Source organism: Chiroxiphia lanceolata, chromosome W (genome assembly GCF_009829145.1).
Source record: "Chiroxiphia lanceolata isolate bChiLan1 chromosome W, bChiLan1.pri, whole genome shotgun sequence".
Classification (NCBI taxonomy): domain Eukaryota; kingdom Metazoa; phylum Chordata; class Aves; order Passeriformes; family Pipridae; genus Chiroxiphia; species Chiroxiphia lanceolata.
The window spans coordinates 6,895,545-7,039,723 of record NC_045670.1 but is presented as its reverse complement, the minus strand read 5'-3'; the positions used below and the strand labels follow the sequence as shown (position 1 = coordinate 7,039,723).

The window sequence follows — 144,179 nt, the reverse complement described above, 5'->3', positions numbered from 1 at the left end:
CAGACTTTTTGGTTCTTTGGGTCAAGGAAGTACAGTACTCAGTCAGGGCTGAGTTACATTCCCAATCGAGTCCTAAGAATTTGTTTAATTGTTCAGCTACTCCCAAGAGGTCTTCTATCAGTTTCCCTATTTCTTTCGTTGTTTTTAAACTTTTGTCTTCTTCACCAGAGTTTTCCTGATCTACTAAACAGGCTCTGACGTTTCTTAGGGTTGTCTGTTTTTTTCTTTGGACTTCAGTTCTTTTGGGACTTCCATACCCCTGATTTAACAGGACCGTGAGGTTTACAGCCGAGGGGAGTTTGTGGAGAGGGAGTATTTCTTGGGGTTGTGGGAACTACAACCGAGGGAGTTTGTAAACAATAAGAAGGGTTATAGGGGAGAGGTAAGTTACCTAATAGTTCCCATTTTACTTCTTTTGATCTCTTTTCTATTGGCCTTTCTTGGGTTAACTTACTAATATTCTCAATATCTTCCCAATTTGATATCATTACCCCCAAAGGACTGGTAGGGGTAATATCCAGCAATGCCTGCTTGGGCAATGCTTGCTTGCTCCCTTTTCCCTTGAGGTTACCATTCTTACTGAATCCTTGCCCCATAATTTTCCGAGGTCCCTTCTAGAATCTCTCCACCGACTCTCTAGGATCCCTTCTAAACTCTCCCCACTGACACAAAGGTCTCTCCTTAAGACTTTTCCACTGACCCCAGAGGTCCAATACCCAATTCTTTTGCTTCGCCCAGTCACTGGTTGTTCCGTTCGCACGGAGACAGAAACGCAGTTAGAAAGGCTACCGCAATCGCTTTGCAGCAAAGCTGCGTCTCATCCACTCATCCACTCCGACCTCTTACCTGTCCAACCAGGGAATACTCACAGTCCGTTGTTCTTCCCTGGGTCTTCGTGCACGAGAATTATGGACCCTTTTTGGTGCAGCAATCCGGGAGCAATCCTTGATTTTACCATATAACCATATAACGTGTTACTCCAGTCCTGTGGAAAATTAGACCCAAAACAGGTCGCTGAATTCAGTGGGGACCCCCCTGTTTCGAGCACTAATTAACCCAGCAGGGCTCGGAGAACATCACGTCGGGAAAGTCACCAATTGTGATAAACAAAGTCTCGAGTTTCTATAAGTTTTTGAATAATAGTTTATTATATGGTAAAAGCAAGCAGCCGGTTCAGTGACAGAAATGGGTGACAGAAATTTCCCAAATCTGCACACCCTTACTACAGGGTACATTTAGTATTTATCTTAGCTACTTCATGCATATTAATTATATCATATACATATACATTCTACAGGTTTTTGTTAAGTATTTAATATATGGGTTTTCTTACAGCTAAAGCTAAAAGGGTTATCTCTACAACCAGTCATAATTCATGTATTCTTGGACGAACAGGCGCCTAAAGATTTAAAGTTCTACTATATTTCATTCTTAGGATAGTAAGGAGGTTTTAGGCCTCTTGACCTTGTGAGGGTCTGTTTTATTTCTTTATGGGGGTGCAATTAAGTTTTACAATCCGTTTGTTTTATTTTGATGTAATCACTCATTTGTTTCACGAATCACAATTATTTATATATCACAATTGTGACAGTGGAAATCACATCTTTAGAATTGTGTTTTAAAAAGGTTTACTCAGCTGATTTTAACATTTGGTGTTTAATTTACATTCCTGTCTGATATTATTTCTTTTCCTTGGCCAAGTTTAGTGAATTCATTATTTTTTTTCTCTTCTGTGTTTGTGACAGAGTTGCACCTTTGAGCTGCATTTCATGTACTGCTTAAGCATTTGCTAATATTCTATTTATAACAAAGCAGTAAGTACATTTTTTTTTTCAGATTTTAATATATATCTTCTGTCATGGATTTGTACAGTATGTACAGAACAGTTTGGTCAAACGAAACATATTATACATTTTTAAATGTTTTATAACTGCTGATATAGCATACAGCCTAATTGCTTTTCTAAAGACACTACTCAGGCACACACTATGCTGTGAAGTTTGACTTATCTCTCTTGGCACTGATGTTATGTCAACAGTTACACTACATGAATTTCAGATTCTTTTTAAAATAACCTGACAAGATGCAAAATGTGTGTGTTTATACCGATAAAAGAGCAGATTGCTACATTACACTTTTCAAAAACCATTGATGCGTGAATTAGAACTTTTTATGCCCATTTGATTTATAAAGCAGAAATGTCTGGAGACCACATGATAATCTGTCAGGAAATCAGTAGAGGTTGCAATAAAACTGAGTTACTGGAGTCAGGTTGAATTTAGTAAAATTTTTCTAGTTTGCCTCCCAATATAACGATCTCAAAGCTAGATTTAGTTAGCTTTACATTCGGGACATTATTTAAAACCTGTGAGTGATTTAGGATTTTAATATAACAGGTGTGGTTTTTACCTGTTCTGTGCTGTTGTTCCACAATTATGGAGTTACATGATCTTACAACTAGTTATTTGTTTTCCTTTGTGCTGCTTATGTTGTGAATTTTGTTCTCTTACCGAAATTTCATAGGTAAAAGAACTAAAAATATGAGCAGATGATGTAGATCACATCTAAGGAACCAGCTGCAAGCTGGAATCTGGCCTTCTCTATCCTTCTGAACTGCACATGTAGCTTAAAGTTTAGTATTAAACAGAATAATCAAACAGTATTTTTTTCAGTCATAGACTTAAATGTGCTAAATATATTGAAAAGTAAGTAAATTAACTTTTATGTAATTAATTTTTCCTTCCTTCTTGGAGTAGTGGGCAACATTTCTATGGTGTTCCGAAGAGAAAGACCTTTGTAGTTATATTTTTAATTTTGTGGTTATATTTTTAGTCTCCTGCTGAGATAGTGTTAATTATAATTTTGGAAAAAGAAAGACAATGACACAAAATCTTTAATTTGATCCCAAGTGCAAGAAATGTATGGTCTGTATTGAAAAGCCCTGGGATGCACCTGGTGTTGTAATTGGTATGACTAACAATACCTCTCCTATGCCTTCAAATAATCCTTATTCGTCTGGTTATATCACAAGTCAAAAATGTTCATTCTCAATCTATCATTAGTAATTGTCATGTGTCGAGGACCAGGAATCGGAATGGGAACGATTCCGGAAATGGAAAAATATGTACAGCGATTGAATGGACTTTACACATTGTGTGTTTCCCCCGAATTTGTATCTTCCGGGCATGCCCCGGCCTGCTCACCCCCCTGCACCTCTGTCCTCTCTGCCGACTGGTTGGAGAAGCTGCGGCAGGAGACAGCCCCCATTCGCCCTCTCCTCCCCTGGTCCCTCCTGCGCTTTCCCCCCCCCTGTTTTGCCCACGGCTCAATCCCGGTTTGTCCCCCGACCTGTCTGTCTCCTGCTCCACCCTATGTTCTAGCCCTTTCCCTCCGGATAAAAACCCCATGTGCACGCTGGATTAAAGATTCTACCTGCACCCCACCTTTGTGTCTGGGATCCGTGCCGTGTCGCGACCCCATTCCCCTCCCCCGTTCGGACCGCGGCATATGGCTCCTAACGTGCGGCGAAGGTAGAGGTTTTTATCTTAAAAAGCCTCCCATACGCCACGAGGGCTCAGACGACCCAGAGAGAGGCGTTTTCGTCCCGTTGGTCCTTCCCGACTGAACTCCAGAATCACGGCAAGGCGGCCACCGCATCGAGAAAAGGTGAGCACCGGGAAAACCCCTAATCCTATCTCCCACCCTCACAAACTTTAAAAAAACAAAAAAAAAAACAAAAAAAAACCACAACCCAAAACCAAAAACGAACTGCAGACTAACAGAAACCTAAGTAACTCCAAAAATATGGGCCTCTCGCTATCTACCTCTCAAAAATTCGTGTACCGCAAGCTTAAAGACTTTATTTTGGAAAACGGGCATCCTTTAGACAAAAAATCTGCTAAAGCCCTCGCTAAATGGCTTGAAAAGGGAGGGGAGATGGTCTCCGACAGCATGTCCCTAAAAGACTGGGAGAAAATTGGATACAATATCTGGAGAGCGAAAGAGAGGGGAGACAAAATTGCTACTGAGGCATTAATAGCCTGGAGATTGATTCTGATGATGATACAGCATCAGTTGATGAGTTCCTATGAAAATCTCCAAGAATCACCACAAAAATATAAAAATTCCAATTCAATATCCCCCACAAAAGACAAACCCCGGAAAAACGAGCACGACGGGAGGGAAAAAAGCGGCGTAGGGAACACGCAGTCTCCGTAACATGGCGACGGGGGGGGGAAAGGACGCTTACATGAGCACAGGGCCGAAGCGGGAACGCACGCCCCGTGGCAGCACGGCGTACAAACTTTTTGCGCGCGCTCCGTCGGTCCCGTCCCCTAGCCCGCCCGCGCGGACTCCGTTGGCACCACCCCCCAGCCCGCCTTCGCGCCCGCCCCCCTATGCCCCCGGCACGCCCACGGACCCTCCCACCAGAACGCCCTCTCCCTCCAGCGCCGCCTCTACCCCCACGTCATCACCCTCCCGGGGTAGACGGAAACTAAGGGGCAGGGCCAGAGCCTCTTCCGACGATAACATCCGGAAAGATGGCCGCGCCCATGAAGCCTTTGTTACCGAGGCTCCCGGCAGTTGCAGGATGGCAAATGCCTCTCTTCCATGCAACGATATTTGGAAAGCTTTCCGGACGGAAACCGCACAGGTTAATGACGCCGAGTTTTTAAAAGCTTTTCCAATTTACCTAGAGGAAGGTTGTGCCCCTGAGTGGCGTCCGGTGTCTTATCCTGTGTTAAAGGACATCAAAAAAGCGATTGTACAGTACGGTTTGGGGTCACCTTATACTGTTGGACTTTTTGAATCGTTTTTTCTCGCCTGCCATTTAATACCTTATGATATCAAAGCGGTAATTAATGGACTGTTATTGACTGTACAGGCATCCGTTTTTGAAGCGGAATGGAAACGTCTTATAGTTAAATATGTCAATGAAAAGATGGAGAGGCGTGGTATTCCTGTAAACAATGCTATTGATATGCTGTATGGAGAGGGCAACTACGTGAGTCGACAAAACCAGGTTCTTGTGGATTTAAAATACCTAGATATTACAAAAGATCTGACAATGGAGGCCTTTAAAAAGGTTGCTGATGCATATGTCCAAACACCCTCCTTCACCCTAATTCATCAGGACTCAACAGAACCTTTTGTGGGCTTTATAACCCAGCTAAGGGAAGCTATAGCACGGCAAGTACAGCAAAAGGAAAGCCAAGACATTCTGTTTAATAAACTTGTGATTGAAAAGGCTAACGAGGATTGCCAACAAGCCTTAAAAATGCTAAAGGATCCTACACTCCTGGAGATGATAGAGGCCTGTAAGAATGTGGGGTCTGATTCTCACAAAGCGAGGTTAATAGCTGACACTTTGGCCGGGCCACAAACCTGTTTTCACTGTGGTGAGACAGGACATATTAAAAAGAACTGCCCACAATTAACTACAAAGACTGAGCTTCCAAAGACGCCGTGCAAGCGGTGTGGAAAAGGTAGACACTGGACAAAAGATTGCAGGTCTCTTACTAACATCTATGGAGAACTGCTGCCTCCTAAAAAGTCACCAGACTTAAAGAGAAAAGTGACTTTTAATTCAATGCCAGATCTTAGACAGTGCGACTGTGAGCTGTCGGGAAACGGGGAGACCAGCGCCCAGGGTGGCGCTATGACACCAACACCCCCACAACTGCACTCCATCCTTCGCAGCCCGTCCTTCCAGCAAGTACCAGCAAACCACAGCAGTTAGAGTGGATCATATTAACCCTACCCTTCCCTACAGTCCGACTTAAATATGACGAGCAAATTATGCAAGTGGTACCCTCACCATGTGACCCTGACCCTGAATTAGACCCGAATGAAACGTACTTGGTCATCTCACACCTGGCGGCACGAGAAAAAGGAATTACAGTATTACCAACATTACTAACTGGACTTAATGAACATAATATTTTCATTTGCATTTTTGCCTCTCTCCCACCTGTAGAAGTCGACTGCTTTCCAGTGGCAAAGATGGTTTCAGTAACCGCTCTAGTGAATCTCATGTCACGAGATGAAGAACTCACAGTCAGCGGTGGACTACAAGTCAATTGGACAACAGCTGTGCAAGCAGAGAGGCCCTTTCTAACATGCTCTGTTTCCCTTTCAGGATTTCGTAGTCCACAAGAAATTACTGTCACAGGCCTTTTGGATACCGGCACGGATATTACTATAATAGCTTCCCGGGACTGGCCTCCCAGCTGGCCAGCCCACAGTACTAACATCAAAGTTACTGGTGTGGGTGGCTCACAACAGCCTGTCCAAAGCTCGGAAGTGGTTACCATCCACGGACCGGAGGGCAGATGTGCAACTCTCCGACCATTCATACTGAACGTGCCGGTAACATTATGGGGACGAGATGCCATGGAACAGTGGCATATCGGACTGCAAACAAATTTTTAGGGAGGGTCACTGAGCGATTGCAGCTACCCAAACTGACTTGGAAAACGGAGGTTCCGGTCTGGGTAAGTCAGTGGCCCCTGCCTAACCAAAAGCTGCAAATTTTAAATGAATTGGTTGATCAGGAATTGGCAAAAGGACACCTGGAGCCTTCCATTAGTCCGTGGAATACTCCAGTGTTTGTCATCCAAAAATCCTCAGGATCCTGGAGACTTCTCCAGGACCTGCGCAAGGTAAATGAAGTCCTGGAACCCATGGGAGCCCTACAGCAAGGTATGCCATCCCCATCTATGCTACCTGCTGAATGGCCCATGGTTGTTATTGACATCAAGGACTGCTTCTTTCACATTTTTCTTAATTCGGAAGATTCGGCTAAGTTTGCATTCTCTGTCCCAGCAATTAATGTTTGTGAACCTCACCGCAGGTTCCAGTGGCGGGTACTTCCTCAGGGGATGAAAAACTCACCAACCCTTTGTCAAATGTTTGTTGCAAAAATTCTATCACCAATTAGGCAGAAGTTTAACAAATCCATCATCTTTCACTATATGGATGATGTTCTGATCTGTGCTAATACAGAATTGGTTGTGGAAGAAACTTTGAATTCGGTCATTTTGGCTCTAAATTCTCATGGCTTAGAAATCTCCCCTGAAAAAATACAGAAGGAAGTACCCTGGAGGTACCTTGGACTCAAAATTAATTCAAAAACCATCAGGCCACAGTCAGTTACAATTGACAAAAATGTACAAAATTTGAATAACCTCCAAAAGCTGCTGGGAGCCATCAATTGGGTACGCCCTGTGCTGGGGATCACAACCACTGATCTACAGCCCCTTTTTGAGCTTCTAAAAGGAGATGCAGATCTGTCCTCCCCCAGGTCCATCACAGAAGAGGTTGAGAAAGCCCTTCAAGTGGTGGAAAAGAAGATATCAGAAAGGCAGGTGTTCAGAAAGGTGGAGGGACTGCCTTCTTCCCTGATCATCCTGTGGGAGACCAAACAACCTCTGGCTATCCTAGGCCAGTTCTCTAGTGACCAAGGCGACTTCTACTTATGGGAATGGTTATTTCTTCCTCACCAGTTTTCAAAAACAATTGTCACTTTAGTGGAAATGATTGGTAAGCTAATTCATAAAGGCCGTATGAGGTGTTTAGAGCTCAGTGGAAGGGAACCAGATTGCGTTTACCTCCCATTGACTTCAGAACAGCTTGAACAACTGCTGAAGTCTTCAATCGATTTCCAAATAGCCATCAGTGGATACCCAGGAGAGGTAAAATTCCACCTCCCAGCTTGTCAATTTGTACAGAGATTAGCCCAAATCCCAATTAGACTAGAAATTATGCAGTCTGAAATTCCAATTAAAAAAGCCAAAACAATCTTTACAGATGGTTCGGGGAAAACTGGAAAAGCAGTCATTGTTTGGAAACAAGATGACAATTGGCAACAAGATATTCATAAAGTCCAGGGTTCCCCCCAAATTGTTGAGCTATCAGCAGTTGTACGTGCCTTTGATATATTTCAAAATGAAGCAATAAACATTGTTTCTGATTCGGCTTATGTGGTGGGCATAGTAAAAAGGATTGAAAACGCATATCTGAAGCACGTCTCTAATCAGCTCCTCTTTGGTTTGCTAACCAGATTGTTGTTTTTCATCCAAAACAGGAAATTCAAGTATTACGTAGTGCATACCCGATCCCACACAGCTCTACCAGGTCCCGTAGCGGAGGGGAACCAGATAGCAGATCAGCTAGCAGGTATGGTGGCGGTACCAAATTTATACCAGCAAGCCAGACTCTCACATGAATTCTTCCACCAGAATGCCCGCTCGCTGCAGAAACAATTTGGATTAAAATTAAATCAGGCAAAAGAAATCCTAAGGGCCTGTCCCGACTGCCAGGCAGTGGCCCCACTTAAATCTGAGGGTACTAACCCCAGAGGGCTGGAGCCACTGGAAATTTGGCAGTCAGACGTGACACATATACCAGAATTTGGAACATTAAAATACGTGCATGTGTCAATTGACACTTTTTCCAAAATGATAGTAGCAACAGCGCATTCGGGTGAGAAAAATCGAGATGTCAAAAGGCATTTTCTATCTGCATTTGCGAGAATGGGGGTCCCAAAACAGGCTAAAACCGATAATGCCCCCTCATACATATCAAAAGAAACTGAGGCATTCTTTAATGCCTGGGGTATCCACCATATCACTGGGATCCCACATAACCCTACAGGACAAGGTATTGTGGAAAGAGCTCACCAAAACATCAAAAATTTAATCAAAAAACAAAACAGGGGGAGTATAGGTATGACTCCCCAAGAAAGATTGGACAAAGTCACATACGTTTCAAATTTTTTAAATAAACTGGAAGAACCTGACATACCCATAAATAGAAGTCCCATTGAAAGGCACTTCCATTCAGTGTCAAACCAGGATACAAGGAAGGCCAAAGTGTTGTACAAAGATATTTTAACTGACAAATGGACGGGTCCTTTTCCTCTCATCACGTGGGGGAAAGGACACGCCTGTGTTTCTACCGAGACAGGCCCGAAGTGGGTCCCAGCAACCATGCGTTACACCTGTGCCTGCCTCTTCATCATCCTCCTCGACCTAGGAACCAAGTAAAGGACATCGGGAATCGCAGCAGCACTTCCAAACTGGGCTTACGCCAATTCAGAGAACATCTGGGTAAAATTAGCTAAGGAGACAGGAAGTGAGGCCATCTGCCTGTCCCTGTCAAACATTAATAACCTGTTTCAAACGTGTCTAATTGGAATACCCACAAATGAAAGCCCAAAGGTACATTTTGAATCCCCCTCATATGGGACGGAGGAGCCCATGGAAATTGAAATTATGGGATCAATAATTACAAACCATTGTTTTCTCTTTACACCAAACACCGCTGTCAAAATTCCTAGCCACAAAGTGACTCCCTATAAAGAAATTTATCAAAACATCTCCCTCTGGTGCAATAACACTGTGCTCGAAAAAATAATCACTGAGGCGGTCGGCGCAAAACCAATAGCGTTGCCGGAGGGGAAGTTTTTAATCTGCGGTGAGAGAGCCTGGGCGGGTGTCCCCTCCTATCCGGTAGGAGGCCCCTGTACTATGGGGCAGCTCTCTCTCTTTAACCCCGGCAGATTCCGTTTCTCAAGCCAAATTCCATCAGCGCCAACTCGATCTAAAAGATCTTCCCCTTATAAATCAGTGAGCAGCATTGTTCAGCCAATCCCAGAAAATTGTGACCCTCTAATACCCTTATGGTCAAAAACCCTGAATTTTTGGAGCGCTTTTGCTGTGTTCCCAGGGGTTGGCACAGTACATTCCCTCAACCTCCTAACACACCTGGGATGCTGGATGGCAAAAGAGGCTAATGCCACCAGCGTTGCCCTGGAGGGTCTGGTTAAAGACACCCTAAAACTGAAAGAGGTATCCCTCCAAAACAGGACCACGATAGACTTTCTCCTTTTAATGCATGGTCATGGGTGTCAGGAGTTTGAAGGCATGTGTTGCCTCAATTTCTCTGACCATTCCCAATCCGTGTTCAAAAGCATCAAAGAGTTACGAGACCTGGTCAGTGACATACGAATGTCACCAAAGCTCTCCACTGATGACTTATTTGACAAGCTGAGTTTACCCAGTTTACCTAATTGGTTTAAGCAAATCCTGTTAGCCTGCTTTGAAATTTTGCTTCTCCTGTTTGTGTTGTTATTAACCATCTCCTGTGTCACAGCATGCTGCAGGAAGACCATCACAAAAAATATCTTTTTAGTCGTACCTGATTTAAACAACAGAGGGCGAGATGTCGAGGACCAGGAATCGGAATGGGAACGATTCCGGAAATGGAAAAATATGTACAGCGATTGAATGGACTTTACACATTGTGTGTTTCCCCCGAATTTGTATCTTCCGGGCATGCCCTGGCCTGCTCACCCCCCTGCACCTTTGTCCTCTCTGCCGACTGGCTGGAGAAGCTGCGGCAGGAGACAGCCCCCATTCGCCCTCTCCTCCCCTGGTCCCTCCTGCGCTTTCCCCCCCCCTGTTTTGCCCACGGCTCAATCCCGGTTTGTCCCCCGACCTGTCTGTCTCCTGCTCCACCCTATGTTCTGGCCCTTTCCCTCCGGATAAAAACCCCATGTGCACGCTGGATTAAAGATTCTACCTGCACCCCACCTTTGTGTCTGGGATCCGTGCCGTGTCGCGGCCCCATTCCCCTCCCCCGTTCGGACCGCGGCAGTCATGAATAAGAGGAGCCAATCTGTGGCTCCGGTGAGCCTAGCTCAAGACTGAGAAGATGATGCAAAATACAGGAAATTAGAGAACCTGTTTTAATTGTTTTTGTCATCTTTGTATTAATCAGAACAATAACTACGGCCATGCATTAACCATTCAGTGCAGGCCATGCATTTTAAAGAACAAAATGCATTGGGTTTTTCTTTCTTGTATAGCAGGCCTCTTGCCCTAATAGATCCCTGAATCTAATATTCCAGAGTTAAGGAAATCTCTGTCACCAACAAGGTGTTTCCACTTATTCTTTTTGTATGTGGTATTATATTGCTAGCAAGCAAGAATCACGGTTGGACTCACAACTTGCATTTTTCTCCGCATAAAAAGTTATAATATGATTACATTTGTATTATGGATTTAGTCAAAATTTGGAAACAAACTCTCCTCAACTGTGTGCTGCCAAGTTGTTCTTGCAGCAGTGTTAAAGGTAAAAGCTAAAGCTAAGCCCTGGCTTCAAGAAGTGAAGGACATATGTGATGCCGTGTGCAGAGTGTCTGCAATTGTGCTTGGTTTTGCCTCCTGGGATGGGGCAACCGTGTTGCTAAGGGGGAAAGAAGACAATAGAAAACTATAGAACTTGTAACATCCTGAGGCCTAATGGTTGTCACTGTATACAATGGTCTGTTTTCTGTGCTGTTCATGTCACACCAGTGATGTTTGTGAAGATCGGGCAGACTGGTGTGGTTTGGGAATTCTACATCAGACACTGATTATCTTGTGGTGCTCGTATTTGTATGTGTTTCATCCCAGTAGTGTTACAGCTGGTAGCAAAATTTATTTGGAGTCAGCATATGGCGGAAACCTTTTGGTTTGTGAGTCTTCCCAAGATTATATGTGATTGTGCAATAATAATTTTTTGGGTAAAATTCTGTATCATATCCAAACTAGAAAAACTTTAAAAGGGTGGAGTGCTTGTCCAGTTTGAAAAATACTACCAAATTGCCAGACAATGCTATGTATTTGGTATAGGGGTCAGTGATTTAAGAATTTGTAAAACACTTTTGCAAGACAGAAACGGGGAGAGAACAGGTGGCAGCCCCCTCAGTTCCCTTGCAAAAGTTGTTTCATATGTTAAGGTTTTTTTTTGTACACAGATGTTCGTAGCTGCCTGCATGATGAATGAAACCTTGGAAAGAAAGAACAAGGTTGATGCTGTTTTCTGCAGGTAACTGGTAACATCAGGAGCTGTTGTGGCTAACAGTTTCCTCAATATTGTTAGAACACAGTTTTTGGAGCACAGTTCTTTTTAGTATTATAAGCATAGTTTTTCTTAGTCATATACACCTTTTTAGTATATTTTTTTAAGCACATGAAATTAAGGATTTAAGAGAGTGTATTGTATGAACTTAAAGTATTAGAAGAGCACAATTTTTCAGCATTATGAGCACATTTTCATGTTGTTAAGGCACAGTATTTTTAGTTTTGTTGGAGCACAATTTGTTAGTATGTTTGAGCATATAATTATAGAAGGTAAAGATCTTAGATTATTCACTGAGTACTGGTGGAGGAAAGTTTACCTATTTGGTGGAGAAACTTTCACACCAAAAGGTACTAGAGAATTAGTCTGATTTCGTAATTCATGAGACACAGTCAAATGAGATTCAAAAGTATGTGTGTGTGAGGTGCGTTTGAATGATGGTGGCCACCGTGTGAAAGTGAATGAATGAAAATGTATGCATGTATATGCGTGAAAATTCAATTACACATACAGAAACACTTTTGAATAAACAAATACACCGATACCTTTACATAAAATGGCAAAAAATCCTGAACACACTCTCTGGGCTGCAATAGAATGGTATGCAAAGAGTGCAATAGAAACAGAAGATCCAGTGTTAATATATGATTATGTCATTGTGTTATTTAAGGGCCAAGGCGTGAAAAAGAATAACAGAAGACATATGGCCCAGAGTTTAATGGAGTTCCATTTCCAAGGATGTTCTGGATGGAGTGGAAGTTTTAAGAATCAACCCCACATTTAAAGAAGCACTTTTAAGCACACTTTGAGAGCACATATCTTGGGGTCAATAGGTTGTTAAGTTTATTAATGATAGTAGTGTTATTGTATGTCTGCATTTATTGAAATGTTATGGATACAATAAGGAATGTTACAGAAATGCAATTTAAATTGTTCAAACTTCAATGGGGGATTTGTCGGAGGACAGAAATTGTGTGAACAATTTCTATTGCATTTCTGAGACCTTTACCTTGGCATGGCTGGGTGCAGACAGTAAAAAATACTGCACCACTAATATGGCTGCAGGCCTTTTGCCAAGGTGAAGGAGGAGTTCCTTTGGCAAGAAAACAAGTTTTATGGACACCTGCTGTTATCCAATTAGTACTGTACACCACAGTATGTTTCCCTTATGTATCCAATGTAACCTGGGGAAGAATCACATGTCTGTGTGTCACAGGCAGCATATAAGTTGTCTGTCCTCTAATAAAGCGGACATTTTACCTGATCACATTGACCTAAGAGCATTCTGTCTGACCCCCTCCGCCGATACCTCTGTGCCTGGGAAGATTACAGAATAGATCATCTTGAGTACCATCACACAGCGTGTACAGGACAGCCAGGGGATCAGGACCAGTCAGCATGGGTTTAGGAAAGGCAGGTTCTGTTTGACCAACCTGATCGCCTTCTATGACCAGATGACCCTCCTAGTGGATGAGGGAAAGGCTGTGGATGTTGTCTACATGGACTTCAGTAAAGCCTTTGATACTGTCTCCCACAACATTCTCCTGCAGAAGCTGGTAGCCCATGGTTTGGAGAGGTACACTCTTTGCTGCGTAAAAAACTGGCTGGATGGCCAGATCCAGAGAGTGGTGGTGAATGGTGTCACATCTAGCTGGCAGCAAGTCACTAGTGCTGTTCCCCAGGGCTCAATATTTGGGCCAGTCCTGTTTAATATCTTTATTGATGATGTGTAACATTCGCACCATACAAAACTTGCTCGGCTTCAAAGTGCAAAAGTAAGCCATTTTATACACTTTAGATACATGGTTACACCTTCTAACATACATATTAATAAGTAGGTTGGTGTCTGGGCAGAGACTTTCTAGAACTTTCTTTGGACATGTGCAGTCTTCTACTGTGGGGGTCTTCACCTCGAGCCTTCATCCCATGGGGGTCGTTCCGATGTTCTTGCTTGATTTGACCTCTTCAACTTTCTTTGTTAGGTGACCTGAATTCTTCAATCTTGCAAAATCCTGGCTCTGGGCCTCCTATATCTAATTCAAACATCTAGTTTACCTGATTTATTACCTTGTGGTCTATTGTATACTACTCCTTAGTATTCTTTCTATAATGAAACTTTGGTCCACTAACTAGTGCTCTCACAATGTTCTTCTAGTGAGGCAGGCAAGGCAAAATAAACATATTTAAGAAATTATCTTCTCCTGGCTCAGCAGAGTAAGGTCTACCAGCTTAGTTGCCGTTACCTCTTTTTGTGCCTTTCTGCCATCATGAGCCAGCAGTGTGCCCAGGTGACCAAGAAGGCCAATGGCATCCTGGCTTGTATCAGAAATAGTGTGGCCAGCAGGACCAGGGAAGTGATTGTTCCTCTTTACTCAGTCCAGTTCTGGGTCCCTCACTACAAGAAAGACATTGAGGGGCTGGAGCACATCCAGAGGAGGGCGATGAAGCTTTTGAAGTGTCTAGAGAGTAAGTCATATCAGGATGTCGTAGGTTTGAAAAGAGATGTTGGAATTTTTATTTTTTTTCACTAGAGTCCGGTCCCCATCCCCCGCCTGCCCCCCCCCCCCACATCTGTTTCTTCTGGGATGGGGGGAGTCGGGGAGGGGGTAGGGGCAGGGCGAAGCGGAGCTGCATGTGCTGGGCAGAGCGGGAGCGGGGAGAGGGGGGAGGTCTCCCGGGGAAGCGTGCTTGCTGCAGGGACAGCTGGGGGAGTCCTTTGTTCGGGGGCTTTTGGGTTTGGTCCGCAGACCGGACAGAGTGGGAGCCCAGTTTCGGACGCCTCTTTTTCTTTTCCTGAGAGGAAGTTTTTCCCCCCATGGGACACCTCACGGAGGACGACTGAGAGAGAGAGACCGACCCATCTCTGAGCAAGGTATTCTGCTTTCAAGACTGCCTGTGGGAAAAAGGACTTTTTCATTGCTGGCTGCGAGCACATGTGGTTGTGAGCAGCTGTTGAAAGACCGGGACAGTCCTGCCTTCCCTGCCATCCCCAGGTTGACAGGAGTTTCTCCCCCCTCACCTGGGGAATTGGGATTTTGTTTTGTTTCTTCTGAAAGTTTTTGATTGCACCATTTGTTGTTTATTCAGATTTTGTTAATAAAAAGCTGGTTTTTTTCCTTTTCCACACTTCCACCTGAAGTTTCTTAATTTCTATGTTGTAATCTTGTTAAACTAAGACACAGGAGCAACTGAGGGAGCTGAGGTTGTTTAACCTGGAGAAAAGGAGTCTCAGGGGAGACCTTATTGCTCTCTACAACTACCTGAAAGGAGGTTTTAGCAAGGTGGTTGTTGGTCTCTTCCAGGCAACTAGCGACAGGACAAGAGAACACAGCCTCAAGCTGTGCCAGGGGAGGTTCAGGTTGGACATCAGGAAGAATTTCTTCATTGAAAGGATGGTTAGGCATTGTAACAGGCTGTCCAGGGAAGCGATGGAGTCGCCATCCATGGAAGTGTTCATGAAACATTTGGACATGGCACTTAGTGCTATGGTTTAGTTGACTAGGTAGTGTTCGGTCAAAGGTTGGACTCAATGATCTTGGAGGTATTTTCCAGCCTTAATGATTCTATGAATTAGTAAAGTAGGTAGAGAAGGAGGAAGGGACTGATTGGGAAGCCAGTACTTCAGTAAAGAAAGAGGAAGAAGAAGTGAGAGAAATCAGACAAGAGGCAGAAACCATCCAACTGGTAACCCTGAGTGAGCTGCAAGATCTATGGAAAGATTATGGCTACCAGCCATGCTAGTGGATTGCTGCCTGGTTGCTCTGATGCTGGGATACTGTGGTCAAGTCAGGAATAAGAGGGTATATAAGTCTAGCAGCAAGGATCCCTTCCTAAGTGGGATGGTGAGCCTGCCTTTAAGCCAGAAGCCCACATACATAAACGAAGGTGAAGACAGATGCTAAGAAGGGACCATCCAAGAAAGTTTTCACTCCAGTTGCTGTTGGCAGAAGGCAACCAGCAATCTCCCCATACATAGAAGAAGGTCCAAGAATGCCTCTCCTCCTGATTTTGATGAACTTCTGATCTGGCACTGCAAAGGTCAGATGATAGTGAATACTGTTACCTGGAGTAGAAGATCCCTGCCTCCAGCCAGGTGAAGGAAAAGGACAACCACTATTACTCGACTGTGTGGATTCAATGGACTGGCACATCAGACCCACAGAAGTATGAGGCTTTGGTGGACACCGGCATACAGTGTACCCTAATGCTATCAGGGTAAAAGGGAGTGGAATTCATTTGTATTTTCTTGCATGACAGGGAAACCACAACAGTTTTCTAACAGTGTAGGAGGCTGAGATGAGCTTAACAAGGGACAATTGGCAAAAGCATCTGTGCTGGTTTTGGCTGGGGTAGAGTTAATTTCCTCCCCAATCCTGCTGGTGGGGGAGTGAGTGAGCAGCTGCATGATACTTGGCTGCTGGCTGGGGTTAAACCATGACATTATCCCATAGTGACTGACCCAAAGGCCCCATGTATTCTTGGCACAGAGAGGGCACTTCAAGGACCCAGAAGGGTAATGGTGCACTTCTGGTGTAATCACCATGGGTACAGAGAAGATTAAACAGTTGTCTACCTTTTCTGTCCTCCCAGAGGATTCCTCTGTTATGGGGTTGCTGCATATCAAAGAACAGCAGGTAACAACTAAACAGCAAGTGATGATTACTACCCCAATGGTGCACCAGTGGCAATATTGCACAAACCAAGACTCACTGGTTCCCATCCATGAGCTGATTCATTATTGGAGAGCCAAGGAATGATCAGTAAGACTCACTCGCCTTTTAATAGTCCCATATGGCCAGTGCAAAAGTCTGATGGAGGGTAGAGGTTAACAGTAGACTATCGTGGTCTGAAGAAAGTAATGCTACTGAGTGCTGCTGTACCAGACATGTTAGAGCTCCAATATGAACTGGAGTCGAAGGCAGCCAAATGCTATGCTACAATTGACATTGCCAATGAGTTTTTCTCAATTTCTTTGGCAGCAGAATGCAGGCCACAGTTTACTTTCATGTGGTGGAGGGGTGTCCAATACACCTGGAATTGACTGCCCCAGGGGTAGAAGATCAGCCCTACCATTTGCCATGGGGGGATCCAGACTGCACTGGAACAGGGTGATGCCCCTGAACATCTACAATATCTCGACGACATTATCATGTGGGGCAAAAAGGCAGATGAAGTGTTTAAGAAGAGGAAAAGAATAATTCAGATTCTTCTGAAAGCTGTTTTTGGCATAAAACAGTGCAAGGTCAAAGGACCTTCACAGAAGATTCATATCTTGGGAATAAAATAGCAAGATGTATGTCATCACGTATCTATGGATGTGATCAATAAGTAACAGCCATGTCTCCACTAGCTAGCAAAAAGGAAGCACAAGCTTTCCTAGGTGGTGTGTGATTCTGGAGAATTTGTATTCCAGGTTATAGTTAGCTTTGGAGCCCTCTCTACCAAGTGTCCTGAAAGAATAACTTTTTTGAGTAGGACCCTAAGCAGCAACAAGCCTTTGAACAGATCAAATAGACCTGTTCAGACAAGCCCAGCCATGCAAAATATGCTCTACAGTGCAGCCAGAGAGTATGGTCTCATTTGGAGCCTCTGGCACAAAACATCAGGAGAAATCTGTGGTCGAGCCAGGGGTATAGAGGATCAGAAGCCCACTACACTCCTACTGAAAAAGAGATACTAGCAGCATATGAAGGGGTTTGTATTCGTGCTTAATTACATACTGCTATTTTGGTCTGTGGTTGGCCCAGCCACCTGTGAGAATCTATTCTTTTCCTGCCAAGTTATGAGAAAACAAGCACTGATAAATTAGAACTTCATCCTCGAAGGGAGCATCTTGCATAAACTATAGTTAATTGGTACCTCACTATTGGTTGACGGCCCTCCAAGGGCATTTGAAGGAGAAGCTGAAGAGGAGGAGGATCAAGTAAGCCCCCAGACTCTTTTAGGAAAGACCCCCTGAGGTGCAGCAGGGAAATTCCAGAGTATCCACGCATGTGCAGAAGAGATGCCACTTGCATAACGGAGGGAGGGACTGAAGGCCTCTAGCTGGGTGGTGATGGCCACACCTGCCCAGGTAGACGTCACCGGCAAATTGTATAAAAAGCAGATAGCTCATGCTGGGGAGAACGCAAGCTTCACATCAAAGGACAACGTTGCCTTTTGTGGGGACGCCTGCCATCTTGTGAGCCTGCCAACACTCCGAGAATGCAGCTTCTGCTATGGGTAATTCTAGGCATTCTGGGTCGGTAAGATAATTTCATAAGCAACACCTGGGTGACTGGGGGAGTCATACTGAGGGCTTATTTTTCTCCTCCTTCGTCTCTCTCAGGTTTTTCGTTTTGTTGGTCACCTCTTAGTAATAAATATTGTTTGTGTTGAGCTTTCAGCAGTGTATGGTTTCAGTTTCAGCATCCTTCCCCGTTACAGGGTTCAATCTGCTTCAGAAGTTGTTGAGACAGAAGCATATCACCTCTTGGCACTGCAATTGCCTGTGCTACACTGGATGTTCAGAGGAAACGTTCCTAAAGGAAACACATCATAGAATGGACTCCATGTGGAGTAAGTGGGTAGAACTGATAATGCAATGGCTCAAATGGGGAATCCCAACCACCCAGGAATCCTGAAAGAGATCATGGACTAGCCAGAAGGAAGAGATTTTGGAGCATTGCCTGAGGAGGTGGTCTGTGCCCAAGAGGCACCACCATATGAGTTATCAGAAGATGAAAAGTGTTACGCTCTGTTTCCCAATGGATGCTGCAATGCTTTAGGAAACCATTGGAAGTGGAAAACTGCTCTGTGGAGTCCCACATGATAAGTTGCAGAAACTGTCAAAAGAGAAGGCAAGTTGAGTCAGTTTGCAGAAATGAAGGCCTTCCAGTTTGCCCTAGAGATTGCTGAATGAGAAAAGAGGCCAGTACTGTATCTCTATATTGACTCCTGGATGGTGGCTAATGCCCTGTGGGGGTGGTTGCAGCAGTGGAAGAAGACCAACTGGCAGTGTAGAGAGAAACCCATCTGAGCTGCTGCATTGTGGCAAGGTAGAAAGGTGCATCACTGCCCAGGTAGAAAACATTGTTGTAAAGGTATGTCATCGTTATAGTTTCTCTTCCTTTTTCATTAGCTTCTGGTGAATTTTTTTCACACCAACCACTTGGCTGGGGTGGGGATGAGCTTTTCAGGTTTTGGTGTTTGCTCGCTTAGACCTTAATGACTGTCATTGATACGCTAAACGACTCCTCCCGGCAAGAAGCAAGACTCTTGTTTCCCTCTACCCAAGGCCAAGGGTGGGGGTGGGGGGTAGGGAAAACTCAGGTTTGGGATTTTTTTTCCTTGGGGGAGGGACTGGGTTTAGGGGCGGAACTCGAGGTGTATGTTAGGGGGAAGAGGAAAGCTCCGAGGTCAGGGTTTTCTGCTCTTGGCGAGGTCACCTGGATGCTTTTGGCCCCGGCTTGCCTCCGTTCCCTCACACCCTGTTCTGCCCACTGCCCGGACTGCCTGGGATTTCATCAGAGAAGCAAGTGCTGATCTGCGGAGGAATTTCTGGGGGGGAAAGCTGCTTTTCTTCCCTCCTCCTCCTCCTCTTTCAGTGCCGGGGGAAGCTTGTGTCCATTGATGAGGAAAAGGAGTTTCCAGCCGCAGCCTTTGACAGCGTGAGTCCACAGGAAGATTACCCTCCCTTCCTTCTCCTTTCCCCTTCAGTGGGGGGGGTCCCCATCCAGCTGCCTCCCACGTGCCAGGGCCCCACGCGGCGGCCACCAGAGCCCAACAGCGCTCCCTGCTGTCCATCGGATAGTAACTGCAGTCTCCGCCCCTCCAGAGATCCAACAGCGCCCCCTGTTGGTCGTGGTTAGAATTGCGCTGAAAGGCAAAAAGTACTTAACTGGAGGTTTTTTTTGGTGGGAATTTAGGTGTAGGATTGTTGTTTGGTTTTTTCTTTTGTTGTGTTTACCTATACACATATATTCTTTAATTAAGGGCTGTTATTTTTTCTTTCTCCACATTTCCTCGACTGGAACCTCTTAATTTCGAATTTACAATTGCTTAGAGGACCTTGGTTTTCCTCATAACCCTCCCTCCTTAGCAAGTACTTCTGTCTCGTTAAACTGAGACAGTCGTGTAGACATTCACATGCCCAAGCACCATACTGCAGAAGAACATCAAAACAATGATCAAGTAGACCAGGTTGCCAGAACTGAAGTGGCTCAGGTGGACCTGGACTGGGAATGTAAGTGTTAGTTAGTGGGCCTATGAAACATTGGGACATCTAGGGAGAGATGCAATATATAGATAGGCTCATGGTTGAGGGGTGGACGTGACCACTGACATGGTCATGTAGGTCCACCCAGGAATGTGAAACATGTGCTACAATTATGTGAGCCACACAAGTGTTCCTTAGAATAGAGGCCAGTGGCGGGGATATATGGCAGATATACTATACTGGACCACTGTCACGAACCTGCTAAGTCAAGCGCTATGTGTTTACCATGGTGGAAGTGATTACCGGGCAGCTGGAAACATACCCTGTAAACCATGCCACCACCCGGAATAGCATCCTGAGTCTTGAAAGACTAGTTCTTTGGTAACACAGTACCCCAGCAGGAATTGCATCAAACAATGGGTCTCATTTCTGAAATAACCTCATAGACTCCTAGGTTAAGAAAAATGGCATTGAGTGGGTATATTATATTCTTTGTTACCTGTAAACATTTTTGTTCTATTCCATTCTATTCTATAAGACTACAAAGCCCTGTTCTGGCTCTTTGTGTTTTTATTTGCTTCAGATTATCTCAGGGTTCAAAAGTCAGGTTGAAAGGACAGCAGCACAGCCCAAATGTCTTCATGCTATGCTTCATAGCACTGCAGTTCCTAAACAGTAGGTCCAGCATATGATATAAGTGGTTTTTAAAAGCCAGTTTGTCAATGAAATAATTGCAGATACCTATAAATAGCTATAAATAGCTCAGTACCTAGGTTACACCTGTATCTGATAAAAATAATTTAGGTTTTCCTCCTTTTATGACTGTGCTGGTTTTGGCTGGGGTAGAGTTAATTTTCTTCACAGTGGTTAGTATGGGGGGGTATGCTGGGGATTTGTGCTGAACACAGGGTTGATAACACAGGGATGTTTTTGCTATTGCTGAGCAGGGTTTACACAGAGCCAAGGCCTTTTCTGCTTCTCATACTGCCATGTTGGCAAGAGGGCTGGGGGTGCATGGGAAACTGGGAGGAGACACAGTTGGGAGAGGTGACCCCAAATGACCAAAGGGATATTCCATACCATATGGCATCATGCTCAGTATATAAAGTGGGAGGAAGAAGGAGGAAAAGGGGGACGTTTGAAATGATGGTGTTTGTCTTCCCAAGTAACTGTTACATGTGATGGGGCCCTGCTCTTCTAGAGACAGTTGAAAACCTGTCCGGCCATGGGAAACAGTGAATTAATTCCTTGTTTTGCTTTGCTTTGCTTCACAGAATCACAGAATATGCTGTCGGAAGGGACCCACAAGGATCATCGAGTCCAACTCTTAGCCCTGCACAAGACCATCCCCAAGAGTCACACCATGTGCCTGAGACCATCATCCAAATGCTTCTTGAACTCTGTCAGGCTTGGTGCTGTGACCACTGGGGAGCCTGTTCCAGTGTCCAACCACCCTCTGGGTGAAGAACCTTTTTGTAATATACAACCTAAACCTCCCCTGACACAACTTCAGGCCATTCCCTCAGGTTCTGTCACTGGTCACCACAGAGAAGAGATCAGTGCCTGCCCCTCCTCTTCCCCTCACAAGGAAGTTGCAGACTGCAATGAGGTCTTCCCTCAGTCTTCTCTTCTCCAGGCTGAACAGACCAAGTGACCTCAGGTGCTCCTCATATGGCTTTCCTCAAGGTCCTTCACCATCTTCATTGCCCTCCTTTGGACACACTCTGATAGCTTGTCTTGGTTTTAAGACAGTGTTGCCAAGGAAGAGGGACTTAAGATGGAAAAGAGACACAAACTTTCCTGGACTTATTATAAATTTGAAAAAAACCCAAATGATACTCACGAGGAAAAGTGTAGAAACAGAACAACAAGTTTACTGAAAAACCAGAAGGCAAAATCAAAACTAAACTACAAACACATAATAACAGAGAGAGAGAATATCACCCAGAAAAGTCTCTTTGTCCACTGATGTGTTGCTGAAACAGCAACTGCGGTTTCCTTCGGTGCAGTTACAGCCGCAGCCAGAAGGTGGCAATGGCAGGCTTTCTCCGCGGCAGTGACAGTAATGGCGGCCACTACGCAATAGTGGCGACAAAATGGCGGCCGTGGCACAAGGCAGCGGATGCAGACGGGGGGCTCCCCTGCAGGAACCGGTAACCCGCGGAGTAGGGCTGCAATGGGACAAGCCCTCGACCTGGTGCAGCTGCTTGCAGTGATGGTCCCCACCTCTCAGGGGCTGGAAATGGCTCCAGCGGTGTGGCTGGCAGGGAAGGGGAGGCGGCAGCTCTTTGTCCAGAGCTGAGTAGGGAACAAACAGTCACCTCCCGTGACACCAGCGGTCTTTATATCCCTCCAGTTCCCGCGGGGCTTCTCACAATTTCATCTCCCCTGCTCCCCTGATCCTACAGAGGCAAACACTTTAAAGCATGGTTCCTCTCCGTGCCCCTCTCCAGCAGGTCCCAGCGCGCGCCACCTACTGGTGGTATGGTAAAAGTACAAGAGTCAATTTTAAACTTATAACATAGCTTAGTATCTTTCTTATACTGCGGTGACCAAAACTGCACACAATATTCAAGGTGAGGTTGTACCAGTGCAGAGTAGAGTGGAACAATCACGTCCCTTGACCAACTGGTGACGCTGTGCCTGATGCCCCCAGAACATGGTTGTCCCTCCTGACTGCCAGGGCACTGACTCATATTCAACTTGCCATTGACCAGGACCTCCAGATCCCTTTCCACAGCACTGCTTTCCAGCATCTCATCTCCCAGTCTGTACATACATCCTGGGTTGCTCCATCCCAGGTGCAGAATCTGGCACTTGCCCTTGTTAAACTTCATATGGTTGGTGACTGCCCAGTCCTCTATTTGTCGAAGTGTCTCTGTGGGGCCTTGCCTTCAAGGGAGTCAACAGCTCCTCCCAGGTTTGTGTCATCTGCACTTGCTTAGCATCCTTTCCAGTCCTTCATCCAAGTTGTTTATGAAGATGTTGAAGAGCACAGGACCTAAGATGAAGCCCTGCAGAACCCAACTAGTGACAGGTTGCCAGTCTGATGTAACCACATTCACTATTACCCACCCTTTGCACCTGACCCATGTGCCAATTGTTCACCCACCACATGATGTGTTTATCCAGTTGTGTGCTGGACATTTTATCCAGAAGGATCCTGTGAGAGACAGTATCAAAAGCTTTACTGAAATCCAAAAAGATTTCATGAACTGGTTTCCCTTGATCCACTAGGTGGGTTACCTTGTCATAGAAGGGGATCAGGTTTTATAAGCAGGACTTTCTTCTCATGAAGCCATGCTGGCTGTGCACAACTTTTGCTTTCCCTATTAAACTATCTAGCTTTTACCCTTCCAATTGTCTCCCCAGTCCTGCTGGTGGGGGAGTAAGCAAGCGGCTGCATGAGGCTTGGCTACTGGCTGGGGTTAAACCACAACAGAGTCCCATAGGCTTGATTTGGGAGCTATTCTTTCCCAGAAGTACCAACTGGCTTTTTCATATCAGTTTTTAAGAACATGTGAGCTAGCTCAGTAGTGGCTAAGGTGGCTAAGGCAAGGTAAAAAATTTTGTAATGTACATTTATGAATTCGAAATCCTATATAAAGACCCTAAATAATTAAACTGTGACTTGCACAACTCATGCTTGTGAGTCTTTGAAAGACCACTATTTTGAAGGTGTGGGGGTTTTATGTACTTATTAAAAAGTCACAAGTTTTGCTTCATCTTACGAATAAGTTTGCCTTTCTGTACAGTAAAGGGAGGAATAAATATTCTCAATGGGAAATCAGATGTAGATATGCCTCAGGTGAAAAATAATTTCAGGTACATCTACTTCAATGACAATCATCCCCCCCTCCCCAACTATTTTAAACTCCTCAATCAATACATATGAAATCCTTCAGTGATGACACTCCATGTTTTGAATCTTTGAAAGCTTTCTACAAGTAGACATGCATGTTCACTGACAAACAAGATAAGAGTTTCTTCTTTGTCAGCAGAGATTCATCTAACCCTTGTAAGTTTGTGGATTATTGTTTAACTTCCTCTACTTGTTTTATTTTTTTATTGATGATCTATTTAGAAAACCTGATAATTGTGATGTGACTGTTTACCAAAAGAAGAAAAAAATGCAGCCTTGCAAATGGAAACGCTTTCTACTTCTGGGTTTAGATTCCATGGTAAAATGTCTAATTTCACAATTATGAAACATGAAACAAATAATGGACTTATGTTCAAAAAAGTATTAGGATATTGCTTCTATGTGACCCAGTGGAAGCAGAAATGTAGAGTGAAATCTTTGGTTCTGAAGATCTAGTGCCCACCCCTGCACATTTTGAAGGATTTTGCTTTGGATAAGTTCAAATAGACCAAACATTCATCAGCTGTTGGAGTGTATTATATGTTCTTTTGATTTAGTTTTATCTGAAAGGAACCATTTTATGCAGTCCAAGATGTGAACCAAAGCATGGTGAGTGAGGTCTTTCAGGAAGGGACTGCTCCAGCATTGGGTCCTCTATGGTCTGCAGGTGAATACCTGCTCCACCATGGTCCACCATGGTCTGCAGGCGGACAACCTACCTCACCATAGTCTGCATAGGAATGTCTGCTCTGGTGCCTGGAGCACCTCATCCACATCCTTTTTAGAATCATAGAATGGTTTGGGTTGGAAGGGACCTTAAAGATCATCTAGTTCCAACCCCCTTGCCATGGGCAGGGACACCTTCCACCAGACCAGGTTACTCAGAGCCCCATCCAACCTGGACTTGAACACTTCCAGGGATGGGGAGTCCACAACCTCTCGGGACAACCTGTTCCAGTGCTGCACCACCCTCACAGTAAAGAATTTCTTCCTAATATCTGCAGGTATACTTTATAGCTCGTCTTAAAGCCTGCACTCTGAAAAACTTTGAGTATATGAAACAGAGCAAATTAAAGATGTATTGGTAGCTTCCACCTGAATTTCCTTGCTTTTGATAGTCTATTAGATCTGCACAGTGTGTACTTAGCACTTTTAAATCAAAACCAATCTATTGTAACAGGAAAGCTAAAAACTGTTTTTGCTTAGGAAGGCTTTCTGCCTAAAAGGTAACTTTCTCAAAGGCAGTTTCAATGTTTTCCCCCCACCCCCTGCCGCATAGCAAGAGAAGTTCTCAACCTCCCTCTCTGATATGTGAGAGGAGAGAGATAACATTTGCAGAAATGCTTCAGGGACGTGGTGGTCTGGGGAGAGTTGGGGGAGTCAGCCTGTGAGCGAACAGGAGGTTTGTCTTTTTCTCCCTAGGGTCCGGTGCTTAAACAGGACTGTCAGGTATTTGTAAGTTTCCCATGTTCTGGCCTTCTAAATAAACTTTTGAATTTTTTCCACTACCTTGGCATTTCTGGGGATACCTGCCTATCTTACTTTACACTCATTATCCTATTCTGATTTGATTGGTAATAAATTCAATTAATTTCCCCGAGTCTGTTTTGCCTGTGATGGCAATTGGTGACTGATCTCTCCCTGTCCTTATCTCAACCCATGAGCCTTTTGTTGTATTTTCTCGCCCCTGTCCAGTTGAGGAGGGGGAGCAATAGACCAGCTTTGGTGGGCACCTGGTATCCAACCAAGGTCCAACCACCACATCTGCATGCAAGAAAAATGAATTATAAATGGTTTATTTGCAGAGGATATGGTGCATATCCTACTATTAAGGAGAATCCCATAACAGTCTCATAAGCCACAGAGAACACCTCTACCATCAAACTTCATTCCCCTCTGTGTTCAGTTAAGTCTTAAACCTCTATAACATTATTAAAGTTAACACAACCTAAATATACTAATTAGCAAAGATTCTAACCAAAGCCACCAACTATGTTCTGTCTAGCTATACCAATAGTAAAGCAGACTTAGTGGGACTGCTCTACTGATGTGTTATAGTGGATCCAAGATTCCAGCTCACTATCCAAACTATAAGATCTAGGCAGTGGATGTGGATGCTCCAACTTCTAGATTTTCACCACTAGAAGAAGATGCATAGCACGCACACACGACCTTACTAGCCACCACTAGCTAAACACTGCTTCAGTAATTAAGCTCAAAAGCAGAGTTCAAAAGCCTCCCAACCCTGGGAAGGTGACAGCTAAGAAATGAAGAAGCATTAATTATCTGAGTTGAAGCCTACATTAAATTAGCTTAAATGTACTTGGCTAAATGATATTAACTTAGAATGTGCAGCAACTGTGCCTATAGTGAGATCATAACAGACAGGTACTCTGAACAGGTTTTGGTTGGATTTTAATGCTTTCATGTAACCCTGGTTAATTGGAAAAAAATGCTCAACACATTGCAAGATGAATTAAAATTGGAGCAACATATTAGCTCCAACCACATGATGCCAGGGTAGACATTTATCTTCCCTAATTATGTTGTGTATTTAGTACTTAGATTTTAATATTTTTATGGTTAAATGAGAAAGATGTATGCTGTAGAAAAACACCAGCAGAAAACATGAGTTCACATTTAAATTTAAATTTAATTTGCCAGACAGAAGTTATCTATGTACAATCAGCGTGCATTGTAATAATTCTAGTAGTAGAAAGCCATTAAAATCTAAAATATTAACTGACTGCGTAGCACATTTGACATTATTGCCCATTTCAAGAGGGAAAACAATAAATTTCCAATAAATTTTGTCTGATTTGGATTCAAAAGTGTTCAGATATTGAACACTCCTTCTTTAAAACAAATCCAAAACATGTATCTGAAGCATCTGATAAAAAGGGGACACTAAATGGAATAAAAAAGTTTCTGTCCCCATTTTTGCATTCTGAACAGTGATTTCATAAAGATATTTTATTAAAAAGTGTTAGCATACTGACTCTGTGATAAGAAGGACTGAGTAGGTGGGGAAAGGAACAAGCAAAAAAAAAAATCTCATTGAATTGTTTTGCAAAAATTTTCAACCATTTATTTTATTTTGAAAAAAGGCATTATTACAACTGATCACAAACAGGAGAAATCCTGGTTATTTTACAGTTATAGGTACAGAACTTAAATATTCAATCTTGTGATGAAAAGCAGTAAGGTGGTTGCAGCGTACAATGTAAATAAATAGCTTTGAAAAGTGAACAAATGTCCTTGAGAATTCTTTTTTAAGAAAACAAAACAAACTCCTCATTTCTCCCTGAAACATGATCACAGGTCAGTGTTTAAAAATTCATTTGCAAACATAATTTAAACTGTGTTCACTGTAAAAACAGTTTTATGAGAGCCAGTCTGAATAGGGCAGTGTTGAGGTCCCTGTAAAAGTAAACATTTTCCATTTCTTAAAGAGGGGAAAAAAAACCCCACCTGCCACAACATTTGCAGCACAGTGCAGCATAAATTTTAAATACAAAAATATTTTTCTATTGTTGGGATAATAGACCTTGCATCCTGGAAAGAAGTAACAATACTGCTAGTAACAGAATATCCAGTCCGTATCTTTCAAGTCACATAAGGCAATTATTGTGTTAGTTTACTGTATATGGCTAAAAGAAGGTCCAGAAAATGTCAGTCTTTGTTATGTTTTCCAGCTATTCCATGTATGTTCAGGTGTACTTTTGTGATCTGATGAGTGTTCAAATGGAGATCTTGAACCATAAGGAGACCTCTGATCTAATGGTGACCTTGGGCCACTACCAGAAGCTCTGTGGTCCATTTGCCAGTCTGAGTGGTACCTATAATCTCTGGAAGATTTATGATGGCTGTACTCTGAAGTGAAACGGTGATCTGAATGTATCCTGTGGTCTGAATGGGAACGGTGATCTGAATGAGGCCGACTGTCTTTTAAACTTCCTTCCAGGTTTGACCTGTGATCTCTGCTCCTGTGGTCATCCAGCTTTCTATGTTTACTATCACTATAGTATCTGAAAAAATTTACTTATTACTGAACACATAGTAAGAACTACAATTATGTCAATTCAATAGAACTGCATAAGAGAAATGTCTTTGCAATTCTGCATTGCTTAGAAAAGATTCTTTGGTGCTTACTACAAGCATACTGCAAAACCAGGAAGGGAATTCTTAACAGAGCAATTTACCTGCTGTCTTGTTTATAGTGATCCCAGTCTCTGTGGTCTTTTCCATTGCTGAAACCTGAATAGGACCTTTTCCTTGAGTCACTTTTCTTATAAGCATCTCCCTGATACCTGTCCTTATGATGATCATGGTACTGTGACAAATATCTGTCAGAAGAACTGTCCCTGCTACTGTCATCATGGTTTGTATTCTCCTTCAGTCTTTCAACATCTGTTTAATAAAGCAGAGGTTATAAGGAAGTCTCATATAGTATAATTTTTTTTCTTTATCAATTCAAACAACACTTCTATCTGTCAGATTTAAAGCAATGTGAAAGTGGCATTATAGTTTGCCAGAAACAAGATCTAAATAATTGAAAGACAAATGCAGTAATGTGAGTGAACTGAGAGAAACCTCGGAAGTAAGGAAGCAAGCAAGATAGAAATGTAGATATGTAGGGCTGAGAAACTAAATTTTTCAACCTTACAGACTGAATGGAGAAGATCAGTGTGGCCCAAATGGGCAGTGAGTAGAGACCAGGTGCCTTTAGCAGAGCAATTTGAAACAAAATGGTAGGAAGTTCCTCTCAAAGGGGAGACAGCCCTAGTGTGAACACCAGCTTTAGAGGTACACCTTAATGAAAGGTTATTAGTGGTATTCCTAAAATACATTATACTCATTTTAAACCCATGATAACATACTCTAGGTTTTATATAACATGGTATAAAACCAAGTATTACAAGAAGGTAACAGTGGGAGCACAGAAAAACAGTATTATTGCCAATAATAAAAGACATCCCATATAACTGATTGCTAACCATGACTTCAGGGAATATCTTTCTTATGATATGGTGACATTACAACTGCTACAGACAAGTATAGAGCTTCCAAGAAGTTTACAAGTGTTGAGTTGGCCTCTCTCCCTTCTCAAAATTAAATACAAAAAAGTGTGGGTTTTTAAAATTAATTTATTTACTTTAAAAGAATGGTCAAATAACTTGCTACTAAAATCAGTAAGTGCCAAATTTAGTCCATGCTCAGTTGAATTTCATCAGCAAACTAGTGAAGTTATGCTAAGTAATCCTATTTCTATGATATCCATCAGTATGGGAGTTCTAGGAGACAGTTTTAAATTTATTTCACTTTACATACCATCATTTAAGATATACAGCACAATAATATGCTCAAGATTTCTTACCTGGATTTCTAATTACATGTGTATTCACGTTGTTGCTAATATTCTGGTCACTGTGCTAAAAGAGACAAGTATAAAAATAATCATTGATAAATCCCAGAGTTGCATCTGAATTCTTCAGAAAATATCCTAAGAAAACAGACTAGTTTACTACAAACAGTAAAATACATTTAAAGTGTATTGAGTGTAGACAATTGATACATAATAATAATTATAAAACTTAGAATATATATTTGTATATTTAGAGAGTCTGAAAGTATTACCTGAGATTCTTGGCGTTTTTTGATTGCATGTTTATACAGCTTGTGCAGCTTTCTGGCATCAAATTCTGTAAACTTAGAGACAAAAATCCACAAGTTTCTGAGGAAAAAGAAAGAGAGGTTATAATTTTCCATATATTAGTTTTTATTGTGTCATTGTATTGGGTTGCATGGCCAGGTTTTGGTAACAGGGGGGCTACAGGGGTGGCTTCTGTGAGAAGTTGCTAGAAGCTTCTCCCATGTCTGACAGAGCCAATGACAGCCAGCTCTAGGACGGACCCACCGCTGGCCAAGGTCAAACCAGTTAGGAATGATAGTAACGTCTCTGTGATAACATATTTAAGAAGGAAAAAAGTTGTTGCAGAGATGAAATGGCAGCCAGAGAAGAGCAGAGTGAGAACATGTGAACAACTCTGCAGACACTAAGGTCAGTGGAGAAGGAGGGGGAGGAGGTGTTCCAGGCGTCAGAGCTGAGGTTCCCCTGCAGGCCGTGGTGCAGACCATGGTGAGGCGGCTGTCCCCCTGTAGTCCATGGAGGACCGCAGGGGTGCAGAGATCCACCTGCAGCCTGTGGAGGAGACCCATGCCAGAGCAGGTGGATGCCTGAAGGAGGTTGTGATCCCGTGGGAGGCCCATGCTGGAACAGGTTTTCCTGGTAGGACTTGTGATGCTGTGGAGCAACCTGTGCCTGAAGTACTGCACCTCATGGAAAAGTGACCCACGTTGCAGCAGTTTGTGAAGAACTGTTGCCCTTGGGATGGACTCAAGCTGGAGAAGTTAATGAAGAACTGTCTCCCATGGGAGGAACCCCACAGTGGAGTGGGGGAGGGACTCCTCTCTCTGAGCAATGACAGAAACAACTTGTGATAGACTGACTAGACTGACCGTAACCCCCATTCCCCATCTCCCTGCGCCACTGGGGGAGGAGGAAGTAGAACTTGGTAAGAAGGGAGGGGTGGGGGGATGGTGTTTTTAAGATTTACTTTACTACTTATTATCCTGCTCTGATTTTGCCAGTAATAAATTTAATTAATATCCCCACCTTGAGTCTGTTTTGCCTGTGACAGTAATCAGTGAGTGATCTCTCCCAGTCCTTATCTCAGTTCATGAACCCTTCGTTATTCTCTCTGCCCTGTCCAACTGGTAAGGGGAGTGATAGAGTGGTTTTGGTGGGTACCTGGCATCTAGCCAGGGTCAACCAACTACAGTCATACAACAGAACATGGACTTAAATGAAATTATTTCAACAGTACTTCAGTAAACTGAAATCATTGTAAAGTCCGTTACACAGATTATTACCTAGTTGCACAGCAATCATTACTTAGCTGTATTTCAAACTTCACAGAAATTAATTACTTCAGGAATTTGTCATTTTGTAATAGTTATCACAATGACTGCAGAATGCAAAGTGCATGAAAACTAGTGTTTAGTTCAGAAACATCTCGAGTGTGTACATTCAAGAAGCATCTATCTGCTCTTTCACTGTGATGATTTAAACGTTATAGTTTTGGCCTAGAGGTTTGCAAAAGTAGACACAACCAGACAATGGTGTGCCCAATGACATCTGTATAAGAAATATAGCATGAATACCTTTACTAAATTCTGTCTTATTAAAGACTGATGAAATACATATTTTAATAATCTATGTATGGTACTGTAGCGTTATTAAGAATTAACATTATAGTAGCTCTACTATACTGATTCTTCACTGAAAGGGTGTTCATGAATTGGAACAGGCTGCTCAGGAAAGTGGTGGAATCATTATCCCTGGAAGTGTTCAAAAAACATGTGGATGTGGTACTTGGTGACATGGTTTAGTGGTGAACATGGCAGTGTTAGGTTAATGGTTGATGATTTTAGAGGTTTTTTCCAACCTTAACGATTTTATGATTCTGTGATCCTACTATGAATTTCCACTTAAAGAAACATAACATTTACCAAAGTGTCTTTAAGACATGGATATTGTTTTTGTATTTCAGTTCACCCCAATATTTTAAAATAAAGCAAGTACAAACAGTAGAAATATTCTGTTAACAACAGTCTGCAAGAAAATTAAACACTTGACTGAGGAGTGTCGTATATGGAAGTGCAACCATATTTGCAACCGTGAAGGAATTAAGTACACTTTATGACAAAACAAACTCAAATTGTATTAAGAACTTAACAACAAAATATAGCAAGTTTATAAACCAACATTTTTTCTTATTGTTTCCAATGTTATCACCTCACAGATGCATAAGAACACTTAAAACTCTTCTTTCATTTTGAAATACATTTCTGAGTATGGTATAAATATTTTCTATCAAGTCAGTTCGCATCTGATTTAATTTTAGAGTATATTTTTAAAAAGAATAAAGGATTCTGCAACTCAAAATCAAAGTTAAATACAGAAATTTATAATGGTCTGTTTTTAGCATGAATAAAAAAACCAAAACAAACTTCAAAGTTGAAAAAACCAGATTCTTTAATGATAAGAACTCTTTTTCACTAAACATTAAATATACTCTAAATATAGTTATTTTGTTTGCTTTTGGTTTTAAAAAGTATACTCCACCTACTGGACAAAATGCATTGCTACGCAAGTATAAAAAAGTGAATCCAATAAAAGTTTGAACCATCTATAATCATCTTTTTATAAGTCTGTCATAGGTTTTCTTGTTTTAAAGAAAAAAAGGAGGGGAACTCTGCTTGGAATTTTTTTTTCCCTTTACCACTGTGAAAGAAAGGTGAGAGCAGGGGGGCTACTTGAGAGGCTGCCGTGCCCCCTGGGAGGAGATGGTTGGAGTGAGCACACACACAAAAGTCCCACATTCCAAGCTAATGGTTTCGGTGGCTGTGGGGGGAGGTGAGCTTTTGGGTTTTTTTTCCTTCCTCTGGGGAGGGGACTTCACTCCTTTGCCAGACTCAGGGAGGGTGTGTGGGAGGAGAGAGAGTTCCTTTCCCCCCTCAGTGGGGGATCCCGTCTGGCCACCTTCGGTGCGCTGGGTCTCACGCCGTGGCCGCCAGAGCTCAACAGTGCCCCCTGCTGACCACCAGAGAGCAACTGTACCCTTTGCTCCACCAGAGATCCAACAGCGCCCCCTGCTGGTCGTGGTTAGAACTGTGTTGAAAGGTGAAAAGAACTGGGGTTTTTTTTGGTGGGAATTTGGGTGCAGGATTGTTGGGGTTTTTTTCTTTTGTTGCGTTTACCTATACACATATATTCTTTAATAAAGAGCTGTTATTTTTTCTTTCTTCACATTTCCTCGACTCGAGTCTCTTAATTTTGGAGTTAAAATTGCTTAGAGGGAGAAGTTTGGTTTTCCTCGTATCTCTCCCTCCTTAGCAAACACTTCTGTCTTGGTAAACTGAGACAAAGTCCTTATTTAATACAGCAGAAAAGTAAAAGAAAGGGAGAATAAGACACAAATAATTAAAAAGTGTTCTGATTAATAGACGCTATTATGGATTTCCCATTTTCAAGAAATACCATGCAGAATAACTTACTTTCTCCACTGTTTAATTTGTTCAGGATTTGTGTACTCCTTTAGACATTCAGTAATGTGGTCCCCAATTTTGATTAGGCACTGTCTAGTATGCTCCAGCTGTTCCCTTTCAGAAAGGCCTTTCTCTGGTCTATCCAATTGTTTCAATGCTGCTTTGACAGGTCTCATTCTTTCTTTGCACTATAAAATGTAAAAAAGGAATACATTAATTCAAAAATAAAAACATAATAAAAATTGTAAAACATAACTCACCCTTACATATGCAAGGACAGTACTGTTGTAAGCCAAATGAAAAAAACAAATCTTTGCTTGCAGTTCTTTTAGTTTTACTACAAGGTTTCATTTGGAAAAAGTAGTTTTTTAAATAGTTGAAAATTTACTCCTATATGAAAGTATTAAATTGTATGTAAAAAATATTAAAGATTTAAGAAAACACTAAGTTAACATAAAAGATTTTCTGAGAGAAAGGAATTATTATAACTAGGTTTTCCAATCATGGGTTTAACTTTCAGCACAAGTATATAGGACTGTTATGGTTACAAGCCAGGGAAGAGAGGTTATAGCGATCAATATTCATATCATTACATCATCTGAAGGGGACCACCCCGCCCTCCCGACGTGGGGAGTTGGAGGGAAGGGGGGGGTTTCAATGCAGGTAAAATTTGTTTTCTGGGGCCTCAGCTGTGGCTGGAAGCCATCCCTGTGTGGTGGGGACAACAGAAATGCCGGGAACCAGAAGTACGCCATCTTGCCTTGGTCACTGAAACAGTGTGGACTGTCCCCAAAAAACCCATGGAGAAATTTGGTCCCTTCTGCCACCTGCCAATTCTCTTCCTCCCATTTCTCCTCCAGAGTGCTAGTACAGAGTTTCGGTGCTGAAGCGGACAGCTCCGAGGTACGACTGAGCCAGCTGGGAGACACTCTGCTTAGCTCGCTGCTGCTGCTTGCCTGGTGTGGTATGGCTGCACACCCCCCCCTCGCCCCTACGCTTTGCTCACTGCTCACCCAACGTGGGACAGTTGCACCCCCTGCCGCTCGGAAGCCAGGGAACAAAGAGACTTCGAACTGGTACCACCGCTGCAATTAAGACCTGAAGGAGGGAGTTGGTGGGGAAAAAAACCCTCCATCATTTTGTTTCCCCTTTGTTCCTGGGGGACCACGTGGGTGGTGCATTCCCCTCTCTGTGGGTAAATTGTTTCCTCTGTATCTTTGTAGTTACTGCTATTTCCTTTTAGTAAACTGTTATTTTTTTTCAATTATAACCTCCTCTCATTTTTTTTTGGGTTCCTCTATAAAAGGGGACAGTTCATCTTATTAGAGTTCCGACCTCCCAATATTTGTCTTTAAACCAAGACAAGGATAAGACTTATTTTATTTTTTAGAGCCTTGAAAGCTATACAAACTCAGTGTCAAGAATGAGATGATGCCTTAAGCCCCTAAGGGTTTTTTATTTTTCTAATATTTGTAAGCCTTGTAAGTTTTATAAGTAGATTTTAAAAGCAGCAACCCTCACTCCCTTGTCCCTTTCCCTGTAGCACCCTTTACACATTCCTTAACCCTCTTACCCCATTCTATGTACCCCATATCACTCCTACCCCCGAATCCAGTAGAAATGTTTAGTCTTTTGTCAAGGCAAGGCCTAGACTATTTAGGGAACAACCATATCAGGGCCTGAATAACAAAATGAAGTCAAGAACTGGGTGACTATGTACCCTTTGTGCTCTGAAGATGGTGAAGATGATGAAGTAGGTGGTCCCAAAATACACCCCAGACCCATTTCTCAGGGGTGGACCCTGGGCAGTCCAGAGTAAAGGCCACAGGGTGGACACATTTGGGATTGGATAGATGATATTATAAAATGTAGCATCTGGGGCACAGCGGGTGCGCGTGTCGTAACATCTTTGCCTTGGCATAATAAACCCTTTCTTATCTCACCCCTAATTAACTGCTCCGGAGAGTTTTTTGAAGCACCTAAATCACACGGCATCAGAGAATATATTTTAAATAGATACTTTCTGCAATAATTAAACTTGGCATTCAACAGAGGATCAGCATTCCTTTGAGCAGTTTTTAAGCCTGAGTTCTATGCAGATACTAGGATAAATCTAGTTTAGGTGTGCCTAAATTAGTAACAGTGATGACAACACATATGTTCTGATAGATATATTTCCGATGTGTATTCTTGAATTTTCACACTAATTCAAATGTGTTAATAGTAAATACAGATAAACCAGTTAGCATGTTTTAAATTATAGATGCTTGCTTGGAAATACCATTCAATCACAATGGCAAGGTAGACAGATGAAATGCATATTTTTACCTGTCACAAGGCAGACAAGAAGTCAAATGAGTTAGGCTCAACAACCCACAGCAGTAATTTCCATTTTAAAATATAAACATGCTAGTTAGATTTCATCTGATTATGGCATAATGATGAATATACCTTCCAGAACAGAGGACCTGGCCAAAAAAATGTTCTATATGCAAACCCAACCTAGAATTGCTCCCACTTAGGAAGAGAGGTAAGTCTGTATATCCAGAATCAAAAATATGAGGGATTTTGGAGAACATCACCATCACTGTGGCAACATCTAGGGACAAAAAAATCAGTGAAGCTGTTCCATTACCAGTTCATGCCATTAAGTAATTAAGCAGCTACATTACCTATTGCACTAACCACAGCTTAAAGCAACCTTTAAAAAGACAGTTTACAAAGTACACTGCTTAAGTGTAGATGTGAACAGAGAAGCACAATTGTTCATGGGAATAGTGTGATTTTCAGTCACCTGGCCACTCACAAGATATCCTGGAAATTATGGATGAGTCACTTATAACATCATTTAGATAAAAAACAAATCACAAAACAACAACCCCCACATAGATAAACTGGTCAGTACCATACCAATGAGAAAACAAGGTAATTTGCTTCTCATAGCCAGCACCACAGTAGACCCAGTAAATCTGTCTAGCAGTAACAACTGTTGAGAGCTGAATGATAGAACTTTCACAGCAGAAAAGTAGCTGCTCAAAATAACTCCTTAGCATCTTTCCAAAGGCCCCAATAGACCTATAAAATGTTACATACCTCCCTTTTTTTCTTCCAATATTGATTCTGTTGCGGTCATAAGTAGTGATATAACTGAAATTCTTTTGGTATCAGAGATATTACTTGGGCAAGATATTTCTAAGGACTTTAGGATTTGTTCCTTCCTCATTCAGTTTTGTCCTTTAAGAAGCAGTATCCACAAATTATTCTTGAGGATGGATCTTCACAGTCTGTATTTTAAAACTGTCCAGCACACAGACAACTAGACAAATACTCTTCACTATACTGCATAAATGCAATAAAATAAAACTGCTGACCTGAAAACAAAACTGAATTTAGTATAGTGTCAATAACCTTTCACTGATCTAAGATTTTACTGGCAATAGATATCTGTATTATACAGCCTAATAGCATCAAAAACATCAGAAATTGTGCTCATTTAGAATATCAAGTGTAAACAGTAAGTTATCAACAAGTGACTTACCACACTGAATGTCTTCTGATCCAGTTCTTCAGATTCATCTGATATTGGAACTGGTTCACTAGTTGCAGTAATATGAACTGGAATATCCAACAATGAAACTTTTTTATTTTTTTCTTTATTTTCAGATTTGATTTCATTTACCTAAGAACAAAATATGAAAATTTATCTGATAAGTAAACCTTATTTTTGGCCTGGAATTATACTGTAATTAGGCAATCACTGTATTTACTGCATTCCCTTCAATAATAAGAAAAAAAAAAGAAAAAAATCTGACATTCAGTGACATACCTTTTATTTTCTCTCTCTGAGGGATGGAGAAGGAGAATGGACAAGTTTCTTTGCACCACTTGCACTCTCAGTCCCATTAAGCTATGGATCTTTAAAGAGGCAATTTCCCATTTCATTTGCCTGTCCTTGTAGTTACAAGTGGTAAAAATAAAACTTCACATGACGCAAAAAATTTCAATGAAATGACAACTGTAAAGTGAATGATCCAAAATATTTTTTCAACTCAAAGTCATTCACAAAACCCTGGTGGCCTTTTCTAGTGTTATATAAGAAAAAATAAACCTAGTTACCTTTTCTTCCTTTACTTCTTTTTCTTTCTGTATGGATTCTTTTACTTTGTTTTCTCTCTTTTCTTTAATATTTTTAAATTCTTTCTTATCCTCTTTTTCTTTTTTCTCCCTTTTCAGATTCCTCTTGTTTTCTTTTTCTCTCGTCTCTCTTTTTTCTTCAGCTTCCTTCTTTATACCAATATCTGACTCAGGCTTTTCTTCATTTTCTTCTTTTGCTTTAATTTTTTTATGTGGACGTTTCACTGAAACAATCTTATCCTGCAATACGCAAGCATATATGTCACATCGAGTTCCTAACTATACAAATTTTGTAACCATCACATTAAAATGCACTTTTTTTCTGTGTGTGATTTCTTTAGACATAGGTTTAACACCTATCAAACAGAGCTGGATGCAGTTGCAAAACAAAATGAGGACTACTCACTCATTTCCTTGATTTGACACAAAACAAGTCTTGATTGGGCAGGGGTAATGGGGGTGTGTGAGAGATTAAATCCATTTAACTTTCATATTACCAAAGAAATCTGCCCCATAAAAGGTAGTTAAGCTGCAAAGAGTTAAAAACAATAAGGAAGTAGGCATCACAAGACTGAGTTGATTTTTCAGGGCATTGTGATGATAGAAGACCTCTGTTCTGGTTAGTTTTGTTCCAGTAACTTTTGACTGACCACAAATTAAATGTCACAGTCACAGGAGAACATCTCTTTTTCAGAGATGTTCCAAAGAATCTAGTGTTCTTTCAGCTACCTTCAAAGTCACAAAATTAGGTGTAATGTGGCCCCTAAACTTAATCTGTTGGGTTTTTTTCTTCTCTCTAGTGGTTTCTGTTGTGTGATAAATTTAAATAAATGACCCAACAAATACAGAGTCCTAAAGGAATACATCAGAAGTAATAAAAACACAACAAAGTTGAGTAGCCTGTTAGAACAGTATCTATTGAATAATAGTCAAACTTGACATCCACAAGTCCATGGGCCCTGATGGGATGAATCCACGAGTGCTGAGGGGACTGGCAGACATCAATGTTAGGCCACCCTCAATCATCTTTGAAGGAGGACCTAGGGAAGTAAAGGCCAGTCAGCCTCACCGTCATCCTTGAAAAGGTGATGGAACAGCTCATCCTGGAGGTCATTTCTATGCACATGGAAGACAAGAAGATGATCAGGAGTAGTCAGCATGGATTCACCAAAGGGAAATCATACTTGACCAACCTGATTGCCTTCTACAATGGGACAACTGACTGGATAGATGAGGGGAGAACAGTGGATATTGTCTACCTTGACTTCAGCAAGGCTTTCAACACTGTATCCTATGATATCCTCATAGGCAAACTCAGGAAGTGAGGGCTGGACGAGTGGATGGTAAGGTAGATTGAGAACTGGCTGAATGGCAGATCCCAGAGGGTTGTGATCAGTAGCAGAAGCATTCACTTGCATGTCTCAAAACATTGTTTATTCATGCTGTACTTTCTAATCAAGTTTAATTTTTTCCCGAGCCTGAACAAAAGTTGCTACCTGAAGAATCATTATCAGTAGTAATAATGGATTAATCAGAAACACTAGTTTTATATTCAGATGTTATATTAAAATATTAAAATTAGAATTGCATTTCTAAAAGATACAATTTTTATATGAATGATGTTTACCTCATTATACTCATCATCTTCATCAGAGTTTTCTGAGGGTGGTGATGAGGAGTCACTTTTTATTTCTTCTTTAATTTTTGCAGCTTTTGTTGTTCTATTCCTACTTCTTGTTTTCTTCCTCTTTGAATTGCCCTGAATGCAAATTAGTACTTTTATTATGTCAACTGACAAGTGTCTGCATCACAGTTGCAGAAAAAGATTTTGGTTTTTATGTTAAAGAAATCGTTCATTTATTGCCACTAATGATCACCACTTTTCTCAGGACTGGAGACCAAGCCTAATGCAACAGTAGAGAATATATACAAATAAGGGAGAGAAAAGCAATATTAAACTTGCAATACATTCCTTGAGTTAATCTCATATAATACTATTACCAATACAGAGAAAAATTACACAAAGCAGAGTGGAACTAAGAATAAAACAAATATCTGTTGACATTCCCATAGGCATGTTATCTCACTACTGAATATTAAGCTTAACTTACTGCACCAGTAAGTCTTTGCACTTCTTTTCTTGCAAGGTCTTTATTCAGTAATTTAATGAGGTAATCTGCACGGGTCTGCAACTGTTTGGCCTGGGGTTTCTTATCTGGATCATCAGGTAAAATCTGAGGAGAGCAATGGTAGCATCAACTATAAGTACATATTATCAAATTAGGAAGCTGCTAGTCTGGAACACTGGGAACAGAAAAAGCTGAATTAAAAAAATAGGTAAAAACCAAATCCACTCCAACTATACCTGCAGGCATGCTTCAAGGAATGGAGAACTTAAACATTTAATTTTTCCTCAAACACACAATTAATGTAGTCTTGAAAATAGTCTCACAAAGTTTACAATAAACTCAAGAAACTAGCCTCAGATTTCTGTTTCCACTCTCATAGTTTATCTGAAAAATTCAGAGCTCCTGTACCATTGTCATCCACAGATCTCCTAGTTCTGCCTTGTGCTTCTAAATGTATTAACTCATTACCACAGGATATGCCAGAAGCCAAAAATATAAATGAGTGGTTTCATAAAACAAGCAAATTAATGGAAGGCAGGGACAGGATATCCTTAAATAGATTTATATACAACCCTGGCTCCTCAAATCTCAAAGCTACAGGTTGTTGGCAGTATCACTGAGTTTGCTTCAGTTTTTCCCTAAATGTTTCTCACTAATTCTAAGCAGCCATTGCACTACTTCTAATCCGATAAATACAATCATTCTCATGTTGCAAATGAAAGACAGTTTCAAGCAAAGGAAAGAGGGATAGGAAAAACAAACCAAAATCCCCAAACCAATTTCCCTCCAAAAGATCAAAAATAAAATTACAAAATCACAGAATCATTTAGATTGGAAAAGACCTCTGAGATCGAGTCCAACCACTGAGTGATCACCACCTTGTCAACTAGACCATGACACTAAGTGCCATGTCCAGTCATTTCTTGAACACTGCCAGGGATGGTGACTCCAACACCTCCCTGGGCAGTACATTCCAATGCTTAACAACCCTTTCTGTGAAGAAATTTCTCCTGATGTCCAACCTGAATCTCCCCTGGCACAGCTTGAGGTGCTTGGCCTGTCACTAGTTACCTGGGAAAAGAGGTCGATGCCCACCATGCTACAACCTCCTTTCAGGTAGTCGTAGAGAGCAATAAGGTCTCCCCTGAGATTCCTTCTCTCCAGGTTAAACAACCCCAACTCCCTCAGTTGCTCCTGATATGGCTTACTCTCTAGACACTTTACAAGCTTCATTGCCCTTCTCTGGACATGCTTCAGCCCCTCAATGTCTTTCCTGTAGTGAGGGGTCCAGAACTGGACACAGTACTCAAGGTGTGACCTCACCAGTGCCAAGTACAGAGGGACGATCACTTCCCTGGTCCTACTGGCCACACTATTTCTGATACAAGCCAGAATGCCATTGGCTTTCTTGGCCACCTGGACACACTACTGGCTCATGTTCAGCTGGTTGTCGACCAGGACCCTCAGGTCCTTTTCTGCTGGGCCTTTTTCCAGACACTCTTCACCAAGCTTGTAGCATTGCATGGGGTTTTTGTGACCCAAGTGTAGAACCCAGCACCTGGTCTTGTTGAACTTCATACAATTGGTCTTGGTCCATTGATTCTTGGCCCATTGATTCAACCTGTTCAGGTCCCTCTGCAGAGCATTCCTACCATCCAGCAGATCAACACTCCCACCCAACTTAGTGTCATCAGCGAATTTACTGAGGATATGCTTGATCCCCTTGTCCACATCATTAATAAAGATATTAAACAGGATCAGGTCCAACACGGAGCCCTGGGGAACAGCACTAGTGACCATCCACCAACTGGATGCAACACCATTCCCCATCCGGTCCCATAGACTTGTGAGTGTCTAAGTGGCACAGCAGGTGGCCCTGCTTCCTCTTGGATTGCAGGGATTCTTTTCTGCTCCCCGTCCCTGTCTACCAGCTCAGGGGGCTGGTTACCCTGGGGATAATTGGTCTTACTGTTAAAGACTGAGGCAAAAAAGGTGTTAAGTACCTCAGTCTTTTCCTCATCTTTGGTGACAATGTTCCCCTCTGGGTCCAATAAAGAATGGAGATTTTCCTGGGCCCTCCATTTTTTGTTAATGTATTTATAAAAACACTTTTTATTACCTTTACGGCAGTGGTCAGATTGAATTCTAGTTAAGCTTTTGCCTTTGTAATTTTCTTTCTACATGACCTAACAACATCCTTGTACTCTTCCTGAGCTGTCTGTCTCTTTTTCCAAGGGTCTGTAATTAATTCAAATTAACACAACTAGAGTATCTAAACTAGGGAAGCAGAGGATGGAAGAGAGAATTCAAGTGACAGAGATACAAATACATAGAAATATAGAAACATAGTAGACTCTAAGAAGGTATACTTCAACTGAATACACAAAATCTTAAAATCTAATAATTTACCAAAAGGATACAAAGGAGTACAACTGACCTAACTTCTGCGCAATTTCAGTTATCATAAAATAAGCTCCTTCAGTAACTGTTCTTATTAGGATTATCACCTAAACAAAAAAAGTCCTTGATGAAATTTTGTAGATGACATACCTTCTGTGTCAAACTGAGATCAGGATCCATTTTTATCATTTCCCAGCTGCCATAGCCATATTCATAGATACCTATTAACAGATTGGAATCATCTTCCTTACCCCAATCTATATCAAAATGAGCTGCCTTGGTGTGGCATGGGATGACATATCTAGTAGAAATAAATTAGAAATATAGATAAGCAAACTTCTCAAACTTAGTAAGGGATAAGAGAACATGCCACACAGCACTAAGATCCTGGTATATTTAGTAGGTAATCCAGATAACTATCAGGCTTTCTTACAATTTCTATAAAATATTTATTAAAATCAGTATCAAAACATGTTTTAAAGCAGATCAAGATATAAAAACCAGACATCTATTTGTGGTCATGGACTGAGTCAGAACTGGCTAACTATGAAGATAAGCTTAACTGCTAAATGAATAAGCAGATAGTCTAGGGAATATGATACACAAGGTAGCAAGCTAAAAAGTTCACAGGGCTAAACAACTACCAACAATTACCATCTGCTCCATTTTGACAAATATTGCTTTCTCTCAGGTAGAGGTGACACAAAGCAACTCCTCAACAAGCCTAATTTCTAGTCTGGAATAATTAAGAATAACTGAACCCAGTCCCCAATGAATACAGTTCAGAAGCCAAAGCAAATACTGGCTTCTAAGGAGAGGAAAGAAAGAATAAAGAAAGGATGTGGTGCAGAATGCTGCTGCCAGTTCTTAGAGGTAATGGAGCAACATGGGTGTCCCAGTGTACTTTGAGTCTGGATTGCTTAAATATACACGAAAAAGCCTTAAATAACTTTCTACATTATGGGTTCCTTTCGGAAGAAAAAAAAATACCTTTTCCTTTCTTCTGGATCTGCAGGAATGGATTTGTGCAACGGTGCCAACTCTTCTTCATGAGAAATGACTAGCTTTGCATTCACCTGCACTCCTGATATTCGAAATGTTGGGCCTTTAACTTTCCCAAATCTACCTCCTTAAAATAAAGGATCAAATTATTAAAATATTTAGTCTCTACGTGTATCTTATAGACAAACATAGAGAAAAAAGAAAGTTTGATGCTATAGCAGCAGACATTCAATTATAAGAAATGAATTTTTCTTAACCAAATGCTTTAATTAAACTCCAGAATCTTAAGGTCTTCCACTTAATAGTAGCAGATTAATTTTAAATTTCATGGTAAAGCAAAAACATACTGCATTCTACTGTGACAACTCACTCAGGGAAAGGGGGAAGAAAAACAAAACCAAAAAGTCCTCTTACTAAAATCCTTTTTCCTAAATCACCTAGCACGCTAACATTTTGTTAATGTTTTCCCCTAACACAATTGTTTTGTTATAATCAAAGTGCAAGAATCATTCAGATCTCTTGATACTTTTTGTTCCTCTCCCCCATCCCCAAACACACTTTACCTGCTCTTTCTTGTCCAAAGGAATTGTCCTTTAAAGACTTAATGCATCCATTATGTACAAGTTCTCCCAGACGTCTAAGGTCCATCTCAGATTTATCAACTAGCTCAGCATCTCTAGCTATAGCATCTAACCTGGAAGAAAACAAATGTTTTTACAGCTCTAAAACTTCAGTATTACGAATGACTTCTTCAGAGTTTGAAACTAGAGAAGTGATCATGTAAGTTATCATTCACCCACACTTGCTATGCTGTGTACAATTATCAAACAAAAAACCTAAATGATTGTCACTAATGCAGATTAAACAGGACAGTAGGTAAAGTATAAAGAAAAAGTAAGCAGTCTTGCCAAATTTAAAGATTTGTCAAACTGGCTGTCGACATACATACCATATATGATGAAAGGAAAAAAAATAAATTCATGTTATAGTGCAGGCAAAAGATTAGGCACATTATTTTCTCTTCAACCTAAGGTTTCTTGGTGTACTGTTCTAATTTTAATGGAAACAAGGTACCAAGTTGCTATACAAATATAAGCAAATTAGTTTACCTTTCAAGTGGGCCACCGAATTTCTTGTAACTCTTGATAAACCTAGTAACATAAAATAATTTTGCAGTTAAAAAAATGTATGCTTAACTACATTGATGTTAAAAATGTATTTGTAAAGTCTTAGTACAAGGCTATGTGGACAATGCAAAGAAAATAAGAACTAGAGAGACTAGGACAGCTTAGTATATGAAGACAACCCACATTTAAAGCCAGAGTTCTATTTGGTTTAATGACTGATAGAAATAAAACAATAGAAGATGCAATTAATTTCAAAAATTTCTTTGCTAATTAGTTTCACAAGACAAAGAATTCAGCAATGTGATGTGTCTAATAGAAATTAAATGTAGATTTATGGTAAATCGAGAATTCAGATATTATGTTAGGCCTCTCATAATAAAGAGAAACTAGCTACAATTTTATGGTTATTTTAAGACAGGAAAACATAACATGAAAGATAAAGGAATGCAAGCACAAGAATACCCCTGACAAAAGCAGCAAACCATTATATATTAGATAAAATGAAAAGGAAACAAGGCTCTTTAAGGTTATTTATATAATCAAAAATATTTTATAAGCTTTACAGTATTTTAGAGAAATATGAATACAGAAGCAACGTAGCATTTCACAAGTCAATCAAAGTAAAGTAAAACAATTTCTACTCCTTCTACCAAAGAAGTATTTTTAGCACCAAATATTGTGGGACCGGTTGGACAGATTCACTTATGTACTGGTTTTCGCTGAGATAAAAGTTAATTTTCTTCGGAGCACCATACCTGCTACTCCATTTTGGATTTGTGAACAAAACAGACCTTTTCTGCTTCTCACACCACTCCGCCAGTGAGTAGGCTGGGGGTGCACAAGAAGTTGGGAGGAGACACAGCTGGGACAGCTGACCCCAACTGACCAAAGGGATATTCTATACCATATGATGTCATGTTTAGCAATAAAAACTGTGTGGAAGAAGGAGGGAGAGGGGATGTTCGGTGTTATGGTATCTGTCTTCCCAAGTAACTGTCACACATGATGAAACCGTGCTTTCCAGGAAATGGGTAAATGCTTGCTAGTGGGAAGTGGTAAATGAATTCCTTGTTTTGCTTTGCTTGTGGATGTGGTTTTTGCTTTCCCTATTAAACTGTCTTTATCTCAACCCACAAGTTTTCTCATTTTTACCCTTCTGATTCTCTACCCAATCCCTCAGGGGGAGACTGAGCAAGCAGTTGTGTGGTGCTTAGCTGCCTATGGAGGTTAAACCACAACAACTTATAAAAATGGATTTTTTTTTTTAGCTTTAAAAAGCATCATATAACATGGCAAGAAATTTAACAAAACAAAACATTGAACCCCATGTTATTCCTCACCAAAATAGGTTCAAATTCTGGACATAACAGTTCCTTATGTCAGCACCCGAAACTACACAGAGTAAAGCCTTAAATGCCTAGAATAAAAATTTTCAACTAAATTCATGAAAAATAGACTGTTTTCCATATTTTCAAACTCCAAAATGATAAAAAAATATGTTTTGTCCCTTTAAACATGCATGTCCCCCCACGTCTTACCTCCTAATCTCTGCATCGCTAAATCCTTTAATATTTTCTCGAGGAATAGTTCGAGGTCTTCCACGTTTTTTTGGTCTTTTTCTTTCTGAGACTGAGTCACTATCAGATCCAGAATATCTTCTCCTCCTACTGCGTTTCCCTTCACTTCCATTAAAGCTGATCTGGAATTTCAGATTAAGTAGTTCAAAGCTACATGACTAAAACATTTTATTAATATATTATCTAACCTCTCAAAAATGAGGGGAGGAATGTGTGTGTGGGTACCACTTGTGAAAACCACCCAACTCAAAAGTACAAGCCAAAACAACAGCAATAAACAACAAACAACAACAACAAAATCAAAGTTAGTTGATCAAAACTCAGAGATACCTGTTTTGCACAGTTTCTCATCCTTGGGAGCATATATATTTTTTCAAGCTCTTTTTGTCTTTCCTCCTCTTCTATTTGTCGTCGCTGGACTTCTGGAATGATTTCTTCCCAGTTTCTTAAATTTTGTTCTGGTTCCAACTCAATGTCATCTTCATCCATATTGGAAAAGTTAGCCACCTTATTTATATATTGGAACATAAGTATTTTCACCAAATCAGTACATGATTTTATTTAAACAAAGAGTCAGTAATTAATATATTAGGAAAACTTAGTTCAGAATGGCATATTTTATTTATTTGTGTATACACAAAACGTACACATATAAAATGCTTCATGAAGCACTCTCTAATGAAAATATTTTCATATATGAAACACACACATCTCATGCAACATGGTTGAATATAAAAATGAGAATATTTTTCTTCTTTTACAAGTTGAGTAATATAAAAACACTATGAAATGCATCCCCGATAGCTGTGATTGTTGTTTAATTTCCTTCAAAGCAGAAAGCAAGTCTAACTATATGTTGGAGTTAATATGGAAGTATAATAATGTAGAACTAACCAAACTAACCAAACAATAATAAACAGTAGAAATCACAATATACTGCAAATGAATCATTAGCATGAAAATGATTTAGTCCTGCCCTGACTTAAACAAAACCAAGCAAAACCACACCAAACCTAAACAACAACAACAAGATCCACAAAAACAAACAAAAAACCCCCCAACAAACAAAAACCCCTCACCACCCACAATTGGACTCACTCAATATTTTAAGTATTAACCAGTTAAGCATATCTGGCATTCACGTTTACATGGGGGTTGAAAGGAATTTCTAAAAGTCATCAACTAAGAAATCCAAATTTTATTCTTTGTTTTCAGAAATACCACAGGTGCTTAACAACATAAAGCATTAAATGAAAAACAACCCTCCCCAGTATTCTAACAATTAAATCAAGGACTAATGTATTTGTAAATATCTTTCTTATTTTGTTAGCAAAATATATTATGTATTTTTACATGTTTGCACTGGCATTAATTACCCTGTATAGGTGAAAGAGTTGCATGCCAAAGAGTTGACTTACTGTTTCACCCATTTCACAGAATCACAGAATATGCTGAGTTGGAAGGGACCCACAAGGACCATCAAAGTCCAACTCCTGGCCCTACACAGGACATCCCCAAGAATCACACCATGTGCCTGAGAGCATTGTCCAAGTGCTTCTTGAACTCTGGCAGGCTTGGTGCTGTGACCACTTCCCTGGGGAGCCTGTTCCAGTACCCAACCACCCTCTGGGTGAAGAATCTTTTCCTAATATCTAATGTAAACCTCCCCTGACACAGTTTCATGCCATTCCCTCAGATCCTGTCACTGGTCACCACAGAGAAGAGATCAGTGCCTGCCCCTCCACTTCCCCTTATGAGGAAGTTGTAGACTGCGATGAGGTCTCGTCTCGGTCTCCTCTGTTCCAGGCTGAACAGACCAAGTGACCTCAACCGCTCCTCATATGGCTTCTCCTCAAGGCCCTTCATCATCTTCGTAGTTCTCCTTTGGATGCTTTCTAATAGCTCTATATCTTTCTTGTGGTGTCCAAAACTGCACACAATATTCAAGGTGAGGTTGCACCAGTGCAGAGTAGAGCAGGACAATCGCCTCCCTTGACCAACTGGCAATGCTGTGCCTGATGCCCCCAGGACACGGTTGTCCCTCCTGGCTGTCAGGGCACTGCTGACTCATATTCAGCTTGCCATTGACCAGGACCTCCAGATCCCTTTCCACAGTACTGCTTTCCAGCATCTCATTCTCCAGTCTACGTACATCCAGGGTTGCCCCATCCCAGGTGCAGAATCTGGCACTTACCCTTGTTAAACTTCATATAGTTGGTAATTGCCCAGTCCTCTAATTTGTCAAGGTCTCTCTGCCCTCAAGGGAGTCAACAGCTCCTCCTCGTTTTGTATCATCTGCAAACTTACTTAGTATCCCTTCAAGTTCTGCATCCAAGTCATTTATGAAGATGTTGATGAACACTGGGCCTAACATGAAGCCCTGAGGAACCCCACTAGTGACCGGTCGCCAGCCTGATGGTAACCCCATTTACTATAACCCTTTGCGCCTGACCCGTGAGCCAGTTACTCACCCATTGCATGATGTGTGAATGATATAAGAATGAAGAAAAGATGAATAGGTAAAGAAGAACAAAAAATAGCATTTATAAAGGAAAGTATAATTAAGGAAAGAGGGAGGTAACAGAGCAATACCTTGAACTGTGAAAGCAACTCATCTCCTACAGTCAGCGGGCCTGGTTCATTTTCTCGAGTTTCAGCCCTCTTCAGGATTTCATCTATATCCATTTCCTGAAACAGAAGTTTCTCTTTACAACAAAAGAATTCATATGTTTCTCTGTCCATGAAGAGTAGATGCACTGTTCCACTTACCTGAGGCTCCTCTTCTTCCCCTTCAGGTTCTTTAAAAAGTTCCTCAGCACCGAACTTCAAAATTGCTGACAACTCTTCCTTATTAAAAGGTGTTGAGCTGAAATACAGAAAGTTTCAAGTAAACACTTTATCTTAGTGATTTGTTTCAAATTACTATAACCATGAGTCAAACTTCCTTTTGTCTTAAAACCTATATTTAATATGTAAAAAAAAAATTTACAAAGAAAATATACTTTGCAGTCTTTACTTACATAACTGCTTACCACATATTTTTTACCTTTTATTAACCAAATGAAATGACTTGCATTTTTACTCAAATAGTCAGGTATACTTAAGCATAAGGTAATAGGAAAGAATAAACAAATATACCTGGAGGGAGTAGAGCCTGTATGTAGTACGGTTTTCCCTGTAGTATCCATTCTCTGAATTACTAAGTGATCTAACACCATCTTTTTCTTGGCTCTTTCAAGAATATCTTCTTCTACTGATCCTTTTGTGACTAGTCGATAAATATTAACCTATGCATATTATAAAAAAGGTTTTATTTACCTGCTCACAAATTACACATGAAAAAATACTCAGATGAAGTTAACAAAAAACCCTTGAGCAACAACAGGGAGAAACATTAACCATGATTACAAATCTTCTAAATCTTATTGAACTAGTATTGCGTATATGAAACCAGTCAATCGTTATCAGTCTCTACAGAAATTATTTTAAAAAAATAAAAGAAAGAAATTCTTAGACCCCTCCTCTTTAAACTTCTATGATTAAGCACAATCAGGACCACAAGGAAATGTGTTATGACTGATCACTCCTTGAAGTCTTCTGCCAGAAAGAAACCCAAAGAGAACTACAAAGTATTAAACGAAGTAAAATGGATGCGCCCAAAGTACAGCCGTTACTTTCTAGAATGACACAATGCCAATGAACATGGGACAAGTCCACAAATCCTCTCCCTATCCATATACTACAGCTGCCATGCAATCTCTCTGTAAAGGGAGACTTAAAAAAAAAATTAAAAGACAAATTAGGAATATTAACATTTTTAGACATTTTTGGCAAGTATTAGTTATTAGTATTAGTTATTCTCAAAATATATGAGGACTGCAATGGCCCAAACAGACAGCTTATGGTTAACATAATGAAACCCTCCTTCAGGTTTGAAGCTTAAAAGACAAGTGTGTGTACCTGTTTCTTCTGTCCAATCCTATGAGCTCTAGCCTGCGCCTGCAGATCATTCTGTGGATTCCAATCAGAATCAAATATAACTACAGTGTCAGCAGATGCCAAATTTATACCTAATCCTCCAGCTCTGGTAGACAGCAAAAAGCAGAAGTCCTGAAATGATAAAAAAAGAAATAGTTTTATATATATTAGCTATAATATCCCTCAAAGAACCAACATGACACTTCTTTATATGCTCTGTGGAGCAGACTGTGAACTCATATACTTCTTTAAGTATATCATAAACATATATTAGACTTGTAATACAAAAAGTTGTTTGTCATGGCTAGAGAGAGTAAATTGTTATTAGAATAGAATAGACTATTTCAGTTGGAAGGGAACTACAATGATCATCTAGTCCAACTGCCTGACCCCTTCAGGACTGACCAAAAGTTAAAGTATGTAATTAAGGGCATTGTCCAAATGCCTCTTAAACACTGACAGGCTTGGGGCATCAACCATCTCTCTAGGAAGCCTGTTTTAGGGTTTGACCACACTTTCCATAAAGAAATTGTTCTTAATGTAAAGTCTGGACCTCCCCTGGGACAGCTTTGAACCATTCCCATGCATTATTCCCATGCGTCCTGTCACTGGATACCAGGGAGAAGAGCTCAGCACCTCTCTCTCCACTTCCCCTCCTCAGGAAGTTGAGCAATGAGATCACCCCTCAGCCTCCTTTTCCCCAAACTAGACAGAGCCAGAGTCCTCAGCTGTTCCTCACAGGACATGCCTTCCAGTCCTTTCACCAGCTTTGTTGCTCTCCTCTGGATGCATTCAAGGAACTTCACATCCTTCTTAAATTGTGGGGCCCAGAACTGCACACAGTACTCAAGGTAAAGCCACACCAACACTGAATACAGCAGGATAATCACCTCTTTTGACTGCCTGGATATGCTGTATTCGATGCACCCCAGAATGCAGTTTGCCCTCTTGGTTGCCAGGTTCCACTGCTGACTCATACTGAGCCTGATGTCAACCAGGACCCCCAGATCCCTTTCTGCAGGGCTGCTCTCCAACCACTCCTCTCCCAATTTATATTTGTGTCTAGCATTACAATGTCCTAGGTGCAGAATCTGGCATTTCTTCTTGTTAGATATCATGCCATTAATGATTGCCCAATGCTCCAACCTATCTAGAACCCTCCCTCTGCAAGCCCTCTTGTTCCTCAAGAGAGTCACCAGTCAGATGTAACCCCATTAATCTACAACCCTTTGAGCTCTGCCCTTCAGTTACTTCTTCATCTAACGCACCATGAACCTGCTCATCCCATAGTTGGACAACTTCTCCAGATGCTGTGAGGGACAGTATGAAAGGCCTTACTAAAATCCAGAAAAACTACATCTACTGCCTCCCCTCCATCCACTAGGTGGGTGACCTTACCATAGGAGATCAAATTAGTTCGACAGGACTTTCCCTTTGTGAATCCATGTTGACTGTGCCTGATGATTGCATTGCTCTTTAAATGCCTTTCAGAGGTACACAGTATAATCTTCTCCATAATTTTTCTAGGTACTGAGATTAAACTATCAGGTCAGTAGTTCCCTGGGTCTTCCCTCACTCCCTTTTGTAGGTGGCTAGCTTCCAGTTAGCAGGGACTTCCCCAGACTCCCAAGACCTTTGGTAAATGATCGAGAGGTCTTGCTGTAACAGCTGCTAGCTCCTTCAATACTCTGGGATGCATCTCATCAGGCCCCATGAGTTGATACAGTTGGTCCCTTACAATTTCAGTGTCCACAAACAGAAAGTCACTGTTCCCACACTCATGGTCCTCTGACTCAGTGGATCAGGTAGCCCAAGGTCTATCAGTATTATTAAAGACTGAGGCTAAAAACACATTGAATGCCTCTGTTTTTACTTCATTCCTATTAGTCAGGTGATCACCTTCAACAAGTATTGGTCCAATGTTTTCTTTAGACCAGCTAGTATTTTCTTTAGGCAGCTAAGCACCATGCAGCCACACAATTACTTCTCGCCCACACCCCCAGTGGGACAGGGGAAGGAGAAAGGAAGACTAATAGCAGGGAAACTTGGGGGTCAAGATAAAAATTGTTTAGTAAATAAAGGAGAAATGAAAAAAGAGAAAGAAAACAGAACAAGTGATACAAATGCAACCTCTCGCCACCTTCCCATGGGCAGGACTGATGTCCAGTCAATTCCCAAGCAAAAGATGGTTAACCTCCCTAAACCCCATTCTCTACTTTTTTATTGCTGAACATGATGTTATATGGCATGGAATATCTCTTTAGTTAGTTCAGGTCATCTGCCTGGTTATGTCCCTTCTCAACTACTTGTGCACCACTCAATCTATTCACTGGAGGGGCAGAGTGAGAAACAAAGAAGGTCTTGACACTATATAAACACTGTTCATCAACAGTTAACACACTAGTGTGTTATTAGCACTGTTTTCATCACAAATCTAAAACACAGCACCATACGAGCTGCTATGCAGACAATTAACTCCAGTCCAGTCAGATCTTGTATAGTGTAAAGCAAACTGATATCAACTTCTCTTGCGAAGTTATCAGCTTCTCCGTGGTTTAAAGGAAGCAGTATCCTAGAAGATGAAAAAAACCACTTGGGAAGAAAAAAACAAGCAAAACACTGGTCAAAAATACAACCCCCCTTGTTGTTAAAGCCTCAAGTGTGCCCAAGTCCCTCTGGTTTTTTTGTAAAGGAAACTAAAGTGTTTTGCCTGGGTCAATGCTCTTCAACATATTCATAAACAATGGGAAAATGAGATGAGTAATGAGGTGACAAAGTTTGCAGATGATATGGAGTTATTCAGGGACAACTACAAGGGACTACAGAAGGATCTTATGAGACAGGCAATAAAAAAGCACATGAAACTAAAGTGAAATAGGAAATAAATTTGAATTTCAAGTACAGTCAAAGGTAAGAGAAGCCATTACTGCTCAGGAATGAGTCCTTGGAGTTGCTGTAGATATTTCCATTAATACCTTAGCTCAGTATTAGCAAAAAAAAAAAAAAGTATGACATTTTGACATTTATTATAAAACATCCACTGGTCAGATTATGTGACTAATACGTCTGTTCTAGAACAAGCAGCAATCACAAGTATTGAGGTCATTTTACTGAGAACACAGTTGCGCTGGGCAGGGCACGTCTCAAGGATGAAGGACCACTGCCTCCCTAAGATCTTGCTTTATGGTGAACTTGCCACCGGCTGCCACAAGAGAGGAGCCCCGAAGAGGAGATACAAGGACTCCCTGAAGCAACATCTCAGCCTTGGTCATATTGATCAACATAACTGGTCTACTCTGGCCTCCAATCGGGAGGTCTGGAGACACACTATCTATAATGTTGCTGATGCCTTTGAGAAAGCATGCAGGATCACTCTCGAGGAGAAAAGACAATGCAGAAAGAATTGTGTCCTGCAGAATATACCACCTAAGGAGTCTTTCTGCTGTGCCTTTTGCAGTCGGACATGCCTGTCTCGTATTGGCCTTTTTAGCCACCAGCGTGCTTGTAACAAATGTGGATAGAGCCTTTCCCAAATCTTCATTCGTGAAGCCTAGCCATGAAAATGATGAGGTGAGGTGATTAGGAAAGAAATAGAGAATAAAACAGGTAACAATTTTATAGCTGTACAGCTTCATAGTTTCCCTTCATTCTTGAATGCTGTGTGAAACTTGGATCCCCCTTCATCTTAAAAACCTTACAGTACAACTATAAGGATTACAGAAAAAGGCAATTATGTCTGTACTAGAAATTTAAAACAGAACTAACTTCTGTATTTAACAAATATCTGAAGTTTATGTTATGAAATGAAGTCCTGCCTCCTCAACCATAGCAGAAACATAAACTCAGCAGCAACTGACAAATGCTATGCTTCTATTACTGAAAGTATAGGACAAAAGATCTATGATTATCAAAGGTATGGAATGGTTTCCATAATAGGAAACCTAAATAAACTAGGAAGCTTAAGTGGTACACAAACAATGGCTAGAAATCAGTTCTGCAGTTTCTTCCAGGGCAAGGAAATAAGAGGCAAAAAATAAAAATAACAGAAGCCAGATTTAAAGCTATTCGACATAGTTTTTCTTTATGCAAGGATATACACAACTCAGTTCTGCCCATTGCCTAAGTAGGTTTTTGATGTCAAAAGTTTGTGTTAAAGTTCAGTGCTCCTGTAAAAACTGAAGGATTAAGTCCTACACAACAAAATAAATTCTTCAATTTCTAAACAGCACTTAAAATTACTTTGATAAAGAGCACTGACAAAAATCTAAAAATATAACTATGTTTGTTTGTTAAGAGTTGTAAACATTAGTCTCTGCCACAGCAATGGAATTTCAACAGAATACATCCCTCACTTTATTCTATCTTCAGTTTTTGTGCAATATTTGTTATATTTCCTGGGGGGAAAAAAAATAAAGCCGAGTAGATTAAAAAAAATCAGCCACCCACTAATACCATACCTCTGAGCCTTCTGCATTAAAATGATCCAATGCTTGTTTCCTCAATTCCCCTTTTATTGATCCATCAAGTCTCTAAAGAGTAATAATACAGTTAATAATACAGTTAAAAAGGAACTCCTACCATATTCTATTAAGAGCAACTTGAATTCTCAATTGCCAAAATAATTGGTTTTTAAAGATAAAATGGTAAAGATCAAGGTTTCTTGGCTACTACCAGCAAAATTCTTACCTGAAAGGGAAACTGACGATACTTCAAATACTCTGCTAGGATGTCTAGCATCCTCACCATCTGAGAGAAAATCAGTACTCTGTTGCCACGTTCTCGTAGGCGAATTAGTAGCTTGTCAAGAAGGATTAGTTTCCCACTGCTACGTATTAAATGCTACAAGACAAGAAAACGTGTACCACAAAATAAGTTCACCTCAACCCTAACATACACTGCAGATGGTTAGACATTCATTAACTGAACATGAAAGTTTTATAAGCATTTAGTCAATCCTGATCTTGTAAAAACTCATTATAAAAGTGTTAAGTTCTCTAACTGAAATCAACAGGACTAGTATGTTTTTCAAATAAATGCATTTCTTAGTTCTGGTTCATAAAACAGCATCTTAACATTTCATTAAAATGTTAAGCAAATATACTGTGCTATGAGTTAGAGCAGTTACAGTGTAGACAAATTCTCTTCTACCAAATAAACAACAACAGACTACCTACTACTTGCTCCTCACTTTCTGTCTTTTGAACAGACCTAAGCATTGCTACTTGATCCTCTAAGTATTTTTAAACAATGCCTAATCAGTCAATTTTTTCTGGCAAGATAAAAGTGAGAAGAATCGTGTTAGTAGAAGTCAACATGCTTTAGCTAGGTTACAATGTTCAGCCTTCTCAGCTCCAGTGGAAACAACTAGAACAGAAACTCAGGTGCATGCTGAATTTAATGTTGAAAACATTAGGTCTCTTTAGCTGAAGATGCTCAGAATAAAAAACTGGGAGTTAGGTGCTTTTATTCTTTATGCCAGAAATGAGAAGGATGTATCATTCATAATTAGAGCTAACAAAGTTTATTCAGATGAGCCAAGGAAATCATTGTTACAAGTATGCAATTATTAGTAATAATGGTTGAACAGTTCTGATGAGATTAATTATAAATTTGAGTGTGCGAAATTGCAAATTAAACATTCTTTAGCTTAGATAAGCATTTTGTAATATAAAATAGTTTGTGCAGTGACAGTTTGTGATTTCAATCTAGTAGTTTTGGGTAAGTATTTAAATTGTGAACTTAAAGTTTACAGAAAAAAACCCCTGATTTTTAGAAACATTTATGGTGTTATAAACTGTATAAATTATAACAGTGCTTTTATTTGTTGGTGTGGTTCTCAACAGTTTTAGTACAAAGATTAGTTAACCTTTCCAAAAAACCTCAAACTCTAAACCAACAATACAGTCACAGGCCAGTTTTAGTAGTGATGCTATAATTGCTTTCATTTATAGCGACAAAACAACCAGACTAAGCTTTGGATGTTTATTACTTTTATTTCCTTTCAATTTGGTTGTTTGAAGGCATGCAGAGAACAGTATTTGATTACAAAAAAGTTTAAAGAGATTCTGCAGATTACTTTCTGCTATCACATGGATTGTTGGTGTACTACTGCCAGTCACATACATTTGCATTTATATTCAATTTACCTGTTTATTTAACTGCTTTATTTTAATCTGGGTTTAAAATAGGTCTTAAGTTTATTTAGTCTGAAAATGCAGAGACTATTTCAATCTATTTTGTTTTTATTTTTATCATCATTCAAGCCAAGGATATTTTATTTAGTATTGATCTCTCTATTATTCAGTTCCAGTTAAGAAACAAACAAAAAGGTAATCATTTCACTTACCTGTAAAACTCAGGATGCACGTTTGATAGAGAATTTGGTCTTTCTTAACACAATTTAATAAGAACAAATAAATTGCCAAAACACTATAAAATTATTGCATTCATATAAGAGATGTAAAATCACTTAAATTTTTTTTTTTAAAAAAGGTATTACCTGTAAGGCCTCCTGTCTATTATAGAATTCATTATCATCCGGTGGTTTAATGAGGTAGCAATGGTTACAACACTTCTTGAGTTCCATCATAATGTTCAAAAAGCCTGAGGTACTGCCTTTTGAACCTTTACTCAGGGCTTTATAATTCCTGGTTAAAATCCACCTATGATATAGAATGTGCACAATGGAAGTAATTTATAAATATTTGTGGAAATATGAAGGATGTAAGCTCTCAAAATTTCAGTTAAAATTGCATTATGAGAACTATTGCATCAGTAATTTTCATATAGATATGCCATTAAAAGAGCGGGAATTAAAAAGTGTCATTACTTACTTGTAATATTGCTTCTGCAATGCACTCATTTCCATCCTCAAAATTTGTTCAACCTTAGCAGGTAAAGACTTTTCTACATCTTTTTTAACTCTTCTAAGTAAAAATGGTTCAAGTTCTTTGTGAAGACTTGCATAACCAAACTCTCTCCCTTTGCCATGCTCCTCTTCAAAAACTTCCCAGGAAGAAAACCTTCAACATAGAAAGAATAAAGGTAAAATAATGACATACCATGAACACAGACACACAAAGACCATAAATATACCACACATGCACAAACACATATGGACTTCTTCACCACTCCCCTCTGTTTTATTAAATAAGTTTCTGAATTTGCATCTCACAAGAAATTCCAAAAATTTTGTCTGCAAATAGGAGAATGGAAATTAACAAACTTTTGCAGAATGAAAATTCAAAACAAACTACTGAATTTTAATTTCTTCAGCGAAAACCCAGCATTTTGCTTTTCTGCATGGAAACACAGGTAGAACATTGCAGAATTCCATTATATTTCTCAAGAGCAGAATGAAAAAATAGTTGTATAGTTGGAGAAAGTGCAAGAGAACAGACAACTTCACATAGCTTTTACAGCTTGTATGGACTAGTTGAAATGTGATTATCCTCTGGTATGTCCTAACAGACTAAGAGAATGCACTTTGTGATCAGATGAAGAATAGGTGCCAGACAACAAACTTAGTGGCTTTGTTTGTAAGGTTCTAAAGAAGTCAATGCAATGCATAGCTCTGAAACTAATTGGAGCTACAGTGCTTTGTATTTACAAGATATCTGAAAGGAACATGTGCTCTTATTTATTCCAGATATAAACAGAGGTCAGTATAATGTCAATACAGTAAACCTATTCTATGCAAACCATAAGGGCAAATTGGCTGCCTGAATCATAGAATCACAGAATATCCTGAGTTGGAAGAGACCCACAAAGATTATTGAAGTCCAACTCCTGGCCCTGAACAGGACCACCCCAAGAATCACACCACATGCCTGAGTGAACTACTGGATATCAGGCATTGTGGTATAATCTTGTTTTCATTCATGGTACTAACACAGAAAAGATGACATTCTCAGTCCCATTCTATTTCCATCAATCCATCTTTTTTCTGGACTGCTAAAACAGAAAAAGTGATAGCTGCTACCAAAACAGTTTATCAAGAGCAGCATGAAAAATATGTGCATCTATTTTATAAAAAATATTTAAACTATTTCACAATGCAATTCTTTATCTCTATTGATTCTCCAATTACTATAATATTTGACCATAAGAGACTTGACCACAAAAAAACCAAAAAAAACCAACCAACCAATCAACCAAAAAAACCCAAACAACAAAAAAAATCCCAAAACCCCAAACCCAACATCAACAAAAAAACCCCCATCACATTCCTTACTTTTCTGGCATGATGAAGTGCAGCAAAGACCAAAGTTCTTTAAGGGAGTTTTGCAGAGGGGTTCCAGTAATAAGAAGACGATGATTAGACTTAAAGTCTATTAAAGTCTTGTACAGAAGGGAATCATCATTTTTTAAACGATGAGCTTCATCAACTCCTATAAATATCCAATTCAGACCACCAAGGAATGACTTCAAGAAATTGGGGGGGGAAGATATTATACAAGTTAATATATTATGCAATTTCTGACATTTTACACGAGGTTATACATATGTCATCACTCCTTTTATTTTAATAAAAAAAGGACACCTATATGTTTTTAGCATTAATTATGGGGTTTATGTTAGCTAGATTCAACAAAAGGTTATGTAGACATCTCAAGATTAAAAAGAAAGTATAAACCAAGTTTATACTTAGGGGGAGGAGGAAGGCAAAAAGCTGATCTATAAATTTTCAATTGACAAAAAAAACCCCAATCCACAAAATTCCACTATTGACTCTTCTTTTCATCATGTACAAACAAATGAAATAGAAAGTCAACAAGTAGAACTTTTTTACTATAATTATCATATCCTGTTAGGATAAACAATAACACTATGTACTACCATCACAAAGAGAGTAGTAATATAGATATATGTAATACTGCGCACACAAATACAAAGAAAAAACATGGGATTTCAGAGTTGTGAATCACAGGTGTTTGGGGTTAAGGACTGGTTTGTTTCTTCAGTTCCTAGATGACTGTCTAACAGGAAAGTAGAGATTTTGAGATGCAAAGAAATTACTACAGCAATGTGAAGCACAAACAAACTGAAGAAAAATAAGTTTTACCTGCTTGATATGGGGGGGAAGGGAGGGGGCAGAAAGTCTCACCACGCATACATAAAATCTAAAAGTGCTTAAAGAAAACTTGACCTTCATACTTCCAAGAGTAATGCTGTCATATTCCCCATCCACTTAACGGCCCAGAACCCAAATATATGTCAACTCTAAAGGAATTTTACATTCTACAAATTATTTTTATCTCCCTGAAGAAGTAAGTGTGATTACCTTATCCTTCAGCAAAATTTCATAAGTTGTTAGAAGTATATTAAATTTTAATCGCTTGGTCTGTGGATGCATCCATTCATGAGTTCTTATCTACAAGAAGAATCAAGCAAACTATAAGCTAAAGAAAAATGGTCTTACTGATCAGGATGACTTCAGGTACTATAGCAATATAGATGTTAAGTGACATACAAGAATCTGATCATGAAAAAGGAACATAACACATGAAACTTTTTTTCTTAAAGTTATTAAATGGTGGGGATGTGTTTGCTGGGTTTTGTTTGGTTGGGGTTTTTTGTGGATTTCTTTGTGTGTGTGTTTTGGTTTTTTTGTGATTGGGTGTCTTTTGTTTGTTTTTTTTTTGCTTTTTAAACTTTAATGGATAAGGTTACTTATATTCCTCCTTTCAGGAAACAAATTAAGATTATGCCTGTCTGTCTTAAATGTTTATTTTACTCACCTAAATAATCGCATGACAAAGGACAATTTATTTTCAAATGCAAGGTTGCATTTTTAATCCTTTTTATTATTAAACAGGAATGAAATTTTTCACATTCATTCAGATCAGATCAAAATTTATGCTTTTAATTTGCATTTTAACCACATGCAATGTTTCAATTAATTAATTGCTCATTCCTAATCAAAATATTGGAGATTAGCATAAGACAGGAACATGAAGTGAGTCTTGTTTACCGCTAATCTTTTTCAATGATACAAAGAAATACTCACCGTATTTCTGCTAGTTATATCTCCTAAGTAAACCACAGCATTCATCTGAGGAGCCCAAGTTTGAATTTCTCTTTGCCAAGATGTCAAGGTAGAAAGTGGCACGACTAGCAAGAAAGGTCCATACAGTTGATGTTCGTGAAACAGGTAGTTCAGAAAAGAAATCGTTTGTATTGTTTTACCCAGACCCATTTCATCTGCAAGAATACAACTATTCCCTCTAAAAAACAAACAAACAAACAAACAAACAAACTTTTAAATGCTTTCAAGTTAAAAACAGCAAGACTAATTTAAGACTACTTACTTGCACCATGAGTGAGCAAGCCAGTTCAGTCCATTTAACTGATAATCTCTTAACTCTAAACCTTCATGTCCTCCAATATAAGATGGTTGCTTCTTTAGCGCAACAAACCTCGGTCTCTGTTTTAAAATCTGTCAAAAGCAAATTGAGCATCAGTCCTACTACTAAGTGAAGTTACCAAAATGTCTTCTTATAGAAACAAAGTAGCAGTAGGATTCTGTTTGGTCACCAAATCTAGTCTTTATTTGTCACAGACATCTCAACCATATAACAATATCCATCCATTTGCAAGCTAAAATTAGTTTGCTAATCTAAATTCCTCAACAGAAGTGACATGAACTCATTCACAAAGGTTACTTTTAAAACAAATTAAAGTAATAAACAATTCCATCTTTGAATGGCAATAAAATAAGTAGAAAACAAATATAGAATCATAGAATGGTTTGGGTTGGAAGGGACCTTAAAGATCATCTAGTTCCTATCCCTCTACCATGGGCAGGGACACCTAAAGCTATTCTTAAGAGTAATATTTCCTACATATATAAATATAGCTATCATTATTACTGCTTTGGACAGCATTCAAAAATATTTTATAAAATGCATTTTGGATGTGTAAAATATATCAGCTTTTTTTTAATTATTGTAACTGTATAAATCCATTGAAACTACACACTCACCTTGAAGTCCTTAAATGGAGTGGTCTTGGATTGGTTTCTGCTAAAATACTCATCAATACATGCCTGAAATTTTTTGGCAATGAGAGCACCGTCTTCCCAGCTACATTCTGAGTAAGGCAGACCTTGCCATTTGCAATAGTAATCTGGATAACCAGCTGCTGATTTCTGATTTGAATGAGCTGCAGAAACATACCAGAGATACCAGATCAATATTTTCTTTCTGTATTTTAAGAAAACATTCATTTTAGGGGATAAGACAACATGAACTAGTTTCACAGCAAAGACAATATGACAACTTTTCATCAAAGATTTTGTTTTGCCTTAAGTTGCTAGGAATATTAATAACCTAAATTTCTTAACTATAAATTCAACATGCAAGTAATAAACTTGTAATATTCTCAACACTGTTTTCCATGTGGAACTTTGTCACATACCAATTATCCTCTCCACTATTTGATACTGTTTATGTAGATCATCTGTAAGTTCCTGCTGGCAGTTATAATATTCCACATCTTCTGGAGAAGCATTTTTCAACCTGAAACGGGAATTTATTTGCAGCACTTACTACATTGTGTAGTTCTGAAACTAAGAAAATCTGGCAATTTTAAAGTTCTGAATGTAAGCACCATAGGAATGCTGCTTAGAGAGTCTATTTGAAGAAGCTACAGCTCTGGAATTCCTGCTATAAAAGTGTTGCATCTGGCCTAGGTCGTTCATCACTGATGACTGAGGAAGCTTATCAAGAGAAATTACTATCAGCTATAGCTTGTACTAGTCATGCAGATAATTTACAATATCTGTTCTCAACACAGTAGTGTACTTCACATGGTATTTTCACAGAACAGCACTGATGTCTCACTATAAGAATCTATCTTATGAGTAGGAGTCACTAAAATTCCAGCACTATTCATAGATTATATTAAACATACTCATTAACTGCAATACCAAAGCATACCACTAAAACATAAGGATTTTTTTAATTTCTTGGTTCTGAGGCTTTGACAAAAGTTTGAGCCAAGAAAACTAAATGCTGTAATGTTTTGAGTGCTTCAGCCATTTCTGATTTTTTTCATCTCTGCAGCAATTCCCAAAGAACTCTGATCAAAATAACAATCAATCAATGAGAAAATTAGTAAAAGTTAAGATTTAAAACAAAACCAGAAAACCCACCACTCATCTTGTTAAAACGTCATTTATAACAGACATTAAAATCTAGGTGCAGAAGCTGCTTCCTTTAAGGTCTGATTTTACAAGATGTGTGAGTATTGTCACTTGCTCAAGTAAAGTTGGTGTGCTCAGAATCTTACAGGACCATAAGGTGTTAGGGAAGCTTCAACTTTAAAGCTTTGTCTTCCTGTTGTACAGGCACTTAAAAACATCTATATTGTTACAAAAAATATGCAACATGGAAATAGTTATAAAAATACTCACCAGCGTTTTGTTTCCTGATCCTTTTTCTTATAGTTGTCTAGTTTCTTCATTCCTTTAACATTTTGTTGTTTCAGTGTTTCCTCAGTTTCCCATGTATTATGGATGTGCGACCAGCCTTTCCATTTAATAAGATACTGCATTTCTCCTAGCTCCTTTGACTTTTCAAACCCCGTATTTGGGTCACCATCTGCCTCAACTGCATAGATGGTGGTTGCAGCACCAGTAGCTAATAAAGAAACCACACTATAAGACTCAATTAAACATGCACTGCCATAAATTAACTAACAAAAAACACTGCAGAAAGCAATTTGTGATGTTCTTGTATGAGGATGCAACTTGATTAATTATATCTGCAATGCTTATGTCACTCTTCTTATTTGAAGAATTATGATGATTCAAAGATTCAGAAAAGCAACCAAAAAACACTGCATCTAACCTATAGTATCTCATTTCATGAGAATTTTCTTAGCATTCCTAGTTTTTCTAGTGATCCCCAGAGAATGCTCCACTAACACTCCTTGCTATCATCTTTGCTATGTCCTTCTCATCTCTGAGAATATAACAGATATTTGAAATTATGCTTAATCAGCCTTGAGACTTCAATAGCCTACTATTCAATTATTACTATGGATGCCATAAATGCAATTCATGGAATCGAAGAATGGTTGAGATTGGATGGGACTTCTGGAGGTCATCTAGTCCAACCTCTATGCTCAAACAAGGTCACCTAGAGCCAGTTGCCCAAGACCATGTCCAGATGGTTTCTGAATATCCTCAAAGAGGGGAAACTCCACCACCTCTCTGGACAACTCCAACATACAAACTGGTAACAACGAATGACTAGAAGGATGAGGTACTCAACAACTTTTTTGCCTCAGTCAAGGCAGGAACTGAGGAAGTAAAGTCCCCACCACTCTAAGTGAAGATGAGGTTCAAGACCACCTGAGGAATCTGAACATACATAAGTCTATGGGACCTGATGAGATGCATCCCAGAGTCCTGAGGGAATTGGCTGATGTAGTTGTCAAGACCCTCTCAGTGATATTTGTAAAGTCATGGCAGTTGGGAGAAGTCACAGGTGACTGGAAAAAGGGAAACATTGTACCCATCTTTATAAAGGGTAGGAAGGAGGTCCCTGAGAACTACTGACCTGTCAGCCTCACCTCTGTACCGGGGAAGATCATGGAACAGATCCTCCTAGAAGTTATGCTAAGGCACATGGAGGACAGGGAGGTGATTCAAGACAGCCAGGATGGTTTCACCAAGGGCAAGTCCTGCCTGACAAACCTAGTGGCCTTCTATGATGGATTGACTCCATCAGTGGACAAGGGAAGGGTTACAGATGTCATCTATCTGGACTTCTGTAAAGCCTTTAACATGGGCCCCCACAATATCCTTCTCTCTAAATTGATGGACTATTTCGTGGATAAGGAATTGGCTCAATGTCCTGATGGAGATCAGTGATGAGTGGTGTCCCTCAGGGGTCCATACTGAGACCAGTCCTGTTTAATAGTTTCATCAACGATATAGACAGAGGGACCAAGTGCACACTCAGCAAGTTTGCAGATGACACCAAGTTGAGTGGTGCAGTTGACACTCCTGAAGGACAGGATGCCATCCAGTAGGACCTGGACAAACTCAAGAAGTGGGCCCACGGGAACCTCATGAGGTTCAAGAAGGCCAAGTGCAAGGTCCCACACCTGGGTTGGGGTAATCCCTGGTATCAATACAAGTTGGGGGATGAAGGGATCAAGAGCAGCCCTGTGGAGGAGGACTTGGGAGTACTGCTGGATGAAAGGTTGGACATGAGTCAGCCCAAAAAGCCAACTGTATCCTGGGTTGCATCAAAATAAGTGTGGTCAACAGGTCAAGGGAGGTGATTCTGCCCCTCTACTCCATGCTGGTGAGACCCCACCTGGATTAATGCATCCAGCTCTGGAGTTCTCAGTATAAGAAATACATGGATCTGTTGAAGCATGTCCAGAAGAGGGTCATGAAAATTATCAGAGTGCTGGAGCACCTCTCCTATGAGGACAGGTTGAGAGTGTTGGGGTTGTTCAGTGTGGAGAAGACTCCACCTTATTGTGGTCTTTCAATACTTAAAGGGGGCTTATAAAAAAGATGGAGACAAACTTTTTATTAGGGTGTTCTGGTTTTGGTTGGGATAGAATTAATTTTATTCATAGTAACTAGTATGGGGCTATGTTTTGGATTTGTACTGGAAAGTGTTGACAATTCAAGGATGTTTTAGTTGTTGCTGAGCAGTGCTTACACAGAGTGAAGGCCTTTTCTGCTTCTCACACCACCCCACCAGCAAGTAGGCTGAGGGTGCACAAGAAGTTGGGAGAGGAGGTTTGTCTTCCCAAGTAACCATTATGCATGATGTGGCCCTGCTCTCCCAGAGATGGTTGAATACCTGCCTGCCAATGGAAAGTAGTGAATGAATTGCTTGTTTTGCTTTGCTTGTGCATGCAGCTTTTGCTTTACCCTATTAAACAGCCTTTATCTCAATCCACGAGTTTTCTCACTTTTTTTACTTTTCTGATACTCCCCCCTATCCCATGGGGGAAAGTGAGTGAGTAGCTGTGTGGGGCTTAGTTGCATAGACTCTGTTGCTATAGGACAAGGGGTATTGGTTTTAAACTAAGAGAAGGGAGATTTAGGCTAGATATAAGGAAGAAATTTTTTCTGATGAGTGTGGTGAAACACTAACAGGTTGCCCAGAGATACCCTATTCCTGGAAATATTCAAAATCAGGTTGGATAGGGCTTTGAGTAACCTAATCTAGTTGAAGATGTCACTGTTCATTGCAGGGGGATTGGAGTAGATGACCTTTAAAGGTCCCTTCCAACCCAAACCATTCTATGATTTTGCTTTCCTCCAGTTCTCAGGCAATTCTCCCAGTTGCCATGATCAATCAAAGATTATTGAGACTGGTCTTGCAGGGACATCTGCCAGCTCACTCAGTACTTGTGGGTGCATTCCATCAAGGTCCATGGACTTATGTATGTCCAGTTTGCCTAAGTATTCCCTGACATGATACTCTTCCACCAAGGGTACATATTCCTTGCTCCAGACTTTCCCCTCAAAGACCGAGGATTCCTGAAGACTGATCTTGATAGTAAAGACTGAGGTGAAGAAGGCATTCAGTACCTCAGTCTTTTCCATATCCTATGTTATCAGGACCCTGCCCCATTCAGCAGTATGCCCATATTTTCCCTAGTCTTCCTTTTGTCACCTATATAGAAGCCTTTCTTGCTGCCCTTGACAACCCTTGCCATATTCAATTACAAGTGGACTTTGGTTTTCCTAACTGTGTCTCTGCATGCTTGGAGAGAGTCTCTGTATTCCTCCCAGGTTACCAGTCCCTGCTTCCACCTTCCATATACCTCCTTTTTGGTTTTGAGTTTTGCCAAGAGTTCCTTGTTTATCTATGCAGGCCTACTGGCAATTTTGCCTGACTTCTTGCTCTTTGGGATGGGTTGTTCTTGAACTATTTCTCCCTAAACTCATTTTACTACTACCCCTCCATCTTTGGAATCTTATGTGGGGTAATTTTTAATTAAATAGTCAGTATTATAGCTGAAGCACACTAGCAGCAAGAAACAGGTTCACTTCTGTGAGGGCAGCCAAATAAGGAAGTGGACCTAACCAGATGTGGGGGACAGATATAGCAACAGAGCATGGCAATAGTAAAGGGCATGCAAAATATGAGAAGCATAGTCCAAAAGGCTTTTAACACAGCAGTGACACTGTGCATTAGAGTAAGGGGCTAGAGTAAGAATACACTGGAAAAAAGAAAGCAACACACAAGCAGGACACTGCATCCCATCAGCTGCTGGAAATATGACACTCCTACCATCATTCATAAAATTACTTTTAGAAGTGCACATGCAAGTATGCCACTGAAATTTTATATTCCACCATCCATTGCACTGTATTGGGACTATTTGGAAATGAATAACTGAAATCACAATCTCAATGGTTCAGCCTTCCCAACATCAGCCTTCCCAACATCATCCTTCATCATTCAGACTACTGGTTAGCTCTTCTATTCATTCCATTTTTTCTTCACCCTCCTGTATACAGTTTATACCTATCAAGTATCAATAAACTGTACAAATAGTGAAGTAACAGTATGTTATGCATTTATGTGATATGGAGCTATATTCCACTTCCTTTTTTTTGCTTTTTGCATTACTTAAGAACTTAAGTTACTTATGTTCTTCTATGTTTTATTTTATAAGGTTTACAAAAGAAACATTCTTATGAATATGAAAAACAAAATAAGATTATTTTCCAGTATTTTAAAAGTTCTTTACAAACATCATGGGTTACCTACAGTTGAGAACAATTACTGTTTACATGGCACCACAATGCAGTGCAGCATCTTAAGAACGCTGATAAAAAAATTACCTCCTTTTCGGCCAATTCGACTATTCATAAACTTCTCTATAGTTTCAAATTCATCTTCTTCAGTCTGTGGGACATCTTCTCCACAAACTTCCAACAAGTCATCAGAATCTGTCTTGGTTTCTTCAGCTTCTTTGTAACTAACATTGACTGTTGCCTGGCGACGAGATACTCTCTTGTCGTAGTCATCATCATCCGATGAATCAAGCTGCCTCTTTTTCTGTCCTGCAATCTTTTTGCTGCTTTTTGGCTCAATTCTTGAAGACAATAAGATACAACACAACAGTGGGGTTTCAACATGGACAACTACAAGCCTTCTGTATTTGTTTCTGAATACGAATTAGAAATAGTACCAGGGTATCTAAAATGCAAGACTTCTTACCTGTTTGGAGGTTTCCGGCTTTTGACCTTGTTTTTTGGCTCATAGTCAGATTCACTATCTTCACAACTGCTTTTCTCTCTATCTTCATCTGATTCAGAATCGGAACTAGTTCCTGACACTGACCCTGACCCAGACATTTGCCAGTCTTCACTGTACATATTGAGAAACAAAATAGTAACTCACATTAGTTTTTTGGGGGGTTTGTTTTTAAATCAAGCATTCACCACAGGCTTGCTGCTTTAATTTCAACATTCTTCACAGAAATAAAATTGATATAATATTCATTTCAGCTGGAATGACAGAAAATTATCATGGATAGATAACAGGTAAAAATATCCAGTGGTTTCAAAGGGAATTTAATTAAGTTTTCTGTTATCAAGAGACATGTAAAAAACAAATTAAACTAAAAGTCTGGATTTCTGTATAAATTGCAGCTTTAATAATGGAGTTATTTTGACATGAATAAACCCAACGTCCTTAACAAGACTTTAGCTGGAAAGATACATGTTTACTGGAACTTACCTATGTTCAAGTAATAAACCTCTTCTCTAATAGTTATGTTCCCTGTGCTTCACATGAATAATTAGCAACTTCAGCACAGGAACAAAAAATAATACAGAATCAGACAGAGAAACACACAGAAAGACCTCAACCATGGCAATCTGAGAGGCACTGGTTCCCAAAAGCCCCCACAGAGCTTCCAAATCAGTGCTTCACACCTATGCAAGATACTATGAGTAAGCCACTTGTGACTCCCAGTGGCCCTATCTCTGTTCTCCTGCTTAGCTGAGATCTTCTACTTTGCAACAGGAAAAATGTACCCACTGGTCAACAGTATCTTACCTCAGACTCTGTACAGAGAAATTTAATCTTAGAAGCTTAGGTAGGGGTGGAAGAAAAGTCTGGTATGCATTCCTGAAAGGTTGCTAAATCTTTATACTACCATCTATTACCAGGTTTAGGGATCTTTGACCAAGATGCTCAAACAGTACTAATGTCCTTCAAAAGTGAAATATTACTCAAAGACCTTTTCATTACATTTCAGATCAGGAAACCTAAGAATCAGGGCTTTGACATTTCTTTCAATTAAATATGCAGTGGTCCTAGAAATTATGTTTTCATTGTGGTCAATACATCTGTGTATCTTAGAAATACTATAGAATGATCTGTCTCCTTAAAACATTTTTTTTCTGTAAACTGTAAATTAAAAAACACCCAAACAACAATCCCTCCCTCCAATAAAAACAAACAAAAAAACCACACCCCAAACCAACCAACTCCGTCACTCCTATGCAAATCCACAACCTGTATTTATTTGGAGATATAGACAACACATAAAACACCATACTCTATAGGGCTTGGATCCTGTACTAAGTATATATATATATAAATCAGCTCTGCATGTCAGATAACAACTGCAAACATACTTGTTCAAAATAGGCATAAATCAAAATTGAAGCACTGGATACATGAGGTTATTTGGTTACTACTTTCTAAACTATCTTTCCGGTAACAATGTTACTAGGTTAATCACATTCTTAAGTAATAAAAGACTGTGAATGACAATTCATCACTAAAGAAGTACTATTTTGCATAGCAGGCTTTTTTGCCTCCTCCTCCCCCATCCAATTTCTTGAAGATATTATATTGACAACTTTGAATATTTAGAAGATTCAATTAACTGGAGAAGAGGAATGAGAAAACAATTCCATTTCTATGCATTGTTCATTAAAAAAACCAAAGCAACACAACAACAACCAAACAAACCCCACAAAATCACAAACAAAACCACTCCCCCCACACAGGTCACTACCAATGAGAAGGTATAACCTTTTTCACAAACTATTTCATCTACAACTTAAAACCAGCTCAATTTCAACTTGGCTTTATTGACTAGTCAAGATGATTTATTACTGTCAAACCTGTAATAATTTGGGGACAAAGGTTGCCTAAGTGTTTAAAAATTTGGCATTAACTATGGGATTCCAACTCAAATTTTATCTAAGACAACCTAATTAAGTAATTTCCTATTTCCTCAATAATTTTCAGAGGACCTTCAGTTCAAAAATATGCCACAAATAAGACTACAAAATAAAAAGTGTTGATGAATGTTTTCCAATAACACTGTAGGTAATACAGTCTCTTTTCCTCAGGAATGAGTAGTGATATCATAAAATCATAGAATAATTTAGGTTGGAAAAGACCTCTAAGATCATATATGTTCCTTTGAGAGTATTTATTTTAAAATATTTCAAAACATTAATCAAAATTGAGAAGTGCAAGATTATGTATTTTGAGTGCAGAGAAATTAAGCCTGGGTAATTATAGGCATTATGTCACCATAACAAAAAATTATATTATTTATGAAAAATATCTTACTCTCTATGTTTTTTCTTCTTGGCTTCACTGGAAGAGTCATCTGCAGAGTCTTCACTGTTCGACGAATCCTGCAGATGAAGAAAATAATATACATGATTCATTGCCACAGAAAGAATGAAGTATTTTTAGTATTAAAACAATAATTCAGCTTCCACTTTCAAACTGAAATCATATTCTTCATGTCTTATCCTCTTAATCCCCCTCAGTGTACCCACTGATATCAAATAAGATCAGGATTGCTATTGATTTCATATTTCTCCATCTAGAAACATACCATGTCAGTAGAACTCTAGGAAACACTACAAAAAAACTGTCTTAAAATATAACCATTGTACCTACATATAGTCATAGTTTAGACTGTTGTGAGTTAATAAATGAAGATGAAGGTTCGATCAAAAGCTTAATAAAACCTCTTGCCCTTGGAGAGCTGTCTCACCTTTCATATCCTCTGACATTTAAACACCACTAAGAAAATTTTTAGAATAGCATGTATGTTTCTTCTCTCTCCACTCCTAAACAAAAATTAATAAACAAATCTATGAACCCTCTTAAAATTATTTTCCTAAAACCAAACTCATAGAGATTAAACTTAGATAATTTTTACCCTACAAAAAAGTCTTCAGGAATAGAGAGAACAGAACTTAGCTCTACGTAATTTTATTCTAACCAATGGAGTAATGAGAAATGCATTTTTACATTTTATTTCCTAACTTATGTTATTCACCTCTTCTGAACCACTGTCTGATGAGGGTGCCTTCTGCTGTTGTTGCTTCTTGAGCACTGTTGATCTCTGCACAGCAAGGATACTTGGACTGGACTTCCAAAACTGAATTGGAATTCAGATACAAGAGTAATTTAAACCTATTGAAACTTTAAAGTTTACCACATACTTACCTGAACAGCATCACTACTAAGATAAATCTCAATTTTATCATTAATAAAAAACTCACTACAAAATACCACATGCATTAATAATATTGGATAGCATTTTATAGTAAGACTTCTGTAGAAAGGAATGTTATATAAGAATTGTAAGCACAATTTTTACAGTAAATATAACAATAGTTGTGCAGGTCTCTATCATTAAGATAATTTTTTTTTTTTAAGTAAAAACTGATCTAGATAAGTCCTTCCAGGTCACTTTGCTGATATATTTTTGCTTCATATGGAAATACTGAAGTACACACAATCATAGAATATCTCAAATTGGAAGGGACCCATAAGGAGCATTGAGTCCAACTCCCTCCTCCTCGCAGGACTACCTAAAACTAAATCATATGACTAAGAGTGTTGTCCAGATGCTCCTTGAACTCTGACAGATTTGATGCCATGACCACTTCCTCGGGTAGCCTGTTCCAGTGACCAGTCACCATCTCAATGAAGAACCTTTTCCTAATGTCCAGTCTGAAGTTCCCCTGATGCAACTTCATTCCATTTTCTTGACCTATCACTGAGAGGGAGGAGATCAGCACCTCCCCCTCCACTACCCCTCTTGAGGAAGTTATAGACTGACATGAGGTCACCCCTCATCCTTCATTTCTCCAAGTCGAACAAGTCAAGTGATCTCAACCACTCTTTGTAAGTCTTGCCCTCAAGACCTTTCACCATCTTGTTCACAGTCCTTTGGACACTCGGTTGGAGCATGGTGCTAATAACATCAAGGTTGCAGGTTCAATCCCCATACGGGCCATTCACTTAAGAGTTGGACTTGATGGTCCTTGTGGGTCCCTTTTAACTCGGAATATTCTGTGATTCTAATAGTTTGATATCCTTTATATACTGTGGTACCCAAAATTGCACATAGTACTCCAGGTGGGGTTGCACCAGTGCAGTGTAGAGTGGGACAATCACCTCCCTTGACTGACTGGCAATGTGCTTGATGAGCCCTTTAGGTTGCAAGGGCACACTGTTGACTCATATTCAACCTGCCATAAACCCAAACCCCCAGATCTCTTTCCGCAGTGCTGCTCTCCAGCCACTTGTCCCTCAATTTGTATGTATACCCAGAATTACTCCATCCCAGGTGCAGAATCTGGCATTTGGTCTTGTTAAATTTCATACAGTTGGTGATTGCCCAGTTTTCTAGTCTATCCAGATCTCTCTGTAAGGCCTCTCTACCCTCGAGGGAGTCAACAGCTCCTCCTCATTTAGTATTGTTGGTAAACTTAATGTACATTCAATTCCTGTGCCCAGATCATTTATAAAAACATTGAAGAGAAATGGCCTAATATTGAGTCCTGGAGAACTCTACTAATGACTGGTCACCAGCCTGATGTAACCCCATTTACTACAACTCTTTGAGTCGGACCCATCAGTCAATTATTCACCCATCATTTTATGGACTTGTCTAGCTGTATGCTGGACATTTTGTCCAGAAGGATACTGTAAGAGACAATATCAAAAGCACGAACATGAACAACAACAAAAACAAACAAACAAACAAAAACCACAAGAAAAAGTATCCTTAACAGCCTTTGAATCTTACAGTAGGAAATATTTTATTACCCTTCATGTATATCATATCATCCAAATTAAGGCCATATTACATAGAGAAACAGAGGAAAGCTCAGGTAACTTTCATCCATTGCATTGAAGAGATTTCTAGACACCACTTTTTTTTTCTAAATTTGGCAGACTTTTCTCCCATACAGAAGACAAGACGTACCTAAGTCTGAAATTGTTGTACAATAATTTATTGATATGAAGAAGATAAGTATTAGAGAGACAACTTGAAAAAAATTTAGAAATAGCAACATTATGTGTGTCTTTGTCTTCAAAAATATGCAATAAGTTAATAGGTGCTTCTGCATGATAAAATTTAGGTAATTATCTAATTGTAGGTATTTCAGGGATGAGAACTTAGCAGCCCTGTTTGTTATGAGAGTTAAGTATGTGACCTCATTAACTCAATCAACTCAACATTTTAAGTAAAAATTATGGGGGTTTTGTTTGTTTAACTCAAAATTGTTCTTGCAACTATTCTGTACAGAATGGTTTTTCCCCACAAAGGGTTAATTTATGTTTTGTTTTACCTCAGATCCATCAACTTTTGGTGGTGGTTTAGCTTGAACTTGTTTCTTCTCTCTAGATGTGTCAGACTCTGAACTAGATTCAGAGTCACTGCTACCTGATTGACTGCTACTTCCATCACTACTGCTTCCAGAACTTGAACCAGATCCAGAAGCTGATGCTGACCCAGAATCATTATCCGACTGGCTGCAATTAGAAGTTAACAGGATATTATACAATGACTAATTAAATAGGATTAAAAAACAGGTCACATTAAAAAAACTTTAGCTTCACCTATAAATCAATTGTTAGCTTAGCCCAGACATACAGATAGCATACAAATGAATGCACTGGATTAAATAAATCAGGAATGAAAATTCAGAGTTGAATCAGATACTTTTCACTAAACCTTAAAAGAAGCAGGGGGTGTGGGGGCGGAAAGAGGAAGTGGCAGGGGAGGGAGGGAAGGGAGAGAAGAAAGAAGGAAGAACATTTATCATTAATTTAGGAGTCAAACAAAACTATTTTTCACCCACCAAAATCTTTACTTAACTCTATCAAACCCCACATATTTTTGTGTATACACACACACAATTGCTTTAAGTCTTTTTAGACTGTCGTCCCCCCAATTTTTTATTTTGAGTATGCATTTCTTCAAAGCAAATATAAACTCTGTTTTGTTCCCCTAATTTTATTTTTTTCATTAAAAGAATAGGGGGGAAAAGTATCTTTAAGGAAGCACTTGCAAGTTACATTTCATGTTGTGATTTGGACCATCTTTATACAAAATATGACCAAACACTTGATTAAATAAAGTGTTTTTAGAAGTAACTGGAAAACCAGAGGTGTGTTATCACACATAATATAAATCCATGCAGACCATCTTATACTGTTAAAATAACAGCAGTAAAATTCCCCACACAGACAAACTCTTGAGCCACTGGATTATTCCACATGTGCATCCATTTCACACTAGATTTAACATATTCAAATAGAATATTTAAACATTTATTTCATGACTATTCAAAAACATATAAACATTTGGTTTTCTAAAATAATTTTACAAAGGAACCAAGTTAAAACTTTAATCAAATTCGTCATTAGGTTAAATACTACCATACTTTTAAGATATCATGGGGGAAAACATTGGAATTACACTACCACACAAACAAAATTATTTTAAATTATGTACACTTGGGTTACAAGCCTTTAAAAAGAAACAACCCCTCATTAAAGATGATAACAAAATTCAAAACAATAAAAACCCAAAAGCTAATATCAAAGTCTAAGCCTATCACTGACAGCACAATTCATCTGGCTGTCAACCAGCAAGAGTGTGGGGGGGAGGAGGAGGGGGTAGGTTGATCATCTTCTGCACTAGAACACACTTAATTGACAACATTTAAAGCCACAAAACAGAACCACTAGTCACCAATTAAATTGTACTAGTGAGGGAAAAAAATTAATTAAGCTATTCACAAACTGATTCCTGTAGACAGCACCTCAACCAACCATTTGCATCCGTTGACTTTGAAAGAAAGAAACAAACCAGGATAAAGCTTCCTTATTTTGAAGTGGGGGGATATGAAGAAATACAACTGCTGTGTTTACTTAGACTTGCTGGAGAGCAGCAAAGCTGCTTCCCATTCCTGTCATCAAGGGCCTACTTCAGACATGATGCTATAATGCTAACATATTAACCTGATGTGAAAAAGGCATCCACTGTAGAATATGACTGGAGTTTAAACCATTTACTAAAAATTAAAGGCAACTTCCACTATGTTTCACTAAAGATATTTAAAATACAATAGTATTATCATACACAACTCTCACCTTACCTTTAGTGTTGGGTAAATTAGAGCATTATAAAACAATAGCATTTCTCAGTATAGCACAGTGTCATAAGTAAATGTCACAGGAACTGTGGAAGATGGTATATGAAAAGAAAAAAATTCAGCAAGAAGAAACCTTGAGACACAAGAAAATACCTACCAGACAAGTCCCTGTGACAAAATGCCACCAAAAATGCCTAAATCCTACACTTAAATAAATAAGCAAAAACCACCTCTAAAACTCAACTTTTCCAAACATCAGAGAGAAAATCGATATGTTTATTTCTACCACTGAGATCACTGTAGTCTAAGAGTCAGAAGAGAACGAGTTTATTCCAAGGCAAATCACTAGCTGTCACATATTTCCAGGTGCAGACTATGTCCCTGTTTTTCCTGTACTTTGGCCAAACCTTACCAAAAAATATTTATTTTACTTTTAAAACATTTCTTCTTTCATAAAGTGTAAAACTGATATGTCATAATTTCAAACTGTCATTCGACTGACTTTTATTTTTTAAATAAGAACTTAATACTAGCATCTTTCAAATTCAATTTTACACTAACATAGGTGTCATGAACAAGGAATTCAATTTAGCCATTCCCTCTATCAAACTCACTGCCCCTGCTCTCTCATAGAAATATTTTTTTTCTTAAACCTAGGGGAAAAAATATATATATTTATCTACACACACATAGATACGCATAAAAATAAAATGGAAAAATACAAACAGGGTATGCAAACAGGGATTGAGAAGGTGCAGCAGTTTGCACAGAGTGTGTGTGAGAAGGGCCGTGCACACTGCTTGTAGGCCCAGAGCCCAGGGAAGTGTTGTAGATCTCTGCCATAATGGTGAGCACTTGCTCCAGAGTTAAAACCAGTGTTTCTACAGAGCCCCCGAGATGTCTAGTGCTTCCACCCAGACAGAACTGGTAAGGAAGGAGACATCAGTACAGATGGTAGGTTGCAACAAGTGCCCAGGCCCTTATCCTGGAGAAAAGGTAAGAACCTGCAAAAGATGCTCACAGATCGATGATCTCTTGCATCAGGTGACCGAGTTGCGGAAACAGCTAAAAGGCTGAGCAGTATTAGGGGGGCCAAGACAGAGGTAGATAAGTGGTTTCAGAACCATGGTCCTGTGGTGGACACCACAGAGAATGAGGCACCTTAGACCTTGGTGACTATTGAGGAATACATTTGGTGCAGGTAGCTCAAGGTGCAGCTGCAGTGTGAGCTGCAGGTTGAGCTCTGGGTGGCTGGAGCCTGAGGCAAGAGGCTGTGAACTGGCACCAACCCTTTGCACAACAAAGGGCACAGGGACCTGGGGCGAAGCCAGGTGACTGGACACTGAGAGACACAGCAGAAGCCAAGGACCCCAGATTTTCCTGTGAGGATATAAAAGTCCAGGGGGGTCCTCTGTTTGAGGTCCTTCCTCAGAAGCACCCAGCTTGAGCTATTACTTTGTTATTTAGCTGTTGCACCAAGATTAAACTATTTGAACCATCAGGATGTCTGAGACTCTACTATGGGAAACCTGGGGTCAAGCTGGTAAGGAAACCTGGTCTGTGTGAGTGTGGTGTGTGTAGAGAGTCAAGTGGGACACCTGTCAGCTCACTGGAGCTGCCCAGTGAGAAGGGGCTTTGGTCCTAGCACAGGTGGTGCAGGTGTGACTGCCAGAGTGGCTCTTGAATGGTCAGACAGGGAAGTTTCCTTAAGTGACCCACAAAAGTAGGACCGCTTCAGTCCTCACCCTCTGGCATTACAAGCAAAACCAAATATGAAGCTTTAACAGCTGTAGACACCCACAAGCAAGGTCCGCAAGGAGAAAGTGTAACAGGAGCACACATTGGATATCACAAAAAAAAAAGACAAGTACTCATAGCAGGTGTAAAGAAAGGATATTTATTAGTTGCCTAGCATAACTTAGCATTAGTATCTAGGTGTGTTGAAGCCTTGGGCTGCAAGTTGTGAATTTTCACCTAGATATGCTGAACTTTTACCTAGTTAAATAAAAGGAGGCCCCAGAGCTGGTTCTAGTCAGCAGAAGCTGGAACCTTAGAGATAAGAAACAGCCAGCCTAGAGACAATGAAGGGACCCAGTGAGGAATGGGAAGGCCCCAGACCTTAATATTACTACTGGTCAGAACTGTCATGAGAGGGGTGAGGAATTAAGATCATAAAGGTATAATTGCCCAGGGTTTTCTTTGTTCAGGGTTTCTCTGTGGAGGCACCCAGCTCGAGCTGTTTCTACCACTGTACCACTCAAATAAATTACCTTATTGGGCTTAAAACCCGAAACTCTGATACAGTACACCTAGGGTGGAGAAACTTCTTTAACAGTGGGTGACTCTCTGTTAAGGGGCAATGAGGCATCCATCTGCTAACCTGACAGAGAGTCATGAGAGGTATGCAGCATTCCGGGAACTACGGTCTCAGTTGTTGCCGAGAGGGTGCAACAAATTTTCAGGAGCACAGACTACTATCCTTTGCTACTGTCAGGGGCAAAGGTTTTTGGAAAAGTTGCAAGGAGGGAAAAGTGAGCTCAAGGAAACCTTGGCCGCCAGGGAAGACCTAGCATGGGAAAGAGTTCTTTCTCACACATGGTGCTGTGTATGTTCTCTCTGTCTGTAGAGAAGTAACTCCCCTGCTACAAGAAGAGATAAGATTCTCACAGACATGCCTATGGGCCCCTGCTGGAAGACAGGTAGGCCATAAAGCACAGGGGAGAATACAGCCTTAAAGCTATGCGCATGTGAAAGGTGTTGATATAAAAGCATCAAACTGTGTTTCCTGCTGTAAGGGTAGATGGCCTTCCAGGATGCCATTGGCCTTCTTGGCCACCCAGGTACACTGTTGGTTCATGTTCAGCTTCCTGTCAATCAGAACCCTCAGGTCCCTTTCTGCCTGTCTGCTGTCCAGCCACTCTGTCCCCAGCCTGTAGTGCTGCATGGGGTTATTGTGGCCAAAGTACAGGACCCAGCACTTGGTCTTGTTGAACCTCGTACCACTGGTTTCGGTCCATCGATCCAGCCTGGTCAGGTCCCTCTGAAGAGCCCTCCTACCCTCCAGTAGATCAACACTCCCCCCAACTTGGTGTCTTCTGCAAATTTGCTAATGGTACACTCAATCCCCTCATCCAAATCATCAGTAAAGATATTAAACAGGACTGGGCCTACTACTGATCCCTGGGGGACATCACTAGTGACTGGCCACCAACTGGATGCAGCATCGTTCACCACCATTCTCTGGGCCCAACCATCCAGCCAGTTCTTAACCCAGTGAAGAGTGCACCTGTCTAAGCCGTGGGTCAACAGTTTTTCCAGGAGTATGCTATGGGAGATGGTGTCAAAGGCTTTGCTGAAGTCCAGATAGACCACATCCACAGCCTTCCTTCCCCTCATCCACCAGGCAGGTCACCTGGTCATAAAGAGATCAGGTTGGTCAGGCAGGACCTGACCTTCCTAAACCCATGCTGGCTGGGTCTGATCCCCCATGTGTCCTATAGGTGGCCTGTGATCGCACTCAAGATGATCTGCTCCATAACCTTGCCAGGCACTGTCAGGTTGACAGGCCTGTAGTTTCCCAGATCTTCCTTTTGACCCTTCTTGTGGATGGGCATCACACTGGCCAACTTCCAGTCATCTGAGACCTCCCCAGTGAGCCAGGACTGTTGATAAATGATGGAGAGCGGCTTGGCAAGCTCTTCTGCCAGCTCCCTCATCGCCCTAGGATGGATCCCATCTGGTCCCATAGACTTGTGAGGATCCAAGTGGCTCAGTATGTCACTAATTGCTTCCTCCTGGATTACAGTGGGGCTATTCAGCTCCCTGTCCCTGTCTACTAGCTCAGGAGGCCACTTGTCCTGAGGACAACCTGTCGTCTTGTTGAAAACTGAGGCAAAGAAGGTGTTAAGTACCTCAGCCTTTTCCTCATCTTTGGTAACTATGTTCGCCCTGATGCCTTAAGGTCCATCTAGTTTTTTGATTTTTCTAATTTTTATAAGCTTTATAAGTAATTATATAGTAGAAGTAGATTTAGAAGTAGCAGTACTTATTCCCTTACCCTTAGCACAGAAACTACACACATTCCCCAACCCTATTACCCCATTCCATGCTCCCCATATCAATTCTACCCCTGGATTCTATTAGAACATGTTTAGTCTCACTAGGACTGTTCTGTTTAGAGAATGCATGTACCTTGGCCGAAACTGCAAAAGTACAGTCAAGAACTGGGTGAATATATGCCCCCTGTACCCCGAAGAAGATGAAGATTGATGAAAAAAGGGTCTTGAAAAGCCCCCAGCCCCAATTCCCCAGGGGTGGGATGGGGGTGGATGAGGGCAAAAGCCAGAGGGTGGGAAATCCTGGGATTGGACAAGCAGTATTATAAATTGTAACATCTGTACAGAGGGATTTGCGCGCGCGTCTTGTAATCTTATGCCTAGGCACAAATTAAAACCCTTTCCTTATCTCACCTTCGAAACTAAATTGTCTCGGAGTTTTTTTCTCCCTGAATTTTCTTTTAGGCATCAGCCCCCTCCCACCCCCGTGTCCAACAAGGAATGGAAGTTTTCCTTGCCCCTCCTTTTGCTATTAATGTATTTATAAAACCACTTTTTTTTATCCTTACCAGAAGTGGCCAGATTAAGTTCAAATTGTGCTTTTGCCTCTCTAATTTTCTTTCTTCATGACCTAACTACATTCTTAAACACTTCATGAGTTGCCTGCCCTTTTGTCCAAAGGTGAATAACTCTCTTTTTTTTCCTAAGTTCCTGCAAAAGCTCCCTGTTCAGCCAGGTTGGTCATCTTCCTCGCTGGCTCACTTTTCAGCACATAGGGACATCCTGTTCCTGCGCCTTCAAGATTTCTTTCTTGAAATATGTCCATCCTTCCTGGACCCCTTTGTTTTTAAGGGCTGTTTCCCAAGGTACTCTCCCAATCAGCATCCTGAATAGGCTGAAATCTGCCCGCCTGAAGTCCAGGGTAGAGGTTTTGTTGATACCCCTCCTTGTTTCACCGAGTATTGAGAACTCCATCATTTCATGGTCACTGTACCCCAGACGGCCTCCAACCACATCTCCCACCAGCCCTTCTCTGTTTGTAACCAGCAGGTCTAGTGCGGCCCCACCCCTGGTAGGCTCGCTCACCAGCTGAGACAAGAAGCTATCCTCCATACACTCCAAGAACCTCCTAGACTGCCTCTTCTCTGCTGTGTTGAGTTCCCAGCAGACATCTGGCAGGTTAAAGTCACCCACAAGAACAAGGGTTGGCGATTTTGAATCATCCGCCAGCTGCTTATAGAATAATTCATCCACCTCTTCATCCTGGTTGGGTGGTCTATAACAGACTCCCACCAGGATGTCAGCCTTGTTGGCCTTCCCCCGATTCTTATCCATAGGCACTCAACCTTATTGTCACTAACCTCAAGTTCTACAGAGTCAAGAGACCCTCTAATATACAGAGTCACCCCTTCACCTCTCCTACTTCGCCTATCCCTTCTGAAGAGTGTGTAGCCATCCATTGTGGCACTCCAGTCATGTGAGTCATCCCACTAGGTTTCCGTGATGGCGATTACATCATAGCTTTCCTGCTGCATGATGGCTTCCAGTTCCTCTTGTTTGTTATCCATATTGCATACATTAGTGTACATGCACTTCAGCTGGGCTGCTGATTTCATCCCTAACTCTGGCTTACCACCCTTAGGCTCATCTCTGAAGAGCCTGGTTTCATCCCCTTGAAGTTCAATGAAGACAAATGTAAACTCTTGCACCTGGGAAAACATAATCCAGGAGCACAGCACAGGCTGGGATCTACCTGGCTGGGGAGCAGTTCTGTGGAAAGGGACCTGGGGGTCCTGGTGGACAATGAGTTCAATATGAATGAACAGTGAGCTGCTGTGACAGAGCCAACAGGATGCTGGGTTGCATCAACAAGAGCATCACCATTAGAGATAAAGAAGTCATTAATCCACTCTACTCAGCACCTTGTCAGGCCACACCTGGAATACTGTGTAAAGTTTTGGTCCTTGCTATACGAAAAAGATGTGGATAGGCTGGAGAGGGTCTAGAGAAGGGCCACAAAGATCATCAAAGAACTGTGAAGCCTGCCATATGAGGAAAGGCTGAGAGAACTTAGCTTTGAGAAAAGAAGGCTTAGAGGGAGACCTTATCACCAGTATTTAAAGGGTGGTGACAAAGAAAATAGAGACTCCTTTATTACATGGAAAAGAGGAGGGGGAGTAATGGGTACAAGTTACTCCTGGGGAGATTCTGATTGGATACAAGAAGAAAATTTTTCACAATGAAAACAATCAGCTATACCATGTCAATTCACCATCAGAGAGCATCTCTTTCTAGTACTTTGCTTATGTAGATGTAACTTAACTGGGATATATGTGTGCTTGGCTTTTTTTGTTTCACTTGTCTAGTGCTGACCTAGTAAAAATTTAACATAGTCATTACTTCTTAGTATCACCTAAGCAGGACCCAGATTCACTCTGTCTCAGGACTTAATTGTAGCCAATTTTTTTTGCTGCAGTGTTTTAGCTAATGTATTCATGAAAGAAAAACAGAATTCTCCTCCCCCAGCCTCCCCACATTTTACTAAAAACACAAAATTACTGGCACGCTAAGGGGTAAAAAACAGTAATGGAAAGCAGTTTTCTTTACTCCCTAACGCAGATACATTAAACAACCCTTAGTTATTAAAAATGAATATAAATCTCTATTCCCTGTCAGGAGATTACTTATGACCCTCTACTGCATGAGCAGTAATTCAGATTAAACCCCAGTAATTCAGATGCTAACCCTAGGAGGAAGGAAGGAGTTATTTAAGAAAAGGTACACAGTTACACACATGTATGTGTTAAAAAAATCCCCCTTACATCTATCATCTTCTTACAAATAGGGGGGGAACTAAAGAAGAAGCAATTTCAAAATTTCACTTTAAATGCTACTACATTAATTTTGAATTTCCACAATTTTCAAACAATTCGAAAAATGGTACAAAGCAGCATTATGAGCTATCACATCTGAAGCCAAGCACCTGGAAAACAGTCTTGGTCCTCAAACAATATATTTGCCTGCTGGTGAGTGATGATTCACAAGAACAGCTTATTTTGACATTGGTATTAATGCCCTCTCCAACCTTCCTCCAACACACCACCCCCCTTAGTAGTGTCAGTGCAGTCTGTAGAAGAAATAGACGCAGCTTTTAAAAAACATCCTACCAACTTACAGACCCCACAAAAGTGGGCACAATTGAACAGGTCAATATTTCTTAAGACTGCTGTCCTGAAACAAAGTATAAGCCAGTTCAAAACAATACAGAATTTAGGAAAAATAAATTTAAAATGTAAAGGGTTTTTCCTTTGGTAGTTTTTTTTTCAATTTTAGTACATGCATAAACATTCCACATTGCATCATGACAGACTTCAGTTGCTTTTCTAAGTGTTTAAAATGCTATGCAGTCTAATACTTTTTCACCTTTCTTTAAGGAAAATTATTGACGTTGCAAAAAAACTCAACCCAAACCTAAAAAACCAAAGCTACTCTAGAACTCCTTACACTGCAACATTTGTCAGCATCACTCTAAGTTCAGAGAACTCGTTTGCCATAGCTTTAAAAATCTAATTTTTGAGTTTTTAAAGTTTGTAGGAAAAAATATACAAGATATATGTTTCATACACATTTCTAGCAGCTCAGATGACATTTTCTTGATCCGCTAAAAGTTATTATAGGGTAAAGCCAATCATAATCAGCTTGAGAAAAGTTCACATTCTTTTGAGAACTTGAAAGACAAGCAATCTCTTACTCCAACAACTTCTATCAACAGCATGCCAGAAGTGGTTTATTCGTTCTTGAGGTTGAAAAAGAAAAGATATACAGTTTAAGACATCATGTACATTTTCTAGAAATAATCACTGCAAGTTATCATTGCTAACCAAGCTGCAAGACAAAGCATTTCAGGTTATACCAAAATTTGACTTTTAAAACAGCTGTTCCATTCATCATGGCTAGGCTTCGCGAATGAAGATTTGGGAAGGGCTCTACCCACATTTGTTACAAGTACGCTGGTGGCTAAAAAGGCCAATATGAGATAGACCCGTCCAATTGCAAAAGGCACAGCAGAAGGACTCCTTAGGTGGTATATTCTGCAAGACACGATTCTTTCTGCGTTGTCTTTTCTCCTCCAGAGTGATCCTGCGTGTGTTCTCAAAGGAAGTAGCAGCGTTATAGATAAGTATGTTTCCAGGCCTCCCAATTGGAGGCCAGAGTAGACCAGTTATGTTGATCAATATGGCCAAGGCTGAGATGCTGTTTCAGGGAGTCCTTGTATCTTCTCTTTGGGGTTCCTCTCTTGCGGCAGCCGGTGGCAAGTTCACCATAAAGCAAGATCTTGAGACGTGTCCTGCCCGACGCAGTTGTGTTCTCAGCAACATGGCCTCAATACTTGTGACTGTTGCTTGTTCTAGAACAGACATATTAGTCACATAATATGACCAGCAGATGTTTAGGATTGTACGGAGACAGCATTGATGGAAGCGTTCTAAGAGTCGCAGGTGGTGACTGACGGTAGATGACCCATGATTCGGATCCATATAAAAGAGTAGACAGCACAATGGCTTTGTAAACACTGATCTTTGTACTTTTTTTCAAGTGTTTATTTCGCCAAACTCTTTTATGAAGCTTTCAGAAGGCACTACACGCCTTTGCTAACCTGCTGTCTATCTCTCCGTCAATCTTACCATCCGAGGAGATGAGGCTACCTAGGTAATTAAACTGCTGGACTGATTTGAGCTCTGATTCGCCAATGGTGATATGGGGATGATGGAAGCCCAGTTCTGTTTAATATCTTTATCGATGATTTAGATGAGGGGATTGAGTCCATCATTAGCAAATTTGCAGATGACACCAAATTGGGAGGGAGTGTCGACCTGCTGGAAGGCAGGAGGGCTCTGCAGAGGGACCTGGATAGGCTGGAGAGTTGGGCTGGTTCCAACAGGATGAGGCCAAGTGCCGGGTCCTGCATTTTGGTCACAACAACCCCCTGCAGCGCTACAGGCTGGGCACAGAGTGGCTGGAGAGCAGCCAGGCAGAGAGGGACCTGGGAGTGCTGATTGACAGGAAACTGAACATGAGCCAGCAGTGTGCCCAGGTGGCCAAGAAGGTCAATGGTATCCTGGTCTGTATCAGGAACAGTGTGGCCAGCAGGACCAGGGAAGTGATTCTGCCCCTGTACTCAGCGCTGGTGAGGCCTCACCTCGAGTACTGTGTCCAGTTCTGGGTCCCTCAGTTTAGGAAAGATGTTGAGGTGCTGGAGCAGGTGCAGAGAAGGGCAACGAGGCTGGTGAAGGAACTGGAGCACAAGTCCTATGAGGAGAGGTTGAGGGAACTGGGGTTGTTTAGCCTTGAGAAGAGAAGGTTCAGGGGAGACCTCATCACTCTCTACAACTACCTGAGAGGAGGTTGTAGGCAGGTGGGGTTTGATCTCTTCTCCCAGGCAACCAGCAGTAGGACAAGAGGGCATGGCCTTAAGCTGTGCCAGGGGAGGTTTAGGTTAGACATTAGAAAGAAATTCTTTACAGAGAGGGTAATCAGCCGTTGGAATGGGCTGCCCAGGGAAGTGGTGGATTCTCCGTCCCTGGAGGTTTTTAAGATGAGGCTGGACGTGGCACTTAGTGCCATGGTCTAGCAACTGTGGTGGTAGTGGATCAAGGGTTGGACTTGATGATCTCAGAGGTCCTTTCCAACCCATCTGATTCTATGATTCTATGATTCTATGATTCTATGATTCTATGATTCTATGATTCTAGTACCGCCCCGCCAGTGGGAGTGCACAAGAAGTTGGGAGGGGACACAGCCAGGACAGCTGACCCCAACTGACCAAAGGAATATTTCATACTGTATGGTATCATGCTCAGCAGACAAAGCTGGGGGAACAAGGAGGAAGGGAGGACGTTCAGAATGATGGCGTTCTGTATTCCCAAGTCTCCATTACTCATAATGGAGTCCTGCTTTCCTGGGGATAGCTTAACATCAGCCTGCCCATGGGAAATGGTGAACAAATTCCTTGTTTTGCTTTGCTTGTGTGTGTGGCTTTTCTTTCCCTATTAAACTGTCTCAACCTATGAGTTTTCTCACTTTTACCCTTCTGATTGAATCCCCCATTCCAGGGGGAAGTGAGTGAGCAGCTGTGTGGTGCTTGGTTGCTAGGGTTAAACCATGACAGTCCTTTTGGCACCACATGTGAGGCTTGAAGGGTTTGTGATAATGGCAGATTGACTAGGATGTGCTAGATTGAATTTATAGCTGTTATTGCTGTTTAGCTATTAATTGACAGGCTCCAGTGCTTGCTGTGGCGCTTGTAGATTGAGTCCAACCATTAACCCAGCACTGCCCAGTCCACCACTAAACCATGTCCCTAAGTTCCATATCTACATATCTTTGAAATATCTCCAGGGATGGTGACAACCCTGGGAAGCCTCTCAATGCTTGACAACCCTTTCCATGAAGAATTTTTTTCTAATATCCAATTTAAACCTCCTCTGACAGAACTTGAGGCCATTTCCTCTCATCATATCAATTGTTACTAGGGAAAAGAGACCAACACTCTCCTTGTTGCAACTTCCTTTCAAGTAGTTGTAGAGAGCAATAAGGTCTCCCTTGAGCCTCCTTTTCTTCAGGTTAAACACCCCCAGCTCCCTGTCAGAGACTGAAATGGTTAATGATTTATGCATTCTAGAAGACTCTTGCAGGATTCTGACTTCTGCATTATACCTTGGATGGACAGTTGGGCCTGTCCCTCCCTCCAGTGAAGAGCCAAGTTTGCAGGCTTTTGACTGTTGCATTGTACCTCTGATGGCCCATCGAAGCCCATCCCCCCCTCTGCCAATCTAAAAAGGCAGGAACCAGACCAGACACAGAAAGAAACTCTGCGCAGGCCCAGGGAGAGTTTTGGAGGCTCGAGGTATGGTCCGTGAAACTAACCATGGATATAATAACTCATAACTTCTTGGCGTGTGGGGGCTTCCCTCCTTCACCCCCAGCAGATCAAGGCCACCACTTCAACTGACAGACATGGAAGCGGCAACTACCAAGTGTCATCGCTGGACCCCGTGGGCGGTGACTATATATGTTTTGTCCACTCTCAGCTTTTCTTTTTCCTTACTCTCCCTTACTCTTACCCTGTCTTTCTCTCCCCTATGCATTTTCTCCCCCCCAAAGGTTATCTCTATGTCACATTGTTATATGACAACACCCAAAATGCTAGCATACCTGTTGATACAGAATTGTTAAAATAAACCTTACCAATATATGTTTTCAGACATCGATTATTCAGTGTCTTTTCACACTAATCCACCCCAAGGGAATTATTGATAAGAACCTGGGTTACTCCCCTCCCCTTTTTCTGGGGCGGGTCGTAACACTCCCTCAGCCTCTCCTCATAAGATTTGTGCTCCAGACCCTTCACCAGCTTCATTGTCCTTCTCTGGACATGCTCCAGCACCTCCATGTATTTCTTGTAGTGAGGGGCCCAAAACTGAACACAGGATTCAAGGTGTGGCCTCACTAGTGCTGAGTACAGGGGAATGATTGCTCCCCTAGTCCAGCTGGTCACACTGTCTGATACAAGCCAGGATGCCATTGACCTTGGCCACCTGGGCACACTGTTGGTTCACATTCAGCCAGCTGTTGACCAGCACCCCCAGGTCCAGTTCCACCAGGCAGCTTTCCAGCCACTCTTCCTCAAGCCTGTAGCATTGCAAGGAGTTATTGTGACCCAAGTGCAGGACCTGACACTTGGCCTTGTTGAACCGAATACAATTGGCCTCGGCCCATCAAACCAGTCTGTCCAGATCCCTCTGTAGAGCCTTGCTATCTTCAGGTAGATGGACACTCCTGCCCAACTTGGTGTTGTCTGCAAATTTACTGAGGGTGCACTTGATCCCCTTGTCCAGATCATTGATAAAGATATTGAACAGGACTGGCCCCAATACTGAGCCCTGGGGAACACCACTTGTGACCAGCCACCAACTGGATGTAACTCCCTTCACCACAACTCTCTGGGCCTGGCCATTCAACCAGTTTTCTACCCAGCAAAGTGTACACCTGTCCAAGCCATTGAGCAGCCAGTTTCTCCAGAAGAATGCTGTGGTAAACTGTCAAAGGCTTTATTAAAATACAGGTAGACAACATTCACAGCCTTTCCCTCATCCACTAAGTGGGTCACCCTGTCAAAGGAGACCAGGCTACTCAAGTGGGACCTGCCTTTCATAAACTCATGCTGACCAGGCCTGATCACCTGGTTGCATCTGACAAGATGGCACTCAAGATGATCTGCTCTATAACCTTCTCTGGCAGCAAGGTAAGACTGACATGTCTGTATTTCCCTGGATCTTCCTTTTGGCCCTTCTTGTAGATGGGCATCACATTTGCTACCTTCTAATCAACTGAAACCTCCGCAGATAGCCAGGACTGCTGGTAAATGGTTGAAAGTGGCTTGGTGAGCTCTTCTGCCAGCGCTCTCAGTACTTTTGGGTGGATCCCATCTGGCCCCATAGACAAGTTGTGTAGCAGGTCACTGACCATTTCCCCTTGGACTATGGTGGCTTCATTCTGCTCCTCATCCCTGTCAGGGGGTTGAGTACCCAGAGAACAACTGGTCTTACTATTAAAGACTGAGACAAAGAAGGCATTAAGTACCTCAGCCTTTTCCTCATCCTTTGTCACTATGTTTCCCCTTGCATCCAATGAAAGATGGAGATTCTCCTTACCCCTTTTGTTGTTGATGTATTTATAGAAACATTTTGTGTTGCTTTTTATGGCAGTGGCCAGATTAAGTTCTAGCTGGGCTTTGGCCCTTTCAATTTTCTCCCTGCATAACCTCACAACATCCTTGTAGTCCTCCTGAATTCCCTGCCTCTTCTTCCAAAGGTCATAAACTCTCTTTTTTTTAACTTGAGTTCAGCCAAAGCTGTCTGTTCAGCCAGGACAGTCTTCTTCCCCACCAGCTTGTATTTCAGAACATAGGAATGGCCTGCTCCTGAGCCTTTAGGATTTCCTTCAAGAACGTTCAGCCTTCCTGGACTCCTCTGGCCTTCAGGACTGCCTCCCAAAGGGACTCTCAATCAGGCCCCTAAACAGCACAAAGCCTGCCCTCCACAAGTCCAAGGTGGCAGTTCTGCTGATCCCTATCCTTACTTCTCCAAGAATCAAAAACTCTTATCATTTTATGATCGCTGTGCCCAAGATGGCCTCCAACCATCACATCACCCACCAGTCCTTCTCTGTTCACATACAACCGGTCCAGTGGGTTGCCTTCCCTAATTGGCTCACAAACTGTGTCAGGAAGTTCTCTTCCACACACTCCAGGTACCTCCTAGACTGTTTCTTCTGTATTGTATTTCCAGTAGACATCTGGTAAGTTGAAATCCCACATGAGAATAAGGGCTAGTGATTCTCAGACTACTCCCAGTTATTTATAGCATATTTCATCTGCATCTTCATCCTATAACAGACTCCCACCAGGATATCTGCCTTGTTGGCCTTTCCCCTTAATACTGATGTCTTTGAATTTTTAGGATTTTTAGCTTTTTGTAGATTTTAATGTAGCTGTGTAGTAAATAGGGATTTTTAGTATAGCTGTGTAGTTTCTCACACTTTAGAATAGCAGTTGACACTTATCAAACCCTATTCTCATGCTCCGTATCGAATTTTCTAAATTCTTTAAGCTTGTTTAAGTTTCTTTCCAATGAAGGTCTATAGCAAATGCATCCTGTTTAAGAACATATGCATCCTAGGTCGGAACAACAAGATATCTTGTACCCAAAGCAACCTTGAAGGCCCGAAACCTTGGAGAAGCTCCAAAGATAATGTGTGCCGGAAGGAGGAGGAGGAGGAAGATGAGGAAGAAAGGGGTTTTGAGACCTCCGATTCAATTCTGGGGAGGCGTGCCAGGGGGGCAATTCTGGGGAAGATCTGGGGGTGGATAGCTCTCAGATTGGATGGATAGTACTATAAAATTGTAGAACTCCTGGACACGTGCGTGCGCCTTTGTACTCCTTGCGCCAGAAGGCCTTCATTAAAGAGCTGCTCTATGTCTTATCTATACTAATATTGCCTGGTGAGTTTTTTCTCCCAGTTTTGAGGCATCAATACTGACACTTCAACACTCAACCCTATCAGTGCCGTCATTAAGTTCTAGACAATCAAAACACTCCCTAACATACAGGGCTACCCCACCACCTCTCCTTCCTTACCTATCCTTTCCAAAGTGTTTATAGCCATCCATTGCAGCACTCCAGTCATCCCACCATGTCTCCATGATGACAACTATGTCATAGTTTTCCAGTTGCACAAAGGCTTCCAGCTCCTCCCATGCAGTTTGTCTCCCATGCTACATGCACTGGTATAGATGCACTTCAGTTGGGCCATTGATCCTGACACTGTTTTGGGGGGGCAGAAGCCCTAATTCCTATGTGACCATTCTCAGGTGCATCTGTAGTTCATAGCATATCAATAACCCTTGTGTCTGCTGCCACATGGATCTCCATCCCCTACCTCCACTAAGACGGCAGACCAAAGGACCTCACTAGTTCCTCAAACATTGGCAGGCTGCCTCCAGGCTTATCTCTAGTGAGCCTGGGTTTATCCCTTTACCCCTTCGATCTAGTTTAAAGCTCTCTCAATGAGCCCTGCTAACTCCTATGCAAAGATCTTTTTCCTCCTTTGAGACAGGTGTACCCTGTCTGTTGCCCTCAGGCCTGGTGTCATGTAGACCAACCCATGATCAAAGAACCCAAAATTCTGCCAGTGACATCAGGCTTGGAGCCAGGTATTGATCTGTTGGCTCTTCCTGTTTCTTCCCTCATCATTCCTTGTGACTGGAAGGATAGAGGAGAATATTACTTGTGCTCCTGATCCTTTACCCAGTCATCCCAAGGCCCTCAAGTCTCTCTCCATTGCAACTTCTTGTTGCAACTTCATCGCTGCCTACCTGAAAAATCAATAATGGATAATAATCCGAAGGCCGTACCAGGGTAGGAAGCTTTTTCTTCACATCTTTAACCTGGGTCCCAGGGAGGCAGCAGACTTCCCTAAGAAGTGGTGTGGTCTGGTCTGCACATGGGACCTTCTGTTCCTTTCATAAGGGAGTCTCCTATGACAACGACCTGTTTTCTTTATGGAAGAAGTTTTGATGCAGGCCATAGGCTGACAACCTCAGTGACACCTCCATGCTAGATGAACTATTGTCCTCATTATTGTTTGGGTCCACTTGCAGAGCCTCATATCTATTATGCCAGGGCACATAGGAAGGTGGGGCAGTCACAGAGGAGACGTCTGCTGCGCCAGGCAGGCACTTGTCTCCATTGGCCCCTATCCCTTATGTCACCATGTTCAGTTGGGAGGAGAGAGGATAGGGAATCCTCCGTATCATGTACCTTGTCTGTCTGTCAGGCCTGTCCCAGGGAAGGTAGGGTGCGATTTCAGTAGTCTCTCTCTCTCACACTCCCTGATACTCCTCAACCTACTCACTTCCTGACAGAGCTCTGTCACTAAGGGGAGGAGTTCCTCTAAGTGCACCTCCCATAGGTGTACTCACTACTGATGTCCGGTATTGGCATAAGAGCAGGGCACACCCTGCAGCCTGACACATCTTCCCACTGGAGCTCTGTCTGGGCAGCTGTGTCAGTCGTGGTGGGTGCAGAACTTAGAGAGGCCATGGCTTTCTGCTGGGTAGATACTATTGCTCCCTGGAGCACCTCAAAGCATGTAGCCATGGATGAGCCCACAAAAGAGCAGGTACACCCCTGGAGGGCCTGCAGTCTGTGGATAAGTCCAAGCCAGAGAAGGGGCAAGGGGAGGAGTTCATTGCAATATTAAACTCTAGAACCTGGTCCAAAGGGGTCAGTGGTGGAGACTAGCAGAAATATCTTTAAAATGTTGCAACCAATGATTTGAGTCACCTGTTATAGAAATTACTATAGCAGGAACCACCTGAACCAATGGAGAAGCCTTACAAGAAGCAGTGCAAGTGCATCAGTGACCCAACCTGAGCTGGCTTTGGTGCCCAGTAACTGCACACAACACATCAACTTCTCCTGTCCTGAGTGACCACCATAACAGATGGAGCCCAAAGTCATGGACTAAATGAAATCAGTGGACATTTGTGAACATTTTGCAGGGGTGGTCCATAGTCTGGAAATGATATCTGTGTATTGTATCAGAGGATGGAAGGGGGGGGTAATGAGGATATATTAGATAGTGTGGGACCTGAGCATGATATAAATGGTAAGGAATAAAGGGTGGAGAATGTGCTGGTTTTGGCTGGGATAGAGTTATTTTTCTTCAGAGTAGCCAATATGGGGCTATGGTTTGGATTTGTGCTGAAAACTATGTTGATAACAGAGGGATGTTTTCCCTACCGCTGAGCAGTGCTTACACACAACCAAGGCCTTTTCTGCTTCTCACACCACCCTACCAATGAGTAGGCTGGGGGTGCACAAGAAGTTGAAGGGGACACAGCCAAGACAACTGACCCCAAATGACCAAAGGGATATTCCATACCATATAACACTGTGTTCAGCAATAAAAACTGCAGGGAAGAAAGAGGAAGCAGGGGACGTTCAGAGTGATGGCATTTTGCCTTCCCAAGTCACCATTACGCGTGATGGAGCCCTGCTTTCCTGGAGATGGCTGAATACCTGCCTGCCCATGGGAAGTGGTGAATGAATTCCTTGGTTTGCTTTGTTTGTGCGCATGGCTTTTGCTTTCCCTATTAAACTGTATTTATCGCAACTCATGAGTTTTTTCACTTTTACTCTTCAGATTCTCTCCCCCATCCCACTGGGAGGGAGGGAGGGAGTGGCTGTGCAGTGCTTAGTTGCCAGCTGGGGTTAAACCACAACAGGTCCATAATTTGTCTAACTTCTCACAATGACTAATTCCTATTAACACAAAATAGCACCATTGAATTCTACGAGATTATTCTCTTGAACTGGCACTACTAATTACTGAGATTCTAGTATTGTATCTCTAGCTTTAGGATGCAAGGAACATTAAAACTCAAATATTTCTTCAACCAAATACTCAGAATGCTGTCATAATTACCTGCTACCCAGTGTTGTTACATAAATATAATCTCAGGAACAGCAATTTTGATCCTCTGCTCTTCAGAGGTCGTCTTACATAAGAGGACAAGCAAAGTATGTCATCTATTGCCCCCTTCTCTTCCTGTACAGTCCAGGGTCAGTGCCTTTTCTTTAGATGTTTTTATTTGAAATAGTTCAGCAAAAGGTGAAAAGAGGACACCACACTTATCCTGAAGGCTTGTAGTTGTCCATGTTGAAATCCCACTGTTGTGTTGTATCTTGTCTTCAAGAATTGAGCCAAAACACAGCAAAAAGATTGCAGGACAGAAAAAGAGGCAGCTTGATTCATCAGATGATGATAACTACGACAAGAGAGGACCAGCCTTTTTTTCCCCTCTTGCAAAAAAGTCTGCTTGAAACTGGAAGGTAGGAGGCAATCTTCAGACACCTAAGCCTAAATTAGAACCTTCCTGTTTTTCCCCTCACCCTTTCTGAATATACTCAAGAGACTGGTAGAAAAAACATGCATACCTTACATATAATGAGAGAAAGAGACAATGTACAAAACTTAATTTTCACTTATCTATTCACCTGTGTTTGTCAATTTACCCTATCCCACCTTTTCACATTGCTCCTCCCTTTGCTCTTGCATTGCTGCCCTTTTCCAACCAACTCTATCCTGTGGTGTAATTTGCTTCCCCTCCTCTTCTTCACTGATCAATGTGCTTCCAAGAGACCAAATATCAACAGAAATTATAAACACTGTCAAGACTAAAATTGGAAGAACTCTAGATCTAAAACAACAGAGCAAGGCAAATTAAGCTACAGAATAAAGATGCTGTTAATATGATGTATACAGAAAGGGAATATTCAGTATTTACTTTTGAAGAGCATTTCTGCTCTTTTAGATACTTAATTCTGTTAGCCAGAATTCCTGCATTTGTATGTCCCTCTTTCAAAAATGTGTCATATAAGCCTTCCTCTCTGAGCTTCAATTTTTATATTGTTTATATATTATATATATAAAACCCAGTAAAATCAAAACAGCATTATTTGATAAAATATATTCTTGAATAAGAAACCATACATTACATACACTGTTCAAGTGGGAAAAAACCACAAACAAAACAACCAAACCCAAACCCAACAACACTAAAGAAAGACAGGAATGCATGAGACTGTACAAAACAGTTACAGGAGCATCATAGGACCATGAAAAAAAAGAAGCAAAAGTAATGGATAAAGCAAAAATGGCCTCTTCCATCCTACTGAAGTGAGACTACTCTACTATGCAAACAAATCACTGCAATGATGCCAAAGTTAACTGACAGTGCTAACCTGCTGTAGTAGGCATGAAGGAATATATACTGAGTGAACAGCATGCTCTCAGGATGGGATTTCTACATGAAAAATTATCATTTCATGTATGTTGGCAAACCAATGTAAAGTCTACAGAGAACATCTTCCAGGATATGTAGTAAAGAAACTTCTCACACCCCTAGCCCTTGAGTCAAATAGTTGCATTTGTACAGCAGCAGATGTGAAATATGATTTGGTATGAAAGTTTGATACTGTCTCTGGATATTCTCAATATATTCAAGAGCAATTTAAGAGAGATATACAAAAACAATATTTATTTTCAAACTATTTTGCAAGAAAAGCAAGATAGCTTACTGAGAGTACCAAGAGATAATTGTTACATGTTTGCACCTTTTAATTTTTCAAACCCCAATTGTGGTGGTGCTTCCCCTCCCTTCTCCAGTTGCACTATGATCTCAGAAATGCTCAGTTAGGCCTCAGCCTTGATGAACAGCACCTGGGCTGAGCTCCTCTTGAGCTTATTAGAAAAACTGTCTGTTCCCAGGAACTAGTGCTGTCTAACAAGCTCCTGTTTTTTAACAGCCTTAGAAACTTATTTTTCTTGCCTGAATAACAACCCAAGTGGAATAACATTTTTATTATTGAACTTTCAAAGCAAGTTACTGACACAAATTGGGGCCAGGATGGAAAATTACCATGACTAAAGCCAACTCTCTTGTGACCCTATAAACAGTGGTCCTAAGTGAGACCCTTTGAGCTCTCCTGGCCCGCAGGAGGCTGCGACCAGCAACCTCCCTCTGAGTGGGGCCTCTCAGAGACAGCAAACTCTCACGTTTGCTATACACGGAGGATCACCAAACGATGATGGATCCTGGGGTGATACCCCCCACTGCTTAAGGCTCAACCCTTTGCCCACTGAGAAGATGCAAAGGCATCCAATGTGAGCATTTCACTGAATTCGAGGGGAATTTTTCACAGGTATATACCTTGTACAGACTCCTTTAGGTCTGTGTGCATGAGTGTGAATGTGCAATAGTGAATGTACTAGGAATGTTGCTGTCCTAGATTCTTAAGTACTTTAGATTTGTAAGTTAGGCCTATAAGTGAGCTACTGTTGTGTTTATAGTAAGTTCTATAGAATCTCTTGTTGAATTGTTTAAATTAGGCTATTAAGTGCTGTTAAGTTTAAGTACTGTTAAAACCTTTAGGCCTAAACTGTTGGTCAAGCCTGGAACTCAGTTTGGCAAGAGGGTCCACTCTGAATCTTGTGACTCAACAGGAGAGTCTTCCTTATTCCTTTTTATCCTTACCCTTTTCCATCCCCAGTCTCTACGTAGATGATTTTTTTTGTCCATTTTAGCTTTAGATTGATTTTAGATTTTAGTCCAATTTTTCTCTGTGTGCTTTAACCATCTAGTAAATAGTAGAGTGAACCTTGCCAATGAACTTTGTCGTACTTTCACTTTTATATTAAACCTCCTTTTGCTGATACCTTTGCTGGTGATTCTTTGAGTGACCTAAAACACTCATTTGTGACAAATATCTATGGAATAAAATTAGAGTATGCTTTGGGGAGATGACAGGAGAGATAGACTTAAAGAAAAACATCACCGGTAAACATTAAAAACAAGTGTTCTGTCACAGAGTCACTAGTTCTTTTCAGTAGTCTTAGGTTTAGCTTCACTAGCTTACCTCAGGTCCCCCTGATCAGAACATACAACTAAGAACAGTCGGTTAATTTATACAAAGCACTAGGAAGAGAAACTTCAAGACAGACAGTTACACAAGCCATGCTGCAAAAGCACTGTTAGAACATTTAGACTCCTGTATAAGGTCTAGGTTGATAAAGGACCAAAGAGAGGATAATTTATCACTGCTGATTTAGAGGGCATTCATTACATTAAACTGCCTTAACAATCCTCTAATTTAAAAAAAAAAAAGGAAACAGAACATCAATTTGAGCAAAATAGAAGTTAAACCCATTAAAATCAGAAAAGATTAATTTCAGCAAGGTCTTTGAAAAGCATCTGAGATGACAATTCACCCTATTTTAATAAACCAGAAGTCCAAGGAAGGTCATGTATTTGAAGAGCCCCTTTCAGAATGAATAGAAGTAACAGACACTAAATGCCAAACTCTTAAAACTGAAAGTTCATAGGTAAGTTTATTTAGGCAAATACAATTCAAGTGGTTTTTGTTTTTGTTTTTTTTTTTTATTAAAGGAAACTGAACTACTCAATCTGATTTTGATGTGTAAGAGACATTCATCTTATTAATCATCACTAATATAAAGCAAAGGGAACAAAGAGTATTAAGTTCAGGCTACCAAGAAGTGTTATTTCCCATCCTCATCTATTCTGAAGCATGAACTTGATTTCCTTTTCCTGACTTAGACTGACAACTCAAATTCATTTCTTGTCAATTAAAGTAATATGGTGAGACACAAAGACAAAACTAAAACACCTTCCTCCCCCAACCCCCTTCTTCCCAGGCTTACTTTCACTCCTTTATTTCCAACTTTATACCTCTTCTCCCCCCACTTCAGGGGCGGGGAGAAAATCATAGAATGGTTTTGGTTGGAAGGGACCTTAGAGATCTTCTAGTCCCAACCCTCCTGTGGAATGGGAGGTTGCAGTCAGTTCTTAAGAACTTATCTGACACTCCTTCCTCCTCACGCTTTTCCCCTGCTCCAACATAGAATCTCTCCCACAGGATAGTCCTTCACAAACTGCTCCAGCATGGGTCCTCTCCACGGGGTACAGTCCTTCAGGAATGGACTGCTCCAGTGTGCGTCCCCTAGGGGCTGCAATTCCTGACAGAAAACCTCCTCCTCTCTGAAGGTAGGCTCTCTAGAGGCTGCGGCTTCCTTCAGGGCACATCCACCTGCTCTGGCGTGGAGCCTCCGTGAGCTGCAGGGTGGATATCTGCTTTGGAGTGGTCTTCTCCACAGGCAGTAGGGAAACCTCTGCTCCAATGCCTGGAATATCTCCTACCCCTCCTTCACTGACCTAGGTGTCTGCAAAGCTGTTTCTCTTGCATTTTCCCCCTCATTCCTCCCTCTCACACACTCTGCTGCACAGCATTTCACCCTTTCTTAAATGTTATCACAGAGTCATCCCAGCTTCACTGATTGGCTCACCTTTGGCCAGTGGCAGACCTATTTTGGAGCCAGTTGGAACTGGCTTTGTCCAGCACAGCAGCAGCCCCTGGTCTCTTCCGATGGAGGCTGCCCCTACAGTCTCCTCACTACCAAGACCTCACCACATAAACCCAATATAACTCTCTCTATACATACACACTTTTTCCTTTTTTCCCCCCTAATTTGTATTACCTACTTCTACCAAAAAGAAACCAATAGATGAAAATACTTCCGTAATTATACTTGTGGAATCTTTAACTCCCACTTAGGTTTCTTGAAAGCAGGAACTTAGAATAGTGGCTTTCAATTTATCTTTTTAATCTTCTGTGGAAGGTACGAGTTTATACAGCAAATTCAAGCCTGCTGACAAAGAGCTGGCTTTACTTAATTATCTTTTGTGGTCCACAGACTATTAAATCAACAAAGCAAATTCAATCCACAGAAATTAGTGTCTTGTATTAACATCAGCTTTCAAGAACATAAACAATGGTAAGGGACCTTGATGCAAGAAGCCACTTTCTGCTTGCTGGAAAATGGAAGTACAATTGCACCCCAGCCAGCTAATTTCTAGATAAGTTTTACTGAGCACACCCTTTTATACCTACAGAGAAGTAAGGTCTGTTCAAGAGTTTCCTGACAGCAAATGACAAGCAGACAAATAGGTTTTCCAGGATCTGTCTGAATTAGGCTACAGGGTTAATGACTGATACCAGCATAAGGGAAAAAAAGTTTAATATTTTAAAAACTTTTTTAAAGCTTTAAATTGCGCTCAGCAGCACATTTAAGACGCAAAACAAAGTCTTACTTCACAGGTAACTATCATGTTTTAAGTAATTTGCATCTCCCTGATATTTGCTTATAATAAAGTTGTCTAAATACTTTTTTGATATTTAGTTGGTTTAGTCTTGAGAATTGCTACAGCTTTTGAGTAACTTTGAGTACTGGTATTTACAAGTGGTCATAGTTTGATATGCAGTATTCTTCCTACATTATCTTTAGCTAGATGGCTCATTTGAAGTAGTAAAAAACTTCCTAAATACAAAGTCATCAGAGTTGTCCCCAGTAAGTTAATGTTTATTAGGGGTCTTAGTTATAACTCTCTAAAAGTTCAGAAGACTAGCTTTGGTCACACTGTTTTATTTTGTTCATATTCCTCTACTCAACTGACAAGGTTTACTGTTGGGTTTGGTTGGGGTTTTTTGGTTTTGTTTTTGGTGGGGTTTTTTGTTTGGTTGGTTTGGGTTTTTCTTTTTAATATAAGTAATCAGGAATATTTTGCCACTTACTAGAAGAAACCCAAAATTTGTTTACTAACTAAACAAGTACCATCTTTACTGGAAGTAGAAATCAACAACAACAAAAAAAGCTTACAAGTTATTAACACGATTAAAAGTTTACTGACTTCCTAGAATATTTCTAGGTATAACATCAAAGCCTGAAATTAACAACTTTTTTGTATTTTTTTAAGTTTCTTTAGTTTTACTGTTCATAGGTTTCCTACAAATTTACACCTAATATCACCTAAACACTTCTCTCTTCCCCCTTCTTCCCACCCCATTATTCACTATGCTACATGCAAGCTTAATGGCCAGCATATACTGAATGATCAGCTGGCCATTATCTTCTTGGATCTTTTTCACTTGGGGCAATAATTTAGATCTATCCCCTCTACCCAACTGGCTGTTTTCATAAAGTCCATAGAACTCAGTTTTCTTTATGACCTCTGACTCATGAAATCAACTAACAGGTTCAACAGGCTGTGATCAGAAAGAGGAGGAGACAGACAAGACAGATAGGTAGACTGACAGCATAATCACAACAGCTTCTATTTGTAAGTTTCTCTTGCCTTCTTAAATCTGAAGCATTCATCATATTCCCAGTTTTAGAAATATTAACTTCCTAGTGCAGTAGATACTTGTTCAATTTAGCAGTGTTCTAAAATAAGAATTCAATTCCACCCCTACAGGTTCACTGTTATCCTTATCTTGCAGCAGGGAAGTTCTAACCAGGCATTTCCAACCAAGTGAACCCTCTACACATCCTAGAACACCAGCAATCAACATTAGAGGAGCGGATTTTTTTTTAATTAAAAAAATAGCTGGGAAAACTGTACTTTTACTTTGGAAAACAAACATGAAGTTAACACTTTCCATTATACTGCTTTGACAACACAATAAAAAAAAAAAGGAAGCCCCCCTGGAATTAACAGTCCACTGTTCCAACTTTAGAGATAGCATAGTTTGGGGGTTATATAGCACATATTATGCATGCATGCCATGCACTCTATAGATAGACATGAGTTTTACTTTATTATTTCAATCTAATCTGTTTTCAGCTTTTGACACTTCAGACAACTTTTGAGGAAAAAGAGAGTAATGCTGATAGAGTTTTAATAGAATTAAAATTGTATTATGTAAGGTATATACATGATTGTTACAGTCATTAAATGAAACTAACTGATTCTAACAAGCAGATTAAGTATCTGTAAAAAAGCATGGTCAGTCCACTTGCTCACCAGGAAGCTTTGACGCTAAATTAAAACATAAACCAGTTCTAAAAAACAAAATACAGGAGAATATGTAACCAAGGACTGAACGTGCTTACCTTGACTCTCCACTACTGTTTCTTACAATATCTTCATCACTGTGCCCATTCATTGTAAGTATTAAGAAGTTTAAAAGATAAATAGAAGTCCACTCAGGTTAGAAGGCAGATGTCAAGAAATTACTTCTTGGTACTCTGTTTTCCAGGTGACTTTTTTACTCAACTGTTCTCTGCAAGATTTTTCCCAAATTACCTAAAGTAGTAAAGGAAAATGTTGACATGATTTGAAATATTTGATGATTGCAACTGAAAGATACTGAAAATAACCTATCCTGTCATAACACCACTGAGAGTATCTATCACATTTGGCATCTTCTTTTTAATTGAAATATAGCTTTTGGTGTGCCATAGTCCTGTCTTAAGAACAACCCGATCTTACTTTTAGAGGAAAACAGCCTCCTGAAACACATAAATAAAAATTATGAATATTAATGCTCTAAGATCTGATTAGCAAAATCATTTTGTGCACAAAACATATCAGAAGCAGTTATAGACACAAAGTTTACATTCTGTTGGGCATAGTCAGGAAAATAAAAACTGTCCCATTTTAAAAAAATGGCTCAACTACATCAAGCTAACAAGATGCCACAGATGGAGTGATGATTATTTCATACGCGTGAACATCTTCAATCAGATCTCTACCGTGTCAGCTGCACCTAGAAAAAGTTTAGGTTCACTTTAAATGGACTGCAAATATGAACTCATTGGTAATAAGCTGAAGAGCAGCGCCTCTCACAGAATAAGTGGTGTGAAAGCGATTAGGGGCTCACTTGCAGGTTGTCTGCCTCGAGGTGCTCTTTAATACAGCCCGACCTACAGTTCATGGTGGAGGCGGGGGCCGCCTCGTTCCGGGATGGAAAAAGCCCTGCGCTCAGGCACTATCTCAGACACCAGGGCCATTCCAGACAGCAAACAAAAGCAGTGACGGAAGAAAAGTGATAGGAAAGAGCCCTGTAACCCCAGAGAGGCCGCGAAGCGAGGCTGGGGCCCCCGCGGCGGCGAGTCAGGCAGCTGGGTGGTTTCTCGCGGATCGGCCGCTGGCTGCCCAACGAGGCCAAGATCCGCGCTATCTGCCCTCCCATGCCCAGGGTGCGAACACTCTGCCGCCTCCAGAACCGGCACTCCCTGGGCCCCAGGAAAGATCTTTAGAGACCATGTAACTCTCCTTGTCGGCTACTCCCTGCTCCGCGACGATCCTGCCCGACCACCCGCACCGCGCACTCGCGGCCTCTCGTGACCGACCGTTCCCAAGACGCTCCCGAGGAGAGCCTAGGCCAGGGCTTCCTCCCTACCTCTCGCGAGTTCACCTCCCGCCCCCTAAAACGGCCCTCTGGTGGTGGCGCGACCCGCATAGGCGCCGCTCCTGGCCAAGGCTCCCTGGAAATATTGCCAAGGCGGCCGCTGTCTTTCCTGCTCGCTCCTCCCAGCGTCCCCCCACGGCTAGAGAAGGGCAAAGGCCCCCCAGCTGGTTCGTCATGCTCCCCCCGCAGGACCCAGCGAAAGAGGTTCAACCCCGACTACCTCAGCTCTCACAGCTCTCTCCCTCCCTCTTCGGAAAACAGCGACCGGATACAGGAGTCCAGCGGCACGCTGGGCATCCAACCCCTTCTCAACGCCAGTCGCCTCTCCATCCATCTTCGAAAGCGACAACCACTGCGCAACTGCGAACCAGGGAAAAGGAAAGGAGCCATGGCGGCTCTCTGCCTACCTGCGTGCGTGCGCCCGGCTTGGCTTTCCTAGGGCTGCCCTGGTCCGAGGCGGCGCTACACCCCACGAAGAGGTCTGTGCTGCAACCTAGGGTCAGAGGCTGCTCCTGCGGCCGCCACAAGGTCTGGGCCGCCGGCTCCTTACAGCCCCACGCGGTGGGCTCGCCTGCAGCCCTCACCGGCTTGAACAATAGGGCCCCAAACCGGGCAGGGAGAACCCTGGTGAGTAAGTGCTCTGTTGCTCCGCCGCCTTTTCTTATGTTCTCCCAACCACCGCCATCACGCCGCCACTCCGCTCAACCTCCTCCTCCTCCCTTAGTTGGATGGAAACCCTGGGCGTGATGTCAGTCCTGCGCCCTGGGACAGAGCGGGGAGGAGGAGGAGCAACAGTCGGGAGGGGACAGCGCCGCCGGGACAATGGCAGCAGGAAGGGCTGCTTGGAGGGCATGGCGGAGTCCAAGCGGCTTCCTTAGTTGCGCCGGATATTGCAGGTCCCGGAGGCAGCAGGTGCCCACCTGCCCCGCCGCAGCAGCGAACGGCCGCTGGGGCCGGTGCCGCTCCTAGTGCCTGCTGTAGCTCCCGTTGTGAGGGGGCAGGGCGCGGCGCGGCCCGGCCTGTCCTGAGGGACGCCCATGACCCGCCCAGCGTGGCAGGCAACCTGGCCTAAGCCACACGTTACTGGTTAGTGTGGTGTGGTTTGTGGGGTTTTTTTGTTTGTTTTAGGTTTGTCCTGTCTAAAATCAGAGCCCCCTAACAAACACATATGCATTTCTTAGTCTTCCTATGCAGTTACAGTTGGCATTAGGGCATATTTAGGAAGGCTTGGGATGCAGCTGCACAGAGAACACTTGCCTCCTTGAGGAAAGCATCCTCCAGCTGGAGGCAGAACACTCCTTCCTCTTGATATCTAACTCGAGTTGTTTTGAAGCAATCAATGAGAAAGCTGTTTGTTTAAGGTGGCTCATGCTCAAAAAAAAAAAGTAAATCGTCTTACTGCTGGAGTCTATATGTTCCCAGAGCGGCAAAAGAAAGTAGTGGCTGCTGAGTGAAAGACTTCTGCTCTGAGCAACACAATTACAGTGTTGGAAAGAGGAAGTAATTTATCTGCTTTGTCCTCTTTGTATTCCCACATATCATGCTGGTTTTGGCTGGAGTAGAGTTAATTTTCTTTATAGTAGCTACTATGAAGCTATGGTTTGGATTTGTTCTGAAAACAGTGTTCATAATTCAGGGATATCTTTTTAATTGCTGAGCAGTGCTTACACGCAACTGAGGCCTTTTCTGTTTCTCACACCTCTCCACCATTGAGGAGGCTGGGGGTGCACAAGAAGTTGAGAGGAGACAGCCAGGACAGCTGACCCCAACTGACCAAAGGGATATTCCATACCATATGACATCATGTTCAGCATATAAAGTTGAGGGAAGAAGAAGGAAGGGGAGGATGTTTGAATTTATGGCATCTGTCTTCCCCAAGTAACCATTACACATGATGGAGCCCTGCTTTCCTGGAGATGTCTGAACACCTGCCTGCCACTGAATTAATTCCTTGTTTTGCTTTGCTTGTGTGTGAGGCTTTTGCTTTACTTATTAAACTGTCTTTATCTTAACCCACAAGTTTTCTCACTTTTACTCTTCCAATTCTTTCCCCCATCCTGTCACCAAAAATGTTGGGAAAATAAAACTCTAACACTGTAATTTCAGTATTAAAAAGCAGGCATTACTTTATTTTGGCACCGGGTGCATGGGGGATCACTCCTCCTGACATGCACACACCAACTATCAAAACTTTTAACTATCTATACATTTTAGCAAACAAAGGAGTTAGTGTTCATTGGCTACAAGTTATATAGTCCTCTTATTAATTAGTATTCTATCTTCTATTGGTTAATGATCTCTTGCTTCTCATGCTAATTAGTCTGCATGCTTAGTCTTTCTCTTCTTTTGGGTCAGTGGGTTTCTTGGGTTGGTGGTCACAGATCTCCCCCTGCCAGAATTACCTTTTACCCAGTCGGAGCTGATTTCAGCACAATTGCTGAGTTGGCTTTATTAGTTTCTTCCTTATCTTGGGAGTTCTGCCAAATGTCCTTGTGGCCCAAAAGTTGTGCATTTCTTCCCAAGCTTTGCTAGCCTCCCTCCCAGGTCTGAGATCATTGAAGCATGTCAATCCCTAAACTTTAATTTGTTTTTCTAACATATGGACATCACTTAGAGCTTGCTTGCTAGCTGCTAATCTGTTTCATGGATTAAATCTCCCTTCTTGTTGATTAGGCTTGAAAGTTTACAAAGATCAAACATCAAAGAACATCCTTTCTTAAGAAATTTTTACATATTCCACATTTTACAACAATTAGGCAGGATCTTGTTTCATAACCCCTTTCTCATTCTCTGTAACTCTCTGAGCAAATTGTTAACTATTTCTGACTCTTGAGATGTCAGTGCCAGCAAGACTAAACACTATTTGTTACAATTAAAGATTTTACCAACAATCCCACTATGGGGGGAGTGAGTAAGTGGCTGTGTGGTACTTAGTTGTTGTCTGGCCTTAAACCACAACACATATCAAATCACAGTCCATCATGCTAGGAAGGATTGTGGCATCGTTACTGACCAGGATGTGGTACCATACTTGGAATTTTCTTCAGCACCCTGCAAGAGTAAAAGAGGTTAACATGAATAGACAGTTTGCTCATGAAGGAAGGGCTTGAGAGTCATTCTGTGTATATGCCAGAGCAAGGTGACTACAGTAACTGTCAAATCAGTTCATACCTGAAGATTTGTGTTGACCAGGAGCCAGCATCTGAGTCACAGTCAGTCAGTTAGAGATGTTGGCCTAGGGTTTCTCTCATGACTGCTCCCCCTAGGGTGAGCAAAGCTGTGCAAAGACACCTGCCACCCCCTCAGCAGGGCTGCAGGGGTTTCCTGTGGCTGCTTCTGCAGCCCACCAACTGTTGGGATAGCTGTTATACACAGCAATTCCATCTCCTTTTTGGAACCAGACTGCAGCAGCAGAGGCTAGGTGAGGCATTTCCACTAGTCCATCTCTCAAGCACCATAGGAAAATACCTCAAAATCTCAGGAGTTAAAGACAGAATAAACTTTTTTTTTCACCCTTAGAAATAATAATTAAAAAAAAAGAATAAGAAGGTGTTTAGACAAGAAAACAGCTTCAAAGCCTACAAAAAAGCTGTATTAGACTATGTTCCTTCCTGAGGCACTTAAGTTTGCTGAAGTCATCTTAAGGGATAATACTTAATGTGGTGATAAATAATGACACCTGTAGTGGGTTTCTGTGGCTGGGTTTTGGTAGCAGAGGGGGGGCTATAGGGGTGGCTTCTGTTAGAAGCTGCTAGAAGCTTCCCCTGTCCCGTGGAGCCAATGCCAGCTGGCTCCAGGACAGACTTCCTGCCGCTGGGCAAGGCTGAGCCAATTAGAAGTAATAGTAACGCCTCTGTGATAACATATTTAAGAACAAAAGATTGTTGCACAGAAGAAATTACAGCCAAGGAAGAGTGGAGTGAGAACATGGGAATAACAATGTAGACACCAAGGTCAGTGCAGGAGGAGGGGGAGGAGTGCTCCAGGCGCCAGAGCTGTGGCCCCTGCAGCCCGTGGTGAAGACCATGGTGAAGCAGGCTGTCCCCCTGCAGCCCATGGAGGACCATCGGGGTGCAGAGACCCACCTGCAGCCCATGGAGGAGCCCATGCTGGAGCAGGTGGATGCATGAAGGAGGCTGTGACCCTGTGGGAGGCCCAGGATGGAGTGGGGTCCTACCGGAGACCTGCGACCCGTAGAGAGGGAAGCCCACACTGGAGCAGGTTTTTCCCAGGTAGGATTTGTGGCCCCTGTGGGGGACCCACGCTGGTACAGCTCATTCATGAAGGACTGCACCCCATGGAGGAGTGACTTATGGGACAGCAGTTTGGGAAGAGCTGCTGCCCAAGGGATGGACTCACGCTGGAGAGGTCCATCAAGGACTGTCTCTTGTGGGAGGGACCCCACGGGAGCAGGGGAAGGACTCCTCTCTCTGAGCAGCAGCAGAAACAACAACTGACCATAACCCCCATTTCCCATCCCCCTGCACTGCTGGGGGGGGAGGAGGGAGAACATGTAAGGAAGGAGGGGTGGGGGAAGGTGTTTTTAAGACTGTTCTATTTCTCACTCTTTGGCTCTTATCCTGTTAGTAATAAATTTAAGTACTATCCCCACTTTGAGTCTTGTTTTGCCCGTGAAGGTTATCAGTCACTGACCTCTCCCAGCTCTTATCTCTACTCATGAATCCTTCGTTGTTTTTTTTTTTTTCTCTCTCCTCTGTCCAGTTGCAGAGGGAGAGTGAGAGAGCGGCTTTAGTGGGTACCTGGTATCTGGCCAGGGTCAACCCACTACACACCACAAGATCAATGGAATTTAAACTCAAGAATGTCAGAATGAAAGTGCTTTAAATTAAATTCAAATTTAAAAATTTAATTTAAATGAAGGTAATTAGCACTGAAACACTTTATCAAGGTGTACTGAGTATAACCAGGATGGAGTTAATTTTCTTTGTAGCAACCCGCATGGCACTGTATTTCAGATATGCGACTAAAACAGTGTTGATAACACTGTTGTGGCTATTGCTGAAGGATGCTTGCACAGCATCCAGGCTTTTTCTTTTTCCCACTCTGTCCCCACAGCAAGTAGTCTGGGGGTGGGCATGAAGGCTGGGAGGGAATACAACATGGGCAGGTGACCTGAATTGGCCAAAGGAATATTCTGTGCCATACAGTGTCATGCTCAGCAATTAAAACTGAGAGGAGAGGGTTTTGCGGGACATAACCATTGCTTGGAGACTGGCTGGGCATCAATCTAAGGGGGGTGGTGTTTGTCTTTGCATTAATTGTGGTTTTGTTTTCTTTAATTTTCTTCTTTCCTTTACTTATTAAAGTATCTTTATCTTGACCCACAGTTTTCTTGGTCTTCCTATTCTCTTACCTGTCCTGCTTGTGTTGGGGTTGGGTTGAGTGAGTGGCTGTGTGGTTGTCCTAGTTACAGGGGCTGGGACCAATTTATCACTATGTGGGTATAACCAAAATGGTGTATTCTACACCCTTTGTGTCATTTATGATGGACAGTTAATAATGGATCATTTGCAGCAGCTGCCTAGGGCACACCTGACACCTCAGGTTACAAGCTGGGTAATAAAGAACTCTGAGAGGAGTGTTTCTTTTTCTTCACACTGATGACTCAGATGTGATAACTCCCCTCTGGGGAGTCATTAGCACCTTCATGCCCAACCTGAGGGGTTATCTCTGCTAATGGGCCATACTGGACTGGCATAATAGGCAGCTGCAAGGACCTAGACCATCAAAGACTCCAAAAATATCCCATGACTCACAGAGTTAAATCACCCATTGTGAAACTCCCTGCCCTGGGGGAGGTACTGGGCATTCCCACCTGAACCTGAGCATATATAATCTTGGGGTTTGGGGACTTCTGGTACCACTTGTTGGATCCAGAGGAGGACCAGAACTTCAACAGGACTGCGACTGCCACTCTTGACAAGACTGCGATCATTACTTCAACAGAACTGCCACCATCATCCAGACCAACAGGTTTTCCTTTCCTTTTATTTTGCACCCGGGGGACCACATGGTGCTCAGCACAGGGGCTAACAAACACTGTTCTGTTCTTGTCCCAGGGTGCTGGGTTATAGATCTGTTTTGTGGGTTAAAACCAGTTTTTCCTCTGTATCATTGTATTTATTGTAATCTTTTTAGTAAATTGTAACTCTGACTTGTAATGTCTCTCAAGTTGGATTCATTTCTCCCACTGGTTTACTTTTAAACCAGCACAGTGGTGCTTAGATGTTAGATAAAACCCCAAATCTGCAAACATTTTGAATATTTTCACAAATTTCTGGCATTCCTCTGATAAGTATTTAGGGCAAAGGAGTTCAGGAAGGCTGGACATTCTTCAAGAAGGAAATCCTAAAGGTGCAGGAGGAGGTTGTCCCCATGTGCCAAAAAATGTGCTGACAGGGAAAAAGACTGGCCTGGCTGAACAGACAGCTTTGGCTGGAACTCAGGACAAAAAGAGAGAGGAACTTTGGAAGAAGGGGCAGGCAACTCAGAAGGACTACAAGGATGCCATGAGGTTATACAGGGAGAAAATTAGAATGGCCAAAGCCCGACTAGATGTTAATCTGGCTACTGCCATAAAAAATTAAAATGTTTTTACAAATCCATAAGTAATTAAAGGAGGGCTAAGGAGAATATTCATCTTTTATTGGGTGCAGGGAGAAACATAAAGGATGAGGAAAAGGCTGAGGTACTTAAAGCTTTCTTTGCCTCAGTCTTTGATAGTAAGACTGGTTGTTTTCCGGGTACCCAGCCCCCTGACCTGCAAGAGAGGGAGGACAATGAAGCCCCTATAAGCCAAGAGGAATTAGTAAGTGACCTGCTACACCACTTAGACATGTACAGGTCTATGAGGCCAGATGGGATCCACCCAAAGGTACCGAGGAAGCCACTTTCAACCATTTACCAGCAGTCCTGGCTATCTGGGGAGGTCCCAATTGACTGGAAGTTAGCAAATCATAGAATCATTAAGGTTAGAGAAGACCTCCAAGATCAAGTCCAACCTTTGGACTAATATCACCATACCCACTAAACCATATTGTGAACTGCCATGTCCAATCGTTTTTTGAACACTTCCAGGGATAGTGACTCCGCCACTTCCCTGGAGAGCCTGTTCCAATGCTTAACCACTTCTTCAGTGAAGAAATTTTTCCTAATATCCAACCTGAACCTCCCCTGGTGCAACTTGAGGCCATTTCCCCTTGTCCTATCGCTAGTTGCCTGGGAGAAGAGGCCAACGCCCACCTTGCCACAACCCCCTTTCAGGTAGTTGTAGAGGGCAATAAGGTCTCTCCTGAGCCTCCTTTTCTCCAGGCCAAACAACCTCAGCTCCCTCAGCTGCTCCTTGTAAGACTTATGTTCCTCCACCAGTTTTGTTGCCCTTCTCTGGACATGCTCCAGTGTGGTGGTTTGAAAAAACAGGAATTTCAAAAAACTAATTTTAAAAGGTTTACTACAATTTGTTCTAATGTGAGAGAGAAGTTTTCAGACATGCACAATTTAGTATAGGGGGAGGGGAATATATTACAATTTATTATTAACATATATACATGTATATATACTTGTAACAACTTAACTATCTCTTCTATGGTGAAACAACATATATACATAGATCGTCTCTCCTTTCCTTCAAAAAGAGTCCAGAAAGAAAGAAGTCCTTTTTCACTTTCAAGCCACAGCTCTTCCAAATTAATTTTCTGCGGCACTGGTTAGGTGTCTCTTATTTTTTAAGGTAACAGGTTTGATTTGTCGCAGCTAGAGTTCTTCTTCTGCAGCACGAAATACAAGGGGTTAAAATCTTTATTCCCGTGAGGGGAGACTCCCCTCGGCACTTACATGACTGGATGCTGCAACCGTCTTTCCAAAGGGTCATGGCTAGTCTGCCTGGCCCATTCTAACCCAGGCGTCTCCCCGATCTTCCAGGGTCCCCCTCAGTCGCTAGCTTCAGGGGACTTCTCTCAGTAGCTATGCTGCTCCCAGCCCCCCGACCAGGAGCCGGGAGGCAGGGGCCCCCCGGCCCGCACCACACGCAGCGCGTTCAGAGCATGGCTGCTTCTCCTTCTAACTGCACAGTTAAAATTAACTTCTTCTCTTCCGTTTCTGTGAGCATGCAATTTCCGCAAGGGCGCATGAGCTTTCGATTGGTCCAGTATTAAAAACAATACCCCCTGGGGAAAGGCCTTTTTTCAAACCACCACATCTAGCAATTCAATGTCCTTCTTGTAGTGAGGGGGCCCAAAACTGAACACAGGATTTGAGGTGCGGCATCACCAGTGCCAAGGGGAACAATCACCTCCCTAGTCCTGCTATCCACACTATTTCTGATACAAACCAGGATGCCATTGGCCTTCTTAGCCACCTGTGCACACGCTGGCTCATGTTCAGTCAACTGTTGACCTGCACCCCCAGATCCTTTTCCATCAGGCAGCTTTCCAACCTCTCTACCACAAGTCTGTATTGCTGCATGGGGTTGTTGTGACCGAAGTGCAGGACCCAGCACTTGGCCTTATTGAACCTCATACAACTGCCCTCGGCCCATTGATCCAGTCTGTGATGTGATCAACAAGAAGGGCCAGAAAAAGGATCTGGGAAACTACAGACCTGTCAGTCTGACCTCAGTGCTGGGAAGGTTATGGAGCAGATCATCTTGGTCTTGAGTGCCATCATGCAGCACGTGCAAGACAACCAGTCAGCATGGGTTTATGAAAGGCAGGTCCTGCTTGACTAACCTGGTCTCCCTCTATGACAGGGTGACCTGCTTAGTGGATGAGGGAAAAGCTGTGGATGTTGTCTATCTAAACTTTAGTAAAACCTTTGACACCATTTCCCACAGCATTCTCCTGGAGAAACTGGCTGCTCATGGCTTGGATGGCTGTACATTTTGCTGGGTTAAAAACTGGTTGGATGACTGGGCCCAGAGTGATGGTAAATGGAGTTAAATCCAACTGGTGGCTGGTCACTAGTGGTGTTCCTCAGGGCTCGGTATTGGCTCCAGTTCTGTTTAATATCTTTATTGACGACCTGGACAAGGGGATCGAGTGCACCCTCAGCAAATTTGCAGACAACACCAAATTGTAAGAGTGTGTTGATCTGCTTGATGGTAGGAAGGCTCTACAGAGGACAGGCTGGATCAATGGACCGAGGCCGATTGTATTTGGTTCAACAAGGCCAAGTGCCGGGTCCTGAACTTGGGTCATAACAACCCCATGCAATGCTACAGGCTTGAGGAAGAGTGACTGGAAAGCTGCCTGGCAGAAAGAACCCAAGGGCGTTGGTTGACAGCCATCTGAACGTGAGCCAGCAGTGTGCCCAGGTGGCCAAGGCCAATGGCATCCTGGTTTGTATCAGAAATAGTGTGACCATAAGTACTAAGGAAGAGATCATCCTTCTGTACTGGTGAGACCACGCCTCGAATCCTGTGTTCAGTTTCGGGCCCTTCACTACAAGGAGGGCATGGTGCTGGAGCACATCCAAAAAAGGGCAATGTATCTGGTAGAGGGTCTGGAGCACAAGTCTTATGAGGAGTGACTGAGGGAGCTGGGGCTGTTTGACCTGGAGAAAAGGAGGCTCGGGGGAGACCTTATTGCTCTCTACAACTACCCGAAAGGAGGCTGTAGCAATGTGGGAGTTGATCTCTTCTCCCAAGTAACAATTGATAGGACGAGAGGAAATGACCTCGAGTTCTGTCAAGGGAGGTTTAGATTGGATATTAGGAAAAATTTCTTCACTGAAAGAGTTGTCAAGCATTAGAAGAGGCTGCCCAGGGCAGTGGTTGACTCATTGTCCCATGAGGTATTTAAAAGTTGTGTAGATGTGGCACTCAGGGACATGGTTTAGTGGTGGACTTAGCAGTGCTGGGTTAATGGTTGGACTTGATCTTCAAGGTCTTTTCAACCTAAACAATTCTATTATTCTATAATTGCTTCATTAAAGATTCACTAGGAATTAACATTGTATATAGAGTAAGAAGGTGTGACTGTACTTGAATTAAGTATATTTGTAATAGCTTATTTTAGCTATGAAAAGTAACAATAGATGTGAATATATGACCAGGATTAGCATAAATTAATTATTCAAGTGTGTGTTAGGGAAACTTACCAGCAGTACTATCAAGATTCTAGCATCACCTGTTGTGGCATATGCTTCCTTTTGCAGATGCACAGGACTTGTACAGTTACATCCAACCCAACATATTAGATGTCCATGGAGAACTGCTGTATGGTTTCTAGAAGGCTCTGGAATTCACAATTCTACTTTGGAATAATTAAGCAATAATGCATGTACTCGCACCCACTACGAACACCCCTTTGCCAGGAAGGCATTACACATTAATTTTTACTATTATCTGTTACTACTGGGTAATTTGCTAAACATTATCTTTTTTTTTTTGGCCAGGACTTCAACACCAGTAGTTTCCACATCCAAATTAATATGGTTAAACCTAACTCTTTTCCAATGAGGATTAATCCTTTGCATGTTTGTAAAGTTTCATGGTTTACTTAGAGCTGTGAGGTGTGTCTGCTTTCTGTCTGAAAAATACTAGTTACCCTTTGTAACCCAGGAGATACTCTCCAGTTCCTAAGACTTCTAAACATGTCTCAAAATGCAATTCCTCCAGGAAGTACCTGCATGTTCCCTTTCGTTTGTGCTCAAAGAAATGAAGGTGCTTTATTTACATTGGCCAATCTCACCTGCAATCACTGCCAATACTAGATGAGCTTAAGATTCAACCAGAATAAAGTTCTGTTTCAGCAGTTAAACTCCTACTTACAAAATTTGGGAGAAATCTGCATTTTATGTTACATTCTACTTAATCTTAGCTTCTTCAGTTTCCCTCACCTGAGTCACTTCAGTTTTGGCAACCTGGTTGTTGTTTCAGTGTTCTTCAGTGGCACGACTTTTCAGCATGTGAGCATCTATATGATGGACCTTTAAAGCAATGTTTTCTATCTGGGCAGTAATATCTTTTCCAGATGGGTTTGCCTCTGTGCTGCCAGTTGGTCCATTTCCATTGCTGTAGCCACCCCCACAGGGCATTTGCCACCATCCATGAGTCAGTATAGAGTACTGGCCACTGGGAATCTCTAGGGCAAACTACATGACTTTCACTTTTGAAAACTGTCTCGATTCACATTTCCAGTGTAGTGGTTATAGCTGGGAAAGAGTTAAATTTCTTCATGGTAGCTTGCATGGGGGATCTGTTTTGGATACATGATCAAAACAGTGTGGATAACACAGGGATATTTTTGTTATTGCTGAGCAGTGCTTGCACAGATTCAAGACCTTTTCTGCTTCTCACACTGCTCCCACAGCAAGTAAGATGGGGATGCACAAGAAGTTGGGAGGGGACACAGCCAGGACAACTGACCCAAATTGATCAGAGGGATATTCCATACCATATGGCATCATGTTCCCTATATAAAGCTGAGGGAAGAAGGGGGGGAGGGGGGAATGTTTGGTGTGATGGCATTTGTCTTTCCAATTAACTTGTGTATGATGAACCCCTGCTTTCCTGAAGATGGCAAAACACCTGCCTGCCAATTGTGTTGGGGCTTTTTAAATCGCATGTATTGGTTTTAACTGGGATAGAGTTAATTTTCTTCCTAATACCTGGTACAGTGCTATGTTTTGGATTTAGTGTGAGAATAATGTTGATAACACACTGATGGTTTAGTTGAGCTTGATGAGCAGTGCTTGCACTAAGTCAAGAAATTTTCTGCTTCTCATACTGCCCTACCAGTGAGGAGGCTGGGAGTGCACAAGGAGCTGTGAGGGAGCATAGCCAGGACAGGTGACTTGAACTGGCCAAAGGTATATTACACACCATATGACATCATACTCAGTATATATCATTATATGAACTGGGGGGGGGGGGTGTTGGCCAGGAGCTGCCAATCACTGCTCGGGGACTGACTGGGCATCAGTTACCAGGTAGTGAGCGATTGCATTGTGCATCACTTGTTTTATATATTCTTTTGCCATTATTATTTTTTCCCCTTCTTTTTCTGTCATATTAAACTGTTTTATCTCAACCCACAAGTTTTACCTTTTTTTTGATTCTTTCCCCTATCACATTTAGTTGGGATGACCAAACAACTGTGTGTTATTTAGCTGCCTGCTGGGTTAAACCACAACAGTCATTTTTGGTACCCAACATGGGGCACGAAGGGTTAAGGTAACAATAGATCTGACCAGAGCATGTTAAAACAAGTTTGTTATAAGCATTTATTGTATTGGTTTAATAATCGCTGGTCACAGTGTTGATTTATTTGCTCTCAGAATTTGTGCTTGTTCTCAGAGTTGTATTATGTAACACCTTGCTTGTTGTGTATCACCTCTGGGAGCTGGATTAAGGTTATCATTTTGCTGTACTGTGTAACACTAATATATGATAAAATTATTGGTTGTGAGATTAATCTGGTATTTGTACTCAGCATTGCCATCATCTCCATACTTCAGGAACCATCTCTCCAAAACTATTAATAATTACACTCTTTACCTTTGCTCCTTGGAGAGAAAATTTATGGAGGAGACAAGGGGGGGACACACTTTTCCCCACTCCTTCACCTTCCCCTTCTCCTCCAGGCTAGTTACAATAGGTCTTGAGAATTTTGAATATTCTTGAGATGTTCAAAACATCCTGTTCCTATTGCTATGCCTTCTGAATGTGTTCCAGATCCTGTTTAAGGTTAAACAGCTATTTAAGAATATCACCCTGTGGTGGTTTGGGCTAGGCCTTCCTTGGTGACCAGTTTGTAACCAAGGAAGGGTCTAGATTTACCCAGTATTCCCTACGATTTTTACGTAAACCAGACTATAAGAAGAAAGGAGGGAAGGCCTTCGCTCTCTTTCCTTCCGGTGGCTTGGAGGTGCAGGTTCCCTGCTGTTGAGTCTGTCGTGTTGGGGAGCGAGGCCTGGTAAGGCCTTGTCGACCTTGGGAGGCGGAGGTTGCTGGCGATTGTCCCGGAGCGACTCTCGATTGTCCCAAGGAGAGTGGTGAGATATTTCTTTGCTAACTCTTTAGTTACTAGATCTCGGGCTACTGATTGGGATATATATATATTTTACTTTGGTTTTGTGGAGGCCGGGTTGGAGAGCATGCTGCGTGCCGGATAGGTAGAGGGGTTGGGGGGGAAAGGCTGGGGGCCGGGGTAGGCTCCGAGACCGGGTTGGAGAGCATGCTGCGTGCCGGATAGGTAGAGGGGTTGGGGGGGAAGGGCTGGGGGCTGGGGTAGGCTCCGAGGCCGGGTTGGAGAGCATGCTGCGTGCCGGATAGGTAGAGGGGTTGGGGGGGAAGGGCTGGGGGCTGGGGTAGGCTCCGAGGCCGGGTTGGAGAGCATGCTGCGTGCCGGATAGGTAGAGGGGTTGGGGGGGAAGGGCTGGGGGCTGGGGTAGGCTCCGAGGCCGGGTTGGAGAGCATGCTGCGTGCCGGATAGGTAGAGGGGTTGGGGGGGAAGGGCTGGGGGCTGGGGTAGGCTCCGAGGCCGGGTTGGAGAGCATGCTGCGTGCCGGATAGGTAGAGGGGTTGGGGGGGAAGGGCTGGGGGCTGGGGTAGGCTCCGAGGCCGGGTTGGAGAGCATGCTGCGTGCCGGATAGGTAGAGGGGTTGGGGGGGAAGGGCTGGGGGCTGGGGTAGGCTCCGAGGCCGGGTTGGAGAGCATGCTGCGTGCCGGATAGGTAGAGGGGTTGGGGGGGAAGGGCTGGGGGCTGGGGTAGGCTCCGAGGCCGGGTTGGAGAGCATGCTGCGTGCCGGATAGGTAGAGGGGTTGGGGGGGAAGGGCTGGGGGCTGGGGTAGGCTCCGAGGCCGGGTTGGAGAGCATGCTGCGTGCCGGATAGGTAGAGGGGTTGGGGGGGAAGGGCTGGGGGCTGGGGTAGGCTCCGAGGCCGGGTTGGAGAGCATGCTGCGTGCCGCGCGCGCCGCGGTTTAGTCTCAAGGTGCAGTCTCAGCAGGAGAGGGGAGAGAGAAAGTGGGGGAGCCTTGCCAGCACTTGCTACACACCTATGGAGGAGGATAGAGCAGCTTCGGAGCACACAGAGGTTTGCCGTTTCAGGTCGGGGGGGAAGGGGGAGGGGGGGTTCTGGGGAAGGGAGTGGGGAAGAGAGGGGAGGGGTATCGAGCGGGCCATGGGGGGCTTCTAATTGACGGGGGGGGGAAGCAGGGCACTCCTATATGAAATGTAACAGATGTGCAGTGCACCTGCAAATACCTGGTAACAAAGTGGAGGAAGGACATGGTCAGGGAGAATAGTGGGGTTCCTTCAGAGTGATGGGGGTCCCAGCAAAGCTGGGGACTTGAAAAGCACCTCAGCCTTGGATGGGTACAAGGACCAGAACACTTGGTCAGTTTGTTTTTCTGTTTCTGTTTGTTTTTGGCTCATATGCTGCTACTGCCCAGGTTCAGCATGTTCCAGATAAGTTTGCTCTGCTCTGTTACGTCCTGTAAAGGGTGGGCAGGACAAAGGGCTGTTCCTGGGTATCTCCTTATGACTGTATATAAATAGGTGATAGTAAAGCAGAAAATCAAAGACCTGCCCAAACCATTCTAACAGGAACGTAGCCTGTATGTCCCTGTGTGGTTTTGGGCTATGCTGGCGATGGTACATGCCTTCGGTAGGGCCGCCCATGCCAGACAGGTCAAAACAGCAGGGCCAGATACAACAAATCTATGGGCAGGATGAGCTCGTTAGCCTCCTGGCAGTCATCCTAGGAGAAGGACAACTCTAATCTCAAACCCGGGCGGATGGAGCTCGCTTAGCCCTGTAAGACCATCCATCTAAGAGAAGGTCACTCTAACCAAACCTACGTCCTGAGGATTTCGCTGCCACCGTCCAAGCTCACTCGGCCCTGGCAGATGAACCTCAGGATTAAAGGGTGGGTTCAGTTCCGCGCATACTGCATCTCACCTAAAAAATCCATTGCGCAGGCTTGAAGGCTTTACCCACATGCAAAAAGTCCTGTAGCGACGGACGAGGGTTGAAACGGCAGGTGAAAGGTGCACTGGGAGCCGCAGACTCAACTCCGCATGCAGGCGGTTCAGGATATTGGTCATTTGAGACTGACCGGAGATGACAGTCTCTTGGGGCAACACCCTGAACGACCAAGCAGCCTTTTCAAGGACAGCACTGCTTGCTCCACTCGGAGAGGGGCCTAGAAAAGGTGACCTAAACAAAGCTCATCTCCACTTTCACCCGGTTGGTTAACCGCAGACCAACGGGCATCTTCTCTCAATGCGGTCGCACAAAGAGCAAAAGACAAAGGCATGCACCTGCCTCCAAAGGTGTACCTAAATTAACTATAGCATGTTGGAACATCAGAACCATGCTCGATTCTGCGGATAGTGGACGTCCTGAGCGGCGTTCTGCCCTAATTGCCCATGAGCTGGCTCGTCTCAACATCGACATAGCTGCCCTCAGTGAAGTTCACCTTCACGAGGAAGGAAGCCTCAGAGAACATGGTGCTGGTTACACACTCTTCTGGTCAGGTAAGCCCAGAACGGAAAAACATCTCTCAGGTGTCGGCTTCATGATCAAAAACTCTATTCTTCCCAAACTCGAAAATCTGCCAACAGGTCACTCTGACCGCATTATCTCCCTACGCCTTCCACTCCACAACAACCAACACGTCGTCCTCTTTAGTATATATGCCCCAACTCTCCAAGCTGACCCTGCCGAAAAGGACAAATTTTATGCTGACCTGCGCCACCTTACCCAAAAAGTGCCCGCAGATGATAAGATCATTATCCTTGGTGATTTCAACGCCAGAGTAGGTAAGAATTTTGATGCCTGGAAAGGAATATTAGGCAAACATGGTGTTGGTAACTGCAACGATAATGGTCGACTCCTGCTAGAATTCTGTGCAGAGCAACAGCTCACCATCACTAATACTATCTTTCAGCAGAAAGATAGTCTGAAGACAACCTGGATGCACCCCAGATCTAAGCATTGGCATCTCATCGATTATGTCCTGGTGCGACGGAGAGATGTTCGCGATGTCCTCCATACCCGCGTGATGCCCAGTGCAGAATGCCAGACAGACCATCGGCTTGTGCGCTGCAAACTCAGCTTCAATCTTAAATTCAAACCCAAAATGGGCAACATCACAAGGAGAAAACTCCAAGTTAACAATCTCCAATCAGCCACAGTAAGAGAGAGATTCCAGGCAAACCTTCAAACTAGGCTTGAAAACTGTTCCACGGTTTCTGCAGATTCCTCTCCTGAAACTACCTGGCAGCATATTAAAAACAGCATTCTGCAATCCTCCGAAGAATCCTTAGGGTTCTCCCTCAAGAAGAACAAGGACTGGTTTGACGAAAACAACCAAGAAATCCAGGACTTGTTGAGGAAGAAGAGAACCGCCCACCAAGCACACCTTGCACTGCCATCCTGTCACGCAAGAAAAACAGCCTTTCGTCTCGCATGCAGCAGGCTCCAACAGAAACTCCGTGACATCCAGAACAAGTGGTGGATCGATCTAGCTGTAAAAACTCAATTATGCGCAGATATGGGTGATCACAAAGGTTTCTATGAAGCCTTGAAGACAGCATACGGGCCCACATACCAGGTACAAAGCCCTCTACTCAGTGCTGATGGCCAAACGCTTCTAACAGATAAAACCTCCATTCTGAATCGATGGTCTGAACACTTTCAAACTCTTTTCAGTACCAACCGTGTGGTCCAAGACTCAGCAATTCAGTCCATCACACAACAACCAGTAAAGTATGAATTGGATACAGCCCCCACTTTAGGAGAAACCCTCAAGGCCATACAGCAGGTAAAAATCGGCAAGGCAGCTGGGGTTGATGGAATTCCACCTGAAGTCTGGAAACATGGGGGCCTTGCCCTCCACACCAAATTTCACGAGTTTGTGGTGCGCTGCTGGGAGCTCGGTGAACTACCATCAGACCTTCGTGATGCTGTCATCATCACTTTGTATAAGAAGAAAGGTATTAAATCTGACTGCTCAAACTACCGTGGTATTACTCTGCTCTCCATTGCTGGCAAAATCCTGGCAAGAATACTCTTGAACAGACTAATACCCACTATAGCAGAAGGGATCCTACCTGAAAGTCAGTGTGGTTTCAGAGCCAACAGAAGCACCACAGACATGGTATTTGTTCTCAGACAACTGCAAGAGAAATGTAGGGAACAGAACAAAGGTCTTTATGTAACCTTTGTTGACCTCACCAAGGCTTTTGATACTGTGAGCAGAAAAGGTCTGTGGCAGATTTTGGAACGTTTAGGTTGTCCCCCCAAGTTCCTTAAAATGATCATCTCACTTCATGAGGATCAGCACGGCCAAGTCAGGTATGGCAACACACTTTCTGAGCCCTTTTTAAATAAGAATGGTGTGAAACAAGGCTGCGTTCTCGCTCCTACCTTATTCACAATCTTTTTTAGCATGATGCTCCAAAGGGCCACAGCAGACCTCGATGATCAGGACGGTACCTACATTCGATATCGTACTGATGGAAGCCTGTTCAATCTAAGGCGTCTGAAGGCCCACACCAAGACCCTAAACCATCTTGTCCAGGAGCTGCTCTATGCTGATGACGCCGCCCTTGTTGCCCACACAGAAGCAGCTCTGCAACGTTTAACATCCTGCTTTGCAGATGCTGCTGAGCTCTTTGAGCTGGAAGTCAGCCTAAAGAAGACAGAAGTTCTCCATCAACCTGCACCTCAGGAAGTCTTCCATCTTCCCCATATCACCATTGGCGAATCAGAGCTCAAATCAGTCCAGCAGTTTAATTACCTAGGTAACCTCATCTCCTCGGATGGTAAGATTGACGGGGAGATAGACAACAGGTTGGCAAAGGCATACAGTGCTTTCGGAAAACTCCACAAAAGAGTATGGCGTAATAAACACTTGAAGAAAAGCACAAAGATCAGTGTTTACAAAGCCATAGTGTTGTCTACTCTCTTGTATGGTTCCGAATCATGGGTCATCTACCGCCACCACCTGCGTCTCCTAGAACGCTTCCATCAGCGCTGCCTCCGTACAATCTTAAACATCCACTGGTCAGATTTTGTGACCAATACATCTGTTCTTGAGCAAGCAGCAGTCACAAGTGTAGAGGCCATGCTGATGAGAACACAGCTGCGATGGGCAGGGCACGTCTCCAGGATGAAGGACCACCGCCTCCCTAAGATCTTGCTCTATGGTGAACTTGCCACTGGCTGCCGCAAGAGAGGAGCCCCGAAGAAAAGATTCAAGGACTCCCTGAAACAACATCTCAGCCTTGGCCTTATTGATCACCATAATTGGTCCACTCTGGCCTCAAATCGGGAGGCCTGGAGACACAGCATCCATAACGCTGCGGAAGCCTTTGAGAACACACGCAGGATCACTCTCGAGGAGAAAAGGCAACGCAGGAAGAACCGTGTCTTGCGGAATACACCATCTAAGGAGTCTTTCTGCTGTGCCTTTTGCAACCGGATATGTCTGTCACGTATTGGCCTCATAAGTCACCAACGTGCCTGTATATGTATGGCCAGTCTTCGCGAACGAAGATTTGGGAAGGGTCTTTGCCCTTCGAGCCTGCGCAGTGGATTTTTTAGGTGAGACACAGCGTGCGCTGAGCTGAGCCCACCCTTTAATCCTAAGGTTCATCTGCCGGGGCCGAGCAAGCTTGGACAGTGGCAGTGAGGTCCTCAGGATGTAGGTTTGTTTAGAGTGACCTTCTCTTAGATGGATGGCCTTACAGGGCTAACGAGTTCCATCTACCCGGGGGACTCCTCTGACCGGGACCCGAACCCGGGCCGCGGCGGTGAAAGCAACCAACGTGCCTGTAACAAATGTGGATAAAGCCTTCCCAAATCTTCGTTCGCGAAGCTCAACCATGATGACTTTGGTTTTGTTCCCTTTCCCTTCCCCCTTCCCTTTCCCTTGTGAAATTGTATATATTTTAATTGTATATAATTGTAATATAAGTGTAAATATATTTATATATATCACTTTAGCTGTCTCGTATCGGCGGAGGGGCTCGGACAGAATTGCACACAAATCAATATGATTGGCAAAAATGTCCCCTTTATTAGAGGAAAGGCAGCTTATATGCTGCCTGTGACACAGAGACGTGATTCTTCCCCAGGTTACATTGGATACATAAGGAAAACATACTGTGGTGTACAGTACTAATTGGATAACAGCAGGTGTCCATAAAACTTGTTTTCCTGCCAGAACAACTCCTCCTTCACCTCGGCACAAGGCCTGCAGCCATATTAGTGGCGTAGTATTTTTTTTACTATCTGCACCCAGCTGTGCCAAGGTGAAGGTCTCAGAAATGCAATAGAAATTGTTCACACAATTTCTGTCCTCCGACACTCTCGTTTCGGGTTTTCTTGGTTGTTTTTCTCCCTCTTCTCCCTGAGGTTTTGGGGGGGGGGGAACTCTTGTGGTAAGGTTTGGAGACTTGGAAGGGAGCCAGCTTCAAACCATATCACACCCAGAGATCTGCTCCGATGCTGGATAGTTATGAGTGGCAAGGTGTGTCAGACAGTGTGGGCAAGTACCTAGGGCAGTGGGCACATCCAGTGTTTTGGAACTTCACAACTGAACAAGTGTAGAATCCTGAAAAACTAGGAAAATATTTGGAAAAAATGTGCTGTCACCCTGGCAATTCCATAGAGACAAATCACTGCAACATGCTGGGGCCTGACCCAGGCCTACTGAGCCCTGTGCAACACTACTCAGTACCCTCAAGGGGAAAAGGTCTCTGGATCTGACGACAAAATGACAGGCACTGCAGCTACTCCAACCCCAGCAACAGGCACAGCAGCTGAATCAGAAAAACAACCTGTGCTGGTATCAGTCGCCCCTATACAAAAGAAGAAATATTGTACATGAAAGTCAGCTCATTTTGTAAGGGAAGAAACTCCTACTATGAAGGAGAAGGAGGAAGAAGTGAACAAGGCAAGCTACTGTGAAGCAGAGCCATCACGAGAAGAGGAGGAGGAAGAGTCAGAACTCATAAACGAGGTGGCAACCACCCAATCCCTATTCCTGAGTGAGCTGCAAGATATGTGAAAGGATTTCAAGCATAGTCCAGGTGAGCATATCGTCACCTGGCTGCTTCATTGCTGGGATAACAGGGCCAATATCCTGGAATTAGAGGGTAGGGAAGCCAAGCAACTGGTATCCTTTTCTAGGGATGGGAGCATTGACAAAGCAATTGGAAAAGGGGTACAAGCCCTCAACCTCTGGAGGTGACTCCTGTCAGGTGTGGAGGAAAGGTATCTCTTCAAGGAAGATGTTATATGTCACCCACAGGAGTATAAGGCTCTAGTAGATACTGATGCACAGTGTACTGTAGGAGTCGAGTTACAGGAAGGATGCTGGATGAGGCATCCTGGGAAATGAAGTCCCGAAGTACTCCCACACATGGGCAGTGAGATGCCCTTGGTAATTGGTCAAGGGAGTCACATGTTACTTTGAGGTGCCTGTAAAAGGTGTTGTTTCATTTGAATAAAGGAGGATTTGGTGCTGAACCCCCAACACGCTAGCCGGGTCCGTGTAATTTATTTATGTATTATATTAATACGTCGCAAATGGTGCCCAACGTGGAGCACAACCCTGTATCAGGGATGATTAGAGACTGCCTTGTAACAAGGAAAAATTTGGTGGCATTCAAACGGGTTTGTTTTAAAAACTTGGAATACTTTTTTCCGAAAAAAAAATCCAGACATCATATACCGAGCTAAAAGCAGGCAGAAAACATCTTTAAAGAAAGGACGTCAGATACCAGTGCTAAAAGGACTGGGACGTCATGCAGAACCACGTGGGAACTCCAAGAATCTAAGTATTGTGCGCACGAGAAACCTGGCAGAGCAACCTTTGAAAGAAAGAAAAGGCAAAGCTACAGAGAACCTGAGGTAAGAAGCCGGCATGGAAAGTTAAAATTCAAGGGAAATGATAGAAGTAACTATAGGGAGAGACTGCTTGAGAGAAAGCAGAGATACAACATGTGGACACTTTAAAAATCTCACAAAGAAACTTAAACTGGTCCACAGAGAAAAACTTTAAACCTTTTGTTCCCCACATGAGCCCTAAGAAGCAAAGAACTCCCCCAAAACACCAAGAGCAGATGCGGGGGGGAGAGAACTGCGTGCAGACAGAGGACCGCGTGCAAACCTAAAGGACCCGAAAACAAAGGACTTGGACTTGGGCTGGGTTTTTGCGTGCACAAGAGTGAGCACGTGGTGCGGACTGCGTGGCTGCTGAGGAGAGACAGACCTTGGGTTCATGAGGCACTGCTGAGTTGCAGGCACGTGGCAGCCACGCCGCGATTTGGGCTTCACCAATTTGCCCACAGACAGCTTGTCGAGTGTCCCAGCTTGAGGAAGCATGCTTAAAACATGTTATTCCGGTAAGCAGAGAACCAATAGAGGATAGACCGCTGCCCCTGTGCCCGCTGCCTCCATGCTGTTAAAAGAGCCTGCCTCACTCGCAGTGCTCTGCAGAAGCAGTGCGAGAAATCCCTTAAACAGCGCCGGCTACGAAACCTGCAAGCAATCGAAATGGCACGGGGTTTGAAAAAGCACTGTCCATGCAGCGGCGGCACGAGGTGCCTGCATGCCGGTGGCAGGCAGACTGCAGCGCGGAGGTGCGGGACCCACAGGAGAACACCCCTCGCTCAGCCCTAGCCTGGCGCAAAAGCCTCGAGGTCGCGGCAAAAGCAGCGGCTCTGGCTGCGCAGGAGCCGACGGGGGGGGACGGGTGGTGGGAGTGCGTCTTGCCTTGCTGCAAACCCCCACACACACCGCCGCCCGCACCACGCTGGGGGACACACGGGTGACGACCCGGGGCCAACCAGCGGCACAGCGGGGAGCAGCTCTGCCGAACCGGTATGGGGCCAGGGTCACACGAACTACAGACAAAAGGCAGAGCCCTATACAGGTCTGCCATAATGTCCTAGTTAGAACAGCTGGGACCAGTTCATCACTGTATGGGTGTAACCCAAAACTTCCATGCCATTTCCCAGAAACTGTTATCAATAGACTATTTACACCTTCTGCCCAGAGCAACCTGACTCCTCAGGCTATAAACTAGGTGTTAAGAGGCCTGCAAGATAGGAGGGTGCTCTTGTCCTCACACCCATAGTGGAACTCCCCACCCTGAGGGAAGTACTAGGCATTCCTGCCTGAACTGGAGAATATATAATATTGGAGTCTTGGAACTTTTTTAACCACTCGTGGGATCCAGAGGAAGATTGCAGACCACCACTCTCAACCAGACTGCAACCACCACTTTTCAACCAGACTGCAACCACCACCCTTGACCGGACTGCAATCACCACTCTCGACCAGACTGCAACAGCACTCTCACCAACAGGTTTTCCCCTCTCCTTTTACTTTGGACTCAGGGGGCCAAACGAACACCACTCTGTTCATGCCCCAGGATGCTGGGTTATACATTTGGGTTTTGTGGGTTAAAACCAATTGTTCGTCTGTATAATCATACTTATTGTATTATTTTATTAAATTGTTATTCTGACTTATAATCTCTCTTTTGAGTTGGGTTCATTTCCCCTGCTGGTTTACCTTTAAACCAGCACACGTGAGCAGAGAGGGAGACAGCAACCCCCACCCAACACCGACAAGAGACCCCCTGCGGGGGGGCAATTCTACCCTCTGCAGTGGAGAATAATGCAGCCAAACTCTAGGGAGGCCGGGTCTGAGAAAAACGGCCACACCCTTTGTGCTGAGACAGAGCAGGCTGAACTTGCAAACAGCTTAGCTGAGCCTCCTGCAACCTCAGGCTACAGCATCATGCTGTGAACCTCATGAGAGAAACATACAGAACTAAGTTAACTTTATATCTAGTTGTCTTGAAACCTTTGGTAAGAACACTAAAGCTTTAGAAGTTTTTTTCCTATTTTTTCATCAGTTCCCCAGGACTTTGGTTAAATTGTTAAACTTGTTAAGTTGTTAAGCCCTCAAGGACACCTGAATAGAAGCAGTTGTTGTGACAATTTAGTTCAAATAACGTGTTTAAAAAGTCTTTAGCATCTCTATACATTGTTAATTAATGCATTCAGATGTTGTTAGCCCAAAAAGGTGTGCCTGGTGTCCACAAAAGAACATTAAAAGGAGTTATGATTTTACTTCAAACTCCAACTAAAGGATCACCCTTCAACCTTGAGGTAAAAGACATTGAAAAGCATTAAAATGACTTAAATTGCTTTACTTCAAGCTCCAACAAAAGGCAACTTTGAAGTAAAGGACAATAAAAAGCCATCAAATGACTTACTGCTTTACTTCAAAAAAGGTCATTTCTGAACAAAACTGCAGAGAAACCGTGTGTTTACCTAACCTCTACATCTGTTTCTTCCATACTAACCACCTGAGACTGTTTAAATTCTTATTAACATGTTTGTTAAGTTGTTACTAAGGGCAAAAAGCAGCTACCAGAAATGGATGGACAAAGACTGAAAAATTAACTGCATTCTGGACACTGAGGACAACTTGGTCTTGTTGTTTACAGGACATGCTGAGTTTTAAGCTATTGTGATGGTAACTTGTGTATGTATCTTTGAATTTATTAACTTTTGGTTTTCTATAGCAAAAAGGGGGGGGGAAGACATCAGGTAAGACATTTAGGTTTGTTAAGCCTTAATATTCCTCATATTAATTCCTTTTTGTGATAAATAAATAATTGTGATTCGTGAAACAAATGAGTGATTACATCAAAATAAAACAAATGGATTGTAAAACTTAATTACACCCTCATAAAGAAATAAGGTCAAGGGCCCCTAAAACCTCCTTACTATCCTAAGAATAAAATATGGTAGAACTTTAAATCTTTTAGGCTCCTGTTCGTCCAAGAATGCATGAATTATGACTGGTTTTAGAGATAACCATTTAGCTTCAGCTGTAAGAAAACCCATATATTAAATGCTTAGCAAAAAACTGTAAAATGTATATGTATATGATATAATTAATATGCATGAAGTAGCTAAGATAAATGCAAAATGTACACTGTAGTGTGTGTGCAGATTTCGGAAATTTGTCCCCATTTCTGTCACCCAACCGGCTGCTTGCTTTTACCATATAATAAATTCCTATTCAAAAACTTATAGAAACAAGACTTTGTTTATCACACTTTTCAAATTTTCAAAACAGGTACAGTTGCCAGATATGACTACCAGAACTGACAGATTGAAAAACATACCACCAATAACCACTTATAAATCTAAAATGTGTAGTTAAAAAATAGGGACATAATAAAAATTCTAACTACGCATGGGTGAGTATGAATGAAGTGGCCACTTTTGTATGAATGGGAGAAGCTGTGTGAACATGTATGTGTGTAGATATTTTGTGCATCATGTGCTTTGAGCAAATTGCATTTGCATCACATAACTGTCAGAGGACAGAAATTGTGTGAACAATTTTTATTGCCTTTCTGTGACCTTGGCATGACTGGGTGCAGACACTAATAATTACTGCGCCACTAATATGGCTGCGGACCTTGTGCCAAGGTGAAGGAGGAGTTATTCTGGCAGGAAAACATGTTTTATGGACACCTGCTGTGGTCCAATTGGTAATGTACAGCTCAGCGTGTTTACCTTATGTATCCAATGTAACCTGGAAAAGAATCACATGTCTGTGTATGTCACAGGCAGCATATAAGCTGCCTTTCCTCTAATAAAGGGGACATTTTTACCAGTCATATTGATTCGTGTGCAATTCTGTCCGAACCCCTCCGCCGATATCTGGCGCCCGATGCACAGGGACCTCTCCTTCGCCGAGTTCTGCAGGGACGTAAGGTGAACGGTAGGAGCTGAGGGAAGCGGTCGTGTGAGGTAGTGCTGTCCCCGGCGCTACGACAAAGCCGTGCGCGCGGTGGTGTTGGAATCTCGCCTTGGCCCAGCGAGTCGACTGAGGGAGGAGGCATGGGGCCCGCGGCATCCAAAGAGGATGAGGCTGTGAAAACGCTCCTCCAGTATATGATCTCTCTAAGAGAGCCTAATTATGATGAGAAAGCCCTGAAAGGGTTACTGGAATGGGCACAAGGGAAGAACTTAATCCCTACCACTCCGGCCACCTTTGAGGTGTCCACGTGGGACGCTATAAAGAACCACTTGTGGGAAGAGATGTCTAAGGGGTCAAAGGATGCAAAGAAATATCCTACGCTTTGGCGTCTGGTGGTTGACAGAACGCTTTACACCGAGCCTCTACGACTGCGGAGGCGGCTGCACAGGCAGCCTACTTGAGTGGCAAGGAGACTGTGGTGCTTCCGTGCGCGGAGTGGTTAGTTTTCGAAGAGGTTTCGGCTCCGGCGCCACCGATGAAGGTTTTGAAAGCCGCGGGCTTGTCTCGGTTTAGCAGCGCGCCGGCGCTGGCACAAAAAGCCGGGGCTGCGGAGAAAAAAGCTGGCACTGCGCGACCGGCACCACCCTGTACTGCGACTGCGCAGCTGGCATTGCCATCTCTTTCTGCACCTGCGCAGCCGGCGACGCCGCTCCCCACTGCGCCTGCTCTGGGTGCTGTGTCGGAGACTGTTACCACGCAGGCGTCGCCCAGGGCGGCAATGCTTGGAGCCTCCGTGTCACCAGGGGGCACTCCAGTGCTGCTACCTGGACCTGCCATGTCGCCTGTGCTTACGTCATCAGGAATCGTCGCGCCTGAACCCAGAAGTACGCCAATGAAGGTTGTTGCTATGGCGACCGGAGCTTTTCCGAAAGGGACTGCCACTATGCCGGCGGGAGCCGCCGCTGTTTCAACGGAGGCAGGAGCTACCGCAGGAGGGACCGCTACCCTTGCGCCGCTGCTGTTTCAGAAGATGAAACCACTCCCGGCTTATGACAACGCGGAGCGGTTATCCCCCCCGCTTCCGTCCCCGGCTCTGGCTTCTGACACTGGGAGTTCGGAGGGTGACGGCGACAGGCTTGCTACTCTTGCTACAAAGGATCAGATGGACTCGTTGTTGCGCTGCCTGGAAGAGCTCAAGTCTACATTGGCGGAGAGGCAGCTCGCTCCACGCCGTCCGGGGTTCTGCAGTGTTCCGACTTCATCTACAGTGCCGACCTCGCCTCCTCCGAATCCCTTTCCCGGGATGCCCGGAGTGGGACCTTCTGATGTGGGGTTTCCAGCCTTGCCGGGTGGAGGGGGGGGACGAGAGGGAGTGCGTGGTAATCCAACACAAAATTGGAAAAACATCATTCGGGATGCTGCTTCTAATGGGGATTATGAGCTCTTGGGAGCTAGTGCTTTCCCTGCAATTGTAGATGGTGCAGGGCATAAATCCTGGGAAGCTTTAGATTGGAAACTCATAAAAGAGGCTAAGGCGACCATTTCCCAGTATGGTTTAAAGAGCAGCTATACACAATCGATACTACAATATCTTTTTACTGCGAGTCTGTTAACACCATTTGATACACGAATGATAATAACCACACTGCTGACTCCTCTGCAGCAGCTACAATTTTTTAATAAATGGGATGCTAACTGTGCAGCAGAGGCAGCGCAACCCAGGCAACAAGGTCACCCTCTCTATGGCATTACAGCTGACATGCTCACAGGTATTGGTCAGTATAACACATCGGACATACAAGCACAATTTCCAGATGAGGCACTGAAAACCAGCCAAGACCTGGCCTACAAGTCCTTGCTTGCAGTGAGAGATGCAAGGTCAGGACCCCCATGTACTATGATCAAACAGGGGCCGCATGAGCCATATAATCTGTTTATAGATCGTTTATTTCAGTCGGTAAATACAGATCCAGATATGGATCAGGCTATGAAAGCAAGATTTCTGGATGTCTTGGCCTATGATAACGCCAATGAGAAAACCAAACAGATTTTAAGCACACTACCTAGGGGTGCTGGAACGGCTCAACTCCTGGAGGCTGTATCAAGAATGAGTAAACAGGAGGATGCGGCCTATCTGGCTACTGCAGTAGGTGCAGTAGTAAAGCCTCTTCTGTCTGGGAAAGGAAGGGATGGTAAGAAATGCACAGAAAAGAGGTGTTTTACCTGTGGTCAGAGGGGCCATCTCAGCGCCCAGTGTCGAGTATCTCCTTCGTCAGGGACTGCTCTCCCTGCACTTCCAGCAGGGGCGCCAAGGTGGTGTAATAACTGTCGCGTAAATAGCCATAACACACATGAGTGTAGACGGCAGGGAAACTCCAAACGGAACACGATGCACTCTCACGCGATGACAGCAAATCAGGGTGCTTGGACCGCTGCCGCGCAGCCACCACAGGAAGCGCCGGCGTGGACCTGGCAACAGCAGTAGATACTATGCTTGAGACTCAAGATGTGTATGTGATTGAGTCCACATTGTGAGGACCTTTAGGTAGAGGATTGAGCGCTCATGTGGTAGGACGATCATCTTTGTCCCGTCAGGGAATTTTTGTGGTGCCAGCAGTTATAGATGCAGATCCTACAAATGTCATCAAGATCATGGTACACATTCTAACACCACCAGTTTTTATTCCTGCTAACAGTAAAATAGCTCAGCTAGTGCCTTTTAAAGCAGAAGTGCCTAATGCAGAGCCACTGATACGAGGAGATGGGAGTTTTGGCTCGACAGGTCCCCCTAAGGTGATGTTAGCAGTAGATATAAAGCAGGGAAAACCCGAGGAAAGCGTAATTATACGGCATCCTAATGGTCAATCCAGCACTATGACTATGCTTCTTGACACCGGTGCTGACGTTTCCATAATTCCTACACATAAATGGTCTCGAGAATGGCCTGTGGATATGGCACCTACAGGAGTTAAGGGAGTAGGAGGTGTACAGCAGACATGGATCAGCAGAGATGTGATAATTTTCCAGTTTTCTGATGAGGCAATAGTGGGAACGCGTCCTTATGTGTTATCTTTACCAATTGGCCTGATAGGTCGAGATCTGTTGGGGCAAATGGGAGCACGCCTGGTTACTTCTCCTTTTCAGGAGCGACCATTGATAGGCAGCCGACCTTAAAACTGCAGTGGAAAACAGAGAAACCAGTATGGATAGATCAGTGACCGCTGAAAAAGGAGAGGCTGCAAATAGTTCAGCAATTGGTTCAGGAGCAATTGGATGCAGGTCATATTGTTCCATCTACAAGTCCTTGGAACACTCCCATATTTGCCATCCCAAAGAAATCAGGAAAGTGGAGGTTATTACATGATCTGCGAGCTGTCAATGCGGTCATGGAAGATATGGGACCCTTACAGGCTGGTCTACCTTCTCCTATGATGATCCCCCATGATTGGGCCATGCTGGTGATAGATTTAAAGGACTGTTTTTTCACAATCCTTTTGCATCCAGATGATGCTGTTAGGTTTGCCTTCACAGTGCCTTCAATTAACAAGGCAGAACCAGCACAGCGTTTTCATTGGGTAACTCTTCCCCAGGGGATGAAAAATTCACCTACTATGTGTCAAATTTATGTTGCATGGGCCTTGCAGTCATTTCGAACCCAACATCCTGACTTATTAGTATATCATTACATAGATGATATTCTGATAGCAGGAAAACATTTGGATGTGCCTGCGCTGTTACAGCAATTAGAACAAGAGTTGGGTCGTCGAGGTCTCAAAATTGCCCCTGAAAAGATTCAGAAGCAGGAACCATGGCAATACCTGGATTGGACCATCACGAATGGTATAGTGAGGTCACAGAAATTAGTCGTTAACACTGCCATAAAAACTCTGACTGATGTGCAGAAGCTGATGGGTGACATACAGTGGGTCAGACCTGTGTGTGGAATAACCAATGATGATCTAGCTCCTCTGATGCCTTTACTAGGATCAGTTGCTCAGGCAGGACTTCCAAGAGAATTGTCAGAAGACCAAAAAGCAGCTATCGTTAATATCTCAGGAAAAATACCTGCAGGATATGCCTGTAGAATTAGAGAAGACCAACCAGTGCAGTACCTACTTGTCAATTCTGGAGAGGGCAGAAAGCATCCATTGGGTATCATCTGTCAAATCGCAACCTGTGTGAGAATTTTAGAATGGGTATTTTTATCATATCAACCCAAAAAGACAATCATAACACGACCTGAATTGTTTGCACAACTTGTTATAAAAGGGCGACGGAGGGTTTGTGAATTAATTGGCAGGGATCCATCTGTAATATTTGTACCAGTCGCCCAGAACTATTTGGGGTGGTTGCTTGAGAAATCAGAACCATTCCAGATAGCCATGGCAGACTTTGAAGGTCTGGTCACCAATCATTATCCGTCAGACAAATTGCTGCCTTTGCTGCAACATCAGACGATTGAGCAGCTTGTGTTGCGTTCAGATGATCCAGTTGATGGGATTACTGTTTTTACAGACGCCGGTAGAAAATCTCGACGTGCAGCAATCACTTGGCAGGAGGGAGCAGAATGGAAACATAAGATGCTTCTGGGTGTTTCAGGAGACACATTACAAACCCTTGAATTGACGGGTGTGGTGTGGGCCTTGAACTTCTGGAAGGAAGAACCTGTTAATGTGGTTTCAGATTCGCTTTATGTCGTGGGTACAGTACAACGAATTGAACGAACAATGATCAAAACCCTGAGAAATAAAATCTTAGCAACGCTTATGACACAGTTGCTGCATTTGCTGGATCAGCGAACACAGCCCTACTTCGTCACTCACATAAGAAGCCATCAGAAGCTAGACGGTGTTTTAGCAATTGGGAATAACAGGGCAGATACATTAGTGGCACCTGCATGGACTGGTCCTACGGTAAATAAGTTTCAACAAGCAGTCTTGTCTCACGACTTTTTCCATCAGTCTGCCGATGTATTAGTCAGGCAGTTTGGGCTCACTGCATCGGATGCACGAGGAATTGTACAGGTCTGTTCAGCCTGTCATAAGAACGGGCTGGGCATTGACTTAGGCGTCAATCCTCAGGGGCTACAAGCATTGCAGCTTTGGCAAATGGATGTTACTCATGTTGCGGAATTTGGGAGGTTAAAATATGTGCATGTATGCATTGATACCTTTTCTCATGCCATGTGGGCCTCTGCTCAGGCTGGAGAAGGTACCAGATATGTCATTCGACATATGTATGCATGCATAGCAGCCCTAGGGGTCCCCACAGAACTTAAAACTGACAATGGACCTGGTTATACCTCCCAACGTTTCCAAAGATTCTGTATTAATTGAGGTATTTCTCATGTTACTGGTATTGCTAATTCTCCTGCGGGTCAAGCTATTATTGAACAGGCTCACGGAGTTCTGAAATCACTTTTGCATAAGCAAAAAGGGGGAGAAGAGCTAACCAGTCCACATGAACGGCTTGCAAAAGTGTTATATGTGCTGAATTTTTTGCGGTTGACGGGTACTAGGACAGACCCTCCCATTGTCATTCATAAGACTTCTTTGCAGTTGGGTTTGGTAAGTCAACAAGTAGGAGTTAAAGTACAATATAAAGATCCACAAACAGGAGAATGGAAAGGGCCTGCAGAAGTGAAGATGACTGGAAGAGGTCATGCTTGCATCCTAACAGACACAGGTGTTCGATGGATACCGGTTCGATGGATTAAGCCCTGGAAAGGTGCTGATTCTTCAGATCAGAATTGACATTGTTGTAGGTATCATTAGCACTGTTAGAAGGTGTTGTACATAATAGTTTTGTCAGCATCACTAAGAGCACATCTTAGTGTTATCAAAGCACAGTATTTTTAGTCTTATTAAAGCACAATATTTTAGTATACTTAAGCACGTATTTCTAGATGGTAAAGATTTTAGATAATTGACTACATATTAGTAAACACAATGACACGGACCTCAGGAGTATGTTTGTGTGAAAGCGTGCTGACAGTGGCCACTGTGAGAGTTTGTATGTGTGTATGTGTGTGAATGCATGATGGTTAATGTGTTTTTGATCCAACAAATACACAAACATCTTTAAACAGACACAGAAGACACATAACGCAAAAATTGAATGGAGCTCCAATTTCCAGAAGGGTTTTACTGAATATGTTTGGAGAAGCACTCTTAAGCACACTTTTAGAGCACACATTTTGAAGATGATAAGATGTTAAGTTTATTAATGATAGTAGTGTTATTGTATGTCTACGTTTATTGAAATGTTATGGGTACAATAAGGAATGTTACGGAAATGCAATTTAAATTGTTCAAACTCCAACAGGGGATTTGTCGGAGGACAGAAATTGTGTGAACAATTTTTATTGCCTTTCTGTGACCTTGGCATGACTGGGTGCAGACACTAATAATTACTGCACCACTAATATGGCTGCGGGCCTTGTGCCAAGGTGAAGGAGGAGTTATTCTGGCAGGAAAACATGTTTTATGGACACCTGCTGTGGTCCAATTGGTAATGTACAGCTCAGCGTGTTTACCTTATGTATCCAATGTAACCTGGAAAAGAATCACATGTCTGTGTGTGTCACAGGCAGCATATAAGCTGCCTTTCCTCTAATAAAGGGGACATTTTTGCCAGTCATATTGATTCGTGTGCAATTCTGTCCGAGCCCCTCTGCCGATACATAACCCTTGTTCTCTAAGGGCCCTTTCCTTGAAATGGAGTTGAACTTCTGGTTGCACAAAATCTCTCAGATAGATAAAGTTACCAATTGCATGCAGGCCCTTGAGGAAATGAGAATCAATGTTCTGCCCAGTTATGCAAAAACTCTTGTTATGACCCGCCCCAGAGAAAGGAGAGGGGAGTAACCCAGGTTCTTATCAATAATTCCCTTGGGGTGGATTAGAGTGAAACGACACTGAATAATCGGTGTCTGAAAACATATATTGGTAAGGTTTATTTTAACAATTTTGTATCAACAGGTATGCTAGCATTTTGGGTGTTGTCATATAACAATGTGACATAGAGATAACCTTTGGGGGGGCAGAAAATGCATAGGGGAGAGAAAGAGAGGATAAGAGTAAGAGAGAGCAAGGAAAAAAGAAAGATGAGAGTAGAAAAAACATATATAGTCACCTCCCACGGGGTCCAGCGATGACACTTGGTAGTTGCCGCTTTCATGTCTGTCAGTTGAAGTGGTGGCCTTGATCTGCCTGGGGTGAAGGAGGGAAGCCCCCACGCTCCAAGAAGTTATGAGTTATTATACCCATGGTTAGTGTCACGGACCATGCCTCGAGCCTCCAAACTCTCCCTGGGCCTGCGCAGAGTTTCTGTGTCTGACCTGGTTCCCACCTTTCAAGATTGGCAGAGGGGGGGATGGGCTTTGATGGGCCATCAGAGGTATAAACTCAGCTCTTTCTGCCTTTTCAGGGCTTGACACCTTCAGCACTGGAGGGAGGGATGGGCCCAACTGCCCATCAGAGGTCAAAAGCCTGCAAAAGTCTCCTAGAATGCATAAATCATTAACCTATTCAGTCTCTGACACCACCTCGTGATTTATACATTCAATAATTTTTCTTCTTTCATTGTTCTCTGTGAATCTTCTTTGTGGGCGGTGCTTTTCGTATAGTGGACAGGAAGACAGGAGAGTAAAGGAAAGGAAGCGATAGACCCAAAGCACTGCAATTCCCCCCCTCAAAAAAACCCCAACTTTATAATAAAATAGTAAACTAATTTGCATTAGCTACTGTCTCCACCCCATGAGTAGTCATAGGGGATGTAATATGATCTCAATAGCTACAATCAAATTTCCCAATATTAACAACGGTAAAAACATCAGGATTTAATACTGACACAAATCTAATTTTCACTAGCCACTGTCTCCACCCCGTGAGTAATCAGGATATGCTTTAATGTGTAGTGGGTGTGAGGGATTCTGTAATAATGTGTCGGGGGGGGGCAACGTGTCCTGAAATTGTACTTGAAATTACACATCAGTTCTTATGCAAACACACTGAGTTATTTGGGAGTTGGTAAAAGGTTTTCTTATATTCTCTTCAGGTAACATTTTATTTTGTTTTGTTTAGATTTAGTTTCATTTGTCAATATTTTGTGAAATTTAGTCAAATATAAAATTTGATGCCTTCCGAGGCAGAGGGTTAATGCATATGTGATATATAAATAATTGTGATTCATGAAACAAATGGGTGATTACATCAAAATAAAACAAACGGATTGTAAAACTTAATTACACCCCCATAAAGAAATAAAACAGACCCTCACAAGGTCAAGAGGCCTAAAACCTCCTTACTATTCTAAGAATGAAATATAGTAGAACTTTAAATCTTTAGGCGCCTGTTCGTCCAAGAATACATGAATTATGACTGGTTGTAGAGATAACCGTTTTAGCTGTAAGAAAACCGATATATTAAATACTTAGCAAAAACCTGTAGAATGTATATGTATATGATATAATTAATATGCATGAAGTAGCTAAGATAAATACTAAATGTACCTTGTAGTAAGGGTGTGCAGATTTGGGAAATTTCTGTCACCCATTTCTGTCACCCAGCCAGCTGCTTGCTTTTACCATATAATAAACTATTATTCAAAAACTTATAGAAACTCGAGACTTTGTTTATCACAATTGGTGACTTTCCCGATGTGATGTTCTCCGAACCCTGCTGGGTTAATTAGTACTCGAAACGGGGGGCCCCCACTGAATTCAGCGGCCTGTTTTGGGTCTAATTTTCCACAGGACCGGAGTAACACGTTATATGGTTATATGGTAAAAGCAAGGATTGCTCCCGGATTGCTGCACCAAAAAGGGCCCATAATTCTCGTGCACGAAGACCCAGGGAAGAACAACGGACTGTGAGTATTCCCTGGTTGGGCGGGTAAGAGGTTGGAGTGGATGAGTGGATGAGACACAGCTTTGCTGCAAAGCGATTGCGGTAGCCTTTCTAACTGCGTTTCTGTCTCCATGTGAACGGAACAGCCAGTGACCCGGCGAAGCGAGAGAATTGGTGATTGGACCTCTGGGGTCGGTGGAAAAGTCTTAAGGAGAGACCTTTGTGTCAGTGGGGAGAGTTTAGAAGGGATCCCACAGAGTCGGTGGAGAGATTCTAGAAGGGACCTAGGAAAACTATGGGGCAAGGATTCAGTAAGAATGGTAGCCTCAAGGGAAAAGGGAGCAAGCAGGCATTGCCCAAGCAGGCATTGCTGGATATTACCCCTACCAGTCCTTTGGGGGTAATGATATCAAATTGGGAAGATATTGAGAATATTAGTAAGTTAACCCAAGAAAGACTAAAGAAAAAATTTACAGCAATATTTAGGCATTAGTCCTGATACACCAGCTGGCCTAATATTGTTGAAAGTCCACTTTATAAATTATGCCTGGAGTGATATTAAAAGAGAACTAAAGCAATTAGATGGATGGGAGAAAGGGGAGCTCAAAGACTTACTGAGAGAAGCCCAAAAAGTATATATAAGCAGACCCCAACAAATTGTTTCAAGAGTCCAGGTAGTAAAATGTTTTTATTGTAAAAGAAAAGGTCATCTAAAAAGAAATTGTCTGAAAAGACAGAGAGACTTGAAACTATTTGAATAAAATAAATTATAGATTAAAAGTGTCAAGAGCTCTATTTTCCAAGAATTACACACTGTAACCAGCTCTTGACAAAACTGAATTGAAACCTCAAGGTGAAAAATATAAATTCATAGTAAAGACTGAATCTAATCGAAAAGATATAACCAAAGTTCCCCAAAATTATAAAGCCAGTAAAACTACAATCAACGTGATTAGAACAAAGAAAAAATTCACAATACCTCTCGAAAAACAAGTTTAAATTTAGCAGTTTATTTCAAGTACTAGAGAGAACGACTAGACCTCCCCTTTTGCATTACCAACCCACACAAAACATGCTGGGATCAGCCCAGCAACCCGTTCGAGCAGTGCCCCAAACCCTGTGGTAAACAGACAGATCTCTGTAGGGAGAGAACTCACACTGACAGTGCCCCCCACGCTCACCAAAGCCAGACCCCTCCTCAGCCCGGTTGCTGGCGGCCTGTGGCAGTAAATCTGCATTATATGGGAAAACTGTTGTTTAAACGTCTTAAAATGGCTTTTGGTGCTCTCTTTGCAAACACATGCTTCTTCTTCCCAACACCCCCCACGACAAGTGTTATCCCATGCAAGAATGTCCTGAGAAGATATCCTGAGGTGTTCTCATTGGCCCCTTTTAACCCCTTCCTATTGGTTGTTAACCCCTTCCTGCAACCTGTAATTGGTTACTCTGTGAATCCTCCTAAGCCTATAAATGTAACACCCCCAACAATAAACTCTCTCTTGCCTCCTCTCCACGCCGGTGGGCTGTCTCTGTGCCAGCCATGGAACCACGTGGGTGGTGGAAGGAGGGGAGGGCACCTCTCCCCTCCAGGCTCAGGACCTGAAGAAATCCCTGATGCTGGAGTTCCCTTTCCCTATCCTTCAAGACGTCGAAATGGTTCCTCAGATGGAAATGGAACTAGAACTGGGCCGCCCCACGCCATGGGGGGAAAGGGATCCAGAAGCGGTCTACCCGTGCTGAGTCATCTACCTTGCCCTGGCACACGAACTGGGGGCACTGTGTGCCATTGCAGAGTCAACGTCCCCTCCCGACACACACTCCGGAGACACTGCAGAATGAACTGTCAGCTTCGGCTCTTGGCCGCTGCTTCTCTGTCTTCCCCGAGCGGGAGGAGGGGGGAAGGGGGGAAACTGAAGAGGTGTCCTGCAGGAGCAGGACGAGAGAGTCTATAACTTTAATTTTGGTGACTTGAGAAGAGGAAAGTTATTTCTGTAATATATTTTGTCCTTTAGAACAACAGACACCAGGTCCTAAAAGTATGTATATGTATGCAGTTGAATGCCTTCACCCATATTTGCAGCTAAATTTAGAGAAAGTTTTGAACAGTGATAAAGAGAAAGGAGGAGGAAGAGAGAAAGTGATTGATTTATGCCGTGTTGGAAGCCCTGCTGTAGTAGGTCTGTGGTTGTTTTTGTCAATGTAGTAAGAGAAAGCATGTGAGTTTTTTATTGTTAAAAATTTGATTTTAGAGGAGCTGGGATGTGTTCGCAAGTGATAAAATGGATTCTTTTGCTTACCTGTGTCTCAAGTTTAGCACTTTTAGAGATCTTCACCCATTAAACAAAATAACATGAGAAAGGGGGGGCTGTAGTGAAATAAGAAGGGGAAATAAGAAGGGGAACCACTGCTTTACTCTCAATATGGGTTGGACATTAACTGTTTTTGAAGAAGTTCATTTCAGCAGACAGACCTGGGAAAGACACCAGAACTCGGACTGCAGGTGGTATGGATGAAAAAGATTTTTGTGCGAAAATGAACAAATACCAATCTCCAAAAAGTGATGCATATACAAAATTGAAGTGCAATTTTGAATAATACTGTCAGAACACTAGATAATACCATGACTATTATATTTGTCTTTTGTTATCTTCTGATTTGTAAATATTCTGTCCTGGCAGTTTAACAACCTTTTATACTTCCTGATTACTACAGCTATCCTGGGGAAAGGGGAGCAGGGAGAGAATTTATTAACTCCTTTGTACCCGGGGGTGGGAGAAAGGGGGGCTAGACCGAATCCTGAGGGGCTGTGCTGAATCCTAAAAGGCTGTAAATAGCCCCAAGATCCCCAATACAAAAAGGTTAAAAGAACAAAAATCAGGAAGCATAATTCTAATCAATACAAGAGCTGTATTTTAAGTATTAATCAAACTTTAGTACCCACTGCTGTAAGTTTTGTGTCGATAAGGCGAGCCATGGGTCAAACAGAAAAAGCTCATTTCTTGAAACCTTTAAAATACAAATTAGGAAAGCAATTTGAAATCCATAGATTCTTATACATGCCAAACTCACCAGTTTGTTTACTGGGAAAAGACTTACTAGAGCCATTGAGAGCTGAAATTAAATTTGAACAGAACAAAATAAAATTCAAAGTAAAAAGGAGTAATTGATTGAGATTTTAAATCTTGCCCTAATAGAGACTCAAAGTTCAAGCAGCATACACGAAGAAGTAACAGATAAAAGTATGAGCTTCAAAAACTTCAAGAAGAGCAAAAATAACATTGTCAATTGAAGTAAAAGTTAAATTAGGGGCACAACCAATAAAGATTAAACAATATCCCCTAAAACAGAGAATCAGGAAAGGATTCAACACAATATAGAAAATGAGTTATATAAACATGAGTTATTAAAAAATATATAAATCAAAATATAATACTCCCATCTTACCAGTAAAGGAACCTGATGGGAAGTATAAAATAGTGCAAGATCTTAGAGCAATAAATGAGATGGCTGGGGGCTTGCACCCCATAGTGGCAGATCCATGTACACTGCTGACTAAATTGACACCAGAGCTAAAATAGTTTGCTGTCCTGGATCTGGAGGATGCTTTCTTCTGCCTGCCCTGGAGCCCTGAAAGTTAGTCACTGTTCGCTTTTGAATGAGAAAATCCTCGCACAACAAAGAAAATGTATTGAATGAACTGTTAACATACTAAACTGTCTCAGATTGGTTGAGTACTAAGAGCTGTGCAGCAGGTCTCCTACCTCAATTGCAAGGTTGCTGCAGGACAACGAACCCTAAAAACAGCAAGAAAGAAGCTGTCTACCGGACTCCTTAACCACAGAAGGAAGAGCTCCAAACATTGCTCGGAGGGACTGAATAATGTCGTTTGTAGATCTACAGTTATGGACTTCTGGTGGAGCCCCTGTGTGAACTCATAAGAGTGAGTCCAACATACTCACTTGGAGTAAAGAAACTGATAAAGCTTTTCATAAGCTAAAACAAAACTGATGAGGGCTCCAGCCCTTGATTTAAATCATTGGTTTTCACCTCAGCGCTTTCTGAAATACCAAACCACACTGATTGACCAAAATAATCAATCCAGCTTTTTCTTCAAGAAACCACCAAAAATACAGTTGCACATGACTACTTAGAGACAATAAGAGCAACGTACTCAAGCCGACCAGACTTGAAAGAAGAACCCCTGAAAGATGCTAAAGACTTCTGGTTCACAGAAAAAATTTCATCTAGAAAAGAGGACGTAAAGCCAGATATGCAATAACCACGATAAATGAAGTAATAAAGGCAAGAGCCCTCCTTGTCAATACCTTAACTCAAAAAAACAGATTATAACACTTCAGTTGCCAGAAAAGTTGCTATTATGCATCGAAAGGCTCACCAAAAAAGAGTGTTACTGGCCTTGAAAGAAGAAATGCCATGAATGATCGGAGGCAAAAAGGGCAGTAAAAGCAGAAGAAAGCAAAATCCAATATTTGATCCCTGATGGTAAAATTCAAATTCAGTAGTCAAAGACAGAGCCTAGATACTCTAAAGAAGACTGAAAGTTAATCCAGAATTTAAGAGGAAAAACAGAAGAAAAACAAATGAGCCAAGACACTACAGGGTAAGTTAGTAATATCCTCTTCTATTTTATGAACACTTATCATAACAGAACACAAGAAAACACATTAGGGGCAGAAACTCTGTACAAATATCTAAGCCAAAATATAGTAACACGAAATCTCTATACCATTGTGAGACAGGAGACGCATAGCAAAATTCAACTAAGGCAAATAGAAAAATAATTTTCCAAGACAGAAATAGCAAATCAATTTTTAGAACTACCCAGAAAAAGGGGGGTATAGATATTTGCTTGTTCTCACTGACACTTTTCAGGTTGACTTAAGGCGTATCCTTGTCAAACTAATGTAGCCAGAAATGTGATAAAAGTACTATTAAAAATTATATTGTACATTTATAAAAACAACTTAAAAATGTTAAAGAGCTAATCCTCGAAATAAGCTTGTAACCTCGAGAGACCAATTCATAATGTTGTACCTAGAGATTATATATGTAAGATCTTTTACAGGTGAACCCCTGGAGCCAAAGTGAAAAATCTATATCAAGTGATGCTAATTACACAAACTGCAATCAAAATTAAAAAAAAGGCAACTTCCTCAAATACATTACACCAAAGTCAAGAAAACACCAAGATCTGTGTAGACAACATCACCAAAAGAAAATTTAAAATAAAATTAAGACATAAACTGACGAAGAAAAACTTAAAGACATTTTTGAAACTTTTGACTCTATTCCTGTATACAATAACTAAGACAAAATATACAAAGTTAACATAAAAATCAAAAAGTCACGAATCAGTAAGTTAATAATAAAAAAGGGGAGGGAATTGTGATATATAAATAATTGTGATTCGTGAAACAAATGGGTGATTACATCAAAATAAAACAAACGGATTGTAAAACTTAATTACACCCCCATAAAGAAATAAAACAGACCCTCACAAGGTCAAGAGGCCTAAAACCTCCTTACTATCCTAAGAATGAAATACAGTAGAACTTTAAATCTTTAGGCGCCTGTTCGTCCAAGAATACATGAATTATGACTGGTTGTAGAGATAACCGCTTTAGCTGTAAGAAAACCGATATATTAAATACTTAGCAAAAACCTGTAGAATGTATATGTATATGATATAATTAATATGCATGAAGTAGCTAAGATAAATACTAAATGTACCCCATAGTAAGGGTGTGCAGATTTGGGAAACTGGTCCCATTTCTGTCACCCAGCCGGCTGCTTGTTTTTACCATATAATAAACTATTATTCGAAACTTATAGAAACTCAAGACTTTGTTTATCACACATATAATACATATTTGTATGATTCCGAATACGCATAAATTCTTGTACTAACTCCCAGGCTAAATTTGATTGAGTTTTTTGATTCTGAGTTGATTGAGACAGAACTACACACATCCAAAAGCCTCTCCCAAGCCAACCCACCCCCCAACAAAAAGACAAAACAAACTTGGCAAAAACTAAACTAGCAGTACATAAAATGGCTTGTCTTACACAATCTTACCAGCGAGTTGTTCATGATAAAAACACAAATAAGTCAACAGTTATTAATAAGTTGATAATACAAGCAATTTTGGGAGTAGAGGAGACACAAACACAATGTTTGTGGTAAACTTTTACATATTGCAAACTTACTGAGACAAAAATACATACAGACATGCATATTACAAAGTTCTTAAGATAAAACCACAAACCCATGTAAAAGAACAGTATAAGTCTTCAGTCCTATTGCTACTTGTTTTCTCATGGGATACTTGTAAGCTGATAATAGAAGCAGTTGTGCGGGCAGTTATCTTTTCTGCCCATTGCAGCAATTGAAAGCTTTATTGGTCTCACACAGTTTGATCCCATCTGCTGGCAGGTTCCTGGAGAAAAAAAAAGAAATCTGGCCTACTACAGACCCATTATTAAAAAGAACGAACTATCTATTTAACGGCAGAGGGGGTCAGACAGAAATGCACACAAATCAATATGATTGGCAAAAATGTCCGCTTTATTAGAGGACAGACAGCTTATAAGCTGCCTGTGACACACAGACATATGATTCTTCCCCAGGTTACATTGGATACATAAGGGAAACATACTGTGGTGTACAATACTAATTGGATAACAGCAGGTGTCCATAAAACTTGTTTTCTTTCCAAAAGAACTCCTCCTTCACCTTGGCACAAGGCCTGCAGCCATATTAGTGGCGTAGTATTTTTTACTGTCTGCACCCAGCCATGCCAAGGTAAAGGTCTCAGAAATGCAATAGAAATTGTTCACACAATTTCTGTCGTCCGACAAATCCCCTGTTGAAGTTTGAACAATTTAAATTGCATTTCTGTAACGTTCCGTATTGTATCCATAACATTTCAATAAATGCAAACATAAACTTAACAACCTATTGAACCCAAGATATGTGCTCTCAAAGTGTGCCTAAAAGTGCTTCTTTAAATGTAGGGCTTATTCTTAAAACTTCCACTCCATCCAGAACATCCTTGGAAATGGAACTCCATTAAACTCTGGGCCATATGTCTTCTGTTATTCTTTTTCACACCTTGGCCCTTAAATAACACAATGACATAATCAGATATTAACACTGGATCTTCTGTTTCTATTGCACTCTTTGCATACCATTCTATTGCAGCCAGGAGAGTTTGTTCAGGATTTTTTGCCATTTTATGTAAAGGTATCAATATATTTGTTTATCCAAAAGTGTTTGTGTATGTGTAAGTGAATATTCATACATATACATGCATACATTTTCATTCATTCACTTTCACACGGTGGCCACCATCATTCAAACCACACTTCACACAAACATACTTTTGAATCTCATTTCACTGTGTCTCATAAATTACGAAACCATACTAATTCTCTAGTACCTTTTGGTGTGAAAGCTTCTCCACCAAATAGGTAAACTTTCCTCCACCAGTTAATCTAAGATCTTTACCTTCTATAATTATATACTTAAACATACTAGAATATCGTGCTCCAACAAAACTAAAAATACTGTGCCTTAACAACACTAAAATGTGCTCATAATGCTGAAAAATTGTGCTCTTGTAATACTTACTTTAAAGTTCGTACAATACACTCTCTTAAATCCTAAATTTCATGAGCTTAAAATGTATACTAAAAAGGTGTATATGACTAAGAAAAACTATGCTTATAATACGAAAAAAAAACCTGTGCTCCAAAAACTGTGTTCTAACAATATCGAGGAAACTGTTAGCCACAACAGCTCCTGATGTTACCATTGTTACCTGCAGAAAACAGCATCAACCTTGTTCTTTCTTTCCAAGGATTCATTCATCATGCAGGCAGCTACAAACACCTGTGTACAAAAAAAACTTAACATATGAAACAACTTTTGCAAGTGAACTGAGGGGGCTGCCACCTGTTCTCTCCCCGTTTCTGTCTTGCAAAAGTGTTTTACGAATTCTTAAATCACTGACCCCTATACCAAATACATAGCATTGCCTGGCAGTTTGGTAGTATTTTTCAAACTGGACAAGCAATCCACCCTTTTAAAGTTTTTCTAGTTTGGATATGATATAGAAGGTTACCTCAAAAATTGTTATTGCACAATCACATATAATCTTAGGTAGACTCGTAAGCCAAAAGGTTTCGTCATATGGTGATTTCAAATAAATCTTGCTACCTGCTGTAACACTACTGGGATGAAACACATACAAATATGAGCACTGCAAAAGAATCAATGTCTGATGTAGAATTCCCAAACCACACCAGTCTGCCTGATCTTCACAAACATCACTGGTGTGACATGAACAGCACAGAAACAGATCGTTGTATACAGCAACAGTCATTAGGCCTCAGGATGTTACAAGTTCTATAGTTTTCTATTGTCTTCTTTCCCCCTTAGCAACACGGTTGCCCCATCCCAGGAGGCAAAACCAAGCACAATTGCAGACACTCTGCACACGCCATCACATATGTCCTTCACTTCTTGAAGCCAGGGCTTAGCTTTAGCTTTTACCTTTAACACTGTTGCAAGAACAACTTGGCAGCACACAGTTCAGGAGAGTTTGTTTCCAAATTTTGGCTAAATTCATAATATAAATGTAATCATATTATAACTTTCTATGCTGGAGAAAAATGCAAGTTGTGACTCCAACTCTGATCCTTGCTTGCTAGCAATAGAATACCACATACAAAAAGAAATAAGTGGAAACACCTTGTTGGTGGTCGAGATTTTCTTAACTCTGGAATAGTAGAGTCAGGGATCTATTAGGGCAAGAGGCCTGCTATACAAGAAAGAAAAAACCAATGCATTTTGTTCTTTAAAATGCATGGCCTGCATTGAATGGTTAATGCATGGTCGTAGTTATTGTTCTGATTAATACAAAGATGACAAAAGCAAATAGAACAGTTTCTCTAATTTACTGTATTTTGCATCATCTGCTCAGTCTCGGGCTAGGCTCACCGGAGCCACAGACTGGTTCTTCTTATTCATGACAATTACTAATGATAGATTGAGAATGAACATTTTTGATTTGTGATATAACCAAACGAATAAGGATTATTTGAAGGCATAGGAGAGGTATTGTTAGTCATACCAATTACAACACCAGGTGCATCCCAGGGCTTTTCAATACAGACCATACATTTCTTGCACTTGGGATCAAATTAAAGATTTTGTGTCATTTTCTCTCTTTTTTTCCAAAATTATAATTAATACTATCTCAGCAGGAGACTAAAAATATAACCACAAAATTAAAAATATAACTACAAAGGTCTTTCTCTTCAGAACACCGTAGAAATGTTGCCCACTACTCCAAGAAGGAAGGAAAAGTTAAGTACGTAAAAGTTAATTTACTTATTTTTCAATATATTTAGCACGTTTAAGTCTACGACAGTGAAAAAATACTGTTTGATTATTCTGTTTAATACTAAGCTTTAAGCTACATGTGCAGTTCAGAAGGATAGAGAAGGCCAGATTCCAGCTTGCAGCCGGTTCCTTAGATGTGATCTATATTATCTGCTCGTATTTTTAGTTCTTTTACCTATGAAATTTCGGTAAGAGAACAAAATTCACAACATAAGCAGTACAAAGGAAAACAAATAACTAGTTGTAAGATCATGTAACTCCATAATTGTGGAACAACAGCACAGAACAGGTAAAACCCACACCTGTTATATTAAAATACTAAATCACTCACAGGTTTTAAATAATGTCCCAAATGTAAAGCTAACTAAATCTAGCTTTGAGATCGTTATATTGGGAGGCAAACTAGAAAAATTTTACTAAATTCAACCTGACTCCAGTAACTCAGTTTTATTGCAACCTCTACTGATTTCCTGACAGATTATCATGTGGTCTCCAGACATTTCTGCTTTATAAATCAAATGGGCATAAAAAGTTCTAATTCACGCATCAATGGTTTTTGAAAAGTGTAATTTAGTAATCTGCTCTTTTATCGGCATAAATTAAACACACACATTTTGCATCTTGTTAGGTTATTTTAAAAAGAATCTGAAATTCATGTAGTGTAACTGTTGACATAACATGAGTGCCAAGAGAGATAAGTCAAACTTCACAGCATAGTGTGTGCCTGAGTAGTGTTTTTAGAAAAGCAATTAGGTTGTATGCTATATCAGCAGTTATAAAACATTTAAAAATGTATAATACGTTTCATTTGACCAAACTGCTCTGGACATACTGTACGAATCCACGACAGAAGATATATATTAAAATCTGAAAAAAAAAATGAACTTGCTGCTATGTTATAAATAGAATATTAACAATTGCTTAAGAACTACATGGAATGCGGCTCAAAGGTGCAACTCTGTCAGAAACACAGAAGAAAAAAATAATGAATTCACTAAACTTGATCAAGGAAAAGAAATAATATCAGACAGGAATGTAAACTAAACATCCAAATGTTAAAATCAGCTGAGTAAACCTTTTTAAAACAGAATTCTAAAGATGTGATTTCCACTGTCACAATCACTTCTCAGTTTATAACAGGAAGATAGAGAGATGTTTTATCTAAGAATTAAGGAAATCCTCAGCCTGTTGGCTTTCCATTTCTCCTATTTGCAGGTTGTAGATTTGGTAAGGTAAGTTCTACTCTCTCCCTAGTTCTGAGAAACTGCTGGAGATGGCTTAAGTCTCACTCAGTTGCTAAGCAACAAATTATCTCTATTGTCTGAACCTAAGGCTGAATGCGATATTTTGGCAGAAGGTCTTTACAGGGGTAAGATGTAACTAAAAACAAGGCAATTCACTAAAAACTTTTATATAAAGATTCATTCTCTGGGAAACTCTTAAAATTTCTTGCATGCTAGCTTTTAGTAAAACACATTATTTTAGTTTTAAGTTATCTACAAGTGAGTAGAAGGACTAAAGAGAGAGATTCTGCTTTCTCTTCTCAATTACTGACATGCCTGGATTCTGCGGGGCAACTCCCCCACAAGCCAGTCACCGCCGAGCTGCTGTTCCCCGGGCCGCTCCGTGCGCCGTGCAGCTCCCGGGGATCCCCGCAGAAGTCTGGCTGGCTCTGCAGAAGTAGCTGTCGGCATTGCCGCTTGTCCCGCCATCGCCACTGTCGCTGAGGTCCCTCCACCGCCTTTTGCCGGGGCTGCCAGCGCCAGCACGCCGGACTCTGGCAGCTGTTTGAGTAATCCTAAAGGGAATTCTTATGCTGTTATGTGTAC

At 42.0% G+C, this 144,179-nt stretch overlaps 1 protein-coding gene across 1 annotated transcript; it reads right to left on the bottom strand.

Annotated features, from left to right (window-relative positions):
* Positions 1-27,648: 27,648 nt before the first annotated feature.
* On the bottom strand, positions 27,649-99,358 carry LOC116779982 (chromodomain-helicase-DNA-binding protein 1-like). Its single transcript, XM_032674483.1, has 37 exons — positions 99,299-99,358; positions 79,404-79,621; positions 72,046-72,229; positions 69,738-69,839; positions 69,014-69,081; positions 66,635-66,784; positions 66,256-66,509; positions 61,840-62,065; positions 60,843-60,943; positions 60,409-60,587; positions 59,735-59,862; positions 59,434-59,650; positions 58,708-58,797; positions 57,658-57,848; positions 56,258-56,446; positions 55,924-56,086; positions 54,111-54,263; positions 53,882-53,953; positions 49,407-49,556; positions 48,585-48,733; positions 48,216-48,312; positions 48,039-48,134; positions 45,777-45,953; positions 45,408-45,568; positions 43,852-43,893; positions 43,306-43,436; positions 42,731-42,869; positions 41,891-42,041; positions 39,323-39,445; positions 38,839-38,970; positions 37,194-37,451; positions 36,616-36,756; positions 33,087-33,265; positions 29,604-29,700; positions 29,344-29,398; positions 28,169-28,376; positions 27,649-27,994 (listed from the first exon to the last, which is right to left on the bottom strand). Exons 1-37 carry the CDS (start codon positions 99,356-99,358, stop codon positions 27,649-27,651), a joined length of 5,577 nt encoding a protein of 1,858 aa, XP_032530374.1.
* Between the last annotated feature and the right edge of the window lie 44,821 nt (positions 99,359-144,179).

Coding starts and splice junctions, on each gene's coding strand:
- LOC116779982 (XM_032674483.1), bottom strand. CDS start 99,358: ATGCGGGTCGCGCCACCACCAGAGGGCCGTTTTAGGGGGCGGGAGGTG. Junction 56,447..57,657: donor CACTTCATCATGCCAGAAAA/GTAAGGAATGTG, acceptor TCTATGTTGAAG/GTTTTCTTCCTGGGAAGTTT. Junction 29,399..29,603: donor AAAAACGCCAAGAATCTCAG/GTAATACTTTCA, acceptor TGTCTCTTTTAG/CACAGTGACCAGAATATTAG.